The sequence below is a fragment of the Ammospiza caudacuta genome, chromosome 11, assembly GCF_027887145.1.
Source record: "Ammospiza caudacuta isolate bAmmCau1 chromosome 11, bAmmCau1.pri, whole genome shotgun sequence".
NCBI lineage: Eukaryota > Metazoa > Chordata > Aves > Passeriformes > Passerellidae > Ammospiza > Ammospiza caudacuta.
The window spans coordinates 26,586,497-26,708,392 of NC_080603.1; the positions used below are offsets into that span (position 1 = coordinate 26,586,497).

Here is a 121,896-nt window from a genome sequence, read left to right on the forward strand (position 1 = left end):
TTTATTTACCCTGGAGTATATCCGGTGACATAATGTGACAATAATGACATCCCTAGTGGTGTTAATTGATTTTGTCCTGGTAGAGGAGGTAATTTGGCGTCCACGGCAGCTTCTAGATCACGGACCTACTGATTGTCTGCCGAGGTAATATTACTGTTAATGAAGAGAAAACACGCTTTCCTCTTTAAAAGACAATATGCTAATTAGGGCAGACAATAGAGAGTCAGGGATCATTTATTATTTTTAAACAGAGAGTTAATGCCAAACGACTGGCATGGAAGTGCAAAACGACTGTAAATTAATAAGTGCAATTCCTGGCTCATAAAATCCATCGTCGCTGTTAAATAAAAAGAAGGGCATTCATGAAATATTCCGACCATCGGAATACTTGAAGGTGTGAATAATTAACAGCCACAAGTTAACATCCACCAGCTTGTAAAAGGTCTGATTAAAGGCAGCGTTCATCAGCCACCAAACTATCACAGCTCGTCGGGTCAACATCTCCTAATTAATGGTTTCTTATTAGAGAGATAAAACGTGTTTTCTGAGGAGAATTATTTTTAAAAAGGAACGAGTGTTTTCAGTGCAATGTGCGGAATAATTAAAACTGGTTTAATGGGGCTGAGCCCGGCTGGGCTCCTCGGGGGGTGTTGCTGGGGGCACCGGTGGCTCTGGTGACACCGGGGGCTGCTGGAGGCGTGCCTGGGCAGATGCTGCACCCGGAGCCTCCAGCCCAGAGCTGAACCTGCTCTTACCCAGCCCCAAAATCCACATTTTCCATTTTCCTGGGAAATACAGCAGCACCCAGCTCTGGCTGATGGTGCACCAAGACCTGGTTCTTGTTCTGTTTTAACCTCCCCAGCTGAATTTGTGTCTTTATTTATCTCCAGAAACATTATTTATTTATTTATTTATTAAAAATAAACAAATAAATATAGATAACTAAATAAAATTTATTTAGCTTCACATTCACCTGTTTCAAAATTCTCAACAGCAGAAAGAACTGGCATGATCCCAAACTCAGGATCAGCACTGAGGAGCTGCTTTCTTGACTCCTGCTCCTTTTGCTGCTACATTAATAGAAATAATCTTATTTTCAAAAAGAATTTGGTTAATGGCTCTGGGAATGGGTTTGGAGTTTGGGATTTGTGTTTAGGATAGTGGTTATAACATTATAACCCATTTTTTTAATTAAAAAAATATCCCTGGAAGGGAGAAGGCAATACTCTAAAAGTTAGGAATGTTGGTCACTGGGATGCTACAAACCATGGCAACCTGAATATTGCAGTTGGGGAAATACCATTTTAGTGAAATCTGAAAATCATCACAGCTTGAGTAAACACCTCACAGGATGACCACGTCCTGCTGAACCCCTTTTAGGATTTTAGGTGATTGTATTCCCATGATGACCCAGCCTGGAGGGATCTGCTCTGGGTCACCACGGGGAGGATTAACCAGCCCCGGCCTGCCCGGTGAGGCTCATCCCTGGGGCTGCACAAGGGATGCCATGAGCTGCTGCAGCCATGGGAATGAGCCATGGGATGAGGGAAGCCAGGAGCGGACAGCAAGGAGGATTCCAGAGTCCCCTCAAAGCCTCTGGCGTCACCCACGGCGCCAGGACAGGAGGAAAATGAGATGTCCAGAGCTGGGAATTGGGCCCTGGGGACGGGGTGCAGCTTTGTCACCACATAAACAACAACAAAGAGCTCTGGTGACAGCCTGGCCCCGAGCTTGGGGCTTTGGGCTTCAATTTACCTTTTAAACACGGATTTCTGAGCGGGGACCTGCATTAAAGCACTGCCTACTGCTTATTTGCATTTAAAGAAAAGAAGTTCAAGCTCTTAAAGCTCCAAATTCTGCACGAAGCTGCGGCTGATGAACCAATATTTACTCTGGATTGATTTTGGGGCCTAAATGGCATTTTAGGAGCTGTTTTAATGAGGGAGCACTGCGCATGCCGCCGTGATGTTTTGGACTCGCTCTAATGATCTGGAGGCGTGGCTATGCTTTAATGATCCGCTTTAATAATTTATCAATAGAGTTTGTAAGTGCTAATTTGCACTTTTAGGTGCATATTCTCCTTTTGAAGCCGCCACACAACCCCCTATTAATGTTAATGGGAGTTGTGCTCACATTAAAAGGAGATTATACCCCTAAGGTGTTTAACATCTGACTTAGCCAGGTCTGCAATCGCATCGCTGAATGTCACTGCTTTCATTTCGGGAGATGGCTTTTGGTGGGGCTGTCACCACACCGGGCAAAGGCAGCTTCAAACAAGGAGAAAATCTGGGCACTGCTAAGTCGGTGCACCCGCCTTGACTTCTTAGGCTTGGGCTTAAATCCAACTGCAGGGCGAGGGAGCAGCTCCAGAGGGTGACGGTGTCACCCAGCGCTGCCACCAGAGCCACCAAGGGGTGTGCAGGGGTTAATTTATGCCCAGGAAAAACTGGAAGGGCCAATAGTCTGTAAAAACAGATTTCCTCCACCAGTTTAAGGGAGGCTCTAATCATTTCTGGGGGCAATTTTCGCCGTGGCATCAAATTCCTGCGTTTATGAATTGACATCTAATTAACGGGAAGGAGGTGAGGGCCTGTATTTATCTCCTGACTTAACAAATCACTTCAGCAGAAATTTAAATCCTGTTTACTGCGCTGGAATTAATTGGGTTAAATGACATGGCCAAGGATCGATGCAGGAGGGTTTCAGCTCTTAACCCTTTCCTCAGCACGTACCTACCAAAAATTGGGATTTGAGAAGGTGGATGGAGCAGCAGGGAGTGATTTAGCTGCCGTGGGGTTTGCACAGGGATGTGTGGGCTGACACAGAGAGGAGAGCGTGGACACAGGAGAGAGGGATCATTAATGACTGAGAGAGGGATAATTAATGACTAAACCCCATCTTCTGCCCCAGAAATGATGTCAGAGCTGTCCCCAGCTCAACCACTCACCTGCATCACCTCACTGAGGTTTTCAGTCACTCTTGGAGGGATTTGGGGAGGGACCAAATGAAACCCCTGGGGTCAGCTGGGTTCAGCTGTCCGGGCTGGTTCCCCAGCTCCTTGTGCACGCCCAGCTGTGCAGCAAAGCCCTCTCTGCTGTGTGAGCCCTGCCCAGAGAGAGCAGAACCAGCCCTGGGTTATCGGTGCTGCTCCCAGCACAAACCCCAGCCCAGCTTCTGGGAGGAGAATTAACTCTGCCGCAGTCAGGGCTTGCCGCGCGTTCATCAGAGCGAGCCTGCCGATGAATTATGCATTTGCCCCACCTGGGAGTTAATATTTACCATATCTTGCTGAAATCCATTAGGAAGAACAAACATTGTATTTATCCAACACGCTCCAGAGCCGTTCATTTGCATCGCTGCCGTGAGCAGCAGCAGCCGGGCCGGCCCCGGGCTCCGGAGGGTCCTGGCCAGGCTGGGAGGGTCAGACCCGGGCCCTGAGAGCCCTCGGGTGGGACCCTCGGGTGGGACAGCCGGGAGGTGACACGGGCTGAGGGAGAGCAGGGACCAGGCTGGCAGGGCTGAGGGAGCGGTGCAGCCCGAGCTGTGCGCACCAGCACCCCCAGAACCCCCAAAACAACCAGATCCCCCAGAGCCCCCAAAACCACCAGCACCCCCAGAACCCCCAAAACAACCAGATCCCCCAGAGCCCCCAAAACCACCAGATCCCCCAGAACCCCCAAAGCCACCAGATCCCCCAGAACCTCCAGATCCCCCAGAACCCTCAGAAGCGCCAGATCCCCTAAAACCCTCAGAGCCCTCAGATCCCCCAGAACCCTCAGAACACCCAACAACCCCAGCACTCCCAGACTCCCCCAGAACCTTCAGAATCCCCAGAACTCTCAGAACCCCAGCGCCTCCAGCACCACCAGCACCCTCCAGTGCCCTCAGCACCGCCAGTACCCTCCAGTGCCCTCAACACCCCAGTGCTCCCAGTGCCCTCAGCACCCCCAGAATCCCAGTACTCCCAGTATCTCCAGCACCCCCAGAACCCTCAGCATCCCCAGCACCCTCCAGTGCCCTCAGCAACTCCAGAATCCCAGTGCCCCCAGTACCTCCAGCACTCCCAGTGCCCTCAGCACCCCCACAACCCCAGTGCTCCCAGTAGCCCCAGCTCCCCAGCACTGGCAGCACCCCAACACCCGGGTGGCCGATGCCCATCTGGGTGTGGGAGGGGGCCCGGGGAGCCCCCCCAGCCCCTGCAGAGGCCCCGGCCGGGTCTGGGGGGCCGGGAAGCAGAGGAATCGTGCTCGGGAAGGCTCGGAGGGTGGTGCTGGGGAAGGCTCGGCCCGGGCTCGGAGGAGGGGAGCGCATCTCCCGCATTCCATCTCCCCGCAGGAGCGCGCCTCCCGCACGGCCGCTTTCAACCGCGCTGCCAGCGCCGCCTTTGAAGATGTCAGGGGACAGCGGGGCTCTGTGTGAAGCGAGTTGCAAGAAAAGAGACGGATCCCTGTCCCCGCTCTGAGACGAGCTCTTTAAAGCCTGCAGGAACGCCCAGACCGGCGCCGCTGCCCTTCCCGGAGCGCTCCATCCCCGCTCTCACCTGCCCGGCCGCTCCGGCAGGGGAAGGAGCGGTGCTGGGCCGGCTCGGGACGCCACAGGAGCGCTCAAATAACCATTTCCCTTCTTTCTTCCCACTCAGTAAGGAAAAGAATAAAAAGAGAACTTCTTCCCTTTTTCCCGACGCCGTCTCGAAAGCTGTGGCAGTGTTTTCTGCAGGGCAGGAGCTCCAGCAGCCCCCAGGGTCTCCTCTGCCCACCCGGGCAAATCCTGGGCAGGAGCTGCTGGGCTGAGATGATCCCGGTCCTCAGCAGCCCGGGGGGCTCCGCAGGGATGGAATGCAGGGAGAAAACGGGAAAATTCCTTCCCGAACACCAGGGATGAGCCATGGCTGAGGTGGAGTCTCTGTAGGGCACATCCATGAGAAATGGGAATGGCTGCACATAGACAGAGGGCAGGGATGGATGGGATGTTGGGAGGGAATTCCTGGCTGGCAGGGTGGGCAGGCCCTGGCACAGGTGCCCAGAGCAGCCGTGGCTGCCCCTGGATCCCCGGCAGTGCCCAAGGCCAGGCTGGACAGGGCTGGGAGCTCCAGGGACAGTGGGAGGTGTCCCTGCCATGGGACATTGGATGAGCTTTAATGTCCCTCCCAACCCAAACCCTTCTGTGATTCTCTGATCGATGCTGCTGAAAGAATAAGCCAAATATTGATATAAATATTTAAACTTCACTCAGGCCCTTCAGCGTCTATTTACTCCAAAGCATCCCCCTGGAAAGTTTTGCCGACATGATCTGCAAGTTAAACAACTTTTCAAAGGACACGCCAGGGGCCGCACAAAGGACCCGCACTCTCTGTACTGTCACGGGCGTGTGCTTTAAGCCCGGTTTAACGGGGCGGGGCCGAGGGGCGAGGCCGGGTGGCCGTGTCGGTGCCCGGTGTCGGTGCCCGGTGTCGGTGCCCGGTGTCCGTGCCCGCGCTGCCACCAGCTCCGCGCTGGCTCCCGGCAGGGCCGGGCGCTCGCCACAGCCCGGGGAGAGAGGAGCACATGAAAGCCGGGCTGGATTTGCCTTGCAATGACAGCTGCATATTAATCTAAAGAATTTCTGAAAAATCAAAAAGACATTTTTCAGCAAAATACACCCCTAGAGCCTCGATCCTAAAGCAAGGGAATAAACTTGAAACGGGATTGATTTCATCTTAAAGGGAATGGCTCTTTGAAATGCTACCAGCTGCAGTTGTCTTATTTGGTTTTCAATACTATAACAAAATTGTGCCATATTGTGTCAAATAAGGAGATAATATAACAGCTTTAAACAAATTTTGTAATTATGGGATCAATCAGAAACGAATTAAATCCGTGTGCATTAGGTAAGCGGTGCTACTGAATACTGAGTAGCTGCAAACAGCAGCTCCAGAGGCAGCCCCGGAGCTGAGGGCTGGGTGTGACACCAGCCAGGGGACACGGGGGACGTGGCAGCCCCGGTGGCCAGGGTACCAAGCTGGTAAAAGGTGAATTCCCCCAGAGCGGTGCCCAGCTCCAGCTGCCCCTGTGCAGAGCCTGGGGAGCGCTGGGCAGCTCCGGCGGGCTTTGTTCCTGCAATGGGAATGCTGCTCCAGCACCGTGCTGGTGCCACCCAGGGTGCTCTCACTGCCCCTGTCCAGCTGGGTCAAGGATGGATTCGTGTTCCTGCAGCCAGCTTGGGAGGAAAGGCACTCTCCAGCAAAGCTGGGTGCCCCACACAGCCACACACTCCTGGGGATTTACCTTTGGGTGTGGGGAATCACACCAGAACACAAACCAAACTCCTGCATATTTACCTCTGGAATCACACCAGAACACAAACCAAACTCCTGCGGATTTATCTCTGGAATCACACCAGAACACAAACCAAACTCCTGCGGATTTATCTCTGGGTGTTTGGAATCACACCAGAACAGGAACCAAACTCCTGCGGATTTATCTCTGGAATCACACCAGATCACAAACCAAACTCCTGTGGATTTATCTCTGGAATCACACCAGAACACAAACCAAACTCCTGCGGATTTACCTCTGGAATCACACCAGAACACAAACCAAACTCCTGTGGATTTATCTCTGGAATCACACCAGAACACAAACCAAACTCCTGGGGATTTACCTCTGGGTGTTTGGAATCACACCAGAACAGGAACCAAACTCCTGGGGATTTCTCTCTGGGTGTGTGGAATCACACCAGAACAGGAATCATTCCCAGGCCATGCCCAGAGCTCCCCCCCTGCCCCACCCAGGTTTGGGCTGTCCAAACCCAGGGCACTGATAGCAGCACTGGTAAGAACCACAAACTCTGAGATGGTTTTACAAAACACCAAACAGGGCCAGGGTTACCAGGAGAAGCTTCTTGGCTCCTCCACCAAACCCTGCCCATCCAGAGCCCTCACTCCTGCCGTTTCATTACTTGTTAATGAATTTCTTATGCAAATGAAGCACTGATTGGCCTTTCCAGGTGTGGTGCCACCCTGTGGGTAGAGGTGCCCCAGGTGCTGCACGGAGCAGGATTGGATCCTGTGTGATCCCAGCAGGACTAATAAAACCATTATTTGGAAAAGCTTTGGCGTGTTTAATATTCTTACATAAACTGGAGCATTCCAAATCAGGCCTTTCTGCTCTTTCAGTGAGTGAGGAATGCTGTAAGGGAATAATACATTAATAGCTGAGATGCTGCACACACTCTTTTCTGAGACTGTTTCTGCACCACTTGAATAATTCTGTTGATTCCTCCACTTGAACATCAAATTTGTATTTGAGCTGCTTTCTTAGAAGCTGCTGCCACAGCTGGAGCTGCAGGATGAGTCAAAACAAGAATCTGTGAACACAGGCAGCACAGGAGGGGGGGATTGTGTGCAGGAGTGCTCCTCACCCTCCCCAAAATCGGGCTCTTCGTTTCTTTGTACTCCTTTTGATTCCCATTTCCCACACTTCCTTCAGACTCCCGTTTTCCCTCAGGGCAGCAGAGGAGAGCTCGGCTGGGACAGGATTTGTGTTGGGCATCAGGAGCCCAGGTTTGGCGTGGCTGGGAAATGCAAAACAAATTTTCTCTTTAGGAAAGCAAATACAAACAGTGAGAGGGATCAGGAGCTGAGGGATTTTGCAAACCCTGAAATTATCAATATAATTATCCAAATAACCCCTCTTCCAAAATGCATTGCTCCCTTCACCCTGAGCAGAACCCAGTGACCCCAAACTCCTGGAGATGTGAGGACTGAGAGAGCCCCACCAGCATGGAAAGAAGCACCATTCTCCTAGAAATTAGAAATTTAATGTATTAAAGACCCCAAATTTTTTTTTTTTTTGGTGCTTCTAGAGGACTGAACAGTTTTCCCTTCCATCCTGCACAGTCTGGGCTCCTGGGCACAGCCTCCCCCACACTCCCAGAGCTGCTCCCAGTGCTCCAAACATCCTGCAGGAGAATTCTGAGAGCAGCTGGGTCTTTTCCAAAGGAATTTCCAGATCTCCTCCTCTTCTATGTACTATTGACTGTGGCCTTATTATCTGAAAGGATTTATAAGGAATTTGGGCTGGTGCTCCTCTCTCAGCAACATCTGATGATTTAGTGATAGTTCTGAAGACAAAGCTCGGTTCTGACAGCTCTGTCACCTTTGTTCTCCGGCTGGTGGCCCCACATCCCCATTTTCAGTAAAAAACCAGAAATTTATTCTCGGTTTTATTTTAGTCTGGGTTTTATTTTTTATTCTGGGTTTTATTTTATTTAATTCAGGAAATGCATACTTGCACTGCTCCTGAGAGGGCTGTCAGTAATGTCATTTCTTCTGGAATACTTGGACGTCTGGAGTTGTACCTCCGAGGGGTGGGAAGGAGAGAGGTAGGAGTGCAACGAAGGGAATGCAGCACAGGGAAAGCAGTGCAGGGAATTCAGTGCAGGGAGTGCTGCAGATCCCACACATGTTTTGGATGAAGGCTGGTCACGTGCAGCTGGTGCTTACAGCGTTTTACATGGGTGTGGATTATCCGTCTGTCATGTTGGGTATTAAGCCACCCTGCATTACTCTGGGATGTATGGAAAAGCAGGGGAGCACCCTGTTTCCCCATATTTACCCTGGAAGAGCACACATTGTAATCACTCCACCACGTAAAATGATTCCCATGTATTCTACACAACAGATCCAGCGTGGTTTAATTAATTTGGGCTGCAGAGGAGTGATCGAGCATTCACCAACAACTTCACCTTTGGGGCAGTCAGTGAGAAACCCTCGTGCTGAGCAGCAGCCAGGGCCAGGACAGCATTGCTGAGGGAAGTTCTGCATGGAGAGGAAATGTCCCTGTGCCCCTTGCTGCCACCAGGTCCCCTCAGGGACAGCAGGGAGTTCTGCTGGGCTGGCAGGAAAAGTCCTTCTGTGTGAGAGCAGTGAGGGACAGGCAGGGAGGGGACACAGGCTGGTCCCAAGTGAAAAACCTGAGGGAAGCACAAAGCAAGGCAGGACAAACCCAGCCAAGAATCTGGGGAGGTTTTCCATGGCTGTCCCTGCATTCCATGAGGGTCCAAGGGATTCCCAGCACTGGCAGCCAGAGCTGTTCCTGTGTCCTAAGCATCTCCTTTGCAGGAAACCCCAGTAACCACAGCACAACAAAAATCCCCCCATTTTTAAAGGTCTCATCACATAGAAAACTTGCTGGGGTTTGTGACAGCACTTTTACATAAGAAAACAAGAATTCATATTTTCTACATGATGCAGCACCAAAAATCACATTAGCAGAGAGTTGGAGCGAGAAGATCAACATTTATTACGTCCCCGTCATACACCTGCTTTTAAGTAGGAGCTGGAATATTGGATAAAGAGGTTTAAAATCAAACCTGTCTCAGCTTTGTGCTCGGGGCAAGTTCTTGCAGCGCCGGCACCGCCGGGGTCGTATTGAATTTGCTGTGGGGATCCAAAACACAACTCAAATCATTTGTCTGTTGTGGTTTGGGAGATGGAGCTGATGGGTGTGGGCCTGGGGGAGACTGGGAGCAAGGACATGCTCCAAGGGCTGATCCATCTGGATTAGAGAGCAGGATCTGTTCTGAGGGCTCTGTGTGAGCAGCAGGGCTGGCACCCACAGCCACCTGTAGATTCTGGTGCAATGCACAGCCCTCCCAAGCCCTTTCACCTCACACCATTTCTAAATCCCAAATCTCACTGTCTCTCAGCAGGATGTGGGTTTTACCTGGGGTGTGGATGGGCTCAGCTCGCTGTGGGATGCTCTGTGGCACAGAAGAGTCCCAGAATCACAGAACATCCTGAGCAGGGAGGGACCCACAGGGATCATCCAGTCCAGCTCCTGGCCCTGCTCAGGACACTCCCAAAGCCCCACCATGCCCTGAGAGTGCTCTCCAAATGCTCCTTGAGCTCTGGAAGGCTGCTGGGCAGGGAAAGTGCTCGTGCTGCAGGTGTTTGTGGCACTGAGCAGCAAGGATTGCACTTGGGCAGCACCTGGATCAGGATTGTCATGCCCATGCCTGGGGGTGACTGTGCCTGCCCTGTCTGGAAAAGGCAGCACAGTTACCTGCACAAGCTGTGGTGGGGTCTGGTGTCACCAAACATTTTTGGGGCATTTTTTGCAGCAGTATCAGCTCAATATCCAAGCATTTCACCTCCCAGGACAAGCCATGGCCCCTGAACTCAATGTTTGCAGAAGTTCCTGCAGCTTTGTAGGCACTAACAGGCAAAAGATGTTGGTTTTCTTTGGAAAAACTTGAACCCATCCCGTCCCTCCAGCCCCTGGCTCCCCACCCATCCCACAGCACCTCCCACAGCCCAGCAGGAAAACCACGGGGATTATGCACCAGGAGAGAGGGAGAAACATCCACATCTGTGCAGGGAGAGAAAGCAATAAATAACAAATGAGATCTGATTATGTAACACAACCTTATTTTCAATGTGCAGGCGAATGAGGCAATAATAAATCACACCTTGGTGTTTCACCAGCTCAGAGCCAGCTCCAAAATGCAACATCTGGAGCTCTGGCTGAGCCTTCCAAATTCTGGGGGTACCTGGACCCCCAGGTTTACCTCCAGCAGAGACAGAAAAATCTCAAGTTTTACCTCTTGTGGTTATCACAGAAGTTCAGGCACACAGGGTTTAACATCACCCTCCATGGCAGCGTGCAGCCAGGGCAGGATGGCTTAGGAACAATTTCTTTTTAAAGCAGCAGGAGAGTCAAGGAACAGGCTCAGAGAATTGTTCAGTTCGGAACAGCCCTCTGAGGTCATTGAGTCCAAGCATTCCCCCAGCACTGCCAAGGCCACACTGACCATGTCCCCAAGTGCCACATGCCCAGGGCTGATAAACCCCTCCAGGTTCGGGCACTCCACCACTGCCCTGGGCAGCTGTGCCAGGCTGGGCAGCATTTTCTGAGAAGAATTCTCCCAGTATCCAACCTTCCCTCCCCTGGCCCATCCCGAGGCCGTTCCCTCACCTCCTGTCCCTGTCAGGGATCCGTGCGGAGCCACAGGGTCCAGCCCCAGCCCCAGAGCTGTGCCAAGGGATGGGGTGCCTGCGTGGGCATCCTCTGCTCCCCCAGGAGAGACACCCCAGTCCAACCTGGAGCACGGGTCGCTGTTTCAGGCCCTCTGATCTCTGATCACCTGTTTGCCCTTTTGGCCAAACCGCTAGAAAAGAGTTTGCTAAAACAGCAGCGGCCAAAACCGGGCACAGCCGGGAAAAGCCGGGCAGAGCTGGGACGTGCTCGGGAAGCAGAGGCTGCTGAAACGAGCGGAGCGAAGCAGGGCCGGGGTTTGGTTCTCGTGGCTCCGGGAGCCCCGCGGCAGATCCACACCCGGGAGCAGCCGCAGCATCAGCGGGTCCGGGCTGGAGCCGCAGAGTTTGGGATTCACGGCTCGGCAGCGCTGGAACAGCAACTGCTCCATCTGCTGGGAGCGGCTCCGGCCGCGATGGGATGCGGGATGGGATGAGGGACGTGGGATATGATGAGGGATGCGGGATGGGATGGGGATGCAGGATGGGATGCAGGATATGAAGGGGAATGCGGGATGTGATGGGGAATACGGGATGGGATGGGGAATGCGGGATGTGATGAGGGATGCAGGATGTGATGGGAGATGCGGGATGTGATGGGGGATGTGATGTGATGGGAGATGCGGGATGCGGTGGGGAATGCAGGATATGATGGGGAATGTGGGATGTCATGGGGAATGCAGGCTCGCAGCTCCCCCGGCAGAGCAGCAGCCATGTCCTGGCCAGTCCCACATCCCAGGGCTCCCGGTATCCCGGGGAATCCCGGCTGGAATCACCAGTCCCAAAGAAACCGAGCTGAGCCGGGCTGGCTGCCCTCGGGTCGTAAACAAATCACTGAAAAGAAAGGGGGTTTAGATCAGATCCTTCCTGGGAGGGTGGGGAGCGCCCCAGTTGCCTGGCTGTGGGTGTTAGATGTGTGATGGGACAGGTAGCCCAAGCCTGGTCCCCTGGCCTGGGGCTCACAGGGGTTTCTGTGCTGTGCAAAGTGCCTGATGGATATGGAGACACCCAGACATGATGTGCGAACAAGAAGGGAAGAAATACTTCCTTGCTTTCTAAGCGTGGCATTTTTGTACCTCAGCAAATTGGCGTCGCTACCACCGGCAGTCCTTACTTTAAAATATGGGCATTTCTCTGCTGGAAATGCTTTCCTGCACTATTTCCTTGACCTGAAAGCTGGGAGTGTCAATACATCAGCGCTGAAGTCTGCTGAGTGCCTAGAAATAAGGGGATATCATCTCCAAAATGAGTGCCCACCAGGCTCTGTCAGCTCTGCCAGCACGGAGCAGCTCTTTGCAACTTTGATTTACTGGCAATTGTTGGAAAAGGAGCAAGCAAGGAATGAAAACCCAATATTTCCATTACCGTTTACTTAATAAAAAAATATTGTAGGGAAGTCAGACATCATAAAACGCCCATCCTCGCTCTGTATTTACAGGGTCATCCAATAACTTGAGCCAGACCAGTAATCAATTTTAAAAAGCCCTTTGCAATTGAAGGCACAGACAAGTGAGTGCTCCATATCAATGTTCCCTGAGCAGAGCAGCAGCCACGCTGCCCTGGATCACCCCAAACACGCCAGGCTCAGTCAGAGCCCTCAGAGGGATGAGGTGGCTCGCAGGGAGCCCTGCAGGGGAGGCTCCATTGCCAAGGAGCCTTTTGGAACACTGAGAAATTCCTTTTCCAGCGTGCCCAAGGGCTCTTCTGCATCATCCACTCACAGAGCACCTTCTGTCTTCGTGTGGAGGGGATTTTTACCATCAAGCTCTGGGACTGTGGCCCATCCACAGGGCAGAGGTGCTGCAAGACAAGAGCAGCTCTGACAAGGTGGTTCCTCCTCTCCCCCTGCCTTGGCTGCTTCTCGTCCTTCCCATTGTCACAGGATCACAGAATGGTTTGGGTTGGGAGGGACCTTAAAGACCACCTGGTTCTGGCCCCGTGGGCTGGTGGCTTTAGGGCTGGTGGCTTTAGGGCTGGTGGCTTTAGGGCTGGTGGCTTTAGGGCTGCTGGCTTTAGGGCTGCTGGCTTTAGGGCTGGCTCGTGTCCAGCCGTGTCCTGCTCAGAGCTGAGGCTCTGCTTGGGACAGCTCTGCATATTCAGCTTCCTCAGAGTCACTTTGGGGCACATCTACAAGAGCTTCCTGCTAGAGGAGAAGCCTGAGGAGAATTCCTGCCTGCTGCTGAAGGAATCAAAGCTCAGTTCCCAGTGAGGGCCATTCCCTCTGGATGTGTTCCCACCCTGGAAAATGGGAGAACAAGGGTTGGGCTCCAGGCAGAGCAGGTGGACCAAAGCAAGAGCACTCAATCCTTTTCCTTTCTCTCTTCTGCATCCCCCCTCCCAAGACATTTTGAGATAAAATGTGCTGTTTCAAGAGTTGCTCATTCTGAGGCTGGTGGAGAAAGTCCCTGAATCCCCAGGGAGCAGCAGAATCTCCAGGGAGCAGGAGGGGCCCTGCTGGAAAGTCAAAGCAGCGTTTCTGCCCGAGTCACCCGGCATCTCTCATTTCCCAGGCCGTGGTTTAATCTATTTTAATGATTATCAATACTGATGGTGAGTGTAATCACCTTGTCTGATACAATTGCTAGAATCTAAAAGTCAACTTGATTTTAATGGTTTATCATTAGGAGTATTATTTAGTCGGATTAAACTGGTCTTAATTCCTCCGCAGTCATTATTTAAAAGCTGTTTGGAGCACATTAGGGCGACCCCCTCATCCTGGAATGAATCAATGCCCTGTCTCCGGCCCATATATTTCCAGCAGCCTCTCGAGCAGCCACACGATGGACACCGAGGCACTGGAGGCTGTTAATATTCATGAATGCTCCCTGTGCCATTGGGATTCCCTTAACACCCCCAAGCAGGAGCTGGGTTTAACTCCGGGCTGGGATGGGGCTCCCTAGGGCAGGAGGGCTGGGAACTCCAGGACTAGGACTGGAAAAGCCAGAGCAGCTCCCAGGGGACAGCTCCAGAGCCTTTGGAGAGAGGCTGAGCTGCCACGGAGAGTCTGGGAGCATCCCTGTCACCTCCAGGGGCAGGGGACACGGCCCAGCAGCAGTCCCGGTTCATCCCAGTTCATCCCAGTATGGAGCAGGGAGCTGGGCTGCTCCAGCAGCAATCCCAGTTCATCCCAGTTTGTCCCAGTACAGAGCAGGGAGCTGGGCTGTTCCAGCAGCAATCCCAGTACAGAGCAGGGAGCTGGGCTGCTCCAGCAGCAATCCCAGTTCATCCCAGTTCATCCCAGTACAGAGCAGGGAGCTGGGCTGTTCACCAGCAATCCCAGTTCATCCCAGTTCATCCCAGTACAGAGCAGGGAGCTGGGCTGTTCACCAGCAATCCCAGTTCATCCCAGTTCATCCCAGTACAGAGCAGGGAGCTGGGCTGTTCACCAGCAATCCCAGTTCATCCCAGTACAGAGCACACACCTGTGCTGAACCAATTTCCCTTCCCAGGAACACTGGTTTGGGGAGTGGAACACCAGGATGGACTTGGGAAAACCTCACACTCCAGGAGAAAGGCAGAAGGTGCAAATAAAGCAGAGTTTTCTTATTTTAGACACAGTTTTCTTATTGAACAAGGGATCAAACATGGGATGTAAGAACCAGGAGTAACTCCAGCCTTGGAGGAGTTTGCTGACAACAGCAGAGAACTGTGGTGGGGTGAATTTGTTTAAAATGGGATTAATTTATTTAGAAATAAAGCCCTGGAGACGTTTTAGATGTTTCCTTTAGTTAATGAGATTTCCATGATAGTTAAAACAAAGAAATTAGCAAACAATGCTGTTAATCTGGGATTACAAGCAGCACCAGGGAAGAATTAGTAAAATAAATCAAGAAGATTTAAGGCACTTTGCTCTCCAATAAAGTAGCTGGGATGGGAGCTCCATGCTGTGTTTTCCTGGGATTAAGGAAGAGGTGATCAGGACCTGCCTTTCAGCCTTTGACCTGGAATGTCTGAGCATGGAAATAACATTTTCTCAAGCTGAAGCCTTGATTTAACCCATACACAGTAATTACTTATATATGACCTACCAGTAAATAACTACCACAGCTTCACATGCAAAAATTCAAATTCTTTTCAGTCAAAAGCCTCAAATTAAACCACAGCAACTTTATACACCCCACATTTGGCTGTTCTAACCAGCAGCATGAAACGGGGATAAAAAGACATCCCAAAACAGGATTACACAGAGCAGCAATAAAAGGAGAAATAATCTTTGAAGAAATAATGGAAGAACAAATTCTAAGGGCATTAAGAAGGAACAAGTCATGGTTTCAATCACAGCCAGGCAGGAGATTGCTAATATCATGTGTACAGTAGATAAATCTGGGAGGACAACAAATTGCATTTTAATTTATGGACTGAAAAAGTTAATTTTTAATTCCCTCTACTCACTCCAGAAATCAGGGAAATACAGACTGAAACTAATAAAGTAATGGAGTTCTCCAAGGTGGATCCTCAAAAACACAGGGAAAACATTTCATTTTCAAGGGGTGCTTTTGACAGGAATTTAAATACAATCAGTTGAATCCATTAGTTTGTTATTTAAAACCAAAATTTATATTGTGTCCCTTTAAGTTACCTGAAATCAAAGGAGCTTCTTGATCAGCCCACAAATGTATAAAAGGAGAGGAGAGGCTGGTAAGGAGAAAAGGTTATTAAAAATTATTTAAAAACTCTTCTTAGCAATAGCTCAGCAGGGCCTGGTCACAAAACACAATTCTCATCCCCTGCAAAACTCCCAGGCAGTCCAATTTCCAGGCACGGACACTCAGACAACAAATGACTCAACATTTAGAGCTGTTTTCAGCACGAGTTGTGCAATTAGACATAATAATTTATCCCCATTGTAAAGCAGGCCATTGAAACTCTGCTCATCTAAAGAGAATTAACAAATGTGGCCTCGTCCTTTCTCTGGTGGTGTCAGCTCTGCAGTAAAATCATTGGCTTGGAGCACAGGCAGCCCTGAAATACAAAATAATCACAATTCTCCCCAAGTTCTGCTGGATAATCGAGGAGTTTTGTACTTGAGGTCTGAGTTTGGTACAAACCACTCTGGTTTCTAACAGAGGCTTCCATGGGGACTGGGAAAATCTGTTGGAAGCTGCACCATGGATTAGAGAATTCTAGAACCTTGGAGGTTTTAAGGCTGGAAAAGCCATTATTATTATTATTATTGTTATTATTATTATTATTATTATTATTATTATTATTATTATTATTATATAAACTGCATAATAATATTATTAATACTACTACTACTAATAATAATAAAAACTGCCAAAATACTGAATCCAGGAACTTTCAGACCCCAAGAGAGAGCCCAGGGTGGAGGAGACACCCAAAGTGGGTTCCAGGGTAAACTTTCCAACAGCCACTGAGCTACTGCAGCAAATTTATTCCATGAAATTAAACAATGCACTGGCAATTTAAAAATCTGAGATGAATTTAAAAACTGAGTTTGAAAACTGGAGGCAACCCCAAGCATTTCCAGGAGTGCAGGGAATTCAGTGCCTGGCTGGGAAACTCTCCTGGCTCACTTGTCAGGCCAGGCTTCTATTTTTAGTCCAGTAATTAAATTGCAGAGCCTGATGTTTTGTGGAGGGTTAGAAAGGATTCCAAAGGTGCAGGAGAAGTCTGTGTACAGCAGCTTGGCTCCTGCTGAATAAACTCTGGCTATCCAGCCACAGCCTGGCCACAGTTAATGAAAAGGAAAACATGTGGAAGAGCTGGACACAATTCTCAGACAATAGGGTGATGTCAAAGATAAAAAATAAGGGGAAAAAATCTCGGTGAAGGGTTTTTTCTGAACTAAACACAAAGCAGAGTTGTTTGGGTTTGGAGGGAGCAGGGGAGGAAGGACACAGGGGAGGAAATACAAGGAAAGGATGAAGTTTTCCAGAAAAACTTGCACTAGATTCAGGCTCTTAGCAGCTTCAGGAAGGTGCTGCTCCAAGACCAAGGGCTGGACTGATTTGGGATTTTCAAACAATTAGGACTGCAGCCCTGTGTACAAGGGAAACATTAAGTAGTCATGCACAGAACTTAAAGCTCTACTAAAATCCAAACCTGGGTTTAGCATCTCTGACAAGCCCCAGAATACCTGGAGGAATCCCAACCATCTCCTGCTGCAGAGCGGGAGGAAACATCGACCGGAACAGGAAATTCTGTCCAATTCATAATTGAAATGTGCAGTGATGAAACTCCTCACAAAGTGAACAGGAGGGCAGCTCACGCTCTACAGACAGCTGGGCACTCCCATTAATTATGGGAATAACTGGCTGTTTGTGCAAGCAGACCCCTTTAACTGCAGCCCCCACAGCTTTGAGTGAGGTTCTGCTATCCTTTAAGCCAGGCTGAGGGGGAATCCTGCCCTGGGGAATCCTGCCCCAGCCCAAGCAGGAGCCCATTTGTTTCCAGCATTAATCCGTGTCAGATGGAAGCACAGGAACAGTGCAGCAGACACAGAGTGAGCGAACCCTTAATCCTGCCTTGGACCTTGAGAAATGAGGGTTTGTTTTCCACCTAATGAAACTCTGGACACAATCAGGAATAAAGTCGACCAGAATTAGGCAATTTCTCCTCAAAACAGACTTACACAAATACCAATGATGAAACACTTCCCTCTTAGAAATTAGGACTTCTGGGGTTAATTCCTGTTTTCCAAGATCCAGGTGAGCCCATCCTTTGGTTTCTGACTGAAGTGATGGATAAATTTGTCAGATTTGTATTTTCTTGCTTGGCAAGAGGCAGCTCTCTAAAAGCAGTGCCTCCCTTACCTTCAGGGCTCTCCAAGCAGGAGGTCTGCTTTTGTTTTCTCTTGATTACAAATACTTCATCCATCCCCAACCAACACTTTATACTAGACCAGATTCCTGTGAGCTCCTCAACCTGATTTGGAAGCATCTGTTTCCAATACAATTTGAACTGGAGGACTATTAACAAGATTGGATTCAGACCCCAATCAAGGCAGAGCCCAGGAATTGATGTCATGTGCAGGCTGGCACCGCAGTCTCAGGGCAGGGAATGGAGCAGGGGAGCTTTGGGGGCAATAAAAAGTTGATTTTCAGAGTCTATCATAGAGAAGCATCTGCAAATCTGTACTGAATGTACTGTGAGGGTCGTCAAAATCAAGTTCTGGGGGGTTTTGGGTAAATAAATACTGCCTGGTTTATGTTTCCAGCTGGGGGCTGGAGCAGGAGAAAGTCAGGAGTTTGTTCATGGAATAACCCCTGAATGCCACAGTCCGCTCACAGAATGCACCGTCCCATAAAAGATAAAAGCAGAATTTGTTTCAGAACAGGCCAGGAGCCCCAGTTCATTGTCCCTAGCTCAGGGGGGATTGTGTTCCATGGTGCAGGAGGTTTTACCCAGCCCACAATCAGGTTTTGGGAATGGCACTGGAATTTCAGGGCCCATCCCGAGGCCAGGGCTGTCTGGTCACTCCTCTGATTGCAGGGCCTTCTGAAATTCCTTTAATCAGAAAGACAACACCTACTGGAATCATGACTTCTGGGAATCAGAACTCCTGGAAGAGTTCCAGGTAAATTTGGGGAAGAACTTGCATTTAATCTCGAATGGATTAATACAAAATGCCTGGAATCCCTCCTTGTTCCATCCTGGTTTATGGCTCCAGTTCATGGAGTTAAGCACAGAGATGTTTTCACACACAAACCTACAATTCTTCCTACAGAAAAAAAATCAGAAAATCTCCGTTTTTTGCTCTTTTAAGTGCAAATCCAAGCTCTGGTAGCAAGACAGGTGACTGTAGTGCACAGTCCCAATCCATCTCTTTTCACCAGGTGTTTGAAGCCAAGGTACAAAAGTTTCTCCAAAGATTTTGCTTTTCATTTCTTGAGCACAAAATGCCAATGCTCCACCTGGAAAAGACATGATTAACAATAACTACTACACTGGGTATGAATATATTAAATATAAAAAAAAAACCCAGCACCATGTGCAACCCCTCCCAACTTTTAGTGTCTACTTATTTGCTCCAAGGTATAAATTAACCTGTTTAAAGTAGCTTTAATATTGCTATCTTCTATAAAATTGCTATTCTTAAGAATTATCATTATAGAGAGGGTAAAAATTATGGTTCAGCAAGAAGGTTTTATGATCAGATTAGAAAAAATGTGATTTTAAAAAGAATCCACTTCATTTCTGATCTATTTATTAATTAGCCCACCCTGAATCTTTAGCTGTAACAGGAAAATGATACCAAAATATCAGGGAACAAAACTCCAAAGCTCAAATGAGCCAGGGAAGGTGGTGAACAAAGCAGAGGGCCCAGGAGGATTTGGGGTTTGGCATCTTTAGAACAAGGCTCAGTCCACAGGTGCAGTTTCCCATCATGGCCAAGGCAAAGAGCAGGTAAAAGGTGCTTTCTGTGCACCTTCTCTGGAGCTAAACACAAATTTTATACACAGATTATTAAAATAACAGTTTTATAAATACAAATAAATGTTAATATGTACTCACAGTAGCCATTTAGAGATAATTTGGGCATTTTGTAGTATAACCCATTCAAAGGCTTTCAGTCATTCTTGTCCTGTCTTCCTGGGGCTCTGGATTTTCTGAGTCTCAGCACATATCACTGAAAATTCATGAATTGTTACAGTGCTTAGATCACTGGTTAATGCCATTTTTGTGGGAGTGCAAACAGGAGGGATAATCTGTTTCCAAACGGTAACTAGTTTTTAAGGAATCTGTTGCTGTAGCAGTGTATTTAGCAGATCCTTTTGAAAATACTTTGCCATTCCAGGTAGAGAGGGAATATCAACAGGCTTAAAAATTAATTAATCAGTTCCTTAATCAATTAAAATGTCCGTATATAATTGACAAAGTAAAATCTTCTGGTCTCTTGATGTGTTTGTTGGGGTTTTAAAAATATTCTGATAGTGAAGAGGCTGTGGTGAAAGGTGATGATATTTTGGTGAAAAGGGGATAAGATTTAAACCAAATTTTCCTCTGATTCTAACTTTTATTGCCATGATGGAATAGTTTGGAGAAAGAAAAGAGGGGATGCCACTTGCTCATGACAACAATCATAGAAAGCAGATTTCTGCTGATAAATCCAGCTATAAATTCTGCCCCTGCCAATCAATATTTTTCCAGTAATCAAAGACCAGTGTTTTCTTTAAATTCTCATCATCCTTCTCTGAATGGAGAAAAAAACCCCATTTTTCAGTCACAAAAGCAAAGTGGGGATTTGAGTTGAGGAGGGCTCAGTGTGAGGGGGACCCCAACACTGGAAGGAAGAGAAAATCAAATAAACAAGTGCCAAAAGTCACTCACATTTTACAGAGCTGAGGGAATCTGCTGCCCAGGCCAACGCAGGGCCCACAAATGAAGGCTGGCATTTCAGCCAGGTCAGCAGAGCTCTGGACAGGAAAAGCACACGGATTTTGGCAAGAACGCTCCGAGGCATTTCAGAGGATTAAACTGAGGGTCCACAGCTGAGTTTGTGGACAGAGCTCCTTTCAGGCAGGGCCGTGCTGCTCCTCAGGTGACCAGAGAGCACAAGGAAGGGTTTAATCTTCATCTCACAACAGAGCAGATCAAAACTGGCGCCAGGTTTGGGATATGACACTGGTATCAATCCAGTCCTCCTGCTAAAAAAGCCCGGGCACAATAAATCAAAACTAAAAACTGTAGCTCGAGCCACAAGAAAAAATAAAAATCATCCTGTCTGGAGAAAGCAAACTATTCATTTTTCACAGCTGAAGAGTTGCTGGTTTTCTCACTGCGGCTGTGTTTTGAAAACAAGCTGCCTCCCTGCTGGGCAGGATTACAATTATTTCCCTGGCATTAGCAGGAGGGCCATCACACTGCTGCAATGGGCTGTGAACTTTCCTGCTGCACGGACAGCAGCAGGTACAATGGTGATTTCCCCCTTTTACTGATTTTTTGTGGTCTCCACGTGGATGTTTACAGCATTTCCCACAGGCAGAGACACAACATTTCTGTTCTGTTAGTTCAGAGCAGCGCATCCTCAGGGCCCAAAGGACACAACAAGCCTGGGAAGCCGCTGAAGGAAGCAATTTTATAACTTCTTTATTTTGGGATGGGTGGGAAAAAACATCCACATACATGATTGATAAATCCTTGTTAAAAAAGTCCTCCAGTTTTTTTTGAAAGTACACAAACTTTTCAAGACACTTCTGGGTGGGATTTTTTTTCTTTCTTTATTTTTTTCAAATGGAAACAGGTAAGAATTGACATTATTCCTTGAGATTGCTGTCCTGAGGAGCAGCTGACAGAGGGCAGTGCCACTCAGACCTCCACACCCCACAGTCCAGGCTGTGCCCAAATTCCTCAGGCTGGGACTGCCTGGAATGACACACAAACAAATTAGCTGAAAAATAACATCTGCTGTTGATTTGAGGTCACTTTCTGTTTGCAGTACAAATATGCAAATGCAAAGGTAGAATTTCATGTCTCTTTTTCTTGGCAGCAGGGGAAGTTCCACCCCTTTTTTCTGGGCTCTGTGCCCAGCCCTGCTCACTGTGCTGAGGGTGGCAGAGGAGGAATTGCTGGGGAGCTCCTTGGTGGGCATTGCTCCTGAAGGAAATGTTCATTCCCACCTTCTCTCTTATATTATGATTATGTATGATATCTAATTTATGAATAAATAACAGCTAATGAACAAAACTGATGAATAGAATAGAATAGAATAGAATAGAATAGAATAGAATAGAATGTAACTTTCTCGCCACACACCTTGATAAAAAACTGCAAAAGCAAGGATATTTGGAATGTGAATTAATAAAATCTCACTAAGATATTGATGACTGGGTCATTTTGGACCAGGCAGTGGCTGTTCCATGCTCCAAATCCTGGGTTTGTGTCCAGAGGAGGCAGCAGGAAGGAAATCCCTCAGCACTGCCCTATCTCCAGGTTTATTATCAGTTCCATATTGAATCTGCTTTACCCCCATTTAGTTTGTGGGGAGGCATCTGGTTTACTTCAGCTTTTTGTTACCTCTGCTGTACCATGGATTTTCTTTCCTAATTTTTTTTTTTTTAATTGATGAGTTAATGGTTTTGATTTGGTACAATGTGAAGAGAGCTGTCTTCCATTTCAGACAAAACAGTAGTCCTTGGGCAGGCTGAACATTCCAGCCACCACCAGGATTTGCTCAAGCACAACTCCAGTAATTTCATTCCCTGGAATATGTTTCTTTAAATGCATATATTGAAACAGGACACATGAAGATGTCAACATATTTTATGTTATAAGCAAATAAAGCCCACTTTCAATCAACGGGGAGGAAACCAACTGAACCCCACAAAGAAATGAGGCTTGGTTTCCACTCCCACACATTTCCACAGAAACCATGGAACCAGTTAAAATATGGAACCAGATTCCAAAAATCTATTGCATTTTTTATATCAACTGAAAGTACTCCATGGAAAATATTCACAGATGTGTGTGGGTCAGAAATGAGAAGCAAGGGAAAACTGGAGGCAACAGGTCTCAGAACTCCAGAATTTGTACACTCTGAAATAAAAGGTTCTTAGATGCTGTAGGAAAATCTCTCAATAAAGACTGTGCTACATCATGGAGAACATTTTATTGTTGTAAAAACTTACCTTTGATTACCTTCTGATTCTTGAGCTTACAGTACACAAATTGTGAATTCATAATTAGGTCCTTGTTCTCATAAAAAGCAGCAGTGACAATCGGAAGGAAATGAAACATTTGCTCGTTCAGTAGGCAAGTAATTTGAAATACCTCTCAACTGCACAGAAATGCTGCTTCATAATCATAATGCGAATGACAAACACGAAATCACTGCCAGAAATAAACATCAGTGTAAATATTTGGGCAATTATGACTGGGTTTATAGATGGCAGAAATAAGAGAGCCCTGTGTTAAACACAGAAGGGCTCAGGGTGAACACAGAGCTCACAACTCCACTGAAGCCCCTGAACAGGAGAGCTGTGATTCAGATTGACAGTGAGGACTAGGGAGCAATCCCAAACCCGGGCCCACAGGACATGCCTTGCTGAATTCAGTGCTCACAAAAATGACAGTTTTAATGCAAAGCCCCTCTCCAATTAATATTTCAGCTCACATTTCTGCAGCTCAACAGCTGAGCAAGCGTGGTTTTATTCCACTTGATCTCCACAGCCCTTTTACCAGGCCAGTAAATTATATCCCCATTATGGGAACAGACTTTGGAGTCAACCCCATTTTCTTCCAGGCATTTTCAGCTGCTGAGATCATTCCTCCTTTTCCTTTGTCATGTCCTACCTGCATTCTGAAACCTGAACGCAGTGACCAAGTGATTCAGCACTGTGCAAGTGCCAGCTCCAGGGCTGCTCCTGACCTTTTCCCAACCCAAACTGAATTGGCAGGACAGGATGGCTGGGAAAGCATGGATTTAAATAAACCTTGAGCCAGCTTGAGCTGCAAGTGCACACACAACTCAGGGTGGAGAAGATAAGAGAGGAGAGGTGATTTATTCTCATTTGCTCTAAGTGGCAGAGATTAGTGTCAAGTCAGTACAAGAGCACAGTACATCAAGCTCATTTGTCAACCACCGAATATTTTTGCAAACATGAACAACATGCTTCTCTGGCATATTATTCTATCTTTATTATGCAGATAGAGAAACATATCCAAGATAAAATTAAAAAAAAAAAAAAAAAAAAAGAAAGAAAAAGAATAAAGGCAGCTTTTGCAAAAGGCTTCAGGCAAGATTACTCATGTTTGAATCTGAGAGCTGCTTAAGACTTTCAACTTAGGGGAGTGCAGCAGGCAGCGAGCAGACAATGGCAGCGAGCCCTGTGACAGCGCTCCCACACACCCCGGGCACGTTCCTGCGGGAGGTGCCAGAGCCAGGGCTCCGCTCCTGCTCCATCTCCTGCTCTCTGCTGGAGAGGCACCGAGAGCAGCCGAGCATCCTGCATGCAGCTGCTTTCTGCCTCCGTTCCCAGCCCCTGCAAATCCCCAAATCCTGTTAGGGATGCTGAACATCCTCTGTGCAAAGCCCTGCACATGCCGGCTCCGGCCAGCCCCAATCCCCCAGAGGAACCTGCCAGACTGCAGGGAATGAACACAGCCCCTGTGAGCCAGGCAGCGCCCACACGCTGCTGCTCCTCTTCCTCGTTACACACACAAACTGCGCTTCCAAGAAAGAGAAACGCTTTGTGGACCCGATGCGTGACACTCCAGATTTATCACTGCAGCATTTTAGTGTGAGCTCAGGGTGGGTGAGGTGGTTGGTGACACTGAGGGGCCAGAAATCTGCCACAGGAGAAGCTAAACCAGGGAATTTATTGGAATCTAAGACCAGAACTCTGATTTTTCAGGTTCAATGTGATTCTGATAAAGGCACAATGTACTTATCCAGATTCTGAACATGCTACTCACTCTTAAAAAGTATGTTTATATAAAATATTTATCTATTTGTTGGTTCCATGCAATTAATTTGGAGATAATGCTATGAACAAGAAGTAAGTTATGACTCAGATTCCAGGTGAGTTTTGAAGTCACTAAAATGCATCCAGCCTAATCAGTGACCTACCACAGTGTCAAACAGTTTGTGTTATTTAACACTCCACAGGACACATAGGAAGCATAAAAAACTTGCAGAAAGCAAATGTAGGGTGATCCTGCCCCCAAATTCCCTAAATGATGCCACCATTACGCACCAAACTATTCAAATATTGAAAAAGTTTCAACATTTGTTTTCACAGAGCATCATTCCCCGTAAAATCAGGACTCAGTTTGCTCATCAGCCAGAAACTCCTTTTTCTTTCCATGAGACTTCAGGCTTTAAATGCTGGAACAAGTTTCCTGCAGGAATTGGCTGCCTCTCCAGAGAACTGTCATCATTGGACCTAAACCAATTAAACAATAAAAATACATTTATACACTGAGAAATCACCTGAGCCTGGAGGATATATTCAGTTTATTCTGCTTATACTGGGGAAGTTACTAGACTTTGTAGCCATCTTTGAAAATAACTCTTAAAGTTTAAAAAAATGCTGCAAGTAGTGTTTCAAGTACTTTTTATCCCATTCTGGCACTGTGCAGCTGAGCAAACTCACTAAAACAAGATATGGTATTTAAATTTGATTTTTGGGTTGTTATTATTCGATATTTATGCAGCAGAATATTTGTGTTGCCAGTCCCTGAGACTATAATTTTACTATTACAAAAATTGCTACTTTTCTTAAATCCATGGCAAAATATCCTGTCCCAGGAAGAGCAAACCCAGGAATTCCACATGAAAAGAGGATAAGGAGACTGCCAGAACATTTCTTTGCTTGCTGTAGTATTGAAGTTGTCAGTGATGAGAAAAGCATAGAATGGTTTGTGTTGGAAGGGATCTTAAATATCATCCAGTTCCAACCCCCAAATTATAAAATTATATTGAAAATGGTTTATGTTCCTATAACAATTCCTTGCCTGTAACCTCATATTCTGTCTGAAATTGCTGCTCAAATACTGGTTATTCCACATGGAGAAGTTCCAGAGAAGGTGTGACCTGGACCCTTGGCACCATCCCTTTCTGCAAAGGTTTAGTGCTTGTCCAGCTACAAACAACACTGCTGCGGTCCCAGGTATTTAGGAAAAAGGAATCAGTAACCCGAGCCTCTTGCTTGGATGCTTCTTCTCATTTTAGTATCTTACTCTGGAGTGAGTAAACAGAAATAGACAATGGTTTAGGAGTGAAATCGACATGCTTAGGAACAGCCTCCGAGTGCAGACGAGGAAATGCAGGTTTTCCCTGGAATTTGGGAGATTTGGGAGATTTGGCACAGCTCCTCCTCTGCCTTTCCAGCTGCTGTGAGCATCCCTGCGCTCGGGATGTCAAATACCCGGCACTGCAAGTGATGCATGGGGATGTCAGATGTGTGTTTGGCTCGTGTGCCAAAGGTCTTTAAAGTGCAGTTAGGAACAGCTCAAGCCCCCAAAGGGGCTCAGTTTTACAGTGTGCATCATTTAATTCCTGCTGGGGAAGGAAAATGTGGAGCTGGGCCATGCAGTAATCAGGGCTTCTGCAGGCATGTCCCAGTATTAACCTGGTCACTGGATTTTGGCCTAAACTGTTCTCTTGACAGCATTTTAGACATTCCTGGTTGTGAATTCTGCTTGGCCAGACTTCACCTGGGAACCAAGGCCAGTTCCCAGAGAACAATCCCAGTTCATCTTAACCTGGGATAGTGAAGGTGTCCCTGCCCATGGCAGGGCTGGGATGGGATGAGCTTTACCATCTCTTCCAACCCCAGCCAGTGCGGTTTCTTTGATTCTGTGATCTAGGATTTTATGGGTTTATTAACAATAATAAACCAAACAACAGAGGAGAAGGAAGCGCCTCTCTGGAGAGCCCACCGTCCCATCCCGGGTACCAGTATCCCTGCAGGAACGGGGGTCCCGGGGCTGCCCTTCCCCTTTTCCCTGCGGAGAAGGGAGCGGGCCCCAGGGGGTGCCACGGGAACGGGAGAGGAGGACACGGGAATAAAACCGGGAACGGCGCCGGGAGCGACACCGGCAGCAGGGGCACGGACCGAGCGGGGCCGGTGCGGATCCGCAGGGCTGCGGCTGCGGGCTCGCCTCGAGGGAGACCCTGCATGAGGGTGAGCATGGGGAATAGCAGGATGGCGGTGGTGGCCGGGACGGCGGAGATGGCCGGGGCAGTACGGTCCCCACAGCCGCCGCCGCCCCTGCCCTGCCCTGCCCGGGCCGCCGCCATCGCCTCAGAGCGCGGGCGCGGGGCGCCCCCTGCTGGCGGGCGGGCGGCGCTGCGGCCGCACTCCCTGAGGGCCGGGCCCGCCGGCGCCGGGCGGCTCTGGGCCCTTCCTGCGGCCCGGACACACCGCGGGTTTAATCCCCGAATCCCGGCCTGGGCAAGGCTGGAAGGGCACACAGAGGGTGAGCTGCTCCCCGGGTGCCCTCCAGGGCTGGGCAGAGGGGCGGCATCACCGCCTGACCTGCGGGAATTGCAGCAGCAGCATCGTGAGACCTTCCCAGTGCAGCGCCAGCACCCACCTGCTGGCTTAAACATATTTAATCTGATCAATAAAGACTGCAATCAAAGAATTCTAATTAACAATCCTAGGATCTTTGTAGGGATCTTTGTTCTTTTAGAAACATAGAATGGTTCGGGTTGGAAGGACCTTAAATCCCATCCCATTCCACCCCTGCCATGGCTGGAGCACCTTCCCCTATCCCAGGTGGATCCAAGCCCTATTCAACCTGGCCTTGGACATTTCCAGGGAACCAGGGACAGCCACAGCTGCTCTGGGAATCTGTGCCAGGGCCTGCCCACCCTCCCAGGGAAGGATTTTTCCCTAAAATCCCATTTAACCCAGCCCTCCTGCTCCAGGCTATTCCCCCTTGTCCGCTCACTGCAGGCCCTTGTGAAAAGTGCCCCTCCAGCCTCTTTGCAAGCCCCCTTTAGGTCCTGGAAAGCCAAACATGAATATTTTAGAATATTTTGATAGGGAAGAGTGTTGTATAATTTACTGAATTTTTAATACAGTTTTACTTTTTATTCTCATACAGGCTCATCATGTCAGTGGCTGCTGCAGCCTAGCTAATTAACACAGGGCTGGGGGAATGATTAAAGGCAGGCTCTGGGTATCTGCATTGTTCTAGTTTAATTGCTGCTCAGGCAATGATTCAGTGTTGGTTTTGGCAGTTGAGCTGCATTTGTCTGGCACGGTGAAATTCCCTGTTCTGTCCATGACACTCATCTGTTGGGGATGGGCAAAAGCAGGAGGGTTTGTAGCAGCTCTGGTGGCAGGCTTGTGCAAGGAATGGGTTTTGTTAGGCGTCCCCTCCATCCCAAGCACTCCAGGATTCTGTGGTTGTAGGAGGGGGTTTGTGGATGGACAGACCCTTCATGCAAGCACATTGTCCAGCTGGGCTGAATCCACCCCTGTTTCCTTTGGATCTCTGCTGCAGCCTTGTCACAGGTCCTCTTTCTTACCTTGTCTCCCTTTGTTCCTGGATATTTAAAAACTCATGTTAATCATAGGAACAAAGGAGCAAAAAAGCAATTTGTATGTGGAAAAACAGTGCAAAGATACCTCTGAAATCCTTTCAGAGACTAAAAAAGGTTTCCAGAAGCAGAGTTGAGATTCCTGGGTTTATCCAGGCCTGTTGCTGTCCCTGTTCCTGAATAAACACATCTTTGATGCCACCAGCTGCATTTCATGACACTCCCTTAAAAAAGAAGTGACTAAAGAGAGGATAATGTGGAAGACAGCCAATTACTCCATAAATGTAAACTACATTAAAAGTGGTGTGTAACATTATATATTTATGGCTACAGTTTTGTTCTGCTGTCACATAACAAAATGAATAATGCATCAGTCCAAGAACTTGTCATTAAGTGAATTTCTTTGTTGCCTCGCTATTAAAATATAAAAATCCTTTGTTGTATATATGTGTGACATTAACCCCTCCTGGGAGCAAAATATAGTGTGGGTGAAGGCGCTGTTAGAGTGGCAAATCAAAGTAGATTTTATCATTTTACAGGTGAAATAATGTTAAGGATTCGAAGACATTCAGGAAGGTTTTTTTCTGTGGATGAGAGGTGATAAATGCACTTCACTTCTGAAAAACAAACTCCTCAGTACAAGAAGGACAGGGATGCACTGAATGCAGGGGAAAGCCATGGAAATGGTTCAAAATCCAGCTGGAGGTGGCCCTGACCATCCTGCTGGGTCTGGGCTTGGCGGCCATTGGAGGAACCTTCCAGCCTCAACCCCACTGGAAGGGATGGGACACTGAATAATTACAAAGATGGGACTCTGACTCAGATGAGTTAAAGTTAAGCTGAGGAATCTGCTGAGCTGAGAGCTGGAACCTCCTGAAAACATCTCTGAAGTTCATGGTCTCCACCCCCAGCTCCTGTGGGTTCCACTCTCTTTTCCACCTTGCCTTCCTTTAATCCTTGTCCTCCCGAGGAGAGAGGGGAGCATCTATTTACAGCCTGACAAGGGAGACCAGAGGGCCAATCTCACTTCTGATTAGGAGAAAATTGCCTTTATGGTTAAAGTCAGTTAAACTGGATATGGAATTTCAGCCCCCAGCTGAAATCCTCGTCCTGTCCTGTGGGTCCTGCTGAGGGAAAAAAGGAAACCCTAATTCAGTTGAGTGAGGGTGAAACAATTTTGGTGTTGTGCCTCCCAGGCTCCTCAATGTAGATGCACGTGATGAGTTAGCACCTCTCAAAAGTAAGATTAAACTTATCTGAAATACCATTTATCTCAGAATGCATTAATCTGATTTTTTTTCTATTTTCTCCTATTTCTCCCTAACGTAATTGACAGCAAAATTGAATTGGTTTCCTACCGAGTTGGACTTGAAAGGTGAACACTGAATTTTCTATTACTTGGTTTTAATGCAATGTGTACACCTCACGATTTGATAAATTCAGACCTGCTGGGGAAAAGCCAGGAACCACATTTTGGACACAAAGGATCAGATCTTGTTTTATTTCACAGGATCTATGGTTTAAATTTTGAAGTTATGAGAGGAAAATGGTTTCTCTGAAAAATGTGTTGAAAATTCAAGGAGTTGGTTTCTGGAGCAGGAGGTTCTCAGGTCAGGGAGGATGTTGGAGGAAAAACAGATACAGGGATACCACCCAAAACACCCCAAAACAACCAACCCCATAACTAACAAAGCCCCCAAAACACAGAGAAACTGAGGAAATGAAAACTTAGTGAGGATTGCTCAGGAACAGGACAGGACAACATGAGCAGAGTGAGAAAGAGATGAAACTAAAGAGATGTTTCCTTCAAAAGGAGACATTTGAGAGAGCAAAGAATCATTAATTCAGACACAGGAACAAACCAGTGACCTGGTGTCCTCTGTTCCCAATGGAGTGGGGAAAAGTCTCTGGCTAATGAGTAATTTCCTAATTGTGGAATGTTGAAAAGCTTTGCTTAGGGAAGCACCATCAGCTCAAACATCAGGTGAGCCTAGACCTGACAGCTCTTGCCTCAACAGGTTTGGTGAGCTCGAGGATTTTCCAATCCAACATTCTATAGTTTCATGTTTATTTACACAAAGAATTCCACAAATCCAGCAAACAAAGCTTTGCCTGCCAAGCCCTTTCCACATCAGTGCTGGTATGAATTAATTTCAGTAAGGTTTCCTGTGAGGTGCTGCCTCTGTTCTGTTCTCCCCTGCCTGGTTTCCTTACGCTCCCAAGTGATGCTGCTGCTGTGAAAGGAGATGCTGGTGGAAGCTGTTCCCCTTTCAAAGACCCGTGCTCCTCTGAGGTGCAGCTTTAATGATGGAAAGCTTATTCAGCAGATGTTTTAGGGTTTTTTGTGCCTTGCTGAAGCATCTCTCCATAACCAGGAGGAGACCTGAGCTCAAGCAAGGTGTGAGCACCTTGTAGAGCAGTTAGTGCTTCTCTCCCCTGTAACTCAGCACAAATCCCTGTGTTCGTTTGCACTGCTATGGATTAGCTGGTTTCAGTAGCAGCCTCAGAGGCCGGGTGATTAATATTAATAATCCCTGTTAGCCTGTAGAGTTAATTAGGGTGAGAAACAGCTGGATGCTGTGCGGAACCCGCCCTGGCTCCAGACGCGGTGTCTCTGCCCTGATTGCTGAGCTCTTAACTCGGGCAGCTGGGACCGCCGGGTCCTCACGGTCACCTATCGATGCCGCTCCTCCTTCCTGCTTCCAGGACCCTTTAAAGGCTCCTGCCTCCTTCCCAGGACCTGGCAGCGTGCTTGGAGCGGTCCCTGGAGTCGAGCGGGTTTTTCTGTATGGGATAGCCGCTCTTGCTCTCCTGGGTGAGTTTTCCTCCCTGCTGCTCTCGGGGACTCAGGGTTCGTTCCTTGGGCTGTCAGCAGCAGCTTCCTGGCTCTCCTTTAAAAAACCGGTGCGAGCCGAACGCAGCTTTTGCGCCCTTCGGGTATTCCGAGGTGGGAAAAGCCTCCGGGAATGTGAGGAGTGCAGCAGGGCTGTGAGGGGCTCCTCAAGGCGCAGAGCCGCGGCTCCGGGGGCACCGACCCAGCGCTCGGAGTCGGGTCGGGCTCAGGGTCTGAAACCCCGGCGGCAGCGGAGGTATGCAGCTCAATTAGCACAGCTCATAAACTGTGCGGCTCAATTAAGGAAGCCCTGTCTGTGCAAAGCCAAGCCAGTGGAAGGAGATGTCTGAAGTAATAAAATATGCGTTCGGCGGGGAAATGATGCAGGTGGTTAATGAAAATGTTACCTGAGATGTGAAATGTGAATGTGTGTGGGGATGTGAAAACAAGGCTGGGTGTGTTTGAGTTTGTCCAAAGGGAGGCTGAGGTGGCTTTTTCTGTTGCTTGTGAATATTTTGGAGACCCCTCTGAACCAGCAGTGGTTATAAAGAAATGAGTATGCAAAGTTTCCCTGTTTGTGATCAAGTTTATCACCGCGGAGGCGCAGCAGATGTTGGGTTTGTGATGCAAATGAGCCTTTGGAGCAGGGCAGCTGTTAATGAGCTCTGAGCATTGCACCGGGCAATACCCACCTGCAAACCCCAACAGCAGTGCCAGGGCTCGGCAGGGTTTGGCTTCTCCAAGACCTGGGTCATAATCCCAGAGTTTTATTCAAGGAAAACCTCTTTTAATTTCAGCAGGGGCTGTGACTGCGGCTGGTTCAGGGTAACTGGAGAATAAGCAAGACTTGGTATGGAAACAAGGGGAACCCTCACATGGTCCTCAAGATGTTTGTGTCCTGGCTGATTCTACCAGAATCAGGGGAACACTTCCTGATTTTAGGAATATGAGTGGATTAGGGGAACACTCATGAGTGTCCTGCTTGGAGTGCACATATTTAAAGGCCATTAATAAGTGGTGCCATGTCCTGGATCTGTCTCCTGCCGAGGCCACCCCAGCACAGAGCAGGATTTGAAACTCGTTATTTATCCCATTCCAGATCTCAGCCTCAAGCCCAGACAATTATTAGCCAAACTGAAACCCTCTGGAGGTGTGATCTGTGAGTCCTGCACAATTCTCCTCGGTTTTCCATGGCTGATTCCTGGCATACAACAGGATTTTGGTGTTGGGACATAAACCTGATTTTGCCATTAGCCTTTTATGTTGGGAGGGCAATGGGTTCTTGTGAATACCCAAAATTAAAGAGACTCCAGCCTGACTGTGAAATTAATAGAGCTATCAACCCCCCCCCCTGTCATTATACAACAATTGTTAATTATTTACAAGCAAAGTTCTGCAAGAACAGTATTGTAGCTGTCGGCATTGTCGTTATTAAAATTAAAACACTTTGTCTGGGTGGAAGATAACATGAGTCATTTTGGTGAAATGTAATTGAAATGTAATGAATATGGAATATTCTGTTGCTTTTCCCCAATTAGTCAGAGGGAGAACAATAGCCTGTCTCTTCCCTAACAAGATGTTTGTTTTTAAAAGTCTAACAAAATAAATATTTCCAGGGCTTTGCTGAAAAAGGGCGTCATTCATTGTAGCTGTTGTAATAAAAATTAAAACCAATTTATTTTTTTCCAGGATGGGGAAAAAACTATTTTCATAAAGTACATTCTCTTCTTTCAGCTGGTGAAAGATGTATGTGAACCTTTTTGCTTTATTGCCACAATATCTTGGTTTGTCTGATATTAAGACAAAGACTTTAAAGCTCATCTTGTTCCACCCCCTGCCATGAGCACCTTCCACTATCCCAGGTTGCTCCCAGCCCAGTCCAGCCTGGCCTTGGGCACTTCCAGGGGTGGGGAATCCACAGTCTCTGGGTGATTGTGGCTGGTGTTAGAAGCCAAAATTAGGTTCATGGTGAGTAAAGGAAGCTCTGAATTCCTGCTGTACAAGGCATAAAGTTGTTATCAGATGCAGAAATAAAATCCAACCCTCTGCCTGTGCTCTCCTAGTCAGGCCACTCTGCCCTGTGAAATTTATTATGTTAAAATCTCTTGTTTAGAAAATGAATTTCAGAGTGAGAGTATTTCTGTCCTGCCATCATCTCACAAGCTTTCTTACAGTCTCATGGAAGTGGGAGAGAAGCTGTGTTCCTGTAGTTCCTGAGCTAAAAGGAAGATGTAGGAAACACAATTGGATTTTCCTTAAAGAACAACAACAATAATAACTTCACCATCGTTAAAAGAATGTCTTCACTCCCCATTAATTTTGTATTTGATTGCCCAGGCTGTGGTGCAATGAACAGGAGCAAAAAAGCCATTAGGAGGAATTGCCATCAAAATTGAGAACCTGTGTGACTGAATGTGTATTCTAAGGAGCAGATTTTTTAAAAGCCTACAATTTATAAACTCCTTCAGTATTACAAAAGCCCTAACAAGAGTTGTACAAACATTTCTCCTCATTATCTTTGGGCAAACAGCCTTCCTTTCTCCCAGCAGCTGCCCAAGGGTGCTTGACCTTACACTTGGCTGTTCCCACTTGGTTCCTTTGATTTTTCTTTGGCTGTTATTAGAAAAATGTCCTTGCTGGGACACTCCCAGAAGGGGTTTGCTGCTGTGCTCTCCCAGGAGGGGAGGACACAGCCAGGCTCAGATCCCTAGGGTCAGTTTTAGTTAAGCTTCACTTAGTGGGAATCTGGGATTCATTTGTCAGAGGGAAGCTAAGGGGAAAAATATGGACATGCTTGGTGGGGAAGGATCAGGTGTGTGCAGAAAGCCTCTGGAATGCTTTGGAGATCATTTCTGTTACAGCTGCCAGGCTCTGGAGGTGCTCAGGTAGGTCCTGGGCACGCGTCCCACCTGGGCAGGTCCCTTTGGAAGGGCTGGCTGACGTTCAGAGCTGGGGAGATGGCACATGTGTCAACTGCAAGGTGCATTTCCTCAGTGTCCTGCTCTCCCCTGACTTCTCTTTGGGCTAAAGCTCCTCCAGAGGCACTGAGAGGCTCCAGCCATCGAGAAGAGGCCCCACAAGTAATATTAACTTCTGCAATTTCCTTGTTACTTTAAGCAGGTTATTAATTAACTGAATGTAACCACTGGCTGTTGATAAATCCTTTTAACTAATTCAAATTCCGTATCAAGCTGGGAGCACTTTCACTCGATGTGCTGCCCAAGTTAAACTGGGTGAGGAATTATTCCTGATGTGTTTTCCAGCGCCGAGCTTGGGGCAGAGGGAGAGAAGATATTTGTTTGCTTGATTCCACATGACAACTCCAGGGTAACTGAATAGACTGTACGGTCGGCTTGACAGGGCTGAGCACCCGCCAGCAGCCTGGCTCACATACCAGAGCCAGGGGGATGGAAGGGGCACTGGCAGCTGGGATGGAGCCCATCCCAATTCCTCCACAGAGCACCAATTTGCCATCAATTATTCATGGCTTTCCCAGGTCTCGCTTCTGAGAGGTATGAATAACTTAAATATGTGTTGGTGTAGCAGCTAGAATAATGAATAAACGACTGCGAGGAGGGGAGCTGGGGAGCAGGGCTGGGTGTTAAATAATGGAGGCACTTTGGAGGGAATGTGGTTGTTAGCAGCGTGGCTGTGCCTGGCTTTCTCTGACTGCTGGGGCTGTGGGATGTAGAAATGTGTTCCAGTGATGCCTGAGCGGAGTGCTGGGGATGCCAGGAAGGAAGAAGCAGTGTCTGTGTGTGGGACAGGAACCTGCAGCACCCCTGGATCCTCCTGGGGCTCAGCTCTCTCCTTCCCCTCACTGTGCTTGGGGCGCTTTGTCCCTGGGCTCCAGAATTGAAGCCTTGCTTTGGGGGAGCCCTGGCATGCTGGGGAGCTGCTGGTCCCATTAAATCACCAACTGGAGAGACACTGGGGTGGATTGCCAGGTACCTGGGAGGAACTTGAGGACATTCAGTGCTTGTCTGGTAACTGCTGCTTCAACAGACTTTGAGGTTCAGTGATTTTTGCATTTATTTAGTGCTCTAGTCCAATTTTCCCTGCCAGAGTGGCATTTCTCATGACAGGATCCCTGTATTCTGACCCTGCAGTCCCTCATGCTCTGGCCCATTTCCTCCTTCACTCCCTTTAGACAGAAATACACATTATTCCCTGTGTAGAATTTTAAACCAAATTCTTTTTCTGTAACATCACTGCGGTCTTGAAAATAAGTCACATATCTAAAAGCTCGTTAAGCAGCCTTGAAAATGAGCAGCTGTTGATGGCATCATTGTGGCAGTGATGGAATTGGTGTTTGTTATGGAGCAATTTATTCCATTTTAGCACTGTGTTGTTTAGTTTAGTCTAATATTTAATATCACGGACACATTTAAACATGGAATTCTTACAAATCTGCCTCACTGATGTCAAAAATGCTACGTCTTATGAAGTGTTATATAAAGCATCAGTGTGTGCTGAACCAGCAGCCAAATGGGATTTCTTATAGATTGAAAATCAGAGAAAGCAGTCTTGACAGCACCCAGATTATCAAGTAATTTATGTATATAAAAAATTGATCAAGTTGTCTGTTTGCAGCAGTAGAAGTTGCCAAGTTCCTGAGTACATTCCTACCCCTCTGCAGCAGCAGCTCCTGCATGGGCTGTGCAGCCAAAATTGCCTCAGAGCTCGGTGAGAGCTGGTTCAGTGTGGGCAGATTCTGCCCCATAAACCTGCTGGTTAAACCAGTGCATCACAGGGGAGAATATTCCCACATTGGAGGGACCCTGAGCTGCCTTCAGGCTGTGGTGCTGGCCCAGCCTGCAATTCTGGTAGGAGAGAATGACAAGGCTCTGTAATTGCTGAATGTCCTGCAGTGGCCTCCACAGGGACACAGGATCCCTTTGTCCCAGAGCTGGAGGCTGAGAGCAAGCCAGCTCCCAGCACTGCTGCGAGGTGTTCCATCAGTAAAAACCAGTTTTAAATTAATTTTAGGAGCTAAAATTAATTGACTTCATAATTTATCATTTCATCATCTGGTCCAGCTCAGCGTCCATGGAATTTCAAGGGATGTGAAGTGTGGAAACCTGTCCTGACAGAAAAAAAGGAGAGAGGCCCATAGGAAACAATGGTTGTGTTGTGGGAAGATTTTAAATATATGCAGCTGATCCCATGGGAACTGCTGTAGACTATTCACCCTGTGTGAAAATGATGCTTTCTCAATATAATCTTTAATCCTTTCCTTTCACTGAAAAATGTGAGAATTTTATTTCCAAGTTTTGAAAGAATGCTCTGTTTTAGGGAGTAAATGCTTTCCAAGCATAAAAATAAAATAAATTTTGATTAGTGCAACACAGAGGGGAAAGGTTCTCTGAAATATCTTGTAATATTCTGTACATGAATTGCATATGTGGATGTTCTTGGGAAATGTGTCCAGGCCTTTTTTTCCCCTGGGTCAGTGTAGGGGGGAAGGAAGTATCCAGCAGTCTGGCAATATTACAGACTTCTGTAACTCTGAGACAGAAATTCCACAAAATTCTTTCTTGTAAAATGGGGAAGAAGAATTTCAATAGGAGGGAATTCCACCTGAAATTCAAATTTTTCTTTGAGGATGATTCTAATCTTCCTGCCATTCATGGAAAAGGAAACGACAAGCAAATATGCAGTTGTTACAAACTGCAAAGCACAGAGCATGGAAATCCAAACCTGCCCTGTTCACTCTGTGCTGGTGTGAATAACCAGCCCAGGTCCTGAGGGTTAAACCCTGCTTGGTGCAAACCAATCATTCCTGGAGCAGTCCTGGGGGGAGTTTTACAGTCTGGAAAGGCAAAGATTCACTGACACTGTTTTCCTTCTGTTTTCCCCCAGTGCCTTTCATCCACAGCACTCTGTGTGATCCATGAGTTAAGCATGGCAGCATGGCTGAGAGGTAAGGAAAGAGTTTTTGTTTCCTTGTTAAGGTTACTCAGAGCTCTGGGCTGTGTTGTGCCCACGATAAAACAGCTTCCAGTTCTCTAACACGAGTCTCTCCCGGCTGAGGGAATTCCCAGATCACTTTCCTCTCCTGTGGAATTTACTGGACACTGTAAGTTACATTTTTGAATGGGATGCTCATTCTATACTTTCTAGATTTTTGAAGATTCAGAAAATGAGCATGTCCTTGTGTTTAGCAAAGACCTTTGGCACCTGTGGTGGCTCAGACCTTCTGTGGGGAATAAGAAATTAGAAATGGGAGCATCCCTGTCCTCACTGCAGCTCCAGCAAGGAAGAAACCAGAAAATCCTGTAAAGATTCACTTAACGTGAACTCCAGTGGCCTGAGTTCCCTAAAATTCCTTAAACAGAGTGAAGGCTTTCCTGATGGATGATGTGTAGCACAGAACTAGACAAAAAATGTCATTGCACAACTGTTTGAAGGTTGTGGTTCTGTTTTCAGTGGGATAACACCCCAAAAATCAAACAGCTGGATTTACATTTCAAGTCTTTTGGATGTTAAGGAAATTATTTTCTTGTAGAATTTCCTTCACTGTAAATATTTAAAAAAAATATTTTCTCTCTTCCTCTTTGGTTTAAGAGGTTTTTTTTTTTCTTGTCCTTCTAATGTCATTCTGCAGAAGCTGAGCTCTTGATAAACTGTAAGGCTCAGCCTTTCAGCTCAAGTTCAAATGGCTTTTGGATGCCTCTAGGTCCAACTGCCCTTTTACATGGGATTTTTATTGTTAATCTTCTATTATTGGGGGAATTATTTTGCAAACAGACCAATTCAGTAGCTTCAAGCTCTGAAACCTGTCAGGCTGGCTTTTATTCTGATTGCTTCTGATAGGGAGCTTTGGTAAGAATGTGTGCCTGCAGCAAGTGGAGAGACTCACCTTGGAGGGGAGCAGCTTCAAGGTCCCAGGGAAAGGGTGGCTCTTTCAGCTTGGCATGAAAAGGGAAAGGAGGTGTTGGAAACCAGATCAAACCTTGGAATTAATGTGGGACTGCACCAGAACCAGTGCAAGTGGTTTGTGTTATAAGCTGAGGGTGTTTTCCTGCATAACGATGAGTTGAAGTTTGTTCCCAGCGCTGGAGTTCCTGCTTTGTTCCCCGTGTTCTGGCCTTGGAAAGGTGTCAATTCCTGCTCTGAATCCCCTCTGCAGGCAGGATGGACAAACTTTGGGCAAACCCTTTGCCTTCTCCATTCCTTCTGTGTGTGGGACACAAATACAGCCAGTGAGAAAACTCTGATGGATGGTGTGGGGTCAGGCTGATGGAGATTTAAGGTGATGAGACACATCAGGAGCTACACCCTGCAGCAATTCCATTGTCCAGCTTGACCCTTTAAAAAAGAAAATTTAAAAATGACATTTTATAAGACACATGATTTGTTTTCCCTCTTGCTCAGTGCCAGCTGCCTATTAATAGCAAATCTTGTAGTGAGCAAGGAAATGCTTAAGGAACAATTCTCTTTAATGCTGATGGAAGGAAAGTATTTCCAGCACTGTTACACAATGTAAGCATTAAGAGGATTTGCTAGAATTCCTTTTCCAAGAGCTCACAATAAATGTTTTCCTGCATTATCCTGAGTGTTGTCTATAAAACTCACATAAAATTCTCTGTCTGGGTAGAGCTGAGGAGCTCTCTGAGAAGCTGCTGTGCAGGAGCACACCCAGGGGAGGATCATTTGCAAAAGGCCAATGATATTCCCAAGGATCAGGGAATATCCTGAGCTGGAGGGGACCCAGGAGGATGATGAGGGCCAGCTCCTGCAGAAAGGGCTGCTGTGTTTCAGAGCAGCTGATCCGAGGGAGGGCTCCTTCCTGGAGCATTTTTCTGCATTATGTGGGCACATTTTGTTGTGCTATTCCTGAGGTTCATGTTAAAAGGCAAAGCAAACCTCAGACCCTCTTTTGTGCTCACTAAAGGCTGCAGAACGACAGCATTTATTCCTTTGGCCAGGAAATCTCCTCTCCAGCAAGGCTGTTCACTTGTTCTCTTTCTTTCAAACAGTGTGAGCTTACCGAGGGCTGTTTCCCCTCCTTCCCAGGGAAGGATAGCTTTCCACTAACACAGAGAGTTCTGTTTCCTCTATTAAAAACAACTGCCCTCAAGTGGAGCAGGCTTTGTATTTTGCCCTGGAAACAGAGCAGCTCATTCAGAGATAAGGCCTCGCTGCATTTGGGCTCTTTGGTCACCTGATGGAGCCAAGGGTAACTTTTAGGCTGCTTTAGTCTGCATTCCTGGGATGCCTTCCCTGTGGCACTGCAGTTCACAGCTCGGGATGCCTGCCTGCCTGCCAGCCTTCCTGCTGGCCCTGGCTGCTGCCCGGGGGCACAGGAGCAAAGGGGCAGCCTTGCTCCCCAGAGCACCTGGCCCCATCCCCGAGGATGGCCTGGGGGGATCCCGAGCAGGTAAAAAATCCCATGTCTGTGTCTCTCTGACCTTCTGGTTTTGGGTTTGTGAATGGCTGAGTGTGAGCAGGTGAGAGCACCCTGCCCTGCCACCCTCCCTGTGGTTCAGCTGGGTGATTTGTGCCTCGGGATTTGCAGTCTCAGCTCCTTTCTGTTTCTGCTTGATGGGATTGGGAGTCCTGTGGAATGGCATTGGTAGAGCTGGGGAAATTAAAACAGCCCTGTTTTGGATTGGCAAGTGCAGTGTGTTACCTATTAAATAGAGATTGGTCCAGGGGGCTGCTTCCAGAAGGTTCTCAGTGTTTTGCCTTGGTTTTGCCCCTTCTGTGGAAGCCCCAACTCTGGCAGTGTTGAAAGCCAGGCGGGGTAAGGCCTTGGGCAGCCTGGGGTAGTGGGAGGAGGTGGCCCTGCCCATGGCAGGGGGGCTGGGACTGGATGGGCTTTAAGGTCCTTCCCAACTCTTTAACGTTCTGTGATTCTATTTGACCTTTTTTTCTGAAAAAGATAATAAAACAGGGATTAGGGGTGCTCCATATCTCAAATAATAATTGTAAGTGATATATCTTGTGGCTTTGTCAACTCCAGAGAAGAATCCAGAGAAACTGGCACAGTGAATCCCCGTGGGACCTAAGCAGAGTTTTGGGACTCAAGTGCAGGACACTTCCCAAAGTGTGAGCCTGGCTCAGCCTCTGCTCCATTCCTCAGCCAAGGCTTTGTTTTACAGGAGTTTAAAAGCTCCTAGGGATCATTTTGGCAACAAAAGTGACAGTTTTTTCTAAACAAAGATCGCTTTCTTCTCAATCTTGCCAGTAATGTTTTTCTGGAGTCAAGACATAACAACCCAGGAAAGAGAGGAAGAGGCTTCACCCTCCTCCTCCTCCTGGAGCTCTGCTCCTGACCAGGGAAAGGGATTTGGAACCTTCAGCAGCTGGTTCAGCGACCAGCCTGCTCAGGTAACGTGCACAGAAAGGAAGAAAACCTTGGGTTCAGTTATTATGTATTTTTAGGTCTAATTTTAAGCTACTTAGTGTTTGAAGGTAAAAATTCACACAGTTCATGAATTTGCTTGAGGATGTCCCTGGCTCAGGGGTCTTGTGTGACACTTTCACACACATTTAAAAATCTTTGCTAAAATGGAATATGTCAATGCATTTGCTAATTTTTTTTTTCTTTATTGTTTTCTTTAAGACTGGGGCCACGGAAGCCTTGAAACACAGCCCAGATTGATCCTTCATATGAAGCCGGTTGCTCCTGGCCGGGCGTGCTCCCGTTGTGTGCCCAGCTGAGTGCCCATGGTGCCTGCAGTGGGCGGCTGAGCAGGGCCATGCATCACCTCTTCGGGCTGGTGCTGGCACACAAGGACCTGTCCCGGGCGGGGGATCTCTTCTCCCTGGAGGATGCCGAGATCGAAGGGAGCCTCTCCGAAGCTCTTGAGCAGATCAGAATCATTAGTTCAGCTGCAGTGAGTGAAACGTTGTCCTTAATAAAATTTTAAATGAGATTATGTTGTATAAATAAGGGGAGGGTATATAAACAATTTAAATTTCTGATAAGACTTGAAGAGCAAATATTTTAAATATATTTATAAAATTTAATAAATATTTCTATTTTATTTATATACAAATATTTTATAAATTCTATATATTTATATCTATTATATTTATTTTTATATATATTCTCTTTATAAATACCTATTTATATAAATATATATATCTTAAGTATTTAAAAATATTTTAAAATGTGCTGACAAAATCCAGTTCCCACCAGATTCAAAGATATTTCAAGTTCATCTTAAAGGATGAACTTGAAATATAATAATATAATATATATTTAATATATAATATATATATGAGATATAGTATATATTCTAGATTTAAACTATATATAATATTGTTTATTGTATTATATTATATCATTATATACAATATATATAATAATAAATTTGAAACACAATAATTTTTATTGAATAGTTATTTAAAACATAGGAAAGATTATATAAGGTTACAGGGGTCCATACCTTCCCAGTAATGAGAATTAAGACCTGTGGGATGACAAATTCAGGAGTTCTGTCACGCTGAACATTTGTTGTAAAGGCGGACGTGGGAAAATGGACACTGGGTGGCTGCAAACACTGAATTTAGTGGGTTCTGGCAGCCATTTCACTACAGGTGTGTTTGCTTGCCCCAGGACTACCAGACCAACGACAACGACCAGGCCGTGGTGGAGATCTGCATCACGCGCATCACCACGGCCATCAGGGAGACTGCGTCCATCGAGCGGCACGGCAGGGCCCTGGTGGCTCTCTGGGAGTCCTGCCTGGAGCACAACCTGACGCCCTCTGGCAGGGATGAGGATGCCCCACATGCCAAAATTGCATCTGACATCATGAGCTGCATCCTGCAGGTAGAGCTGGGCTGGGAGCAGCAGTGCTGCGCTCTCGGTGCCGATTTTTCTTTGTTTTACTTTTTAAAATACTTGGGTAACTCTCTTTTTGTGTGCTTGTGAGTGGTGACGTTTAAAACTCAGAGCTTGGGGAACCATTCTGATTCCTCCTGAAATCGTTGAGGTAACTCATAGAACTATGGGATGGTTTGGGATGGATCTCAAAGTCCATCCAGTGTCACCCCTGCCATGGGGACACCTCCCACTGCCCCAGGCTGCTCCAAGCCCTGCCCAGCCGGGCCTTGGGCACTGCCAGGGATCCAGGAGCAGCCACAGCTGAGTTATAAAAGTACATTTGCTGTTCCCTAAACCAGAGCTTTTATTGGCAAGCTCCTCTGCATTAAAACAAAGAGGTATAAACTGAGGTCTTCCAGCAGATGTGGGGGACAGTTGGAACAATAATGAATATCTGCCAGCTGGGCTGGATCTCAGGCAGGTCTCTGTTGATATCAGCAGCAGGGAGGTCCCCAAGGTTTGCAAACATCACTGGATCACTTTATTGAAATCTGCTCTTCATTGTCACCTCCACGTCTTCTGAGTGTGCCTTCCTGCCCTGATGTTTATCATGGAACAAATGAAACCTTTCTCCTTCCCTCTGAATCAAAACCTTTTCTTAACGAAGGATTTTATCTTTATTGTAAGGGATGGGGGGGGAAAAAAAAGAATTGTTCTTTGGAATTTTCTTAGATCTTTTAAACCCTAGTCAGAGAGCCAAGCCTTATCTTCCCATTCTTTGTGTAGAGTAGCAGAGCAATAACTTGGAGCAGCATTTGGCTCCTGCTCTGTGGGGTCTCAGCCAAACATAACAAGGCATTATGTTGATTTAAACATGCTGCTGCAGAAAGCTCCATTTATTTGAAGGGCTTTTCTCATTAAAGATGCAGCTTTTGGTCATATGGCAGCTGCCAGAATGATCTGTCTCGACACCAAGGGGTGGCTGCAGCCCCTTCTTCCTCAGGGGTCTCTGGGAGGGAGTGTCCACTGCTTGGCAAGTCTCTGCTCCTGGGGAAAATCCTCAGAGCCACTCAGACTCTGTGGAATAACAGATCTGGGGTTTCTCAGTCTAAATTTATTCTAGTCACGGCTGCTCCAGAATGAAAATCCAGAAAATCTGCTCTGCCTTCCTTTGCACTGTTCTGTTGCTGTCTGAAACATCTGGGTTCCAGGTTTGCCTGGGATTTCAGCTGCTAATTAGGCATAATCAGACTGCAGGATTATTTTCAGAAATGGGGATGTGCTCCAGTTTCAAAGATCTGAGTGGAGAGGAGAGCACAGCACTGGTTAAGGAGGCTCCAGAGGAATGTGGGTGCTCAGTGACGCACAAATGTGTCCTGCTGCTGTGGGGATTCAGCAGGCAATGGATGTGTGTGCTTTGTACACACAATTTTCTGTACAAATAACAGCAGAAAACCTTTCCTGACCTTGATTCCAAACCCCAGTGTACACTCAGGGACCCTGAGATTTCAGAAGCTTGGAGCCATTTTAGAAGAGGAGTTTGCACTCCTGAAGGATCTCAGTGTTCAGAGGAATTGGTGGAGGTGCCCAGAGCAGCTGTGGCTGCCCCTGGGTCCCTGGCAGTGCCCAAGGCCAGGCTGGAACAACCTGGGACAGTGGGAGGTGTCCCTGCCATGGCAGGGGTGGCGCTGGGTGAGCTTTAAGGACCTTTCCAACCCAAACCATCCTGGAATTCTGTGAGTTTGAATAAAAAAATGATTACAGAATAATCAATGACCAATACTAGAACTATTACACTGTGAGCAAGTGTCCAGTGCTGTTCCAGGGAGTGAGTGGCTGCTCCAAGGTGTTTACTGTGCTTTGGGATGGTGGATTCAGCCTCTGTCTTTCCCAGGGAGCACCAAACACAAAATGTCTCATTAGAAGTGGTAGCACGTAGTTAGTGCACTTCATATCTTCTATATTTTATTTATATTGATTTTTGTTTATGTACCACATATTTTATTACTGTCCTTCTGCTTCCTCTAGCAGAAGACAAAAATAGGACTATTCTTAACTTTTTCTGCTGCAGTAGTTTTAAATTTCTGTATTTGCTCTTTCTTTGACTCTTGCCTACAGTGGTGGTACCAAAACATGACCTTTCTTGACAAGCTTTTTTCTCTTTTCCCCATGTTGCTTTGACTTTTGTTTCCCTACTCTGCCCAGCACTAGACTATTATATAAATTTTTTTTCCCCTATTTTTGCAGAATTACAACCGGCCTCCAGTGATGGCCTTGGCTGTGCCAGTGGCAGTGAAGTTCCTGCAGAGGGGCAACAAGGAGCTGTGCAGGAACATGTCCAGCTACCTGTCCTTGGCTGCCATTGCCAAGGCTGAGCTGCTGGCTGAGCACACAGAAACCATCGTCAGGAGTGTCCTGCAAGGTAGGCCCAGCCCTGACTGGGGTTTAATCCAGGTGTGTGACCACATCAGGCTGTGCTAGGCAGGTACAGAGCCATGATCTTACAGAATCAATCAATCTTTAGGGGTGGGAAAGGCTCCAGGATCAATCCAACCATTCACCAAATCATATCAGCTGTATAAAGCAGACCTATGAAAATATCTATAAATGTGATCAAGTGTATTAATCACACTCTAACAGACTTTCTCAAGGAATATGTGAATTTACTGCACCTCTGGAGGTTTTGGTATGGATTGGCTGACCCACAGGGCAGGAAATATATCTGTACTCGTTAATATTCCCTGCTAATGGACTCCAAATTATCAGCCCTGATATGAGGCACCAGCCATGGAGCTCTTATCCTTCCTCTTAGTGTCACTGGCAAGGCTCCAAAAGAGAAATGGGGATGAAATTAATCCCATTCTGTGGTGGAATAGTCAGATGGAAGATATAAAAGCTTTGTAGTGGTTCTTTCATTTTGCCTACGTTATTAGCTTTATATAGAACAATGTTGCTAATCTCTTTACATTTTATTTTTTGCGGTTTAAAAAGCCAAAAATATTCATTCCTCTATAAAAGGAACTCCAGTTGAATTGGAGTAATAAAGTTCACAGTGTTTGTTGCAACACAGCGCTGCTGCAGTGGTAAAATCAGTGTTCTCCTTCGAGTAGGGGTGATAGCAGTAAGTAGCAATAACTAATTATTAAAAGAACATTGTTAGGAAGATGTTAAGCCCTCAAAATAAATGTGTGCATCCTGTATTTATTAATTTATAAATTAATTTATAAATGTAACTTTTTAAGACTTACTAATGTGATTAGTTAGTTAGTTAGTTAGTTAGGTGTTGCCATTTGTACTTTGTGGGATAGTAAGAGAAAGAAATAGTGGATATATCCATGGTTTTGGGAAAAGTGATGCACACCATAACGAAGGTTTCAGCAGGGCTGAGTTGTGTATTTATGTTCTTCCACCAGCAGATGTTGCTGTGGATATCAGGTTTGGGAATTCCAGCCTGGAAGGGGCCGCTCGGAACAGGCAAAATGATTTGTTTGGCGTGGTGCCTTAATTACCCTGCACATAATTGGCGTGTGAGGCTGGGTTTGCAGCAGGCTGGGAACTCAGAGCTGCCCTGAGAGTGTTTGCTGAAGGGAGCAGGAGGCTTGGCTGCTCAGGATGGATTTCCAGGGCAGTTTTTGGAGACAAAGCCGTGTTGTGGGGCTGCACAGACGGGGCTCGGCCTCGTGGCACCAGGCTGAGCAAACTTTGGCCCCTTGCCTGCAAATGCTGGAGAGGAACCGCAGCTTTTCATTACTTGGGGCAACTCTTTGGCTGCACAGCCAGGTTCTTATCTCATTAGCTAAAAAGGAGCTCTTTGGGGAGGGTTTGACTGCTCTGAGCTCCGCGCTGACACCGCCCGTCAGCACCGGGGTCACACGGATTTATTCCCGTTTATTCCCGGGGGACAGCAGCAGCTCTGCCCTGCAATCCCAGAGTCCCGTGGCTGCTCCACCTTCCAGGGCAGCTCGGGCATCCTGTGATGCTGGGCTGGGGCTCAGCCTCGCTCCCCCATCTGTGTGGGCAGCGCAGGATTGCAGTTTTTTCATAACTGGAGTCCAAATTGCCCCAAAATGCTATTTCCTCCAAACTGCTCCAAAGGAAAGCGTAGCTGAGCGAGGAAGGAAGGATGGAATTGTGCTGGAGGAGGTGGGCTGTGCTGCTGGGATGATGAAGGAAGAGCAGAGCACTCTGGAAAAGGGAAGTTTTCCAGCTGAGTCAGTGAGGATGGAAGGCCTGGCTTAGCCTTTGGTCCTCTGCCAGGACAGACAGACAGACAGGAGAAGGCTCCTTCCGAGACAAAGCATCTCAGGTATGAGCTGCAGCAAGAGGAGCAGCCAGGAAGGATTTCTGGAGATATTTTTGAGGATTTTCCTTTTCCTGCTGCATGTCAGGGACATTTGTTTTCACTTAATGGAGGGCACTGAACAGAGGGGGGATTTGAGAGTGGTTCTGCCCTTGCACAATGGTGGGACCCCAAGTGTTTTTGTAACTCTGAATATCTGGGTTTTGGCTGCCAGAGATGAACAGAGGTAATATTTCATTGTTCTCTAGCTAAGGTTATTTGCAGATATTACTTAGTGAGGGATTTTTGTCAAGTTTACTGCCAAGCATTTATAACATAGATACATTTTTATTGCAGGGTAACAGGAGAAATCCCAGCAATCAGAGCAATTCTTTTCCCTCAAATAAGCAGTGCTGCCAAAACTTTGGAGCAGGTCATATAACTTTAGGTATGAAGCACAGCCCTCTTGAATGGCACAGGAAAGTGAAATTTACCTTTTTTTACTACTTTTGTATCTGGGCAGCAAGGATCTGTCATAGCCAGGAGGAAGTGTAGCAGCAACATGTCAAGAAATTTGTCAAAGTGTGTTCTTAGGACATCTGTGGAGAATGAAAGAGGGAAACATGGGGGGATAGAGAAGAAGGATGGGCTACTTCCAGGGGAAATAGGAATTGTTTGAATAAGACATTCCTCATGATAACTTCTTCAGAGGCTTCAACAGGTAGCAAGTAATGGTTCTTGTTGTAAATGGTTACACACCCAGTGAGTGGGGTATTCATCACTCTCTGCTTGAGCTCTGTTTTCTACATGGAAATCATCAGCAGTTCCTTGGCTCCCTGCAGCTGCTGCTGTGCTCTGTATCCAGCCCTAGGCTTTTAGGAGATTTGGGATAAGTTTGTGTGAGAGGGAAGAGAATCACTGGCACTTAGCAGCAATTCTATCTTGTACAAACCCCCTGAGGGCAGCAAACAAGTCCAAATGTACCTTAAAACCTGACCCCAGAGGGCCAAGACTGTGCATGAGGTCCCTGCTCCTGTGAGATGTTGCTACTGATGTTTTCTCTATGACCAGCTAAAACTGCGTGGTTCAAAATGTGGAAAAAGCCCCACTTGGGGCTTGGTTCAGAATTTTGGTTTATGAGAGGAGTAGAGAGTTTTAGTCTAGTAAAGTATCTTTATTTACAAAACAACTTTACAAAAATAATTTCAATAAAATTATCACAAAGTCAATGTACAATATAATACAGCTGCATTTCCTCCCAATGTCACGTCAGATTATGATGAGGAATATTATTTTTATATCAATCCATGGCATAAATAACGCTTTAAACAAGGAACTAGCCTTCTTAGAGCCTACACATTACTAACAATGATTAATAGACAACACATTTCTTGATTTGGGTGCTTCCTCTGTAAAATTCACATTAACAGTATTGGAGGGAGCCTGGAATGGTTTGGGTTGGAATGGGCCTTTAAGCTCATCCAGTCCCACCCCCTGCCATGGGTAGGGACACTTTCCACTGTCCCAGGTTGCTCCAAAGCCCAATGTCCAACCTGGCCTTGGGCACTGCCAGGGATGCAGGGGCAGCCACAGCTGCTGTGTTTTGCAGAGCCAGGTCAGATTTTCCTCAGCAGGGATGTTGGGAGCTCCATTTGGCTCCTGAGTGTCCATGGTGACCCTCACTTTATACATCAGAAACCCTGCACTGGAGAGACAGAGCTGCCTGGCCCCAGGAGCAGCTTTCTAGTGCCACCCCTTGGTGTGTGGCTGTGTTTTCAGGGTTTCTCCAGGGCAGCAGGCAGAGATCCATCCCATCTCCACAGAGCCTCCTTCTGTGAGCTTGCAGGGCTGCTGTTCCTTGGGGATTCCAGTGGCAGGGGCTGCTGCAGCTCTGGCTGCTGCAGTGTTGACGTTCAGCTCTGTGCAATCCGTCCCCGTGCGGCCCCAGCTTTAGGACACGTACTGGGCCCCTCCGTAGGGCAGCACCTCGGTCACCCCCCAGCCCACCACGTTGCCCCGGGTGCCACAGGTGTCCCCCGTGCTCTGGGCTGTCACCTCGGCGGGGCTGAGCACTCTGTCCCACAGGTTAAAGCCAGTCAGCTTCCCCGAGAAGGCCAGAGCTTCATCAAACCCTCCTCCCACGCAGCAGCCGTTCTTCTCCTGGCCCAGCTGCAGGATGCCCCCGTCAGGGATGGTGTGAGCCCCGGCCACGTGCCAGGCGCTGGCTGCCAGCTCCCCCTGTGCCCACAGCGATGCAGATCCGTTCTCCGAGCTCCAGGAGCCGCACAGGTGCAGCCACTTGCCAGGAACCACCACGTTGGTGGCAGCCAGCTTGTGCTGGGCGCTGCCCACGGCCAGCACGGCCGAGGCGCGGCTCAGGTACAGCTGGATCTCGTAGGGGTTGAACCTGGTTCCGTAGGAGAACACGATGGTTTTGTCCAGGGCCTCGGTCACCTTGAGCCAGATGCAGGCGGTGAAGGAGCTCAGGGTCATTGCAGAGGTCGGGTGCACGCTGCCAAAGATCTTCCTCGAGCGCATGGGGAACAGAATTGCGGTTTCGCAGCCTGGAAGGGGTTAGAAGATTGTCAGGTAAATAGGAACTGCGTTATCTGTATGTGCACAGCTGGGACCTTTGACACTGCGTGGCGTCATTAAGGTTGGCAAAGATCCCTGTGATCACTGAGTTGTGGCTGCCCCATCCTTGGCAGCGTCCAAGGCCAGGCTGGACATTGAGGCTTGGAACAGCCAGGGATAGGGAAAGGTGTCCCTGCCATGGCAGGTGGGATTGGAACAAAATGATCTTTAAAGATCCCTTCATCCCAAACCATTCCATGATTCTGTGAACTGCCAGCCCGGCACCATCGTGTTCGCCACTCAACCAGGCCCTCAAGTGCCACGTCCACCCATTTTTGGGCACTTCCAGGGATGGGGACTCCATCACTCCTCTGGGCAGCCTGTCCCAATGATTCAGTGCTCACTTCCAGGCTTCCCAAAGGGAGCTGAGAGCTCAGCTCGTCCAGTGGGATGCAGGAACCTACTCCAGGAGGATTACAAGGAGCTGTCAGAGCTGGTGGAGGAATTGCTGGACACTATGGCAAGGGATAATCTGGCTGCAGGAATCTCTGGGCTCTTCCCTGCCTGCACAGGGGGCACTGAACAGTCCTGGGGCATCCAAAGGGTTAATGCAGCCTGTCTGCCCTGCTGCTTCCTTTGGGAAGCTCTGAATGGAGCACCACCCCTGGGAGAGGGGCTCTGTCAGCCCCTGGAATTGGGTAATTCTGCCAGGTAATTGGGTAACCCTCCCTTGGCGCCACCGAATTGTTGTTTTATCCTCTGTTCTCAGTGTGGAGTAGTGAAAATACCAATGTTGTGCAGAGGGAAGGGGTCAGGGATCCCCTCAAACAGCAGGTTTGGCATTCCCAGGAGAAGGGAACTGCTGGGAGGCTGTGCCATGGATAATGGGCATCAGGGCACAGGAATGAAAAAGGAAGAGCAGAAAATGTTGGCAGGAACGTGCTGAGATGGGCTTGCGTCCTTAATTTACATGACCCCCTTTTCCTGGCTCTGCCTTTGGGATTTTTTTGGTCAGGAGTTTTCATGGGCACTGGTTAAACGGGTGAAATTACGAGACAACTGATTTTAACCAGCTGTTCTCTCATGTCCAATCAATCAAAGTGTTGATAATAGAAATTAGATTAGTTAAAACCACTAACAGAAATTTATGCAGCTTGGGAAAGCAACTGGTGATCAGTAAAGCCAAGACATTTCTGGTGGTTTCTGTGCTGCTCCCTGGTTGCACCCAAGTTAATATCCAAGGTGACAGGAGGGAACAAGCAGCCCCTTCTCCAATTAAGCTGCTTCATTTCCTGTTTAAAGAAGCTGGAGGATCCGAAATGTCTAAAACGTGTGTGGAAATTTCTGCTCCCGAGAATGAAGGACTCTTTGTGCCCTCCAGGACTGAGCTGCTGTGGTATTTCATGGGCTGCTTCCCTCCAGCTTTGAGCAGATTTTACACCTCCCATTGACCCCTTTTGAGGAGGGGCAGGGTCAGTGAGCAACGGCTGAAGATTCTCCTTAAAATGCTACTTAGGAGCACTATTGTGAAAAAGATTTTAATTAGCAGGCTTTCAGGCTCTATTATCAAAGCCTAAACAAAATTAAAACCAGCCCCAGTGAAGAACAAAAAAGTGTGATTAGAAAATCCCTCAAGAGTATGGCTGGCAGTAAGTCAAGATGTGAAAAATTAAAGTCAGTTGCTAAAAATTCCCTTGGAAAAAAAAAAATCCAGAGAGATACTCTGGAAGTACTTAAAACGCAGCCTTTAAATTTACAAGTATGGTTGTTTTATGTAAAATCATGTGGGAACCAGTGGAAATAAACTGAATTTCCACTGCTGATCCTTACTGCAGATCGAGTTTGTTGCTCTCACCTAGGGCAGAGTGGCTGCTGAGGTACAGGGAGATAAGGAATGAGATCATGCTCTCTGCAAGGTTTGTGTTCGGGGAAAAGAGGAATCTGCTCAAAGACCTCCTCCCAACACACAAAGATTTCTGAGGTGTTGTGATAAAGCAGTGAAAAGAATTTACTTCTAAAGCTGAGTCTGCCCTGCATGAAGGGATGGGCTCAGGTTAAGCTGCAAAGGCTTTGATGTGAGCAATTCTGTGGCTTTTGTTGCCTTTGCTGTAGCAATTACTGCTCCTCTCTGCTCCCTGGAGATGCTGCACCCCCTCTCTCCTAGGCACCCACCCTGCAGGGGTAGATTTTGGGGGGGTTTAGGTGGCAATAATTTATATTTGTGGAAAAAAGAGCCATTAACCAGCAGTTAGAAGCCTAGCAGTGTCAGCTCACTGGTGGGCAGAGTGATTTCAGTGCAGTTTGTCTTGCACATGGTGATTCTGCACCCACATTTAATAAATTAGGGGCTGCTCTGCCACACCCAAGCTTCTGCTGCTGCTTTTCTGGGTGTCTCCTTGCCCTGCACAGAAAAGCTGAGTTGGGATTTGAGGTGTGAGCCCACCTTTCTATGGCCACCTCACTGATCAGTGTAAATGTTTTGGAAAAGGAAAAATCCCCCAAACAACAGCAGCAGCACAGGTCACTGATTTCTCTGTGCCACTGGGAATATCCAGGGCAGGATATTCCCACTGGCATGCAGGGAATGTGCCCTCCCTGCCCTGAAGCTGCTTGGCTGGCTGGCAGCAGCATGTCAGCTCTTGGGCACCAGGCTGGTGAGGAGATGCTCATGGAGGAAGAGGAAGGAGTGGGAACATGCAGGAGAACAGGAGAGCTCCCTGACTGCTGCAAACGTACAGGAGTCACCAGCTGGGAAGGCAAAAGGTGAGAGAACATCATCTGGGTGTCTAAAGTACATTTGCTGCTCTCTGACAATGGCTTTGATCTGGGAGAGCCAGGAGGAGGTGGGATCCTGGCTGGTTCTGCCCTGCATGAGGACTTTGAAACCTTTCTTTGATCCTATGTTTGAAAAGCTCAGTGCCACTCTTTCCATGAGTTCTGGGTTCCCCCCTGCTGTATTACACTAATTCTTACACAGCCTGTTCCAAGCTGCCCTGCTGCTCCTGGGATTACTTTGGAGCTGCTGCAGAAGGAGATGCCCAGGAGGGGTTTGTGGATCCCTGTTGCTGCAGGAGATGCCCAGGAGGGGTTTGTGGATCCCTGTTGCTGCAGGAGGTGCCCAGGAAGGGGTTTGTGGATCCCTGTCAGTTTGGAGTGGCCTCCCCCGAGCTCAGGCTGGCCTTACCTGCTGGCAGCAGGTGCTGAGCTGCCCATTGCTGTGACGCCCTCAGCTCAGCCCGGGTCTGCTGCAGCTCCTTCCACAGGGAGCTCAGGATGGGGCTGTCCCCTCTGCTGCCATGCTGTTTGTCCTGCTGCAGGGCCGTTTGCTGCGCCTGCTCCTCGGCCCTGCCGTGCCAGGCGCTCTCCAGCCAGCCCAGCCTCGCCGACACGTTGTGGCTCAGCTGCAGGATGTGCTCCAGAACCTTCCCTTGCTCCGACTCCTGCAGCCTCCGGGCCTGCTCAGCCTGGTCCCTGCTCCTCAGCAGCGCCTGCTCCACCTGGGACGCCACGCGCGAGGTGACGGTGGTGACAGTGCCCGCCAGGGTGGTGGCCAGCTGGCTCAGCTCTGCCCTCAGGGTCTGCAGCTCCAGCCTGGGCAGCTCATCCAGAGCCTGCAGCATCATGTTCTCCTTCATCTGCGAGTTCTCCAGCATGATGAACAGCTTGTCCCACTTGCTGTGCTCCCGCTGGCAGTCGCACGAAGCAGCTGCAAGGGAACGTACAGATGTTGCTGTTCCTTGGTACCGAGTGTTACACAGCAGCGTTTGGCAAAGCCTGGCTCTGTGCAAGGCTGTGTTCTCCAGACTACCACAGAGTCCTCGGCTCAGACTGGTTTGGGCTGGAAGGGACCCTACAGACAATCTGGTTCCAGCCCCCTGCCGTGCTGGGGCCAGTGCCTTTTTCTCTGTATCGGGACAGAACCGTGCAGGGGTGTGATTACAGAGATCCTAAACCCCTGGGACAGCAGCAGCCTTTTGCAGGAAAACTGGGAAATGAAGAGCCTAAAGCACAGCCCAAGGCACCCATCCAAGGGCTTTACCTTTACTGCCCATAATAACCCACTGCTACGAGCATGACCCTCTCCCTCTGGAAAAAGTAAATTATGTTTGCAGTAATAACTCTTACAAGAGCTAGGCAGCGCTGAAGGCAGTTCTGCACTTAAATTCAGTTTAAGTTTACTCACCTTCCTCAGCCGCAGGGGCTGGACCTTCGATTTCGTTATCCAGATTCACGTACATGAGCTCGTAGTCATCGTCTTCATCCACCACAGAGGCAGAAAGTCTAAAAGCACAGAGCAGCGTGAGCAGGGACAGGAGCTCTCGGGGCAGCATTCTCCTGGCGCTCCCGGGGCTGTGCAGGAACTGCAGGGGCTGTGAGAGCTGCAGGAGTTGCAGCGGATCCGGGGCTGTGCAGGAGCTGCAGGAGCTGCAGCGGAGCCGGGGCTGTGCAGGAGCTGCAGGAGCTGCAGCGGAGCCGCGAGTGAGCGCCGGCAGCAGCGCCCGCAGCAGCGCCCGAGCCCGATGAATGAGCGAGCGCTGCCGGCTGCGCCTTTTGGGGAAGGAAGGAAGGAAGGGAAGGGAAGGGGGCGGGCAGCTTGCTCAATCCCAGCCCTCCAGGTTGGCCTGGGGGATGCTCTGAGTGGCCAAGGGGGGAGCTGGGCTCGCCCCAGGGCGGATCGGGACGTGCAGGACTGCGCGGGCTGAGCTGGGCTGGGCTGGGTTGTTCTGTGTCGTTTGTGCAAAAGAAAGCGTTCCCTGCAAGTTCAGTTTGTGGTCGGTGTGTGCCAGGGTTGTGGAAAGGATTGGTAGAAAAATAAACATACCTGGAGTTGGTTTGGGTACTCGTGTCTGGTTTAGCTAAATAGTGCCGCTTTTTTTAAGGGTTAGGCGCTGCTGTATAATAAATTCTATTATATGCCAACAAGTTATTGCTTTAAGCAATAAAGGAGAGCTCTTAAGGGTTCTAACAGCTTGTTAGGGTCCTGCTTTTCCAGCCGTAATTAGCATTTAGACCACCATTACTCCGTGGATAATCTTAGTGCTGTATCCTGTTTTGGGAACTGTGAATCTGCAGCTGCACAATCAGACTTGTTACCTTTGAAAAAGGAAAACAAAGTGCTTTTGGATGAAACATTAATTTAGTCTAAGTCTTATAGGTATTAATCTGATTTAAATTCTGTAATCCTATTGGTTCAACAGGCCATTAATCATGTCAGAGATGCTTTGCTTAGGTGAGATTAGGGATGATCTCATACGGATTGTGTATTGGCTATGAAACATCCAGAGAATAGCAAAAACCTCTCCTGTAATTACATCTGACTTGGAATCTCTGCTCCCTTTCCATTTGTGTCTCTGGTTTTGCTTATAGAAACTTGCACTACCTGTGCCTTGGGTACTGGGGAGGAATTCCTCCCTGGAGAGTGGTGGGGACAAGGTGGGGATGGGGCACAGGGTGGGCTCTGATCCTGGAGGTCCTTTCCAACCTGAATGCTTCCATGACTTTCCAGCAGGTATGTGCCAAACCTGAGTCATCCTGGGGAAAAAAATTAGTCTTGGTGCTTGAGTTTTGTTTTTGGAAACCCTTTGGAGTGAAAATCCATCTGCCCACGGGACACTGCAATGTGGTCCAGGGCCCCTGTTCTTCCTGAGCTCTGTGTGCTGCTGGGATGGGCAGAGCTGGAGCTTGGACAGCCTTTTCCAGGAGTGGGTGCAGGGCTGGCACCACCCCACCACGCCCCTGGGGTCCCTGCATGGAGTGTCCCCAGCTGTAGGACACTGTGTGCTGGAATTGTGTCATTCCCAGCGTGTGGTCTGCTCGGGAAGGGTGAGGAAATCTGATCTGGAAAGTACTGGGGGTCAGGGTGGCAGGGAAGGAAGGCATTTAGGGAGTTGAGTGGGATGTTTTTCCATTCTCACACAACAAACATTTTCTTAGTTTAGACTGAGGCAGATGAAGCAAGATTGGGAACAAATGAATTATTCAGAATTCCCGATATCACCTCTGGCTGTCCGAGCTCTGGGAATCAGGGGCTGGGGAGCTGGGTGTGCATAAATCCCCTGGGAGCCCATAAAGATGTGACAAACAAACAGCTCTGAGTGTCCCTTGCTACCTCAAACATGAAAAGACCAGAAAGTGGCCAGCTGGGTTGTGCCTGCTGACCTTTCTTGAGGTCTCTGAAGAACAGCCCCAAACTGGGATATCTGGGATTATTTACACGTGTGCGCACAGGTTCTTCACTTAAAAGCAATTCCATGTCAGTGAGGTCACTTCAATCTTCCTGCAGAGGGATGGGATTGCTCTGACTGCCTTTGCTTTCCATTTATCTTGGTTAGGGAATATCAGCCCAGCAGTGTTTGCTGCAGGAAGCTGCCCAAAGCTGCACTAGCACAAAGTATTTTTTGTTAGAGAGGTTTGGTGGCTGCAGTCCATCATCTGTGATTGCATCACTCCTCTGATACACCCCACACTCCAAACGCTCCTTTGCCAGACTAAATAATCAGTCTTCCCTTCCAGATCCCTTCCTATCCCTGACATCCCAGCTTAGGCAATAGCATGGCTCAGGTCGGTCTCTTTCCTTGCTTAAAGCTGTTATTTTTGTTTCTGCCTCCTGGATCCCTTCCCATCACGCTTCTATAGCTGGGAGGAAATTTGCCTGTCCAGGAATACGGGAATTTCATCTTTTGCAATCATTGCTGAAATTTGACTGGAGTTTAAGGGCTCTGCTCCACGTGGGCAGTGCAGACTAAGCGAGGGCCAGAGCAAAGAAAGGACTTAGTACTGGAAGCTCGACGTCATCTGGAGAGAAGATAATTTTTGGTGTATTCAGTACAAAACGTTTCCATTTCGAACTATGACGTGAGTCTGAAAGTTCCAGTGAATCCATCCTCATCCTGGGTTGGAAAGGACCCCCAAGGATCCTCCAGTCCAACCCTGGCCCTGCACAGATATCCCAACAATCCCACCCTGTCCATCCCTGGCAGTGCTGTCCAAAGGCTCCTGGAGCTCTGGCAGCCTCGGGGCTGTGCCCATCCCTGGGGAGCCTGGGCAGTGCCAAGGGCTGGGCTGGAGGATCCTGAAAGGAAGAATTTCAGGATTCTGAAAGGAAGAAACTTTCCCTGATCTCCAAGTTCTCCTCTGGGGGAATTGGTGCTTGGCATCAATCCCATGGAAGGTTAGTGGTGACATTTTTATCCAGATCCACGGGGAAGAGCCCAGGGAACGTGGTTAGAAAATGGCCAGAGTGGAGCAGTTTGCTCATCTTTTCAGGGTGATTCATCAGCAAATCTCTTTCCTTTGCCCCTGGCCTTTGTGACTGTAGAACAGAACAAGATAAATTTGCCATGTGGGGTGGGAGTGGGGTCTGGCCTGGCCTTTGGCCCTGCTGGGGCTGCACGGAGGGCTCAGAGCAGCCCCTGGGAAGCAGCCAGGGATTCTCCAAGCAGGACAAGGTGCAGAAGTGTGGCTGGCTGCATGGAGAGCCACTCCTGAGAAGGATGGGGACCCTCAGGGATCATTACAAGCTGTGGGGCTCAGAGCTGTCTGAACCTGCCCTGAGTTATGTGCTCGTTTCTTGGCTCAGGGGGAGGCTGTGAGACTCAGCCGTGTCCTGGGGTGCATTTTCTGTATCTGGCAGGAGCCCCACGTGCTCCAGCCTGAACCCAAATATCCTTTTCCTACCATCCATGAACAGATCTGCTTATCTTCCAAAGTCATCCGGCTCAGATGTAAATGGGAGGAAAAGCAGCAGGCCAGAGAGCTGATTCCTCTTGGAAACCAAATCCAAAGAGGCCGTGAGGACTTCCAAGGGTTTACAGAAAGGAGCCATACTAGGTTGCAATAGGCAGATGTTTTCCATATGTTGCTCAAGTGAAACTTAAATCCATTGAGGCAGGCATGTACTGCGATGTGAAGTTATATATTTTGGTATGAGCCTGGGCTTCAAATTGAATTATGCACAGACATCTTAAGAAAACGTGTGAGAGAGGGTTTAGCATATCTCTGTCTGTCTGCAGTTGGCTCCCTCTGGCTCCTTTCTATTCCTGGAAATGGCATCCTTAACTATTTCTGTTCAAATGCATGTTTAGCTCTCTGTGCACCAACTATTCCTTCCATATGATGCTTATTTAATTTGAAAATCTGAATCTCAGCAAAGGAGAATTGTAGTTTTTGTCTTTTGTTGTTTCTTTGTAACTTCTCTCCTTCTTTCTTCTTTTGTTTCTTTGTTAATTGAAATCACACTTAGTTTGGCCTAGGAGTCAACAGAGCATCATCCAAAACTGAAAGCTCATTAAGCAGCATTCTTATGATATTCAGAAATAAAATTATAATTATTGGAATTAGTGGGGGTTTTTTACACAGTGTTGTTATGCCTGCAATGATTTGCTCTATTTTGATAATTTATTTGGTTTCTTGGCCCAATTTATAATTTTCTACAGTTTTATGCCTCCCTGGTTTTGTACTGATGATCTTTCCAGGCCAGGCTGGAGCAGCGTGGTGGAAGGTGCCCAGGGGAGGGGTGGAAGGAGATGAATTTAACATCTCTCTGACCCAAATGTCCTGTGATTGTTAACCTGCTGTCTCCAGAGCGTGCTGGTCCTGTGGGGCTCTGCCCAGTGCTGGGCACTGACTGACAGCTGGTCCTTGTCTGTCTGTCTGGGTTTGAAAAGACAGGTGTCTGCTAAGGACAGCTGGAGCCTCCTGTGAAAATGGAAAATGTAAACTCCCTCCCTCCAAATTATTATAATTTTGAAATTAAGAGCCTCTGAGGAAAAGGTATGGGAATAGGAATAACAGGTCTTTATTAGGGAAATTAAAAATATAAAAGTACACAAAAGAAAACAAACCATTGACAGAGTGTCAGGGCGGTGTCCCAGCCCCATCCCGTGGGGGCTCAGCCCTCCTGCAGTGCCAGCTGTGGCTCTGCTGCAGCAGGGATCCTGCACAAGGGGGGAGTTTTCCTCTGCAGCTCCAGGGCTGCTGCAGATGGGCCTGGGCTCCCTCTGGGAGTGCAGGGCAGCACAAAGCTGCTCCTCTGGGAGTGCAGGGCAGCACAAAGCTGCTCCTCTGGGAGTGCAGGGCAGCACAAAGCTGCTCCTCTGGGAGTGCAGGCAGCACAAAGCTGCTCCTCTGGGAGTGCAGGGCAGCACAAAGCTGCTCCTCTGGGAGTGCAGGGCAGCACAAAGCTGCTCCTCTGGGAGTGCAGGGCAGCACAAAGCTGCTCCTCTGGGAGTGCAGGCAGCACAAAGCTGCTCCTCTGGCAGTGCAGGGGAAAAAGGCTGCTGTGCTGTCCCAAAGCTCAGATTGTACCCAGGTAGGAATGCTTGGCTCCTCCCCTGGGTGGAACATCTCCCCATGGAATGATGGAATTTGATCAGCCATGCAGGGACACTCGCTGGCCATGATAGTTAATAAATAATGACCCTTCAACAGAAGATAATTGATAATTAGTGGCCCTTTAACAGAAGAGATCTGGAGGGAGGATTGGCTGTGGAAGGGACAAAGAAACCTGCCCAATGAGCAGCAGGTAACTGCCCCAGCTCTGACAGATGGTAAATAGGATGCACCCCCCAGGCACAGCCCCCAGTCTGAGCCTGTCCTGCTGTGTCCCAGGGAACTGGATGCTGCTGCGGGTGCTGCCCGCGCTCTACGAGAAGCAGCCGCGGCCGATCCGCGCCCGCCTGCCCGAGCTGGTGGCGCCCATGGCCCAGCTGGACCCGCCCGAGCAGCTCCACCTCCTCAGGCTCCTGCACACCGTGGCCAGGAAGAGAGAACTGGGGGTAAGCCACACCAGGAACATCTTCCTGCCCTTCCTTTTGGGGGGTTTGGGTCTCACGGGCTTGGTGAGGGAGGAATGGCACCGTGCAGGGCTGTGCCTTGTCACAGATATGTTTTATGAAAAATCCTTAGATTTTTTTCTCCTGAGAAGCTGAGAGGCCTCAGGAACGAAATGTAAACAATAATTATCTGCTGCTGTGGAATGCAAATGGTCTCATGTGGTTGTTTCTAACTAATGGCCAGTCACAGTCCAGCTGTTTCAGACTTGCTGGTCAGTCAGGATTTTGTTATCATTCCATTCTCTCATTTCCTTGCAAGCTTTCTGATGAAATCCTTTCTTCTATTCTTTTAGTATAGTTTTAATATAATATATATAATAAAATAATAAATTAGCCTTCTGAAACATGGAGTCAGATTCTCCTTTCTTCCCTCATCCTGGGACCCCTGTGAACACCACCACAGTGTCTTCCTGTGCTAATTCCCTGTCAATTCTCTAATTCCATCCCAAGTTCTCCACTAGACATAAGGAGAACAGAGCAAAGACTCTGCTGGACCAAAAGGTTTGGGTTAAACCATTTGTCTCCAGTGTTTTGGCTCTTCCTCTGTCAGCTGAGTGTGAATTTCCATTACTGTGTTTCTGTCAGTGTACATGAACTGTATTAAAACCCATGTCAAGCACAATTAAAATGATTTAGGAACTGATGAGAACTGATAATCCCCAAAAAAAAGAACAGAAGAAGGGGTTGTGTTTTACCCCGTGTCTGTGTCTGAATGTCTTTTCCAGAGCTGCAGCAGTTTCCCTGAATCCAGGGTGCATTAGTGTGCCTGTGTACCCTGAATTAATCCCTCAGTACACAACTGCATCCTGTTTGGTAGATGGCTCTGAGGACTACACCCTCAGTCTCCTGAAAATTTGGTTCTTACAAGAAATGACAACTTACCTTACGCAATGGGGTCTTGCTCCCCATTTTTTCCTCTATTCCAGCTCCTGACCTTATCACATTGTGTAGTTTCTGGTGGAACCCAAAAATTTCTACAAGTACTTTAATTTACTGTATTATTGAGGCAGGCTGAGTCTTATGTTGTTGTAATCAATAAAATATAGACTGGCCTGGAGCAGGGAAAATATTTAGTAAAGCTGGTTTTTGTTTTGTTTTGTTTTGTTTTTTTAATGGGGCATTTCCTTACTTATTTATGCATAACTGCCATATTTTAAAGCAGAGCTTACCCTTATTCCATATGTTCAGTTGAACTTGGATTGATCTCAGTGATAGCTCCGTGCAAAGGTCACCAAGGGTGGAAAACTTCTATTAACTCAGAGGCTGGTGGCTTGTTTTTATCACTCTGGTGGTTGTATCTCCTCTGGTTATATGTGTTCACAATTCAAACCAGAGATCCAATTTGTTTCTGTTTTTTTAACAGGTGCTGAGAGAGTGTTTGCCATTTTTATTTGCACACCTGAGGGACCCCAACCACAGCGAGGTGATTCTAAACATCCTTCTGGAAATATCCAGCTACGAACCTGCAGCCTTGGCCCCTTTCCTTCCCACACTGAGGGAAATTGGGGAGAGTTTTCCCAGTTTGATTGGGCAGACAGCAAAGATCTTTGGAGCTGTTGGACATCTCGATGAGGTAAGGTGGGAAACAAAAGGACTTGCTTGGGTCTGGGCTTGGGGTTGCTTTTATTCTTGTACAAAGTCATGCATCCACATATTTCTTATCTAGTAACCCAACTGCCCTGCCATGGAATCATGGAATGGTTTGGGTTGGGAGGGACCTTAAAGATGATCTTATTCCAGTCCTTCCCCCTTTGGCAATTAATTTGGGTGTGTATTGTCTGAGCAGCACAGGAAGACCCCATCCTCGCTGTTTCTACTGATCTGGAGCTTTGCATTCATGTAAAATTAAATTTATCTCAGAAGAATCAAAACCAGATTTGGTTTGGCTTCATAAATCTTATTTCTGTTGTGTGGAAAGAGGAGCCAAAATCCCATTGAGGCCTGGGAGCCAAATGAAGTTTTTTGTTCTCTCCTTGTTTACTTCCATCCCCCAGCAAGTTTTACTTTTATAAGACCTGCAGGTGACCACATTTAATTCTGTGTTTAGTATTTGAGTGTCAGCATTTTCTAGAAACTTTTCAGTTGCTAACCAGCCAATCCTCAGCTGAGCACAGCTGGGCTCAGAACTGAAGGATTTCATTTGGATTCTGTGTTTTGGGGTGTTGAAGCAGCTCTCCCCATCTGGGTGTCTCTGAGGCTCCATTTCCGCTGAGTTCTGCTACTTCAAAGGGCCTGAATTTATTTATTTTGCCTTTTGTTGCTGTGATTGTTTTATACCAAACCAAGAATGAGCAAGGAACCAACTGGCCCTGTTGGATTCCATGTAGTGCTGGAAATCGCACACTGGAGTAAAGTTTACAAAGACATGATTCAAAGAATATTTTCCCCTCATGTTTTTAACCTGTTGCTTTATGTGGCTGCACCAGTCTACTGAGTGGAGCACACACAGCCTGCACTGAGTAACTAATGTCCAATCTCCCTGGAGCAAATGTTGAGAAAGCTCTCACCATGTCCCGTGCCATGAGTCTGATTTTTTGGGAAGTGCTGACTCAGCAGCATCCCAGCCCTTGGGAGGACGCATTTGTCATTTGTTTGCTGTGTTTGTCACTGACATCCAGGGACTCTGCGCTCCAGACTCAAAAACAGGGATAAAGACAACACACAGAGGGTGGCAGAGGTGAATGTTCCACCAGGAGATCAACGGCTCCTCTCTTATTTTGCTCTCTAAAAGGTTAGGAAGTGTGAATAATTCTGAATTATGGAAGATCTTAGAGTAACAGAATGGTTTGGGTTGGAAGGCATCTTGAAGCTCATGCCATTCCCCTGCCATGGGCAGGGACACTTGCACTACCCCAGGCTGCTCCAAACCCTGTCTAAGCTGGTCATACAAAAAGAATCACTCACCTAAGAGGGGAAGGAAATGCCTCCATGGCTGATTCCTGAGCAGAGGTGAGATCATGGAATTATAAAATCTGCCAGGCTGGAAAAGTCCTCCAGCACCATCGAGTGCCACCACCCACCTACGTGTGCCCCTGATGGTCCCCTCTCACAGCCCCTGTGTCAGGGCCTTCCCAGCCCTCCCTGGTCCCCTGTCCCCTGTCCTGACAGGAGCGTGCCGTGGATGTTCTGTCGCTTGCCAGACAGGAATCAGCGTGCCCTGCCCGGCCAAGCAAAACAAGCAGGCAAGGAGGCATCAATGGCAGTGCAGGGACTCTATTTGTTGATGTTTTATTTCACTGGAAGGCTTGCCTGGGGAAAGGAGGTGGCAAGGATTGAGGCTTGGCCCTGCATGGTCGGGACTGTGGATCTGAGCAGCAAATCCTTGCTGGCTCCTAGAAAAAGCCTCCTGTGCTTCCAGGGACCCCGGGAGAGAGGAAAGCTCTGGAATTGAAAGGTTGCCCCTTGTTTACACACACCACTTCTGCTGGTGTCAGCCACACTCTTGGGGAGCAAGCTGGAGTCAGAACTTGTCCCTTAACCATAAACTTGTGCAAATGAAAAACCAGCTCGGGGCTCAGGGCAGTCGGACACTTTATTTTTTTCCCCTATGTTTTGAACCACCTGGGAGCTGGAGTTATTTCTGAAAGCCTTGTGATCTTTTTGTAGTCTCCTGAACCTGTTTTTAAGAAAAAAAGCACAGTTTGCCACACCTCATGGCTTGTGCTTTAGCTCCTCACCTTCTGGCAGATGTAATGCCATAAAATGCAAGTGCTGCTTACGAGAAAATACACAAATACATCAAACAGGCATTGCTGAAATAACAAGAGGTTATGTGCATCCAAATAGGCTTTGTGAAACATTTTGGATTAGAACTGTGGCGGGGATAACGGCTGCTTTCATGTTGAGCTGTTTTGCTGTAATTTTGTTTTGTATAACAGTTACATATTATATTACTCAGACGAGTTTATTGTTCTTTTACCTCACTCCAGGCGAGTAGCAGCATTTCAGCATGGCTGGAGACTCTCCAGCTGGATCAAAGTGACAGGAAAATGGTCAAAACTGCTCCTCCATTTAGTCTGCTGCACAGTTTGTTTAGAAAACAAAAATGTGTTTTAAATGTTAATTGAGCCTCTGTTTATCTCTTGGAGGAAGGATCGGCTTTCAAATAAATGAGTAACTGTGCACCAAAGAGTCAACCTCGTCCAAGCCATTGAGGAAAAACCTTGCTCACATCAGCCCAGCCCAGGGTGTAGCTGGAGCTTTCCCCCATATGGCTGGAGGGGTGCAGTTTGTCTGATCCACTCCTGCCATTTGTCTCTGTCATGGCAGAGCTGCCTTTCCTTGAATTACGTTGGTTTGCTCTTCAAAAAAAGCCTCACCCGTGATGCAGGGCCGTGTCCTGCCAAAGCCTCCCGGGTATTTTTACAGCCCAGCTGGGTCTGGAATCAACCTTTCAGCAGATTTTGCTCTCTGGTTACGAGGTCCCAGAAGAGAGGAGGAAGTGGGGCTGGGACCCTGCAGAGCCCAGAGCACGTGCGTGGCACATGAGCTCCCTGCTGGCCCTTGGGAAGAGGAAAGATGTTTGTTTTTCTGCCTTTGTTTGTGTTCAGCACAGGCTGAAATCCAAACATCTCCCAGTTCTCCATCAATCTGAGAGGACCAAGTGGGCTTCCCTGAGTGAAAGGATTCCCCCAGTGAAGGATCTGATGGGAGTTCCTGACTTAACTGCTGGTTTTCCCACTGCTTTTCCCACTTGGATGGTTTTAGGACTGTGGAACCCAATCTAATTAGGAGAACTCTAACAGAGGAGCCCTAAATTGGAAATGTTCAGATCCAGCTGGATGTTCCCCATTCCTGGAGGTGTTGGTGGGGCTTGGAGCAACCTGTGGAAGGTGGGACTGGGTGGTCTCTGAGGTCCCTTCCCAACCATTTTCTGGTTTTATGGAGTAGCTGAGCTAGACTCACTGGAGGTGAAGGGGGATCTTGGTGCTGCTGGGGCCCTGATCACTGAGCCAGGCTGATCCACCAGCCCAGGAGGATGTAGGGCCCTTAAAGAGCCTTCAGGGATCTGGCTTAGGTCTGAGGAGGAGACAAGATGTCCTGAGTTAGGCTGGGTTAGGTAACACCAAGAGGAACAAAAGTCACTTCAGTGTAACCACAAATAAGCTGTGTTTGAGGCAGCTGCCTGTGCCATGGTGGGGCAGCCACTCTTCCCCAGGGATGGTGACTCAGAACCAGCACACAAACCCCTGAGAGCAGCAAACAATGAATTCCTGTGTTCAGCCCTGTTCTTATCTCCCCACGCTGCCCAGGAGCGAGCCAGAGCCTCCCTGCTGTATCTGGTGAACCAGCTGGCCAACATGGAGCACTCCTTTCACCACCTCCTGCTGCTGGAGATCAAGAGCCTCACCGACAGCTTCTCGAGCATCCTGGGCTCCCAGAGCAGGGACATTTACCGCATGAGCAACAGCTTCTCTGCCATCGCCCGGCTGCTGGCGCGGCAGCTGGGCACCGACGGCACCGCGGCTGCAGCCAGGTACTGCTGCTCCCACTGCCCCTGCCCGGGCCTGCAGCTTGGCTTGCACGGTTCCCAGATCCTGTACTGCCCCGTGTGTGACTCTGAACTCCATAGAAAGTGTTAGCAGTTCCCTTGTCCAGCCCCAGAACCAGGGACACCTCTGCTTTGTGCCCAAAAGGTGCAAACACTGAATTGAGGAGAGCAAACTGGGAGGGTGGGACTGCATCACCTGGAGCTGGAATTGGGCAATTAACCCCAATGTGAAAATTGACCAAAACTTGTAAAAGTGTAAAAAATCATGACTCTGGGTCTGTCTTGGGTCCATCTTAGGTGGAGCCCCAGCCAGGCTCTTGCACTGCCCAAGGTGTATCCTGTAAAAGCCTTTTAACAAATCCCTACTTTATTCCTTTATCACTGCCCAGCCTCTGTTCCAGGTAACCTCCCTAGACATCACTGTGAGACACCAAAATTCCCATTAAATATGCTCCCATTGCCATGAAGAAAGCCATGCCCAAGATAAGTAAATTCAAGCAAGCTAAAAAAGCCTCAGTTAAAAATAAATCAGTGAAGTCAAGCTCACAATTATCAGTGAGTTTATTCTAGAAAATGCCCACTGAGGGTGAGGAGAACAATGGCTGGCCTAGCTCCCTGATGAAGAGTTGCCCAAAAAAAGTCTGAAAAGAATTTCTGAGGCATCCACAGTGAGATGTTCTGCTTGCTCAGCTGCTTCTGACTGTGCATCCTGAGGTTGAAGTGTTGTGGGGTTTGTCACAGTGAGGATAGGAATGCTATTTAAATACAGGCTGGCAGTCACTTCTAATTAGTGAGAGACTGAGAATTCGAGTTGTGTATGCTGCAGTATGTCAGGGGGCACACAGGAGTAGTGATTCTTTGGGAAAATGGAACACAGGTGTCAGAAAACTCCTGACAGTGAAGGCCAGCCCTGGAGCCAGACTGGGAGTAGTGGAGACAAAACACTGAGGTCAGTGGAGAAACAAATAATCGGTGTCCTGGAGAGAGGTAGAAATGAGAAAGGAGAGGAACCCAGACAGAGCCCCTCCTCTGACTACAGGGCTGTGAGCAATGTCCAAGCCTCACCTGGTGGCAGAACCTCAGCAGAAAGCAGCCCTTGGCATTCCCAACCCATTGTGGTCCTTCCATTTATGGTTGAAATTTACTTGGTTTGTTAAAATACTGTGATATTCCTGTTCCTTATTATATTCTGGGCTTAACATTTATCTCTAGAGCTGCTAAGAAAACCCAGTTAAAAACAAGGTTTTCATCAAAATCTGGCTGTTTCTAGCTGAAATTCTCTTTGTTAAGGACTGGCTGAAGAGTAGAAATTGATTGTCTGTGTGAGTGTGGGTACAGATGATTTTCCCTCTCTGCTCCTTGATTTTATTTATTTCTTTATTTATTTTACATTTCATTCCCTCCCCAACCCTCTGTGCCCTCATTATCTCAACATGGCTGTGAGGGATCACAGCAGACTGCTGGCTTTTCACAGTTTTTAGCTATTTGGTTTTACATTTCGGGCAGAGTATCAGCTCAATCAGACAAGGCTGAACGAGAGCTCCCTGCTGATTTAAGCAGGGCTGGTTTTGACTCGTGCTTGGGCAGTGGGACCAGTCCAGATGTGAAGGTGGAAGTGCCCTCCCAGCTCTGGAGCTGCTGCAGTCACTGAGCTAAAGAGCAGCAATCCAGGGTGCTTGTGCTGTGGAGGGAAAGCAGGATTTTAAACTGTGGGCCTGGATTACAGCAATTCCTTCCAAAACTCCTGTGTTTACTTAGGGAAAAGCTGATTTTTTTCAGAGCCATGGCTGGCCCGGTGTTGTTTGACACAGGGAATTTTACATGCAGGGACTGGGGAGCATAATTAAAACCAGGCCATGCCCTGCTGCTCCTTACTGTCCCAAAATTGCAAGTTATTCAGTCCCAGAGGGGCTTTTAAAGAACATATGCAGGGTTTTAATGGACTTATCCAACCTAGAGGGGCAGTGTAGTCAATTAAAGGGGAAGAAATCATCAAAGTCCTTGTTCTGGGTAAGAGCTGAGCTTTAAGGGCTGCACCAGTGCTGCTCCTCCCAGCGCTGTGGCTGCTTGGAATTGGTTTACACTGGCACAGGAGAGATTTGGGTTAAATATGAGGAAGTTCTTTGCTCAGAGGGTGCTGAGGCCCTGGCACAGAGCAACTAAGGCTGCCCCTGTATCCCTGCAGTGCCCAAGGCCAGGCTGGATGGGGCTTGGATAAGCCTGGGACAGTGGAAAGGTCCTGGTGGAATGGGATGATCTTTAAGGTCTCTCTAACCCAAACCAGTCTGGAATTCTGCTGACAGTTCCATGATATTTCCTCCATGATATTTCCTTATTCAAACTTGCTTGTCCATCCTGTTTGAGGAGGTGATTTTCTCTACCTTAACAAACCAGGAACACCTGACCCATCCTTGTGGCCTCCATGGGCACAGAGGTGAAGCCCTGGCCACAAACCCAGCTGTATTTTCATCAGTCTCCCTTTGGGATGCTCTTTTCCCCACGGTGAGCACCCCACTGCTGGTGTGGAGAAATGCCCTTGGTGCTCATGCATCACCTGGGCACTGAGGTGCCTTTGCCCAGAGGATTTAAAGCATGAAGCCATCAGCAGCCTGGCACTGTTTTTGGATGATGGTTTCCCCATGAGCTCGTGCACCCTCCTCCTCCTCCTGCAAAGAGCCTTGGTGTGAGCTGATCCTGCCCCAGCAGCCTCAGCAGTGCCTCTTGCCAGGACTGCAGACCATGGTTGGTCTGAGAGGAGCTGGAAGGACTGCCAGGGGTGCAGGGGGGTGGGATGGAGCCCTCACTGAGGGGTTTGTGGGGGTTTGTGCTTTTGGCTTCCCAAGGAGCTGATGTGGGCACAGGGCTGGTGCACAGGAGAGCCCCTGGGCACTCGGACACCCTCTGCTTCCCACTTGGGAATCCTGGCACCAGCAGGGGCAACAGTGGGACGGTGGCTTGAGGAGCCCCTCGACACCCTGGGAGTGACTTTTTTCTGTTCTAAACACAGAGAACAAGATTCATCCACGTTTCTTTTCCAACCATAATGATTATGTGGTTCTTTAGGAGAAGTGCTTCCTTGCACTCCCTTCACAAAGCCATGGGAGCCGAGCAGGAGGAGGCTGGACAAAGAGGTGCTGTTTGAAACACCATTTTTAATCCCAAACACCACCAGGGCTCCCTGCTTGGGGTCTGTCACTCCCAGGGCCCATCAGTCCATCAATCCCCTCTCTGTGCCCCAGGCTTTGCCCATATTTACTCAGGGAAAAGGAGTTTTCCTCAGAGCTCAGCCCCCACAATGGCAGCAGTGTTGGGAGCTGTGCTGGAGTGACTGCTTTCCAATAAATTAAATCTTGTCCTACATCCCCAGAAAGATTTGTTAGGAAAGGTCACATCAAGGGTCTTTATTACAGAAGAATATTTTTCAAGTGCTCCTCAGTGTTAATATATTACGAGATCTTGCTTGAATTAAAAACAAAGCAAGACAAAACTTGCCAGCTCCCCTGAGAAATACCCTGAGCTGCCTTTATCAAAACAAGTGAGAAAGTGCATTTTGTGATGCCACATTTCTGGCTGTTTTGCAAAAACCTGGCTTTTTACCATTGGTAATGTGCAGTTTGGGAGTTTTTAATGGGCTCCCCCACTGCGAGCGTGACTTGTGAGGCTCTGCTGCTCTGGAAGGGCTGTGTTAAACCCCTCACTTGTGGTTTTATATATCCATGTTTTACAGATTTAGCTATTCAGATGTTTGTTCATCGGGGGAAAAAAGAAAATCAAACAGAGAAATAGTCAGAAGCATAACAAACTTGTTTTAGAACTGTGGGTGGAGTTTAAAAAGTAAATAGTGTCCAATCCCCCTTGATTCTCCAAGAGATTCCTGTTTGCTCTGTGCTGCTCCATGGTTTTGGTGCTGCAGGAGTGAGGTGGGAATGTTCACATCACCCCAGCAGGGCAGGGACAGGGGAAGGAGCAGTAATGCTCTTGTGTTGGTCCCTGGGAAATCCAGTCCTGCAGCATCTCCAAGGCAGAGTAAGGATACTCAAAATTCAGATTTCCAGCAAATGGCCAAATATTCAGGGGAGCTGAGTCTCTGTGCAGGCTCTGAGCGATGCAGGAACCCAGAAAAAACCATTTCCAAAGCTGTTTGAGGGAACCCAGCACGTTTTTACCAACAGTGTCTTTTCCAGCAGATTTCTTTTTGGCCTGTGAGATCAACAGCTTCCCTTCAATTTATTTGAAGGTTACCTTTGAATTTTGCATTAAAATGTTCCATAATGTGGCTGCCCATCCCTGGCAGTGCCCAAGGCCAGGTTGGACAGGGTTTGGAGCAGCCTGGGACAGAGGAAGGTGTCCCTGCCCGTGGATGGGCTTTGAGGTCCCTTCCAACCCACACCATTCCCTGGTTCTCTGATTCTGTAATTTTAAACAAACATAAGAAATCCAAAACAGAACTACTTGCCCTGCAGTCCTACAAGTTCATTTTAACTCTTCATTTTCTCTTTGCTGAGCTGGAGTCACGTTGCTCATAACTTTTCCTGAGTTTTAAAAGGTATTTTTATTTCTCAGAGGGCAGTAATTCAGTAAGAACTGCATGTACTTTGGTCAAAGCTTTAAAACCACAGAATTCTATGAAGCCTGCAAATAACTTGACTTTTGCCTTGTGAAAATAATGCAATAAGTCAGTGTTTAGCAATTTTGAGAGAATGGTTTGAGTTCAGATGAAAAACCTTTGACTGTCAGGGACAGAGTTGTGATTTGCTGGTGCTTGGCAGTTTCCAACCCAGGGTTGTCAGAGATGTTCAATGCTTCTGATCCATCAGAGATGTTGATCTAGAAGATGTTCCTGAAAATAACCTCAGGGAATCTCTATTTAAACATTATTACTTTACCAGATCCAAACCACAAGTCCCAGGCACAGACACAGCATCAGCACAATGAGCACAGTGTGCCAGAGTTAAACCTCTGCTTTCTGCCTCCTCAGGACGGAAAAGGACCCTGAGGCAGAATGTCCTGTACCACTGGATGATTTAAAATCTGTCGTGAACGGCAGTGAAGAAGATGAAAAGCTGCAAGTTAAAATCCAGGCTTTTGAAGAGAAAATCAATGTGGACAACAGCACCCCCAGCTCAGTGAGGAGATACAGCCTGGGCCAGGTCTCTAAAGAAGAAAGGAAGGATATGAGGTTTAACAGGTATGGCTCTGGAAAATGTGTGAGGGCTTCAGGGAGATCAGTTCTGTCATAAAACTTTATCCAAACACGGAGGGTTTGGTCTGCTTATGGAATACCCACAGGCAGCATAACCCTAAATTTAACTGATTTTTACATCCATAAACTTAAGGACTGGATGAAATCTTTCTAAATCCCAGAATCCCAGAATGGTTTGGGTTGGAAGTGACCTCAAAACCCATCCAGTGCCACCCCTGCCATGGCAGGGACACTTCCCACTGTCCCCAGTGCCCAGCCTGGCCTTGGGCATTGCCAGGGATCCAGGGGCAGCCACAGCTGCTCTGGGCACCCCATTTAATCTTTTCTGTGCCCTAAAGCAGCAAAAAGGGCAGGGAAAAAAGCCCTGCATTGAGATATCACAGACAGGAAGGTCCTGAGAGCTTTTTGGGTGTTATCACTAACAGCATTTATCAGTGACAGCAGTGTGACCCACAGGCTCCTCAGGCTGTCCCTGCCCCAAAGCTCCACACAGAGCTCTGCTCTTCCTGCCCCAGGATCTGCCCTTTCTGCCACTTTTGCCATCCCCAGCAGGGATGCAGGGCAGGAAGGGCTGGAGGCAGGGCTCTGGTTCAGTGAAATTGCTGGTTGCCATTTTATGGCAGGATTGGTACAGCAGCCACACCACGCCAGGGCTCCAGGATCCTTGCAGAGGGGCAGCCTTGCTCCCCTGTGGCAGATATTGGGATATGTGGGTATCATTTGGATATTGCTCCATTTCATTTGTTTATTAAAGCTGGGGCTCGAGCCTGGCTGAGGAAATGCAGATTTCCATCAGGCTCTTGCCCCTGGCTGGGTGAGCCCCCCACTGGGCTCTCTGAGGGAGCTGCACAGGGCACATTTTGGGGCATTTTTGTGCCCTGCCTCTGTTCCAAACCCTTTTTCCTTTCCTCCCTGCAGGTCCAAGAGCCTGGCCCTGCACACGCTCAGGGTGAAGGGGCTGAGCCCAGAGGGAGGGACAGACGAGGACAGTGGGGACATCCCTGCTGGCATCTCCTTCTCCGAGCTCTGCCTCAGCCAGGAGCAGCAGCAGGAGCCTTTTGGGGTGCAGCCCGAGGCAGGGCCCCTGGGGGGCTCCCTGCTTTCACGGCACAGCGCTGACCAGCCCCAGGCAGGCAGTGTGCCAGAGCTGAGCCCAGAACAGGCCCTGCAGGGAAGGGCAGAGGCAGCCACGGGCCCTGTGCAGCACCAGGACAAGCTGTACCTGCACCTGAAGGAGAACCTGGGCAAGGTCAAGCAGTTTGTGATGGAGATGGGGAGGAGGATTCCTGTCCCTGAGCAGTGTGTGATCGAAGGTAAGCAGATTGAGCCCCCCAAGGGCTTCTGTACCCACCCAGACCCCTCAGGGCCCAAAGGGGAGCAGAGACCCCAGCACGGGCAGGGAGGAACAGCAGCTGGAGAAAACAGCATTTCCCAAATGGAATCTTCTGAACCCTTCCAGGATTCATTTCCTCCAGGGACACATCCCGTACCTCTCCCAGACATTTCCTTCTGGATGTGATGGGGAGTGGGCCCTGAGGGTGGCAGAGCCTCTGGGAACAAGGTTAGGGCAGGAAGGGACGTTCCCAGCTGCAGGCTGGGTTGGCTTGGGGCAGATTTAGGGGTCCTTCCTCATTACCAAGTTATAAATTCAGCTGGATTGGGACAACAAAGGTCAGGACCCTCAGGGCAGCTCATTCCAACCACAAAGCTCCCTGAGGGCACAGCAAGGTGAGATCCCCATGGGCTGGTTGGGTTGGATCCCATCTCACCAATGCCTGGGCTGCTTTAATGTTTGCTGCTTTCATCCCTGGTGGGTCTGTGATCTGCTCCTCTTTGAAGTGAATGGGTTGGGTTGGGTTTATTCCCCTTGAGGTGAATTTGGGTGCATCCAACCCCTCAGTGGTGGCCATGAGCTGTTCACAGCCCAACCCTTCCATGGGCCACGTTGATCCCTAAGAGCAGCTGCCTCAATGAATTACATTAAATTAAATTTAATAAATTAAATTTCCAGTCACTTCAAACATCACCTTCTAATACAGCGTCACTTCAGCTCCAACAAGCATCAACTGAAGTTGATAAAAGATTTATTTCTTTCCTTTCTCAGTGGTCAAGAAGTGGAAAAGCAGTTTCCACTCATAAAAGGGATATAATTCTTTATCTATATATAAGGAATATAATTCTTTCCCTATATATATTTTAAAAGCTTATGCTTCTGAAGAATTTCCTAAATACCTCAAATTCCAGGGTTAGTAGTTGAAATAGTTATCTGGTAGAATTAAGGACAAAACTTGTGTTGCATAAAATTGCAGTGAAAACATGAGAGTGAACAATGTGGTTTTTGAAGTGCTGAGTGCTCTGACCCCACATTAATGAAATCCCATATATTGAGTATTTTTTTAATGTATTGCTCAGTTTCCTTTCTGCAATACCTCTTATGATACATCCTAGGCATGTGACTATTTCTAAATTCATTCAAACTATTGTAATTTCCTGAAAATCCTCAGCTAGCATTCCTAGGGAAATTCCTTGAGCAGGGACACATGTGCAGAGCACAGATTTATGGGGCTCACTCTAAATCTGTTGAAGAAATGCAGCCCTGCTCATTCCACAGGGGACAGCTCTGTTAATATTTCAGATATTGCATAGAGCTCTCCAAAAACCTGCAGTTATTGCACTTCAGAGATCCCCAAACTCCAACAGGGCCCACTCAAAGGCGTGTTTTACATTTCACCAACGTGTTTAGCAGAAAAAAACAAGATTAGAAAACATTAATAAATACAGCTGGCTGATTTTATGTTGGCTGTGGGGGAGTCTGAACTGGAGATTTAATGTGTGAGACATGGAAGATATGAAAAGATAAGAACCCCAGAGCGCCCCTCATGACACAGAGTATTTGGAGGAAATAGTGGCAGAATGTGTTGCAAGAGTGCACATTTCCCAACCTTTCCTTTCCCTGCTCAGGCCTTTCCTGGGATTTCAAGTGGCAGCTCTGGGGGGTCAGCAGGGTGTTAATAAAGAAGAATTTGGAATAATTTCCAAGGGGTGATGGGCCACATTCTGCTCTCCTGACCAGAGTTCCACCCCTGCTGGCATCTCTGCTGCTGCTGGGGGTGTCTGACCTGGGGCAGCCTGTCTGGGAATGGGGAGAATTCCTCATTCCTAACCCCAGACTGGGGCTGCTCCAGATTGGGGTGTACTGGTGAGGACAGAGCCTTGGGAATATCCCAGTTTTCCTGCAGGACCCTCAGATCTGGGCAGTAGTGACACAGGGGAAGGTGTCCCTACCTGGAGCTGGAGGGGCTCCAAGGTCCCTTCCAACCCAAACCATTCTGGGACTGCCTGCATTAATTAGAGCCCCAATTTGGAGCATAAAGGACGAGAGTGGCTGCAGGAGTGTGAGGAAAATCAGAGACCTCCATGTGGGGATAAATGGCCTCTGCAGCCTGGAAAAGAGATTTGCAATATCTCCAGTGACTGGGAGGATTAACTGAGTGCCTGCCCCCATCCAGGTGCTGCAGAACACGCCATGAAGTTGTCAGAGGCGAGCTCAAAACACACAAAATAGGCACCTCTGCTCTGCTAAATTGTCTGTGATTTGCAAATTGGCTCTCTTGCTCTTGAGTCAGATGTTTGCTGTGTAGGTCTTACCCCTCACGGAGTATTTTTGCTTTACAGGGTGTGATTTGCAGGCTCCTCGTTGACTTCTAAGTTCATTCAATTTGTATTCCGTGTCCAAATGGAAGCAATATTAACTGGAGTGTCAGATTTTACAGCTGGGAAGGGCTGCAGGTTAAGAAGTGTCAGGGTGGATCCATGAACTGTCTGTGACAGTTTGAAGATGCCTCGTACAGACCTTGAAAAATTGCCACGTCAGCCGTGCTGTTGAATGTTTACTGGTTTTGGCTGGCTGTGCCTTGGGCAGGGCAGAGCTGTGAATTGGGTGATGATCCTGCAGCAGGAGCAGTGCTAGCACTGGGCTGTGGGCCAGAGGGTTTTATCCTAAAGAAAAGGGCTGAGCTGGGGGTGTTTCACAGAGCAGACAAGCTGCAACACCAGGCTCACGTGCATAAGGGAATTTTTTGGAATAACACTGCAGTCAGAGAGGGGATTTGAGCTGGGGCAGAAAGAAGGAACCCAAACCCATAAAAATCCATTTATTGGTTCAGTTCTTGCTTAGCTTAAAGCCTTGTGCCCTGACCCACATCTCTGACATACCTGATGCAATTTGAGGCATTTTTTATGTCATGTTCATCACTTAAAGTCTCGTCATCCTGGGGATCTTTTCCTCAAAAGAAGAGAAAAACAACAAGCCACCATATTTGTCAGGCTCTTCAGTTTTCATGGAGTTCAGCAGTGTTTTCCTCAGCCCAGTTTTTTTGGGATGGGTTGGGATGCTGTATTCTCCAGGTGGATCAGGATTTCTGATCAGGATTTGTGATCTGCTGTCCTTGTTTCCCACCCCTGCCAGGACAGTGCCTCAGAGCCATGGCCCTGTGTGTCCTTGGATATGGAATGGGTGCAGCCATTCCCAGGCAGGACCTGCCCAGCTGCTGGGTTTGGGGATAGCAGGGACAGGCCCTGGTGTTCTGCTCTAGTTCTGCTCCAATTTTAGGTAATTTGGATTAAAGAGCCGCCATTAATGCCCAGAGCTTTGAATGTGGAGTGAGCTGCTGGAAGGAGAGCATCTGATGACATCTGTGTGTCAAGGATGCTGGAGGATTTGCCATCTCCAAGCTCCTTCTGGAAGGACAGACCCTGGGACACCAGGGAATCATTTCCCCTCCCTCACTGAGGCCGGTTCAGCGACACCCAAGGAAAAACATGGGAACCATTTCATGGGAACCATTTTGCAGCAGTCCCTGGTGGCTCTGGTGCCATGCAGGAGGAAACCCATCCATGAGCATTCCCGGGAGCCTGGCAGAGGGGGAGGCACAGGGGGAGCAGGTTGCAGCGTGCTGGCCCCCAGCGTGGTTGTTATTATGTTTTATGTGGTACCGAGGGCTAATGGGGACCAGATGGCGGCGTGGATGGAAAAGCTCATTGCTCCCCTGCAGTGCTCAGCCCTGCTCAGCCCTGCTGGATTCCAGCATTCCATCAGCAGCCCCTGATTGGGAACAGATGGGGCTCGGGTGCTGCAGGGGGATCACAGGGCTGGGCAGGCTCGGGAGAGCAGTCCCAGGGAGCTGCTCTGTGAGCATCGGCTGGCATTCCGTTGGCAGGGCTGGCATTCCGTTGGCAGGGCTGGCATTCCATTGGCAGGGCTGGCATTCCATCACCAGGGCTGGCATTCCTTCAGGGCTGGCATTCCATCAGGGCTGGCATTCCATTGGCAGGGCTGGCATTCCTTCAGGGCTGGCATTCCATTGGCAGGGCTGGCATTCCTTCAGGGCTGGCATTCCTTCAGGGCTGGCATTCCATCACCAGGGCTGGCATTCCAAACTCCCCAGGGAGCCAGGGGCAGGGCAGTGCCAGCACTGGGGATGGCAGTGCCACCACTCAGGATGGCAGTGTCATTGCTGGGAATGGTGGTGCCACATCTCAGGATGGCCATTGTGCCACCATTGGGGATGGCAGTGCCACCACTCAGGATGGCAGTGCCACCATTCAGGATGGCAGTGCCACCATTCAGGATGGTAGTACCACTGCTGGGGATGGCAGTGCCACTGCTCAGGGTGGCAGTGTCACCACTGGGGATGGCCACAGCTCAGGATGGCAGTGCCACCACTCAGGATGGCAATGTCATTGCTGGGGATGGCAGTGGCACCTCTCAGGATGGCAGTACCACCGCTGGGGATGGCAATGCCACCACTCAGGATGGCAATGCCATCATTCAGGATGGTAGTACCATTGCTGGGGATGGCAGTGCCACTGCTCAGGATGGCAGTGTCACCACTGGGGATGGCCACAGCTCAGGATGGCAGTGCCACAGCTCAGGATGGCAGTGTCACCACTGGGGATGGCCACAGCTCAGGATGGCAGTGCCACCACTCAGGACGGCAGTGTCGCCGCTCAGGGTGGCCATTGTGCTCCTGGTGATGCACGTTGTCACACCAAGGAGAGATTCCCAGTGCCCCAGCAGGGTATTGGGGCTGTGACCAGCTGTCCCCTGGCTGCCCTCACCCACGTGTGGCACATCCTGGGGGCCTCACAGCTGCCCTGGGAGCAGGCTGCTCTCCGGGTGGCCTTCACCTGGCGGCTGGGACACTCCTGAGGGTGGTGGCATCAACCAGAGGGCTTGGACAGGGCTTGGAGCAGCCTGCTCTAGGGGAAGGAAGTGGGGGTAGAACAGGTCTGTGATTCTGGGATGATTTTATGGCTTCTGAGCCTGGATTTGCCCCTTGGATGTGGAGTCTGTGCTGAGTGCCTCGTTGTTGGTGCCCACCCCCATTACAGCCCTGCCTTCTCCATTGGTGCTGATGTAACTCACACCTTGGGCTGAGTTATGCCCTGCACACACAGTTAGTGTGTTAAAAACAATATAAAGCAGCATTTCTTGAAGCTGCTTGCTTTAAAAATTGCCCTCTCCTCCTATAAACATATTTATTGTTTGCATACTTTTTGTAACCCAAACTGAAGAGGTCAGGCAAAGGAAACTGAGGAAGCTGAAAAAGCTTAAACCCAAAATTTAAAAAGTTGCATCCATTTCTTATTGGTTCCATGCTTATGCATGGGTTTGATTCTATTCAGGAAATTTATGAGCATACTTTTACTCCTATTAACAGATTTCATTTAATAGTAAAGGATCACCAATGTAAATCAAATAACACATTAATTGTTCCCAGAGCCAGTGACTCTGAACCCTCCTGGTTCAGCCCAGCATGTGAAGCTGGAATAGGTAACAATTAACAGCTCTGCTGACATTCTTCTGGTTATGTTTTTTTCCTTTTCCCCAGGCACAACCACTCAGTTGTGAACTTTAAAATTGCAACATATATTCCCTTGTTTCCTGCAGGAGGAAGGAGCTGTTGCTTATTCCCATGCTGGAAGGCAGAGAAGTGCCAAGAGCTGGGCTGAGAAGTGTTCCTTGGCTGAGGAGCCTTTCCTTGGGGTCCTGATCAGCCTTCTGGGGCACTTGGTGACTCTGTGGGTGGGTTGTGTCTCGTGGTGCTCTTCACGTGTTCTTGTGTTTCAAAATCCTGTTCTTGTGGTGCCTGGACTCTCCTGCCAAGGCTGGGGAAGGAGAAGAACCTGGCAGATAATTAAAGGACAGGAGAAGATGGTCTTAAAGTGGCAGAAGGCAGGGATGGATGGGATGCTGGGGAGGAATTCCTGGCTGGGATGGATGGGATGGGATTCCCAGAGCAGCTGGGGCTGCCCCTGCATCCCTGGCCGTGCCCAAGGCCAGGCTGGACACTGGGGTTTGAAGCATCTGGGACAGTGGCTGAAATGAGATGATGTTTGAAATCCCTTCCAACCCAAGGCACTCCATGATCCCATGGTTCTGCTGACATGGAATAACTGGTATTCCCTGTCAGAGGTGGATCCTGGTGGCTCCTCAGGAGCTGCCGAAAGCTGCACGTAGCAAACGTGGGCTGCTGCTCAGCCGGCGCCAAACCCAGCACTTCAAACAGAGCAGGGCAGCCCTGAGGAGCTCCCAGCCCATTCCAGAACCTGGGAGATGCTCTGGGAAGGAGCTTTCTGCAGAGGTGGTGACAAATGAGGGCTGCAGTTTTCCAGGAACCCCGTGCTCAGGCAGCCAGGGCTGTGCTTGGAGCTGCCGTTGGTTTTGGGACGTGTCCCCAGCCCCCGTGTGCTCCCCAGCGTCACCACAAACCCTGCTAAGCACTTCCTCGGGAGCCTCTCCACAGATCCTTGGCCATTTTTATCAGCAGCACTCAGGAATGCCCTTCCCAGCCCCCCAAGCAGATTCTCCCTGGTGCCTTTTCCCTCCAGGGGCTGCAGCCCTGCCCCTTCTGCCCCCAGGTTTCTGCCAGTCCCTGTGTTTGGAGCTGGGAGAGCAATGCCTGTGTTCCAGGCAGGAGGAAGGACAAGCTGCCTGCTCCTCCTCACCTTCCTCCTCACGTGCTTTGGGGTCATTTTTAGCTAAGAGTCATTTCCCATCTTGAAACATCAACTTTTCACACAGCTGGCCCCAGGCCAGGCCTGATTTCTGCTTGAGTGAGGGTTATTGCAGCATCTGTGAGGGGTCTGCAGTTTGGAGCAGCATCTGTCAGCAGCCTCCTTGGGAATGTCCTTGTGTGCTTCCATGTACCCCAGGGTCCAGGATGGCCTCATTAACCCCTCTGGCTTCCCAACTCCTCTGTGCAGTGAACTGGTTTGGGTGAGAACTGGCAGGTTTGGGTGATGAAACTCAAGTTTTCCCCACAGCCAGTAATCCGAGTGAGTGCCTTTTATGCCATGCTCCCAGAGAAGTGGATTTATCCCCCCTTTTTCCCTGCTGGGGGTGTTGCTCATGGCCCAGCCATGCAGAGGTGTGAGTCAGTCCCTTGCTGTCCTGGTGAGTCACTGTGGGGAGAAGGGGAAGGAAGAAAATGCTCAAAGAAATGCTTGGCTGAAAAAATGAGTTGTGACTTTGGAGAAAACGTGAGTAAGCAGGGATGGGTTCTGGATCTCATGACAAGAGCAGAGGCAGCCTGTGTGTCCACAACAGATGGGCTTGAAATGCTTGGTTTTAACATTTTCTATCTATTAAGATGTGAATGCATAGGAGGGAAATGTAATAAATTCAGTGTTTCATGTAAAGGTGTGACATGTGAGGAATGAGTTTACCAGAGCTACAAAAGAATGCCTTGCCAGGACAAGGTGTCAGTGTCACAGATTGTCACTGAAAATGCAGAAAATCCCATAGAGGGATGCTGGAACCTGCCAGAAATGCTGCAGAGAGGCCAGGTGGCTGTGGGCCTGGGAGCAAACCCCACAAGCTGGCAAGGGGAAACCATTTTATCATCTTCTGACAAAGCTGTTTGGGTTTGCTGAGGAAATGGCTTCCATGGACGCAGGGCAGGGATGGATGGGATTTTGGGAATGAGGAATTGTTCCCTGGGAGGGTGGGCAGGCCCTGGCACAGGATGCCCACCCTGGATCCCTGGCAGTGCCCAAGGCCAGGCTGGATGGGGCTTGGAGCAGTGAAAGGTGTCCCTGCCATGGCTGGGGTCGGGCTGGGTGGGATTTAAGATCTTTCCAACCCAAACCATTCCACGATCTATAATATTTAGCAAAAGCAGAATTGTGCATCTCAATTTCCAGGTCAAGCCTTCACCTCAGCAGGGATCCCACAGGTGTCAGCCCCACCTGGCTGGGGCCTGCCAGGGCAGGGCTTTCCCAACAAACTGTTTAAATAGGATGAGGGACACACAGTTTGGATGGACCTGCTGGTTTGGTATCCCAAACACCTGAGAAAGCACAAGGACTGTGAACAGCCTGTGCTGCCCCTCCTGCATTGGGCAGTAAAGGGTTACAGGGTAAGATCTGAAGCACTGAACCCTGAATTTCTCTCCTTCTTTAGGGGTGCAGACACATCAGTGCCCTGCTGGCTGCAGGAGTGCCCCCAGTCCCCAGTGGAATGTTTTCCCCCATGGCTCTGGCACCCAGCACGGGCACTGAGCTCCCTCTCTGGTTTGTAGCTGATTTTAACATCCCACGTTTGCCTTTGCAGATTCTGTTCAAAGCTGTGTGGCAAAGCTGTTCTTCAGCTGTCCCCTGAAGGGCCACTACTGCCTGTACAGCAAATCCAGCTTCACCCTGGTGAGCCAGCAGCCTCCCCTCTGGATCCACATCATGTTCCTGTTCCAGCAGGTGAGCCCACGCCAGCCAGGGCCCCTCTGGGCTGCTCCTTGGACAAGAATGTTTCATGGTTAAACTCATTAAATGCACCCCTAACTCACAGCCATTTGTGACCCTTGTGGTCCCTCAGGAGCTCCTTCCACTGGGCTGAAGTTGTTTTGTGCTTTATAAGTTTTTACATTTCTGTTAAATACCCCAAATTCAAACTGGCTGGGGAGATTACAAAGTCTGGGGATAAAAAGGTGCCACCAAAGCATATTGTTCCTAAAAAAGTGGCACCAAAGCTTATTGTTCTTATTGAGGCAGAACTCCCAGGTGCCTGGGAAGCAGCCAGGAGCTGGCAGTGGATTTTAGGGGAGCAGCATCACCCCCAAGGCTGCAGGAGGAGGCTGGAGGGGCAGAACCCACTGGGGTTTCACTGCAGAGGTTTGGACCGAGCAGAGTTTGTAAATCAGCCCAGTGCTGTTCCACCACCCTTCAGGTGATTTTCCTGTGGTTAATATTGATTCCAAGAACAGCCCAGTACTTGCACAAGTGTGGAATTTCCTAACAGGTTACAAATAGTGTGAAACGAAGAGAGAGCCCTACATTCACACTTCAGGATGGAACAGGTGGGATTTGAGCTGAAATACAATGTTCAGTTTCTTAACACACACAGAGCCTTTCACTGCAGTTCATGCCATCTAAGGCAGCCTTGGGAGCCCCCAGGCCTTATCCAGAATTAACACAGCGAGGGAAGCTGTGGATGGAACAGCCTGAATTGCTGTACCCTGGGTGTTTTCCTAGAAATAATTACTTTTCAAGAACACTGGTCAGTTAATTTAAAAAAATAATAATGGAGAGTTCTACTGTGTTTCAAAACCCTTGGATAGAAGTTGGGAAATTATTAGTGCAGGACAGCAGGATTAGGCTGGAGGGGTTTGCTCAGACAGAGGAGACAGAAAGTCCATCCAGGAATCCCACATTTGAAGGACATTGCCCATATTGTGAAATCAAATATTTGCAGTATGGAAAATCAGATTTGTTGTGCGCTCCTATCTTGGCTCCTGCGTGTAAATGCATTCTTTAATTAAAAGATCACGGAGGAGATGGAGGAGAGGCACAAACATTCCCAGCCACAGGGCTGCTGTGTGAGCAGGGATGCTGTGACCGTGTTCACAGGGGTTTTCAGATAAGGGAAGAGACAAGAATCTGACTCCACGTTTCAGAAGGCTGATTTATTATTTTATGATATATATTACATTAAAACTATACTAAAAGAATAGAAGAAAAGGTTCTCAGGAGAAGGCTTAGCTAAGAATAGAAAAGAAAGAATGATAACAAAGGCTCTGTCTCAGACTCTCTGTCCGAGCTAACTGGGCTGGGATTGGCCATTAATTATAAACATTCAAGAAGGGCCAATCCCAGATGCACCTGTTGCATTCCACAGCAGCAGATAATCAATGTTTACATTTTGCTCCTGAGGCCTCTCAGCTTCTCAGGAGGAAAAATCCTAAGGAAAGGATTTTCCATAAAAGATGTCTGTGACAGGGTGCCACACAGAGCTCTGGCTATTGGGTCACTCACTGTGCAGTGGCCATTGAAGGGGAATCCTCGTTCCTCAGAGCTGTGGGATGTGCAATAGGAGGAACTGAGATGTTTGGTGTTTTCCCAGTTGTGTGCAGTAAGCTTCAGACAGCCCAGAGGAGCTGAGATGTTTGGTGTTTTCCCAGTTGTGAGCCCGTGGATCCATCAGAGCTCCCCAGGGCTCACCCCTGGTTCTCCTGGCTGTCCCACTGTGAGCACAAGATGCTCTTTGGTAACACCTGAGTGAAAAACCACCTGAAATCATTCCCAATGTTTCCTGCAGAGCCTGTTTGCAGAGCCTCTGTCCATGCACAGCAGCTCTGTGCAAGTCCTCAAGGCGCTGTGGGAGAAGACCCAGCTCAAGGGCACGCACAGCTTTGAGACTGCCATGATCCAGAACACCTTCCCTCACCAGAAGGTAAGGGGACACTTTCCTCACTGGTTAAAAGAGCAGGAGGACTTGGCCCTGCACCGTGGAGCCTTTTCTGTGTCCAGGGCTGTTTTGTGCTGTGCTTTGGAAGGTCCCAGGCTGTTGCCACCCCTGAGCTGACCCATGGCATGAAGAACAGGCAGGGATGCTGCATGCCATGAGTTTGGTCCTGCTCTCAGTCTGGAGCTCCAGGCTCAGCCCAGCTGCTGCTCTGGGGTGTTGGGAGCCCTTGGAAGTTCACCCAGCTAAACACAGCCCTGGATTTTATGGAGTTATTTGTCTACACATGTGCCATTTGTTACCCCCATCAGCTGAAGGGATTGCAGCCCAAAGCTCTTTTCTGTCTCCAGGATTTCAGTGAATGCTCTTTCCAAGCTATTCATCAGCTGCTTGGAAAAGGCCACTGTAGGATTGGAAAACAAATATCTATTTATTCCTGAGCATCTCCATCCAGCTCATTTGGATGAAATGAATTGTCAAACATGATTTTACAACACTCTCTCTCAGAATATTGTGGGCATGAAGATGTCTGGTGGAATAGGATCAAATTACCAAGACTGTGGCTGATTTAAAACCAGTTTTGTTGGGAGCACCTTCTGAACTCTCCAGGATATTGTGGTGAAGGAGCAGGAACTCTGCTGGGGCTCAGAGCAGTGGGACACCCCCACATCTGAGAGCAGCTTTAGGGCCAGATTTGCTCACACACAGAGGAGCTGTGCTAAGGGTCTGAGCTGCTGTTGAATCCAGAGGCTTTAGAGCAGCTTTGCTGCTCAGCATGGCTTCACTTGTTTGGACTCAGATGTTTGTTAGTTCCTATCCATGTCACAGTCTCACAAACCCTGAGTTCTGCAGCACTTCACTCCAACAAACTAAAAATGGAGCCCCATCTCTCTCTACACAAGACCTTTTAAGGATAAACTGCCCAATTAAGAAATGACACCTCAATTAGTTTTACTTTTAACCCAAAACCAACCACCCCTGCTGGCAATGGGGACTTTTCATCCAATTACACAAAACCACTCAAACCCAGGGAGAAGAAGGTGAAGAAGAAGGAGCAACCTCTGCCCTACAACCTCCACCTTGCTTTATACATATTACTGCATTCTAAACCCTTAAACTCTGAGTTTCCCCCCCTGTGATATCACACACTTCTATCAAACTCCACACCCGCAATCCCAGTTCCATCATTCCATTTTGGAATCCTTCTCCAGGGCCTCAGGTCAATGCAATGTTCTCTTGGGGATCACTGCCTGGCAGCACAGAAAGTCTGAAATTCGCAGTGACCAGGACTCCAACAGCTCAGAGTTCCCAGAGCAGCAGAACTGGGAGGGACATCCTGAGATCCTGGTCCCTGCAGGGTCTGGGGTCCTGAGATCCTCGTCCCTGCGGGGTCTGGGGTCCAGCAGGTCCTGGAGCAGGGATCAGCCCTGGGGCTGAGGACAGAGGGACAGCGGGGACCCCCTGAGCTGCTCTGGCACTCCAGGTCCCCTCCTGGCTCTGCTCTTTGCTGCTGGATTGATTTTCTGTTTGATTCTTTTATTATCACAGAACCAGAGCTTGTTCTGGTTTTGTTTACTACTAAGGGCCCGAGTTTGTCTCTAGTGCAATTCCCATTCAGTTTTCTGGGAATAAGGACTAGGACTGCCATAAAGAAGGTTTTCTTTAGCTTTTGCAATTCCAGAAAATCTGCCTGGAACATTCCCTGCGTGACCTAGTCCTTACTTTCCTCAGCTTCTGTCATAATTGCAATTTGTCAGTCTCAGAAGTTCTTCTCACCGCTAACAGAACCTCAGACATTGTGAATTATTGGACAAATTATTGTATTTGTTGGTGCTATTCCTCTGCCAGTAGTCCAGGAAGCCAAATTCTGGGGGTGTGGTTGCTTCATTAAGTACAGCACTTTTAATTTTCAATGGCTTGACGTGTGTTGCTGCAAATGCAGCATCAACAGTCTGCTATATTTGACACTAAGTTTATGCATTGTGTTCTAGCAGAGTCTGAAATGCTTTTTCAGGGTGGGATGGGATATAAGAAAGGAATTCTTGTCTGTGAGGGTGGGCAGCCCTGGCACAGCTGTGTTTGGATCCCTGGCAGTGCCCAAGGCCAGGCTGGACATGGGGCTGGAGCCCCTGGAACAGTGGAAGGTGATAAATGTTTTCCAACATGGATTCTAAAGCATTTTCCAAACCTGGAGGGTAACGTGTGAGATCAGTGCTCCACTCCAGATGAATTCTGAGAAATGCCTTCAGCTGTGGCGATCCCTGGAGCAGCTCTGAGGGCCTGGCTCACACTGAGCTCGCTGTGTTCCACTGGGCAGCCTCTCCATGCCACAGAAAACATGGATTTATCCATGCAGCCCGGCTCGAGGTGTGCCAGGAGCAAAGCACTCCCAGATGTGGCTCCTCCTGCGCTGTGCGGGGCCCCTGATCAGAGCCCTGAGTGTGCCCAGCCCGGGGAGCTCCTGAGCCCTCCTGGCTCCTGTGCCAGCCCCGAGCTGGTGCCTGCTCCATGTGGTGCCCTCGGGGATCCCTTTGTGGCTTTAAGAGCTCAATTAGCATTTTTGATCTGTGAGTTGTTCTGCTCTCCCCTCTCCTTTCTGTTCAGTGGCAGAAGGAAGGGTCACCTTGGCACAGGGGGCTCTCTGAGCCTTTCAGGGTGATGGAGCACAGGGATGAGATAAATCTCTCCTCTCCAATTAGGCTTTTCCCTCCTGAAATAAGTGGCTCCTTGCAGGTTATTTGAAGTGTGCTGGGGTGCAGAGTGGAGCAGGCAGGTTTCTGCACTGATATTTCAGTGGGATTTGCTCTCTTTCAGGCTGGAGTTGCCTCATGGCAGCCACCACCAGATTTTTCATGGGATGGGGAAGCTCCCAGGCTTTCTGTCAGCCTCGTCCCTGTGTGCTGTCCTGTCCTGCACAGCACAGTGCCCAGGAGAGTGCCCATTCCTGCCCAGCTCAGTGCCCAGATCAGTGCCCTGTCCTTCCTAGCATAGTGCCCAGCTCAGTGCCCATTCCTGCCCAGCTCAGTGCCCACTCAGTGCCCATTCCTGCCCAGCTCAGTGCCCTTTCCTGCCCAGCTCAGTGCCCACTCAGTGCCCAGCTCAGTGCCCATTCCTGCCCAGCTCAGTGCCCATTCCTGCCCAGCACAGTGCCCAGCTCAGGGCCCATTCCTGCCCAGCTCAGTGTCCATTCCTGCCCAGCTCAGTGCCCATTCCTGCCCAGCTCAGTGCCCATTCCTGCCAAGCTCAGTGCCCAGCTCAGGGCCCATTCCTGCCCAGCTCAGTGCCCATTCCTGCCCAGCACAGTGCCCAGCTCAGGGCCCATTCCTGCCCAGCTCAGTGTCCATTCCTGCCCAGCACAGTTCCCAGCTCAGTGCCCAGCTCAGTGCCCATTCCTGCCCAGCTCAGTGCCCTTTCCTGCCCAGCTCAGTGCCCTTGTCCCTCTGCAGGAGCCGTGGGAAGGATCCCCTGTGTCTCCCTGGATTTGGGGTTCTGGTGCTGCCTCCCCTCACGAGTTTGGTTTCTCTCCTCCCTGCAGGACCTGGAGAGCGTTCAGATGCACCTGGAGGAGGTGAGGTTCTTTGACTTGTTTGGCTACAGCGAGGAGGCAGGAGCCTGGCAGTGCTTCATGTGCAACAACCCCGAGAAGGCAACAGGTACACAGGGGTCCTGCCTGGGTGAAGCTCACTGCTCGTGCTGGGTGTGTGGCATGGTGGGGAAAGGGTAAACCAAACTTTCCAGTGGCTATTTTAGTTGGAATTCTCCATTAAAGTCATCTTAGGTGAGAGAGTCAAGCCCAGACCTGGTTTGGTGTGTGCTTAGAGGGACACGACCCCAAATGTGGGAGACATTGGCACAGAAACAACACCTGGTTCCTGCTTTCTTCACTCTCAGAATTATTTGCTTTAATGTGATTTACTCCACGGTGCACATCTCCTTGGGAGCATGTGATTAAGTCTTATAAAGGCATAACACTTCAGCTGTATTGGAGAAGAGGGTGAGTGGGAAATGGGGAAACCAGGCTTTTTCCCAGGTCTGAGCTCCTGGTGCCCTGCTTTTGAAGCTCTCTAGCAGGCAGCAGGGCAGAGGAATCTTGTTCTCAGATCCTTTCTGCCACTCTGTAAAAGTCTGACCAGTCCTGGCCAAGAATTTGGACTGTTTTGGCCAAGTGTTTGACTAATTGGCTGTTTCAGAGATTTATTCTAACAGTTAGTGTCTCTTCAGACTGCATCAACCCCAAATTTAGGAAGTCTTGCATGAATGGCCCACTGCTGCTGCAGGCCAGTCTGTCCCTGCTCACTCCACGGGTGTTTGAGCATCTTCTCCTTCCCCAGCTCCCCTGGGACTGCAGGACCAGGACAGAAACCCTGCTCTGAGTGAAAACTTCATCTCCACAGAGCCCTCAGTGTGGTTTCCATGCCCTGAGTGAAAACTTCATCTCCACAGAGCTCTCGGTGTGGTTTCCATGCCTTGAGTTAAAACTTCATCTCCACAGAGCCCTCAGTGTGGTTTCCATGCTCTGAGTGAAAACTTCATCTCCACAGAGCCCTCAGTGTGGTTTCCATGCCCTGAGTTAAAACTTCATCTCCACAGAGCTCTCAGTGTGGTTTCCATGCCCTGAGTTAAAACTTCATCTCCACAGAGCCCTCAGTGTGGTTTCCACCATGTCAGGGATGGTGAGTGATGAGGAAAACGAGACTCTTGCTTGAAATGTCAAAGTTTACTGAAGCAACTTTGGTCTGAATTTCCAAAGACATTTAAGCAGTCCAGCCTTGCCTCACTCCTGCTCTCCTGGCTGTAACTGTCCTTTTCATCAGCAGTGCCTCTCTTTGTCTCACTCTGAAAGAATTTCTGTAAGGAAGGCTCATTGTGAGTGTCATGACTTGCTTCTGAGCTCCAAAGGCCTTTGGAAAACCAAGAAAATAAATTCCCTGAGTGGGTCATGTGAAAGCTGAGGAAGGCAAGGTGGAAGAGGGAGCTCAGTGGAATGAAAATCTGCAGGGAGTGACAACTCCACCTTTGTGTTGGTGCTGCAGAGCTGTGGCAGAGTGGGAGACCCTGCAGGGTCTCTCTGGGTTTGTAGGATTTGGAGCTCTCCTTGGATTGGTAAGGAATTTAAAGGCTGTGAAACATCTTTTATTTTCATTCCAGAGTGTGAAAGACCCTTTGACATCTGAAATACTTTTGAGAAGGCAAGAAAGCAACTTCTTCCTCTCAGCAATTGTGTTTAGCAACCGAATTCCTGTTGAAGAAGGAATTCAGAGGCAAATTTTTTTTCTATTATTGTCTGCTGGGGTTTTGTTGCATTTTTTGGATGCCATGGTGCAAGATGCCATTTATCCTGCAGACTTGGGCAAAGACTGCCTTAAAGCCTGGCCTTGCCTTGGGATGGGATTCCAGAGCAGCTGTGGCTGCCATGGATCCCTGGCAGTGCCCAGACCATGCTGGACATTGGGGTTGGAGCACCTGGGACAGTGGTAGGTGTCCCTGCCATGGCAGGGCTGGGTTGAGGTGATATTTAAGATCCTTTTCAGCCCAAACCATTCCATGCTTTTGTGATTCCTGTTTGCCCATAGCTGGGAGGCTATTTTGGGGCTGGGAGCTGATCCTGTGTGGAAAGAACCAGTTAAGCTGAAGCAAAGTGGTTGATGCACCCACAGTGACAACTGGAGAAAGTTTGACTCCTCCTCATGCATTCTTCTGGTGCCAAAGCATGTCTTGTACAACCACACTTCTGCAGAAGTGCTGTTCAATCACCCTGGATTGGCTTTTCCTGCTCTGAGGAGCAGCATTCCCACAAACCCTACTGATCTGCAGGGCAGGAACAGGAGCTCACACCGTTCCAGCACAGCCACCAGGCACCTGGAGGGCTGCAAAGCACCAGGATTCCTCCTGTTGGGACAAGCTGCCTGCTGGGAGCCCCATTCCAGCACAGCCCCCTGCACTGGGGGCTTGGCTCCAGCAGCTCTTGCACAAAACATTCCGCAAAACCACTGGAGAGCGTCAATTGAGGGAATTGAGGGAATTGAGGCAATTCCAGCTCCTTCCCCCTCTGGAAGCTCACAAAGCCAGGCAGGGATCCCTGGGGGCTGCAGAGGAGCCATGGGCAAGGATCTGGGATTGGGGAAAACTGAGGGTGTTTGGGAATCCCCCTGGAAAACTGCAGTTCCCTGGGAAAGCCAACACCACCTTGGCTTGGGAACGCATTTATGCCCTCCTGCAGTGCCAGCTACCCAGAGAAATGAAGGAGCCCAGCTCTAATCCTCACTGGGAAATCAGCAAAAGTGGCATCCAGCAATGTGTTCCTTCCAGGTTTTCAGCAAAACCCAACGTGGTGATTAATGGAAGAGACTGAATCCATATTCCCCGAGGTTAATTGCATTTATCTGCCACACATTCCATTCTTTCAATTTCATAGGGGTTTATTATCACTGAGATCATTCATGAATTCTTGTGGAAGATTTTATGTTTCATCAAATTCAAGATTTAAAGCTTTGGGTTTTGTCTGTCTCAAGGTCATCTTGGAAGAGTTTGGAGGGTTTTTAACTTTTTATTCAGTACCCAAACTGCTTAGAGCTGGATGTGTTGTAGTTCTGCAAAGAAAGCAAGATGGAAAGTAGAAAATTCCAACAGACACATCAATGGGAACTACTCAGGGTTAAACTGGAGTTAGTGTGTCTAAATTGAGATGATTTAAGAAAAAATAGGCGTTTCAAGACCTTTGGATATTTCATGACCTTTTCAAACCGAAAGGGGAGAGATTTAGAGGGGATGTTGGACAGGAGTTGTTCCCTGTGAGTGAAAGCTTTCCCACCATGAGGATACCAGGCCTGCCCAGAGATGTTGTGGAGATTTTTCCAGTCCCACCTGGATAAATCCAACCCAGTCTGACCCTGTGGGTGACCCTGCTTGGAGCTGGAGCAGAGACCCCTGGAGCTGCCTTCCAGCTGAGCTATTCTGGGATTCTGTGAAGCCAACCGCAAGGAAAATAAGCAGAAGGACTTAGAAAAACATTGGAAAGGAGCTTTATTCTTATCTTGCTTGAATCTCTCTCTCCTAATGAGCCCCTCAGACGCGCTGGCATCGGATTCATTAGGGCCACTTTGGAAGCTGCCTCCAGAGCTCCCCCAGCTCCTCTGTGCACACACAGGAGAGTCCTCTGGTAGCACTGCCTAAAGCCACTGGCTCCTTACAGACATCAACATTTCTTAGCAAATCCTGGGTTTGAAAGATTTTGGCCATAAAAATTCACTTTAAGCCAACATTGCACATTCACTTCCCTTCTCATGTTGTGCTCCTGACCACAAACTATCTCAGTATCATCTGGTCCCTGAGCCTTTTGTGCTTTACCCCTCCTGGTTTGGTTGAAGCATGTTCCTACGGCTCTGGAATGGGATTGAAGATGTTCCTGTGGAGCCAGGAGCCAGGCAGGGAACAATATTTAACAAATTACAAAGTTTTTAGTACGGGGGACACTAAAGTGTGGTTCTGTCCCACTAAAGAGTGTGGGGGGAGAGGGTGCAGACCCAAACCAGCCTCCTGGGAATGAATCCCCTTTTGCAGTGACAATATCTATACAGGGAGAAAGCAGCCCTCTGCTTTAGTGTGCCCCATGCCAGGCTGGGTGCTGTGATGGGGCTGGCACAGAAACACCCAAATGGCTCTGCAGTCAGGGCTGCAGTGGCTGCGTGGGGCAGGGCACGGCCTGCTCCTCCCGTGGCACCCACAGCTGCAGCTCCCCCGGCACTGAGGCTCTGCCAGCCCCTGCTCATTCATCCAGCTCCTTCCAGGCGCTCCCTGCCTGCAGAGACAGAAATATTTATGGTCTTTCCTGAGGAAATTGCACGAGTGCACACTGCACCCCCAGCCAGCCTCGCTGCCAAGGAAAACAGCGCTGGGGGAAGGACACATCCTTCACATCCTTTATCTACAGCTATGCCTTGTCCTGGCCTTGGTGTGCCCCCTTCCAGACAGGGGCTGGGTGCCCAGGAGGCTTTGGCACTGCCTTGGGTGGCACCGGGGCACAGCTTTGGGCTCAGGAGCCGCCCATGGCAGTGAAGGCTTTCAAGGAAAAGCAGGGCTGGAGGGACAGGGGGCTGGGAGAGCAGCCAGCCAGGGATCACTGCCCCTCTGACAGATGCTGGGATGGGCTCCAAGGCAAACACCCCATCCAAAACATCCCTGCTCAGACTGCCTGTGCACTGCCCTCTGGTCTAGCTGATCCTCTGTGTCCTGGACATCGATGGAAAGACAGAAGAGAAAGGAAAAAGAGACCCCTAGGAGATGTCAGGGCTTTAAACTGCCAGAGAGCAGGGTTAGGTGGGATCCTGGGAAGGAATTCCTCCTGGGAGGGTGGGCAGGCCCTGGCACAGGGTGCCCAGAGCAGCTGTGGCTGCCCCTGGATCCCTGGCAGTGCCCAAGGTCAGAAATGGGCCCTGCAGTGCTGGGGAGGAGATTGGGATGGCTGAGGGAGCAGGAGAGGAGATGGAAGAGGGCTGTGAGCTGTCAGCTCCATCTGCTCACCCTCCCCAGCAGGACACGGCTGAGGGCTGAGCTGTCAGAGTGAAGTGAGAGCTGAATGCTGGAGGCTGGGAGGATGAGGAGGCAGCACAACCTTCCTGAGGCACGGCAGAGCCTTTGGTGGGGAGCAGGGAGAACAGCACTAACCCTGGCTGGGAGCAGGGAGGGCAGCACTAACCCTGGCTGGGAGCAGGGAGAGCAGCACTAACCCTGGCTGGGAGCAGGGAGAGCAGCACTAACCCTGGCTGGGAGCAGGGAGGGCAGCACTAACCCTGGCTGGGAGCAGGGAGGGCAGCACTAACGCTGGCTGGGAGCAGGGAGGGCAGCACTAACCCTGGCTGGGAGCAGGGAGAGCAGCACTAACCCTGGCTGGGAGCAGGGAGGGCAGCACTAACCCTGGCTGGGAGCAGGGAGGGCAGCACTAACCCAGGTGTGCTCCCCTCCCCAGGCATGAACCAGGATGGGCAGCCCCTGATGGAGGGCAGGCTGAAGGAGAAGCAGGTCCGCTGGAAGTTCATCAAGAGGTGGAAAACACGCTACTTCACCCTGGCTGGCAACCAGCTGCTGTTCCGCAGGGGCAAATCCGTGAGTCACAGAGCCACTGCCCTGCTCCCAGCCCTGCTCCTGCTCTCAGTCCTGCTCCCTGTCCTGCTCCTGGGGCTGCAGCCCTCACATCTGCCCATGGTGCTTTCACCCCTCAACTTTGCCTGTTCTGGTTTTCCCAGGGGCTGTCACCCCTCAGTTTTGCCCATGGTGGTTATCCCACTCACAAAGTGCATGGCAGGGAACACCAAGGGCAGCCAGAGTGCTGCCCAGGAGCTGTCACTGCTGGGTCCCCAATTTTCAGGGGGCATAATGACCATCTCATTCCATCCCCCTGCCGTGGCAGGGACACCCCCCACTGTCCCAGCCCTGCTCCAAGCTGGCCTGGGGCACTGCCAAGAGCCCTGAGCAGTTTGTGAGGGCTGGTTCCTCTCTGGTGACCCTGGGCAGTTTGTGAGGGCTGGTTCCTCTCTGGTGACCCTGGGCAGTTTGTGAGGGCTGGTTCCTCCCCAGGTGACCCTGGGCAGTTTGTGAGGGCTGGTTCCTCTCTGGTGACCCTGGGCAGTTTGTGAGGGCTGGTTCCCCCCTGGTGACCCTGGGCAGTTTGTGAGGGCTGGTTCCCCCCTGGTGACCCTGGGCAGTTTGTGAGGGCTGGTTCCTGCCCGGTGACCCTGGGCAGTTTGTGAGGGCTGGTTCCTGCCCAGTGACCCTGGGCAGTTTGTGAGGGCTGGTTCCTGCCCGGTGACCCTGGGCAGTTTGTGAGGGCTGGTTCCTGCCCAGTGACCCTGGGCAGTTTGTGAGGGCTGGTTCCTCCCAGTGACCCTGGGCAGTTTGTGAGGGCTGGTTCCTCCCAGTGACCCTGGGCAGTTTGTGAGGGCTGGTTCCTCCCAGTGACCCTGGGCAGTTTGTGAGGGCTGGTTCCTGCCCAGTGACCCTGCCCTGTCCCTGTGCTGCAGAAGGACGACCCTGACGAGTGTCCCATCGAGCTGAGCAAGGTGCAGAGCGTCAAGGTGCTGCCCAAGAAGCGGCGGGACCGGAGCGTGCCCCGCGCCTTCGAGATCTTCACGGACAGCAGGAGCTACGTGCTCAAGGCCAAGGACGAGAAGAATGCTGAGCAGTGGCTGCAGTGCCTCAACGTGGCCGTGGCCCAGGCCCGCCAGCGCCACAGCCGCGAGGCCACCACCTACCTGTGACACTGGGCCACCACCTACCTGTGACCTGTGACACTGGGCCACCACCTACCTGTGACACTGGGGCCACCACCTACCTGTAACCTGTGACACTGGGCCACCACCTACCTGTGACACTGGGGCCACCACCTACCTGTGACCTGTGACACTGGGCCACCACCTACCTGTGACACTGGAGCCACCACCTACCTGTAACCTGTGACACTGGGCCATCACCTACCTGTGACCTGTGACACTGGGCCATCACCTACCTGTGACCTGTGACACTGGGGCCACCACCTACCTGTGACACTGGGCCACCACCTACCTGTAACCTGTGACACTGGGCCATCACCTACCTGTGACCTGTGACACTGGGCCACCACCTACCTGTGACCTGTGACACTGGGGCCACCACCTACCTGTGACACTGGGCCACCACCTACCTGTAACCTGTGACACTGGGCCACCACCTACCTGTGACACTGGGCCACCACCTACCTGTAACCTGTGACACTGGGCCATCACCTACCTGTGACACTGGGGCCACCACCTACCTGTGACCCTGGGCCACCAAACCCTGCCCGAGTGGCACCACAGGGCAACGCTGAGGCCACCCCAGGGCCTGTGGGGCACAGGGAGCAGGGAGAGTGCCTGCAGGGCCACAGGGACAGTGGCATCTCACCTGTCAGGATAACCAACAACAGAGCTCTGGCAGCCAGGGAGACACCAGGAACACTCTGGGACAATGTCCCACCCCGGGAGCCATGGGGACACTGCCCCAGGAGCAGCTGCCACCTTCCCTGGGGACATCCAGGGTTCTTCTGATGACCTGCCAGCCAGGCAATGTGGTTAGAAACCCAGCCCTGAGGTGCACCAGGTCTCTGACACTGCCAAGAGCGTGCCAGCAGTGAGGACTTTCTGCTTTCCTCAATCAACTCGATGTAAAAAGTTAATTTTCCTTATTTAATCTCGGTGGACTTTATCCTTTTATTGTTTATGTGTGTCCATGCCGCTGCTGTCAGATTTAAATTGGGAAATTTGAAAGATTTTGTATGACTGGAAAATAATTTTAAATACTTAACTGGTTTGATTTTCCCCCTTTTTCCTGCTTTTGCTCTACTTTGTAACTGAATGTAATTTTTAAATTTTCCTTTTTTTTTTAAGTTTCTTCTCCATTCTGTAACTTTTCAAAATTTATGCAAATCTGGAAAACCCCCAGTTTGTTTGATTTTCTTTGTTACTTTCAAATGATTCCAAAGTGGAGGAAGTGCTGTAGAAGAGACTGAAAGGAAAAAAGGTGGGCAAAAAAAAGAATGAGAAGCCTGCAGGTGATGAAATGAGCTCAGAGATCATTCAAGGCTGAGTAGAAATAAAATTTGAAATTTTCCAATGTAGCAAAATGTATCTTTGGCAAAAAAAAAATGTTGGCAGAAATGTGGAAAAATGAGGAAAAAACTGATTTTGAATCACTTCCCATTGTGGTGGCCCCAGGGGTCAGTGGTGCTCCAGGGGACTTGCAGGGACATGGTGAGGCCACAGGTGGGCTCAGCACAGGGAGTGCAGGGTGGGGAGTGAAACCAAAAACCTCAAAAGTGGCTCCAGACTTCCCAAAGCTCTTGGGGAAGATGTGAAATGTTCAGATTCCTAAAAATCCCTGTATCAGCTAAAACATGGGGATGGGTGTCAGATCCTGGAATGTGGCAGAGTGATCAGAAGAACCTTGTCAAAGCCAAATTTAGTCACAGAAGATACGGAAGAGCAGCAGGGCAAGGGTGAGGATGGACACACGATGGGAGATTTCCACAGCAGGTCTGGGAGATGAGGAAAGGAGATTTTGTCCATTTAATCTTCAACGCCTAGACCAACAAATCCTCAGGACAAACCACTGAGTCTGTGGGGAATGAAGTCAGTTCACAGGTGAGAACTTGGAATTTATTGCCTTGAGTTCCAGAATCACATCCTGCAATTCACCCACCCTGAGTTCACAGATAACGCTGAGTTGGCCATCAAACCCAGCTTTTACACACCAAATACTCTGTGTTTCCTACCCTGAGAGCCAAGGCTCAGCCTGGACAATGTCACTGGTGTCATGGTGTCACCAGCACCGCTCTGTGTCACCTGCTGTCCCCAGGCCTGTCCCCAGGCACTCACAGCCTCCCCTTCATCCTGATGGGAGCCATATGGGATACTCTGCTCTGGAGTCAGAGGCACCCCGGGTGCTGTGCCAGGAAATAATTCCCCAAAATAGGGAGCCCAGCCACACTTCTCCTGACTTCAATTAAAACTTGGAGGAGAATAAAACAGAAATTCAGCTGGCAGCTCCTTCCAGTCACCCTCCTAAAAGGAGAAACACAGAGATCATCAATGCAGTGGAGAAGGAGAGCAGGGGACTTCTCAAGCAAATGTATAAATAGCTTTTGTTGGTTCTTTTTCAAGGAACAGTTTGGATTTAAGTATCCACAACATTTGGATTTAAATATCTGAACCACTTTGAATTTAAGTATCCAAACCATTTTGGATTTAAATTTCCACCAGGAACATGTTGGTAGCTCTGACTGTGCAGTATTTTCTCTGTTGCTTTGCTCATCCTTGCAGGAACCATCCTGGTCCTTGGCAGTTCACTGAGGGTCCTTGGGCACGTCCTGGAAAAAGGGCTGGATCCAAACAACCTCCTCAGAGCCCACAGCTCCAGGACTCTGCCATGGAAGAGAGCTCCCAGTGCAAACCAGCACCCCCAGTCCCTTCTACATACTGGGGGCACAGACCCAGCTTTAGGGTTTAACCTAAACCAACCCAAAATCCAGCCCTGCTCATTCCTGAATGTGAACAATTTCCAAACCCTTCAGGTTTCACAGATCAGCTTTGCTTCTCTAGGAAGCAAATCCTGCCAAATATTGGCTCCCAATTCCACGAGTGGGTTTCTGCAAGGACAACAATCCGTGTTTTCCTGAAGAGCTGATGTCCCCCATAACTCCTGTGCCCCATCCCGTGCTTCCTTCAGGGATCTGAGTCCGAGTGAGTGCGTGGCCTCAGGAACACCCCAAACCAACTGGGAATGATCCCAGGGCTCCGGCAGGGAAGGGCTGGCTGTCACCTCAGCCTTTGTCACCTTGCCTCATGCAGGGGGACAGCACGGGAGCAGCTGTCCTCTGGCAGGAGGGAGCAGCGCTGGCTTCCAGCTGCCTGCAATGCACACAATGCCCAGGGATGCCCTGGCTGGAGCCCTGCTGCCAGTGGGACTCAGGCTGGATGGGATTCCCTGGGAATGGGAACACGGGCTGAGCACTGCCTGCTCAGGGCTGGATGGGATTCCCTGGGAATGGGAGCTCAGGCTGAGCACTGCCTGCCCAGGGCTGGATGGGATTCCCTGGGAATGGGAGCTCAGGCTGAGCACTGCCTGCTCAGGGCTGGATGGGATTCCCTGGGAATGGGAGCTCTGGCTGAGCACTGCCTGCTCAGGGCTGGATGGGATTCCCTGGGAATGGGAATAAAGGCTGAGCACTGCCTGCTCAGGGCTGGATGGGATTCCCTGGGAATGGGAATAAAGGCTGAGCACTGCCTGCCCAGGGCTGGATGGGATTCCCTGGGAATGGGAACACGGGCTGAGCACTGCCTGCCCAGGGCGGGATGGGTATCCTGGAAATGGGAATAAAGGCTGAGCACTGCCTGCCCAGGGCTGGATGGGATTCCCTGGGAATGGGAGCTCAGGCTGAGCACTGCCTGCTCAGGGCTGGATGGGATTCCCTGGGAATGGGAGCTCTGGCTGAGCACTGCCTGCCCAGGGCTGGATGGGATTCCCTGGGAATGGGAATAAAGGCTGAGCACTGCCTGCCCAGGGCTGGATGGGATTCCCTGGAATTGGGAATAAAGGCTGAGCACTGCCTGCCCAGGGCTGGATGGGATTCCCTGGGAATGGGAGCTCTGGCTGAGCACTGCCTGCCCAGGGCTGGATGGGATTCCCTGGAATTGGGAATAAAGGCTGAGCACTGCCTGCCCAGGGCTGGATGGGATTCCCTGGAATTGGGAACACGGGCTGAGCACTGCCTGCCCAGGGCTGGATGGGATTCCCTGGGAATGGGAACTCAGGCTGAGCACTGCCTGCCCAGGGCTGCTTTGGGACAGCTGAGCCCAGCTCCAGGAGGCTTCCCAAGGAAATGTTATCCCACAGTTCCCCTCCATCCCAAACACAGCGTTCCCCAGCGTGTCTGATGGGCTGGAGCAGAGCAGGGAGGAATGCTGAGGTGCTGCACCAGGCCCTGCACACAGCACAGGGATAAATGGAATAAGCTGCAAATTATTTTTCCAGCCATTCCAGTTCCAAACTCGGCCACCCATGGGACCAACCTTGCCTGCTTCTTGTTGACAACTCCTCTAATTCATCCCGATGCTGCTGACTAATGTTCCTTGGGTAAAATCCCTGACCTTGCTGAGGTCAAAAGCAAAACTCCTGTTAACTCTAACAGGGCCAGGGTTTTCCTTAGATCCCTGTGTGTCCTGGTTTGCAGCTCCCTGCCCTGCCCAGGCTCGGCCAGCTGCAGGAACACAATCCCTCCCAAACTCTTAGCAGCATCAGGAGGCAGCTGTGCCTCCAGCAGCCTGCACTGAGCCCATCCCATGGGATCAGAGCAAGGTCCCCTCTGCTGTTTGGGGGCAACGACAGAATTCCTGCAGCTTCTGTGCTCCAGAGGCAGGAGCAAACAAGAAATGGGGTTTGACTGGGGCTTTTATCCCACAGAAACAATAGAGACATGCCTGCAGCAGTTAGGAAGGGTTTATGTTGCACCTGTGAAGGAGCAGGACGTTGATTAATTAGATGTCAAATTACAGCTACATTGAGTTGGCTCAATTATTCCATAAATCTCCCCATTGTCTAATTAGGCGAAGAAAGAAGGAAAATCAGACTTGATTCATTTGACTGCTTCACTGAAATAACCTGGAGCTCTCAAAACAGTTTGTGCTGGGGTTGGGTGGATGTCCCTGGCCATGGATGTCCCTGGCTGGCCCCACCTGGGACCCCCACCAGGGACCCCAGTGCCCCAGCCCAGGGTCTCTGTCCCACCCCAGTGATCCCAGTCCCAGCCCCTCCAGGCAGCCCTGACAGCTCTCACACTGTCTCAGGACATCAAAAGATTTAGATTTATTTGCTTGTACAGATGTGGACACTGTAATTTAAATGTTGTGTCCATCTCCTCTGGCTATCCACTCCCCAGCCCTGGAAGTGTTCAGTGGGGCTTGCACAAACCTGGCACAGAGAAAGATGGCCCTGCCTGTGGAACAAGATGGTCTTTGGGTCCCTTCCAACACAAACCCTTTTATGATTCCACAAAAATCCTGGCATTTAACTAACTGCAACTTTTAGGACGCACCGAAATCACTTGGTTTTTTGTAGGACAGACGTAAAAATACATTTACACAATAGCTATTGTTTTGAGAGCCAAAATTTGCCTCCTGATCTCTGCCCCTGCCCTTCCCTTCAGGCTCCTCCTGAGCAGGAAAATCAGCGTGGGCCTTGGTGGCTGTGTGTGCTGATGGGGATGGATGGGGACACTGGGGCTGAGGGGACACTGGGTCCTGGAGGGGATGGATGGGGACACTGGGTCTCAGGGCTGTGTGTCCTAGAAGGGACACTGTTTCCCAAGCAGGCCATGCCTAGGCTGGCAGTGCCACAGCAGGTGCTCCTTGGGCTCAGGGGCACCACGGCCACCCCGGGCACTGCTCAGCCACTGCCTTGGGTGTGGCTGCACCACCCAGGGCGTGGGCAAAGGTCACTGAAAATCCAGGATGACAGAAGCCACGCCAATGCCTCCGGGTTAGGAGCACAAACCCCAGGTTTTCACTGGCAGCGCTTTGTGGAAAAAATGTGTGAGAGAGGGTTTTGTTTGTGGGGAGTTTGTAAAGGATAACTCTGCATCAGCAGCCAGCAGAGGCTGCAGGGCTGTCTGGGGTGGGAGCAGGCTCTCCTTGGGGTGAACAGCAGCAGGAGCCCACGTGTCCCGGGCAGAGCCAGCCCAGCCTGGCTGAGTGCGGGGCTCCAGCCCAGGGGAGAACATTTGTGACCAGGGTGTTGTTTGTGCTTGGAGGGACACGGGTGTGAGGATCCTTTGCTCCGGTGCGGGTGGTGTTTAGGCAACAGCAGAGTCTGTTTTTCCAGCTGTCTGTGACTGTGCCTCAGCTCAGACAGTCACAGAATCCCAGAATGGTTCTGGTTAAAGACCACCTTGTCCCGTCCCACACCTTGCACTGTCCCAGGGTGCCCCAAGCCCTGTCCAGCCCAGCCTGGGACACTTGCAGGGACAGCTGCTGGTTCCAAGAAGTCCCTCTGTGTCCCCCTGCCCAGCCGGCAGGGAGCAGGACAATGCCAGCACCAGGGAAACCATGGAAGCACAGTGTCCACTAACACCTTTGGGCTGCTGGGATGTGTTACAGCCACAGTTCCCACCAGGCCTGGTCACTGCAGAAGTCCAGAGAGGTGCATCTTGTTTTGATCATTACATTTTGGGTTAGGGAACTCAGCTTGACACGAAATGCAAAAATGCCAGAAATGCCTTTTGTCCACCAGTGGTTTTCAGCAGCTTGTTAAACACTCACAGATTGTTTGGGCAGCTAAACCCTGACAGGCCTGTGATGGAGACATCTTTCCTTTATTTGGGCTGAAGTGTGAGGTTACACAGCTCTCACTGCCTCAGCCATTGCTGCATCCCAAAATGTGGCTTGGGAGAAGCAGCCCTGCAGAGTGCTCAGCTGGACTGTGCCAGAGCTGTCTGGAACATCCCCATTAATCACTGAGCACACACACGAGGCTTTCTGAGCTCCTGGAGAGGTGGGCACAGAGAGGAGAGTGCCTGGCTGCCCGTGCTGACAGAGGTCCAGCTGCAGGTGTTTGGGCAGTAATGTGCAGGTGGCAGAGGGATAAATAACGTGGGCATGGAGAGGGTGAGCAGGATCTGCTGATGGAAGGAGGGGATTGGGGCTCAGGACTGCTGGGTGGGGGGATGATTGGCTCACAGGCCAAAAATGTGGAGTGGGAAAAGCCCACGTAAAAGAACAACATGCTTGGCTCTGACCCACGAAGCTCCTGGATGAGCTGGGGGCTGACCTGGAGAAAGCCATGGAGTGCTCTTGGACTCCTTGAGGAGAGTCCCAGGAGTAGGATGCCTGCTCATACCCCCATGGTTTGGGGCTCAGGAGGTCCCAGCTGGTGCCCCCTCCCTGCAGGTGCTGCTGTGCCAAGGGAAGCAGGTGAGTGTCCAACACCTGGGCTCTGGTGTTACCCAAAGGAGCCAAGGGCTGTAGGGACAGCCTTGCTCTGCTCCAGACGAGAGGAGAGGGGCAATCAATAATCTGGGGGAGCCCAGCCTGGGAGATCCACCCATCTGAAATCCTAAATTGGTTATTTTGGAGTGGTGTGGGCACGGGAGAGCCAGGACTGCTCCGTGCATGGCTGAGGTTCTGCTGCTTGCAGCTGGCTGAGCCATCCAGCTTTTCTATTCAGCTCCAGTGCAGCAAAAATGGTAATTGTGGTAAATTGTGACTTTTCTCTTGCTAAAGATGTATGCAAACGGGCTTTAAGGGAGCATTGAATTTTGCTGATCCCTCTGTGGCACCAGAGCAGACTTCTGGTGTGGTTTGAGGGTGGAATCACCACAAGCCTTGTTCTGCTGCACAACAGGGTCAGAAATCTTTCTTCCAGCCCTCCTGGCAATACCTGCAGGCACAAAAGGGCCACAAAATCAGGATTAACACATTTTGAACCTGACATCATCCTGTATTAGCACAGTCCTATTTGCACCTAGTGCAGGAGAAATGTGGAATTTCCCTTCTAAAGGACCCCTGCGCTTCCCCCTGGAGGGGCTGAGCCCCCCGGCCTCCCTTCCCTACCTGGGGAGGATCAGAAATCAGGAGCCACTCCTGACTCTGGCACAGCTGCTGCACACAGGCACCAGACCGAGGGTGTTATTTTGACTTTTTCCAGTTTAATTCGCCTCAGAATTGAGTTTTACCTGAGGTCACACACAGAAGTGATGAAGTTTTGGGTTGTTTTGCAGTAAAGTGCTGCCTCCTGCTGGGTGCAGGGCCCTGTAAAAGAGACTGCTCAGTAATTTGTTATAAAGGATTTCTCTCACCTGAACTTTGGAAAAGGCTTTGCAGAGATTGCTGATTGATTCCTCTTACATACACTTGCCAAACCTCAGGTTTTTAATAATTTAGGAAAATGCTAGAAAATTATATTGTGAGTCTTTTCAGAAACTAGAGAAGGGCTAAAGCATTTTTAAGAACTCCCTAGTTCAGGCTCTGATCTGTTCCAAAAACGAGTGACAGAATTACTCAATAATGTTGACTAAAAGGAGATTTATATTAAAAACAAGCCTTACTCTAATGTATGATACTGTACACTGTGGGGCAACTTTGCTTATAAAGAAGGCAGAAATCCCTATTTCTGTCAATCCTTGAACAAAATGGCTTCCCACATCCTTATAAATTATTTATTAACACGACTTTTTAAAATTAATTTTATTTCTTTGTGCAATTCCCTTAACTAACAGGAACTGAAAATATTTTGGGGTATGGATACCCCAGACTAAATTTATATATGAGTACACCCTGGCAGTACACATCTTTTATATGCTGAAATGCCAATTTTCTCTTGGTGCTCTGGGGATGGAGGGCTTATTGATGACACCAATAACACTAATTATTTCAAATAACCAATTTATTCTATTTACAAATGGCTCGTGGGCCGTCAGTGGCGATATCCGGGTGTGTTCAATATTGCTGTTGTTGCATCAGTAAGGAGAATCTTGCCCGTATATTCTCACTTTGATTTCCCCTCCCTTTCCTGGAGAGGCTCTTGCCTGTTCGTGTCCCTTTTGCCCGTCCCGTGATGGAGGGGGTGACACAAAAAAAAAAAAAAAAAAAAAAAACCAAAAAAAAAAAAAAAAACCAAAAAACCAAAACAAAACAAACCCCTGAGGCTTTTCTGCAAAATGCCAACAACCCACTAGAGGGCAAACAACCCCTTGAAAAAGCTCACAAATACTGACTGACGTCTGATTTAAAGGAAGCCTGTGAAATTCACCACCGGCAAACCGTTAATGGAATTATATTTTGGCTTTTAGTTAACCCCACATTGTAGTGATGTCTGTCAAGAAAAACAGTAGTAAGATATAAAATTAAAAGCTGTTTCACACTCTCGGATGTTGAGGTCAAACATGAGCTTTCCCATGGAATGGTTTGGGTTGGAAGGGACCTTTACAGGGACACCTGCACTGTCCCAAGGCACAGCTGCTCTGGGCACCCTGTGCCAGGCTCGCACCCTGCCAGGGAGGAATTCCTTCCCCGCGTCCTCCTGAGCTCACCTCTCACTTGTGTCAGTGTAACACACACCTCAGCGAGCTTGTGCTGCTTTTCTGCCCTGCCCCGGTCCTCCCACAAGGACAGAATTTCATCTTTTATTGCAGCCAGTGGGGAATTTGTCACTGACTCAGAGGTCACCCAGATACTGCAGGAGAAGGGAAGTCAGACAGAGCAGTAGATGAAGAGGCAAGGACCTGATGGCCCTGATCTTTCTGCTGTGAATCATTCTCTGAGGAGGAAAAAATAGCATAAAAGACCTCTTGAGGTTAAGGAGACACTTGAAAATGCGTTAAAAGCAGAGTAAACTTGCAAAGCCATGAAGAAATGCTTGAAGGGCTCACAGACTATGACAGGAATTCCTTCCTGCAGGGAGAGAAGGGGCCAGCTGACATCACCCCCAGCTCTATCCCTGCTCTGCTCCGTGCCCTCCTTGCTCTGCAACACTTGAATGACAGAAGTAACAGCTTGTTTAATATTAAAGCAGCTTTTTTTTAATTTATACACCAAAAGAGCTCTTCCTCACGAGCAGAGCAGTGAGTCGTGGCCACAAAACCCCAGCAGCAGAGAGGAGAGGGTGTCAGCGCCCTTGCAGAGCAGATCTGAGCACCCAGGAGCCTTCCTGGCCCCTCTGGCCGTGCACACAGACAGCGCTGCCCTCCTGACCTCGCCTCACCTCACCCTGGCCGATCACAGCTCGGGAAATGCACATGTGCAAATGCTGAAGTGGTGACAGATGTGCTCGCTGTTTCCCCGAGCTGAGGCAGCTCTGTGGGCCGTGTCTGTGCAGGGGAAGCACCTGCAGCACCCTGGGCTGCTGCAGCTCGATGCTTCCTTCCCGTGATCTGATAACAGGGCTCTGGTGACAGCCCTGTCCCCAGCAGCAGGATGTGGCCTGGCTGTGCTCACACGGGGCCTCTCGGGGCTCACAGCCACGCTGTGTCCCCAGAGCCTGCCTGGGACAGGCACTGTGCTCCTGCTGCCCAGCAAGGGGGGACTGGACTGGGGTGCCCCTCCTGGCATGGGGTGCCCCTCTGGGACTGGGGTGTCCCTCTGGGACTGGGGTGCCCCTTTGGGACTAGAGTGTCCCTCTGGGCCATGCCAGGGTTGCTAACACAGTCTGGGTGTGCAGGAAACACCCCAAGGCTCCCAATGCCCTGAGCCTGAGCAGCGAGGCAATTCCTGGGGAAAGCTGTTCCATCTTAAATAGATTTAATTCGGGAATGCTCACCTGGGCTCAGCCTGCTGGCCCTGGTGAGCACAGGTGATGCTGGGCTGTGCAGGCTGAGTGCCACAGTTATGATAGAACCAGACATTACACTTGGTGGCTCCATGTCCAGTGTTCCTCAGCTCCTGGAGGTGGTTTTGTCCATGTCCACATGTTCCTCAGCTCCTGGAGGTGCCGTGTCCATGTCCATGGTGTTCCTCAGCTCCTGGAGGTGCCCTGTCCCTGCTGGCACACACTCCTCAGCTCCTGCCCCACAAGAGCTGGGTAAGCCTGGCCATCCAAGCCAGCCTCATCTTTCTTTTTTTGTCCTTCAAAGCTGCAGACTCATGAGGAAAGCTCTAAAAATAGTTTAGGGGTCTCGTCACAGTGACAAATGCGCTCCTGACAGAGCTGGAGCTATATCTGTCCCTGACGTGAGCTGTGCAGGATACAGCCTGTTCTCCTCTGTCCCCTGTGTGCCAGGGGCTCTGCTGTGACCTGCTCCAGCTGAACAGCCTGGCCTGCCCTTCCCTGCTCCCTCCTGCTCTGCCACCGCTCAGTGGGGACAGCTTGGGACAGCCACACCTGCACACAAGGACACCGGAGGGGATGGACCCCAAGGACTCGTTCCCTGCTCAGGCCTTTCCCCATCAGGAGGATGCAGTGCAAGAGCCCCTTGCTGGAGCAGAGTGGGTTTGGGAACCTGGGCCACGCTCAACATCATCTCTCCCAGGTGCTGTTTCCCAGTTTTCTCACCCCAGCAGACCCACAGCATTCCTCAGGGCCGGATGGGATTTCGAGTGACGCGCTGGTGGGGATGTCACCCAGGCTGGCTGTGAGTTTCTCCCCTTTCCCAAAGTGGCCAGCAGGGTTTGAGGGTTTGTCACAGTCCAGGACGGTTCCCAAAGTGGCCAGCAGGGTTTGTCACAGCCCAGGACCGTTTCCAAGGTGGCCAGCAGGGTTTGTCACAGCCCAGGACCGTTTCCAAGGTGGCCAGCAGGGTTTGTCACAGCCCAGGACGGTTCCCAAAGTGGCCAGCAGGGTTTGTCACAGCCCAGGACGGTTCCCAAAGTGGCCAGCAGGGTTTGTCACAGCCCAGGACGGTTCCCAAAGTGGCCAGCAGGGTTTGTCACAGCCCCGGACCATTCCCAAGGTGGCCAGCAGGGTTTGTCACAGCCCAGGACCGTTTCCAAGGTGGCCAGCAGGGTTTGTCACAGCCCAGGAGCGGCCGTGCCAGTGGGACATGAGGCAGCCTGTTTGTTCCTGTCACACCTTCACGGTTTCGGGTGTCACGGGCAGCGCTGAGTCAAACCCGGGCACAGCAGAACCCGCCTGCCCTGGGAGGCACAGGGAGGCAGCAGAGATGTCACCATGTTGCTGTCATGCTGTGGGGCAATCACCCGCTGCAGTGCAGAGCTCTCCTTCCACCCCAGCGCTGCCCACGCACAACTCCAGCCGCTCGTGGCCAGGCCATGCACGGACACACCCCGTGGAAGGGCTCAGGCTGCTGATCCACGCCCCAGTGGGACATGATAAGATCCAATAAATCAAATTCCACGCGTGGAAAAGCACTGAGATACCAGTGTCTGAGTGTGCTGGAAAATAGGTTTGAACTTCAGTGACTTCAAGGCTGATGTTCAATTTGTAAATGCACCAAACTGCTATATTTGTATATTTGTTTCTATTAATGCTGCTGTTGCAGATAGGTGAGCTGGTGAACATCAGTCTGTAGGAAAAAGTAATTTTAATACATGGTGAGTATTCTTTACTTCCTTGTTTTCCCAATACCTTTGGTGTTAGTTCAAGCAATCTGTGTGTGTTGTGATGGGAAACCTGAGTCCATAAACTCATGAACTGAAAGAAATGGGCTTCATTTAGGCACTAAATCTTCTGGAGAATCTGTATAACACTCACAAAAATGCAGATTTACTGAGAAATCAAAAGGTAACAAATGTCATGCCTTCGGTGTGAGGTTTAAGAGCAGAAATTTTCCAGTTCTACAGTGAATTTTACATTCTAGATGACAGAATAATTGAAACAAACCTGCTTTCATACTTGAGCAATGTTTAAATCGTTTCTTGATACCCTAGGCCAGTCAGCAGCTGTGCCCCCATTGCAGTAAATGAGAAATGAGCGAGAGGAATTCCGCTGAAAGCAGGGCAGGGAGGGACTGGGGGATGGAAGGTGAAGGCTCAGTTAAGCTGAAACAGAGAAACATTTCGAGCCAAGCGTATCCCGAGTGCCCCGGTTTCACAGCCGGTTATTCACCGTGCAAACTGCAGGGTGTGACTCCACCGCTCAGTTCCTCTTTTCTCTTTCAAAACCGGTGAGTAAGAGCTTAGAGAACTCACCCTCTGGGAACGATTTCAAATCATCCTCCTTGTTCCTCTGAGCTGTTCATTCAGAGCCCCAAACTGGAGTCTCTATAAGTCTTTCATAAAGGTATCTAACGAATTTCTCTTCAAATTATAATCTGGCAGAGCAAAACACTGTTTATCCAGCTGGAATAAATCCCATTGCTAAGTTTTTTTTGGCACCAAACTTTTCTATCAATGCAAACCCAGTGCTTGACACATGGTTTGCGGGGGCTGTACTTGCCATCAGAAGTCCTGCTCCAGCTGATAATGCAGATTTTTATGATTGAGATGGAAACGAATTCCAGATTCTCAGTTAATTTACCATATTCAGCATGAAGAATTAAAGTCAATCTCCTACATTACTTGATGGAAAAGAAAGAAACTAACACCTTTCAACTCTTGTTTTACTTCAGAGAATTTAGAATTTAATGAATAACTTGATCAATATGTTGATCTAAGCATATTCTGCATTGCCTTAGTCTTGTCTATTTGATATGACAGCAGAAACTTTTAGATATCAGCTCATGTCAAAATATTTTGCTGCCTAAATTCCTGTCACGTTGTTTTCTTACAGCCATCATTCTTCAAGGAAATCAGATTTTCTATCATCACAAATTCTATTTTCCCAAAATAATCCTTTCTTTTCTGTTAAGGTAATTGCACACTGTAATTTGTGTGTAATTTTCTCAGTAATTTTCTAAGAAACGTTTTGTATTTTGTTCTGGGAAACATTAGCTGCCAAGTGTGTAAATCCTGAGGGGATTTAGGCACTGCCCAGCAGAAGAGAGAGTTTGAGATATCCAAAACTCGCTTTCCGTGAGGTGTTTCCTTTTGTCCCTTTTTCTGTCGCTCAGCTTTGGTGTGTCTCACTGCAACCAGACACCTGGAAGAGCAAAATCGGTTTACATTTGTGTACAACTGATTTGAAGAGGCCTGCAGAGCTCCAGGCCAAAGGGCTCCAGGAGAAGCAGGCTCGTTAATGCCTCATCATGACTCAAGCAGCAATTATTGATTGATGCTATTTTCCAGCAGTGTCCTGGCAACCAAGCGGTGCTCCTGCTGCCGAGGGGACAAGGCACTGCTCGTCCTTATCGAGTTCAAAAATACATAAAAACATCAAGGGTTGGTAGGAACGGTCAGGCGGGTTGAGCTGCGTAAGGAGAGCAAGTACAAATCTCTCCAGCTTTTTGAAATATCAAAGGGTAACCTGGAAAACTGGAGTGCGTTAAAAGCAATAAATGATGGGTGTGTGCATGGAAAAAAAAAAAAAAAGGGCAAATTCCACTGTGCTGACACCTGCTGCTTCCATGACTCGTTTTTGCTCCTTTCCAGCCCCTCTGGCACCTGGCAGGGAATGGAAAGTGCAGTTTGCCTTCTGCAAATGCCACCTAACCCAAGATTTCACTCCAGGGTAACCCGAGGGTCACACTCAATGTTCCCAGCTCTCCTTTTATCACTATTTATTTAACCTCCAGTGCATTCTGTGGGCTGAAAATTGCTTTTGCCATTGCAGATGAGTTTAGCACCAGCATTTGGGTTCATAGGACTTTTTTTGGCTCTGTTATCACAGCTCCAAAGTCTGTTCCAGGTGGGTGGTGAGATTTTTTATTCAGTGTAAAATTGTTTTTAAAATCTCAGGGATTGTACAGCACATGGCTATAAGAGGGGAGGTTGTCAAAGGGCCAGGAAAATAGGGCAAACTAATCCAAATAAGTGAATAATAAATAATATCCTTTCCAAATAGCCAGGAGCCCTGCTGAGCCATGAACCTGCACATAAAACAGCTCCCAATTAAATGCTTTATTTCCATTAAAAACCGACTGTTTTGGTGATAGTTACAGACTCTGGAGCTTCAAAATATAACAACAGGAAAAGAAGGGCGAAGAGAGACTGTGGAGACCTTTCTAAAAGATGTGTTTGTAAAACAGGGGAGGTTCATTAACGACTATAACCATGACGCAAAACAAGGCGCTGCTCCACACCCTGTGAGGAGGATGAGAAGACCACGAGCACCTCGGCCTCCCCGTCACGACTGATCCTGGATCCTGGGGGAGATGGAGAAGGGTTTGGAGCCCCAGGAGGGGCTGAGGGAGCTGGGAAGGGAATCAGCCTGGAGAAAAGGGGGATCAGGGGGCCTTGTGGCTCTGCACAACTCCTGTCAGGAGGGGACAGCCGGAGGGTCGGGCTCTGCTCCAGGAACAAGGACAGGAGGAGATGGAACGGCCTCAGGCTGGGCCAGGGCAGGCTCAGGGTGGATATCAGGAAGAATTTCTTCATGGAAAGGGTTAAACTTTGGCAGGGGCTGCCCAGGGAGGTTTGGAGTGCCCACCCCTGGAGGTGTCCCAGAAAAGGCTGGAGGTGGCACTCAGTGCTCTGGGCTGGTGCCAACGTGGGGATCCGTGACAGCTTGGACTCAATGCTGGAGGATTCTTCCAACCTCTTGGACTCTGTGACTGCTCCCGAGGGACCCTGGCGGACACGGGCAAGGCGGGGCTGCCGCCTGTCCCCCACACAACATGGCGGGCACGGCCCCTCAGGCGCAGCTGCCACGCAAACCCAGCGAGCGAATCAGGGGCCGCGGCTGCCGCGAGGGGGCGGGCTTTCCCGGATGGCGCGCGCGTGCGGTCAGGGCCGCGGAGGGATCTGGGGCGCGCGGCTGTGCTGGTGCTGCGGCCGTTCCCAGAAGTGACGCAACCGCCGGCGCCGCCCCGGTGACCGCGTCTCGCGTGGTCGCGACAGCGGGGGGGGGATGTCGCGACATGCGGGCCCTGCCGGGAGCGCTGAGACACTGCTGGCGCCGCCAGGGCGGCGTTCGGGAGCGCGGTGTCCGGGGTCAGCGGCAGACGCGGCGTGCGCGGCCGCTGTGCTCTTCCGCGCGTCTCGCTATGTGGGAATGTTTTCTCGTTTATTGTGAATTTATTACCTACAACGGCTAAAACTTCTGGAGCTGGTTCATTTTTATTTTGTTTTTCCTAAATGAATGAAGTTGGAGGTAACTTTCCTCTGGACGTTTCCAGTCTGGCAAGGCGCAGCCCACTGTTTGCCAATACTAACCCACAATCACCTTACTTTTATTGAAATTTACGGATCTTTTTCCCAATGTGACATATTCTGAGCGCCAAAACCTTTAAGGCAGAGCTTGGATCCAGATCCCGAGCCCTGGTTAACCACCTATGCGCTATTTCTATACTTTATGTGTATTCTATACCACGTCTCCGCCCATGGCAGGGGTTGGACTGGATTGACCCTGGGAGAGCCTTTCCAGCCGCAACTCCTGCGGTGATTCTGTGGTTATCCAGCACCATAGCCGCTCCCTCGGTTATTCTGCACGGCTTTCACGAGCTCCCGTTCCTGTCCCGGTCCCCTGTTTGCAGCGCCTGTGCCGTTCCCGGGTCCCATTCCCGTTCCCGCTCCCGGGGCGTGTCCCGCGGACTCTTTTTTCCCGCCGCTCCCCGCGCGCGCGGCGCTGGCGCGTGCGTCACGCGCGGGGCCGCGCAGTCGGCGCGCGGCAGCTGCCGGGAGCGGACCCGGACCCAGCGCCCGCTCCGCCGCCATGGCCGCCGCGCATCCAGGCCCCGCCGCGCCCGCCGCCCCCGCCCCGCCGCCTCCTCCTCCCGCCGCTCCGGGCATCCTCATCGGCGACCGGCTCTACTCCGAGGTGTCGCTGACCATCGACCACTCGCTGATCCCCGAGGAGCGCCTCTCGCCTACCCCTTCCATGCAGGACGGGCTGGACCTGCAGTGCGAGACCGACCTGCGCATCCTGGGCTGCGAGCTCATCCAGGCGGCCGGCATCCTGCTGCGGCTGCCGCAGGTGAGCCCTGCCGGGGCTTCCAGAGGGGCCGGGAGGGAAGGAAAGGAAAGGAAAGGAAGGGAAGGGCGGGCGCCGCCATTGTGGCGGCGGGAAGGGCGTGAGGCGGCGCGGGGGGGCGGCGGCGCCTCACACAAAATGGCGGCGGCTGGGGCCGGGCGCTGACTGGGCTCCTTCTCCCTCCTCCTGCTCTGCCCTCACAGGTGGCCATGGCGACGGGGCAGGTGCTGTTCCATCGGTTCTTCTACTCCAAGTCCTTCGTCAAGCACAGCTTCGAGGTGAGCGCGGCCCAGGGGCACCGGGAGAGGGCGGCTGGGGCGGCCACGCGCTACGCAGGCCGCTCGCTTCGAGCCTGGCGGATTTGCTTCTAAGTTACGTAATTCTCACTTTATCTGGGTTGGAAATTGTTTGCTTAACGGAAACGGGGCTTCTTTTCAGATTGTTGCTATGGCCTGCATCAATCTCGCGTCCAAAATCGAAGAAGCGCCTCGTCGGATAAGGGACGTGATCAACGTGTTCCATCACTTGCGGCAGTTAAGAGCAAAAAGGTAAGATCAGCTTCGTTATGAGCATAAGCACCTGTTACCACTAATGTTCGCTGCAGTTCTCAATTCACAGTGTTTTTCCAGGCTAAGTTCAACGACCTAAAATTGAGAAGGGAGTGCCCGTTGGCTGCTGTGTAGGCAGTACAGTGCAATCTCGGCTGCTTCTGCTTTTGTTCACTTGGTAGACCCGTTTGTCGTTGTTGATGTAGCTACGAGTTACAATTGGCAAGTATTGGTTCTAGTTTTAGGACCATGGTTGTGGTTTCAGGTCTGTTTGTCGCTTTTTTTGGCGTCTCATAGTTACTGTAAGATAGTCTTAGGTGTGCGTAGTCAGTTAGTGAGTTGCTGTGTATTCTCCAGTTTTTTAGCCATACTTAGGAGTCCTGATGGCATTTTTTGTAGTTAATCTGTTGCTGTCCAAGTGTGGTTGTGATGTTAAGAAAGTACCTCTTAAGAAGGAGCTCAACTTTCAGTGGTGGAAATACCTTTTAAAAAAAGCTATTTTAGAAAGTACCTGAGAAAAGGCCTGGTTTGGCCTGCAGTGTTTGCAGCTGTATTGATGGGGAGCCTGTAATTGAGTCTGGGAGGCTGAAGGTATTTTTAAGTGCAGAAGGGGAGAGCGGCGTTGTTCTGGCGTGCTTGTGCAGATGGAGTGGGGCTCACCTGGCCGTGTGCAGGTGGGGTAGAGCCGTCCCATTTCAGAATTTTAGTGCTGCTCTTTGTGTTTGAAGCAGCGTTTTTTATGTGTAAAGCACGGAACCGATGCGTTGAAGGGAGTTCTCTAGGTTTCTGTTAAACACGAAGTCTCCTTAATTCTGTCGGGCAGCAGTGTCACAGTCTGAGACTTTGTCTTTGTTTCTGGTGCCTGATTGCTTAAGGTTTCAGGTACTCTGTAGTTACAAAAGGATTTTGCTGTCAGCTACAGTGTTAAATTCACACTTCATTTTCCTGCGCTGTGTCACCAGGTGACGGCAGGAATTTAAACTCGTGCTGTGCAAGCTTTTCTGAGAAGCAGAGTAGAACTCCCTTAGGGAAGCCAGCTGTTTGTTGGTGCCTTTATCCTGGTTATGCTTCTGTTGAAGCCGGAGCTTTGGCTTTTGCTGCCTCCTGATGGTGTTGTCCTAGTTAGTTCCAGATCCAAGAAGGAAGAGTTGGTGTTACACTTTGGAGTTTGGCTTTGTTCTGGCTGGCCTTTAAGGCTGTTCTCCCCGATGGCCCTGAGAGAGCTGTGTGAAGTTATGCCAGGTGTGGATTCAGTGGGATTGTGTTCCACAGCTATTAAGGGAGTCTGGTTATTGGAATTGCTGGAGCAGGCTCAGTGGTTAGTAATGTTCTGGCCTCTGTCCAGGCAGTGAAGGTTAATTAATCATATGCCTTGCTTTTCTTTGCAATGAGAATACAAATTAGTTGTTTCTTTGTGCTGTGTGAAGGATCAGAGAAACTGAACTTAACCTGTGAATTTAAATCTTTCCAGCTAGCCTGTTGCAAATCCCAACTTGTGCATGTTACGTGGTGCCTAAAGTGCATCATGTCCAGAGAAATCGTGCACTGCTACCCATTATTTTCGGGAGAAATGGGTATTGTTGCTCTGCGATTCTGAGTGAATCTGCATGAAATTAACCTTAAAAATGCTGCAGTCTGACATTCAGACTTGCACAACCCCCTCCCCTTTTTTTTTTTGTAGCAAGCAGGATGTAAACGTTTTTCTGTACTTTTTACAAGCTGACAGTTCCATCACCTGTACACGTTATTAACTTCAACTCTTTTTTCCCTTGCAACCGACTATACAGCGACCAGCTACATTTACCAAAGCCTGGGTGATGTGGAGTGGTACATAAAGATGAAGCTGTCGTCATGGCAACAGTGAGTGAAGTATCGAAAATCCCCAAGGAGAAGCCAGTGCTCTGAGCATAGGTCACTGGAATCGGGGGACTAACAGGTTGGCCGCTGGTGAACCATTTGGAAGAACTCCTGTATCTTGTTATAAGCTTTTTTCTTTGCTGTCCAGGTTTTTAGAATACTAGCTTGACTTTTTTTTTTTATTATTTTTTACTGAAGCTAACACTTAGGCTGTAGTTAGTCTCTCACACACAACCCAGAACTGAAACAGGCTGCTGTACTTTCTTTTTTAGTCTAGCATTTCTGTTAACTGAAGCTCTTAACCTGCACACGAATTTGGGGTAGTTTGGGTAGGCTTTGCTTTCTTTCTTAACCAGTTTTGGGTTTTTAGTTCCACTTTCTGGCTCTGTATAATTGCAGCTTGAATTCACAGTAAAACAAGGGTATGGAAGTCTTGAATTTGTATATTTTTATCAATTTTGATGTAAGCAGTCCCTTCTATGTACCTGTTTGCAGAACTGGGAATTGCATTGGAATTTTCTTTTTATGAGACATGTAGTCAACCGAGGTGGTATTTCTAATGCTGAGAAGTAAGAAAAAGCTAAATAAGTGTTTTGGACAAGCATCTTTTCTTGGGGATCTTTACGAGCATATGTGATGTAGAACTGCATGTAAAAATGTTTGTGTGCATGGAGAAAAGCTCGTACTGTGGAAAAACTGCTTTTTAAATAACTGTGTGCCAAAACCTCTCTGTTCTGAGCAAAGTGCAATTGTTGTTTAATGTAGAATGTAGTTTGAAGTTGATTTTATTTCTTTGAACTGTGCCTGAAAGCTGCAGAAGGTCCTGAGACTGGAAATGTGACTGGTGTGGTGCTGTAATCTCACATGGTGCTTTGAGGTGCTCAGTCAGCTGTTCCTCACTCAGGGGCCCTGCGCTGGGGCTGCAGTAATGACACACATCCCTAGTGCCTTCAGACTGCTGCAAACCTGTGCTGCTTGTGGTTGTGATCCTGGAGACAAACAGAGAACTGGTGTTCTTGTACTGACCAGCATAACAGATCTCTGCTCTGAGGTGAGGTGCTGGTGCCCTGCTGTACTTGTCACGAGTGCTGTGCTCATTAGGAACAAAACTCCACGCAGGGCACTGCTCCTTCCAGTACTAGTCATGCCAAAGACATCAAAGTTCAATATTGCACCAAATGAAGCTGCTGCTCTGTGGAGAACTTAGGTCTCATTTGTCAGAGTGATTTTTAAAAAAGGTATTTGTAATTTATTTATTGTTACAAACACATTACAGTGTGTGTTAATCTTCGGGGTTGTTACACAATCTAAATCGCAGTCAAGTTTTTATCTAAGTGTTGGATTGACTTCCCAGAGGGACCACTGTGTGCTCTGTTCTTAAAGATGAAGTCTTGCCTGGAGCTCTAGTGCTGGTCTGCAGGAACAGATTCCCAGTAGGAACTTGCAACACTCCTTGGCTATACAGAGTTTGAAGCTTATATTTCATATATAAGCTTATAAATTCCTTTTCTCTGGTCTGGTACTTGGTCCAAAGATAGTTCTTGGACTGAGAATTAAGTGCAGCACTGGCAAAGTTCCTCTTTTTTTGTAGTAGAAAACAAAGAAGTTTCTCAAAAGGGAATTTCTGAAGTTTGTCACTTGTAAATAATTGTTTACCAACATTGCAGAGTTTATGGCAAAAGTATTAAATTGGTGAATCAATGCAGTGGAGAACTTACCTGTGCCAGTTATAAGGTGCAGTAAAACACTTAAATCTCCTGTAGATTTTTCTTTTTCCATGAGTGGATAAAAGGCTGTATTTGTCTGGACGTCCTGTCTGGGTAAACTGATAGTTTTCATGGCTTCCTTAGGGCTGTAGGACTGGTGACCAAAGGAGTGTGGGACAGCAGAGTAAAGCAAAGCACACTTGGCATCTTGGGTTTCCTGTCCTGTGCTGTGGAACCTGGGCCAAGTGTGACCTCTTGGTGCTGATCCCATGGCCCTATGTAAGGACAGTGGAAACTTTAAATGCAGTACAGGCTCCCATCTGTCCTGCTGCACTTGGAGCCACCTTAACTTCCTGCCAGAGCTCCCAGGGAGTGCAGGGACATGTGCAAGGTGGGCTGGATGATCCTGAGCAGTCCCACTGGAGACTGTGTTAACAGACTGCAAGTCATGGCTGTCCTAAGTGTGTAACCCAAGATCTCCCACCTGTGATGGAGCTTTCTGCTGACAAACAGCCTGAACTCCTGTTGGTGCTGCTCTGCAGATCCTGTTAATGCCAGTGATCTGGAGATGAAATCGTGGAGAGCAGTACTGAAGGAAAGGTTATCAGCACCAGTAAAATTGATGGGAATGAGCTGGAAGTGAATCAGTTTCACTGTTGGGAAGAGCTCAGCTTGGTTATTCCGCTCTCCCACTCCAGAGCACTGCTCAGCCTGTCTCTGTAGTGCTGAAGTGTTGGACAAAAGCAGCTCCTCACTGAAGTATAACTACTTCCTAAAGAGCTTGAAAAACTTTTCATTTTCAGTTAATTTATGGGGAGAAAAGGACAACCAGAAACAAAAGAAAACATCTCCTGATTTTGGGTTTATTTAGAGGAGCTGAAATGAAAAACTTTGTAAACTTGCCCTGGTGAGTGAGAGTAACACTTAACTAGAGAAGTTATGCTGCTGTAACATGGAAAACCTGGAAAACCTTTAAATAATGAGACAGTACTTGACTTGCAGGTCCAGCCTGGCACCAGGAAGGGCAGTTGTTCATTGCAGAGCTGGCAGCTGCATCTCAGCCCCTTGGGAAGAGCAGGGACAGCTCATGCTTCAGGTGCATGGTGGTACAAGACGCTTTCAATTAGAGAAGGTTTTGGGGCCTGTCCAGGTGACTGCAGAGGTCATGGCATAAACTGGATTATTCCAGCCTTGTCATTAATTAACCCTTCCTGGGGTGGGAACCTTGGTTTTTTGAGTCTTTTTTTCTGTTCTGTGACGTGTCAGGGAAGAGAAGTGAGATCCAAGATCCACTCATGTAATTTGCAAGTTGGCAGTGAAATATTTTGTCTAATACAACAAAAGCTGTGTTTTGAATCCACTTTGCATTACTTTTTTTTCTTTTGAAGGTAATGTTAAATAAATTTGTGACTAGTGCTTGGGGTGTATCATGTACACAGACCATGGTTTATTAGAGCATAACAAGCTGCAAAAACATTATTCTGCTTTGGAAAGCACATGGAATGTGTGAGGCATGTTACAGGGAAAAAGCTGGTCTGTCTTCAGGAGGAAGTGGATTAAAATATCCCGTGTGGAATGTTGAAAGGTCAAGTCTAAGCACGGACAAAGCAAATTTGCAATGGAGTGTGACACTTGTGCATCAAGTACAGAAGGTTTTTGTGATTAAACATGCTGTGGACAGTTCAGGGTTTGGACTTGGGAGGAATTAGGATTGACAGTGCTGGAGTTTGAGGTGTCTCTCTGAAGTGAGCTGTTGTTTTGCACATGCAGACAGGAGCAGGATCATTCCTGGTGCCCAGAGTCCCAGGCAGATCCATGTCCCAGGTTAATCCTGTGCTTCACTCAGCTTTTCACACATCACAGAGCAGGGCTGGCTTCTCTGAAGGGTCAATCAGCTGCTCTTCAGTGCATAGGAAACTGCAGTTTCTAGAGCACAAGTTGCTACTTTAATGCCAGTGAGAACCCTGGTGTGGCTTATTCTGCTTTGAAACCCTGCCTGGCACAGGACTCCTGCCACCTCTGGCACGGAGAGGAGAAGTTCTTGGGAGTGCCCCCATCAAGCCAACTCCTTCAGCAGCTGGAGCAGTGCAGTTTGCATACACAGGAGCAGAAGGTTATTTTTTTTATCTCAGCCATCTAATCTGTAGCTAGCCGAAAGCAGCAACTAAACTAGTTTATCTAAACTTGGACAGCACAAGATTAATGCTTAAACTTGCTTGCAGGAGTTGAAAACCGGTTTCTGTTGCCATTAGTTGGTTGGAAGGGAAAACAGAGTTGCCGTTATTTTTGGATATGCAAAACAGTTTTGATTTTATTTCTTGCAAACTATAGGACTCCAAGCCCACTGATACTTGATCAGAACTACATAAACACCAAAAATCAAGTAATCAAAGCAGAAAGGAGGGTACTGAAGGAGTTGGGATTTTGTGTTCATGTCAAGCATCCTCATAAGGTGAGTTCTCAATAGTAATGTAATTGTAATTCTTACTCTACCTTGGTGGCATCACTGGGAGCTGTGGAACAAGAAACACAGGTGTCAGAATGACCTGAATTCTTTTCTTTATTCCCTTATAGTTATTAAAGCTTTTGCCAGGGTACTTGGGCAAACAGCCATATTGACTGTGAAAAAGTCACTTCCCTGGGAAAGGGTAAAGGTGGCTGGTTTGAAAATAGCAGAAAAGTAGTGAGATAAAGAATTATGTGAATGTGATGGGCTGACATGAGAGCTTAGAGTGTGTGCTTGGAGAGAAGGAGCCCCCATTGTTTGGGCATACTGTTTGATTTCATTTTGACATATGTATATATGTACTCCTGCGTTATGTGTTGAAACTGAATCTCTTTTTTCTTTCTCCTCCTCCTTATTCCTCAGATCATTGTTATGTATTTACAAGTCCTAGAATGTGAACGTAATCAAACCCTGGTACAGACAGCCTGGTAAGTTGCTATTTTCCATTCTTTTCCTAGCCAGGAAAATAGTAGCAGAAATAACAAGCCTGCTGATCCCTATGCAAAGCAATGAATGTAAGTCACCACCCAAACACATTTGGACAATCTCGTGGTGCTTGTTTCTGCTTACTATTTTCATGGCCTTATTCCAGCGTAGCGATGGAGAACTCAATTTAACTTTGTTCTTTTTTCTACTCTTTGATTGAAGGGTAGTCCCTGCTGGTAAGTCATAGAGCTCTGCCCTCTGCACCTCAGCCCATGACCTGGGGATGGCTGCTTTGGCTGCCCTTCTCTCCAGCCAAGCCAGTGCAAGCCTCAGCGAGTTCACTGCCGTCACCCAAAGCCATCGGGCAGCACCTCCTAGTTCTGTCCTGGCGCCAGGATTTGTATATTTGGTTCTAGAAGTAAACTCTTACAACTGTTTCTCAATGTCTTTGTTGCCTACCTGCTGTATGTTAAAGGACACGTGGGGGACAATTCTACCAGCATTTCTTTCATTGATGTAACATTTAAACTTGAGTTAAGCAGAGGGTGACAGTGCATGCAGCATGTTCACTTAGCAGCCCGGCTGGGCATGGGGGTGTAGAGTCCTCACTGACTGCTGTTCTCTCTCCCATGTTGGGAATTGAGAAATCCATGGAGCTCTGCTGCTCACCCCATCTCTGGGTGGGTGTTGCTGGCTGTGCCAGCCCTGTGCAACAGCAGCAGCTCTGGAGGTCGGGGCCCAGTTCTAACTCACGCATCTTTTCCAACACTCTGAGAGCAAACGGGTGCATCTCCCTGGATGAAGTTAAAGTGGCTCAAAGCACCCAAAATTTAAATGTACTCAGCGTTTTATGAGCTCTGCAGGTTGCACAAAGCCTCTGGATAATGGTAGGTTGAAAATGCACCTTGCTCTCCTAATGGCTCTCGAGTTCTGCATTGATTTTTAAATACAAACCCATTGGTGTTTAAGACAATCAGCTGGAGAGATGCAAAGTGCTTGTTAAATTGTAACTCAGTGGACACTTCCAGGGTAACTTCAGCTAGGAAGTGGCCATTCCAAACTGCTTGAATTTCCTGCTACACATTACTGCCTTGGGGATTAAAACAGTGGCAGTGCTGCAGACTGTCACAGTGACACATGTAAACATCCAGCACAACCTGAAGGAAATCACATGTTCAATGTAACAACAGAAAAAATAATAAAGTCAATTGAGTCTCCAGTATTGTTATCCTCTGAAAGAAAAGCAAATGGAGTCCCAACCCGTGCTGCTTTGTTTTTCAGGAATTACATGAACGACAGCCTCCGGACGAACGTGTTTGTTCGCTTCCAGCCGGAGACCATCGCGTGTGCGTGCATTTACCTCGCTGCTAGAGCCCTGCAGGTGAGCCCTGCCTGCTCTGAGCTCTGCCTTCCCCTGCTGCTGCTCTGCTTACAAGGAAATTCATGGAAATATTCCAGCAAAACCCGACCTGAAATCTCCACTAAGCTTCTCCTTGTTTGATTTTCAGATCCCGCTGCCTACCCGTCCCCACTGGTTCTTGCTCTTTGGCACCACGGAAGAGGAGATTCAGGAGATCTGCTTAACAACTCTGAAGCTTTATACCAGAAAGAAGGTGAGTTTGACATGTTGGGGTTTGCTGCTTGATGCTCAGTGCAGCTTGAGCTTGAGTTATGGTTGTCCAGAAAAGTTTGGGAAGGCCTAATACAGATGTGTTAATGGGAAGGGCTCCAGTAAGGAGAGAACAAATTCTGGAAGTTACATTACTGGATAGATCATTAAAAGCCAACTCAGTATTTTTCAGAAATGAGATGAAATAGGAATTACATTAGTTCAGCTTCTTATCTGGTTGTTAACTCCACAGCCCAATTATGAATTTCTGGATAAAGAAGTAGAAAAGAGGAAAATGGCACTACAGGAAGCAAAACTGAAAGCAAAAGGTTTAAATCCAGATGGGACTCCAGCACTCTCAACACTGGGTGGCTTTTCTCCTGCATCCAAACCATGTAAGTCTGTTTTCTGAACAGAAAAACCTTTTTTTGTTTGTTTTTTTTTAACATAGATTTTAAAACCAGCCTTAAAACCTTGAAACCAGATTAGAAAGAAAAGAGATGATTTATTCCACATTTCCTCAGATGTGAGAGTGATACATTAATAATGTGCACCCTTAAGAGAATAATGAAGCAGGAGTTGCTGTGTGGTCTGTGATGTGAAGAGAGGCTTTTTGGATTTAATTTTTGGGGTGCTGCAGTAGCCTTCATGCCTCCTTTTGCAGCAGGCATCTGTGAAAATTCCTTCCCCTGGTTGTTTTTAATGCACTTGGCAACTGTTTGGTGCAGTGAGGGCAGACAGCTGGTGGGCAGGAAATGGAGGAGGGAGAGGCCCAGCACTGCCTTGGCATCAGAGGGAATTAAATGGAGCATGTATGCTGAACTGGCCAGTCTGTCTGAGCTCTCAGGGTTTTCTCCTGAAGAGTCCTGAGTTTTCAAAGGTCTCTGGGCTGGGCAGTGTGAATTTCTGACGGAACAAGAGAAGTGTTTTCTGCAAGGAGGGAGCCAAGGTTGGAACAGTTTAAAAGCAGGAGCTCTGGTGGGCTTAACAGCCTTTCCATGAAGGGTGAATCCATCTCTGGTCTTTACCAACTGTCTGTAGAGACAGACTGACATATTAACTGGATAATTTTATTTGTTACTCGTTTATATTTGTGCCATTATTGTAAAGATGAAATCTAATTTTGCTGGGTAGGCTTAATCCCTTCTATAGCATTGGAAATAAATGCCGACGTAAGAAGTTCTTTTGGCACCAGGTGAGCATGGCTGTGTGCCCTGAAGGTGCCAGTGCTGTTCCTCCTTCATATGCAGAGGGTTTCCTCACAAATATCCCATTCCAGGAGTGAATACAAGTGGAGAGATGGGATGAAATAATAGTTAGTCCTGGTGATGGTCCCTGAGCAATGTATAGTCTGTTTATTACAAAGGATGAATAAAGAACTGATTCTGAATTGAAATTTAATTCCTAGCTTCCCCAAGAGAAGTAAAAGCTGAGGAGAAATCTCCAGTGTCTGTGAATACCAAAACCGTTAAAAAAGAGCCAGAAGAGAGGCAGCAAACCTCCAAGAGCCCTTACAACGGGTAGGTAAAACTCTCCTGCTAAGAGAAGGCTTGAGTAGAAATGCAGTGCAGGGAGCTGCTCCCGAGCCCCTGTGGCGTGTGAGTGCTGAGCAGTTTGGTTTGTGCCCTGCAGGCTGAGGAAGGAGAGCAAGAGGAGCCGCAGCAGCCGCAGCGCCAGCCGCTCCCGCTCCCGGACAAAGTCCCGCTCGCGCTCCCACAGCCCCCGCAGGCAGTGAGTGGGGCTGGGCTGGGCTGGGGGGCTGCTGCCTTCGGGGGCACTCCTGAGTGCCGGCCAGCAAAAGGGAGGGGAGGCCGTAGGGCTGCGCTTGAGGGTTCAGGCTGTAAAATTAGCCTGTCCTAACTGCACTGTCCCTGGGGAGCCGGTGCTGGGCTGGTGCTAGTCTTCCCTTGTTAGTCTTCACGAGGATCCCATTACAGTGGGAGCAGTCTCTGGGAGCACAGTGCCCTTGGAAGGGGACAGAAGTGCCCCAGGTGTGCAGCCTCCTTGTGTCAGTGCTCCCTGGTGCAGTGCCTGGCTCTTCTGGGCTCTGCCCCTCTTGTGGTACAGGCAGAGAGGGATGCAGTGAGAGCTGCTGGCTTTAAATAGGGATTTCCTAAGAATCTTCAGGCTCACATTGGAGGCTGCCAGCTTAGATCTCAGTGTAGTCACTGAAGGAAAAAAACAACACACAGTCAGTGATCTGGTGTTGACAGAAGACCCTTGAGATAAGGTGAACAAAAGATGCTGCACTCTGGTTTTAGTGTGAGCTGTTTATTTTCAAATGAGCTCAACTAAAAGACTCACAAGAGTGGTTGGGGTTGGAAGGGCTTGAAATCCCACATGACTGACCCCAGCCTTCCATGGGGCAGGTTCTGAGACGTTCCCTGTCCTTCCTCACTTATCCCTGAGGGACAAAGGGGGACACTGATTCCTTGCAGTACCTTGGGAGCTGTAAGCGCTGATGTCTGTGTGCTTTTCCCGCTGTGGGGATACGCAGTAAGCTGTAACTGTTGCCTCTCGTGCAGCTACAACAACCGGAGGAGCCTGTCGGGCACCTACAGCTCCCGCTCGCGCAGCCGCTCGCGCAGCCACAGCGGGAGCCCCCGGCGGCACCACAACCACGGCTCGCCCCACGCCAAGGCCAAGCACGGCCGCGAGGAGCTCAAGGGCAGCAGCAGGCACGGCCACAAGCGGAAAAAGTCCCGCTCCCGCTCGCAGAGCAAGTCCCGGGAGCACTCGGAGGCGGCCAAGAAGCACCGGCACGAGCGCGGCCACCACCGGGAGCGGCGCGAGCGCTCGCGCTCCTTCGAGCGCTCCCACAAGGGCGCTAAGCACCACGGCAGCGGCCGCTCGGGCCACGGCCGGCACCGCCGCTGAGCCTGGGACCGCGGGGCTGGGCCCAGGGACCGCGGGGCTGGGCCAGCTCTGGCACCAAGTCCTGGGACTGCAGGGCCGGGCCAGCTCCAGCGCCGCTGCTGAGCCCTCAGACCGCAGGGCTGGGCCAGCTCCGGCGCCAAGCCCACGGACTGCGGGGCACCGCCAGGGCTGCAGCAGCTTCAACCCCGTCTGGTTTCCTAAAAGGTGTAGAAGAAATTTTTTTCTCGTGGGAAAGAAACTGTTACCAACTTTTGCACATAATACCTTAGCAGTATCCCAGAGGTGGCAAACGATCAGGTTCACTGTATGTATTAGAGTTGTGTATTGTTTATTGAGCTGAGAACTGGAGAAAGGATTTCTGTAAAAAAGCAAAACGTACATTATTTTTATACCAGTCAATTGCAGACGCTTATATTTAAGTATAGTTATTTGTTTAAACATGGTGGAGACTTTCTTACACTGGTTTTAGTCTGCATGTGTTCAAAGATTTTTACAAAAAATAAAATATAAAGCTTTTTTTTTTTTTTTTTACTGCCTGTTGGATGCCAAATGTGTGGAAACTAAACTTGGTTTTCTTACACACCACCGCTGTGACCCCTGTGCCTGAGTGGGACTCGGGGGTGTGGGTGTGCTGGTGTCGGGAGGGGAAAACTGGGAGAGCTTTGGATGTTTGTGTCCTCCTGGGGCTGCAGCTGGAGTACCACGCAGCAGTTGGAATAAATGGTCGTGGACTTGTCTAAAGTGAGGCAGGGCTGGGCTGCTGCTGTCTCCTGTCTGAGAGCAGGAGCTGCTGGGACCTGCCTGGAGCTGTGCCTGCTGTGGGACAGGAGAGCTGCAGGGGGAGAGGAGGAGTCGGATCTGATTCTTCAGCTGGTGCTCAGGTAGTACCAAACCTGGAGTCTGCAGGTGAGAGGTGTTTGCTGTCCTGCTCTCCTGGGCTCTCCCCAAGTGCCTCTCCCATTCCTGCATGGCTGAGGCTGGAGTGTTCCCCTGCAGAGCCCAGGTGCTGCTGGCGGTCCCTGTCACAGGGGCACTGCCAGGCTCTGCTGGGCTGGCGTTCCACAGCCCTCAGAAAGGAGAGGACACCTGAGCAGGAGCTCTGTGCTTGGTTCATCCCTGCCCTCTCCTGCTGGGCCCCCTCTGCAACTCCTCTGGAAAGGCAGAAAGTGAATATTTTTGAGGAGGAAAAGAAAATGTCTGTTTCTTGGTTACCACTGTTTTTCAGTCTGGTAACAACTGTGTTTGTGTTTTGTTCACACTTTGTGAACTGTGGTGTTCAGGAAAATGTGGTTGCTATGGGAATTGAAGGAGCTTTTTACCCCTGAAAAAAGAACTGCTCAGATAGTCCAGAGCAGAGAGAAACCCTTGGTTTGGAGGAGCAGCACCTCTGCCTGCCTGGGGTTTGGGGTTTGTGCCGGAGTGACCCGTGGAGGGCTCAGCCCTGGTTTGTGTGAGCGCTGAGCACCCTCTGCTTCAGAGCTTCCCTTCCCTGAGCCCAGGGGCTGTGGGACCTGAGGGACCCCTGAATGCCCACAGCAGCTGAAATGTCCCTGCACCGCAGCTCCTGTCTCTCCTAAGACTTGGAAGTGAATTGTCCCTGAATTTTGAAGTTTTCATGGAGCTGAGTCACAGAAATGAATCATTTGGCAGGGCTGATGGACTTCAAGGACCTGTGCTGATCTCCAGAGTCACCTGAGGTTACGCTCTGCTCTTATCTCAGTAGCTATGACAAGTTTTTTGACCCCCTCACTCCCGATGTTCCCCCTCACTCCCGTTGTTCCCCCTCACTCCCGTTGTTCCCCCTCACTCCCGTTGTTCCCCCTCACTCCCGGTGTTCCCCCCTCACTCCCGTTGTTCCCCCTCACTCCCGGTGTTCCCCCTCACTCCCGGTGTTCCCCCCTCACTCCCGGTGTTCCCCCTCACTCCCGGGTGCCGTTCTGGGATCCCTCTGTAGGTGGAAGTGTTGCCGAGCCCAGCGGAGCCTCCCGGCTCTGCCGGGGCTGCGCACACTGAGGGCCACCGAGGCACCGAGGTGAGCAGGGGAGAAATGTCCTGCCCTGGGCCATGGGGACAGAGTAGCCCCATCCCCGGGGCACGGCCTCGGCTGGACACCCCAATTCCAGCTGCTGGGAGCCGGGGATGGATCGAGGCCTCCAGGGGTGGCACTGGGCGCCAGCTGTGGGAGATCCCTGGGGGTGAGCAAGGACAGGGACAGCTCCGAGGACAGTCCCGAGTGACCCCAAAGGGGAGGGAAGGGGGGTCCCTCACCATGGCCTGGGCTCCTCCAGGGGTCCCAGAGGAGCCGGGGCTGCCCCATCCCTGGAATGTTCCAGGCCAGGGTGATCCCTGTGAGGCCCGGCAGGGGCGGGACAGGCCCAGGGCCTGTGCGCAGGAGCCAAGGGGGGAAATCCACAGCAAAATTGCCTTAAACCATGTGAATGTCCTAAAAGGCCCTCACGGGTTTAATTACCCCTGTGCAGGGATTGCTGTATCTTCCCAAAGTTCCCTGTGACTTGGGAGCCCAGGTTTGTATGGAGCAATCAGGAGCTGAGACCCAAATGCCTGAGGTCCCGTTTTAAAGTGATTTAGAGGGTGAGAAACTGAGGTTTTATTCAGAGCCTGAATGCTTTTCTGTGCCTCAATACCTGTTTCAATGGTGAGAAGCTGAGTTTTTATTCAAAGCCTGAAGGCTTTTCTATGCCTCA

General features: G+C 49.4%; 3 protein-coding genes across 5 annotated transcripts; 2 read left to right on the top strand and 1 right to left on the bottom strand.

The window, feature by feature from the left end:
• The first annotated feature begins 34,051 nt into the window (after nt 1–34,051).
• On the top strand, nt 34,052–92,290 carry VEPH1 (ventricular zone expressed PH domain containing 1). The gene is made up of 15 exons (XM_058812228.1): nt 34,052–34,316; nt 36,667–36,727; nt 40,376–40,649; nt 41,375–41,590; nt 43,832–44,006; nt 58,047–58,213; nt 59,634–59,843; nt 63,523–63,746; nt 68,740–68,949; nt 69,883–70,277; nt 78,581–78,720; nt 80,558–80,692; nt 84,240–84,357; nt 89,670–89,806; nt 90,721–92,290. Exons 3-15 carry the CDS (start codon nt 40,512–40,514, stop codon nt 90,955–90,957), a joined length of 2,502 nt encoding a protein of 833 aa, XP_058668211.1. The 5' UTR covers nt 34,052–34,316; nt 36,667–36,727; nt 40,376–40,511; the 3' UTR covers nt 90,958–92,290.
• Nucleotides 47,814–52,768, bottom strand: PTX3 (pentraxin 3). The gene is made up of 3 exons (XM_058812230.1): nt 52,621–52,768; nt 51,622–52,143; nt 47,814–48,427 (listed from the first exon to the last, which is right to left on the bottom strand). Exons 1-3 carry the CDS (start codon nt 52,766–52,768, stop codon nt 47,814–47,816), a joined length of 1,284 nt encoding a protein of 427 aa, XP_058668213.1.
• A 15,106-nt stretch (nt 92,291–107,396) lies between the features above and the next one.
• On the top strand, nt 107,397–119,715 carry CCNL1 (cyclin L1). 3 transcript variants are annotated; one of them, XM_058812225.1, is made up of 11 exons: nt 107,397–107,665; nt 107,866–107,940; nt 108,101–108,210; nt 114,105–114,225; nt 114,643–114,707; nt 115,987–116,086; nt 116,214–116,318; nt 116,568–116,709; nt 117,723–117,834; nt 117,947–118,045; nt 118,840–119,442. In XM_058812225.1, the coding sequence occupies exons 1-11, from the start codon at nt 107,405–107,407 to the stop codon at nt 119,189–119,191; spliced, it is 1,542 nt and encodes a 513-aa protein (XP_058668208.1). In that variant the 5' UTR covers nt 107,397–107,404; the 3' UTR covers nt 119,192–119,442. The 3 variants fall into 3 exon arrangements, with proteins under 3 accessions (XP_058668208.1, XP_058668209.1, XP_058668207.1); XM_058812226.1 differs by lacking the exon at nt 117,947–118,045; XM_058812224.1 differs by lacking the exons at nt 117,723–117,834; nt 117,947–118,045 and having other exon boundaries at nt 118,840–119,715.
• The last annotated feature ends 2,181 nt before the right edge of the window (nt 119,716–121,896 follow it).

Excerpts from the sequence above, each read along its gene's own strand:
- VEPH1 (XM_058812228.1), top strand. The coding sequence starts at position 40,512 with ATGCATCACCTCTTCGGGCTGGTGCTGGCACACAAGGACCTGTCCCGG. Across the intron at positions 40,650-41,374 it reads GAATCATTAGTTCAGCTGCA|GACTACCAGACCAACGACAA; the intron begins GTGAGTGAAACG and ends TGCTTGCCCCAG. Across the intron at positions 68,950-69,882 it reads AAGGATATGAGGTTTAACAG|GTCCAAGAGCCTGGCCCTGC; the intron begins GTATGGCTCTGG and ends TCCTCCCTGCAG.
- PTX3 (XM_058812230.1), bottom strand. The coding sequence starts at position 52,768 with ATGCTGCCCCGAGAGCTCCTGTCCCTGCTCACGCTGCTCTGTGCTTTT. Across the intron at positions 52,144-52,620 it reads AGCCCCTGCGGCTGAGGAAG|CTGCTTCGTGCGACTGCCAG; the intron begins GTGAGTAAACTT and ends GTTCCCTTGCAG. Across the intron at positions 48,428-51,621 it reads TCAGCACCTGCTGCCAGCAG|GCTGCGAAACCGCAATTCTG; the intron begins GTAAGGCCAGCC and ends AACCCCTTCCAG.
- CCNL1 (XM_058812224.1), top strand. The coding sequence starts at position 107,405 with ATGGCCGCCGCGCATCCAGGCCCCGCCGCGCCCGCCGCCCCCGCCCCG. Across the intron at positions 107,941-108,100 it reads TCGTCAAGCACAGCTTCGAG|ATTGTTGCTATGGCCTGCAT; the intron begins GTGAGCGCGGCC and ends GCTTCTTTTCAG. Across the intron at positions 116,319-116,567 it reads AGCTTTATACCAGAAAGAAG|CCCAATTATGAATTTCTGGA; the intron begins GTGAGTTTGACA and ends TTAACTCCACAG.